Source organism: Megascapheus bottae, chromosome 5 (genome assembly GCF_031878675.1).
Source record: "Megascapheus bottae isolate mThoBot1 chromosome 5, mThoBot2.hap1, whole genome shotgun sequence".
Taxonomy (NCBI): Eukaryota; Metazoa; Chordata; class Mammalia; order Rodentia; family Geomyidae; genus Megascapheus; species Megascapheus bottae.
Genome location: NC_143513.1, coordinates 51,554,542 through 51,678,451, shown reverse-complemented (window position 1 = coordinate 51,678,451; position 123,910 = coordinate 51,554,542). Strand labels below are relative to the sequence as shown.

The 123,910-nt window shown below is 37.3% G+C and overlaps 2 protein-coding genes across 2 annotated transcripts; one reads left to right on the top strand and one right to left on the bottom strand.

The window, feature by feature from the left end:
• Nucleotides 1-25,896: 25,896 nt before the first annotated feature.
• Pdk4 (pyruvate dehydrogenase kinase 4) lies at nt 25,897-41,205 on the top strand. The gene is made up of 11 exons (XM_090333140.1): nt 25,897-26,223; nt 27,429-27,570; nt 29,369-29,440; nt 30,132-30,316; nt 30,838-30,924; nt 31,354-31,431; nt 34,058-34,134; nt 36,482-36,580; nt 36,768-36,878; nt 37,182-37,295; nt 38,832-41,205. The coding sequence occupies exons 1-11, from the start codon at nt 26,094-26,096 to the stop codon at nt 38,973-38,975; spliced, it is 1,239 nt and encodes a 412-aa protein (XP_090189266.1). The 5' UTR covers nt 25,897-26,093; the 3' UTR covers nt 38,976-41,205.
• A 34,040-nt stretch (nt 41,206-75,245) lies between these two features.
• Nucleotides 75,246-123,161, bottom strand: Asb4 (ankyrin repeat and SOCS box containing 4). The gene is made up of 5 exons (XM_090332350.1): nt 122,966-123,161; nt 108,810-109,109; nt 87,506-87,996; nt 76,658-76,771; nt 75,246-75,434 (listed from the first exon to the last, which is right to left on the bottom strand). The coding sequence occupies exons 1-5, from the start codon at nt 123,159-123,161 to the stop codon at nt 75,246-75,248; spliced, it is 1,290 nt and encodes a 429-aa protein (XP_090188476.1).
• Between the last annotated feature and the right edge of the window lie 749 nt (nt 123,162-123,910).

The following is a 123,910-nucleotide window of genomic DNA, read 5'->3' as shown; positions in this document are numbered from 1 at the left end:
TTGAAAAAGTTACTAAACTTACTGTATTAGGAAAAGAAGTTTTTAAAAAGACTTTCAAAAAAAGAGAAAAAGAAGTATCACAAGAATGGTCCTTCTAAGTAACTATGTATTTGAACTTCTCTATAGTTTAGAAAAAACTGGAATCTGTTCAGAGTAGACACATATCATTGCCATTTTATTAATGATAAAATTAAAGGTGAATTTCAAAACTACATTAATGCCAATAGATCTATTTTCTATGTCATTTTTGAGATGAATTTATCCATTCCTGACTCAAATAGTTCTGTGGCTTGGAGACTACTGCAGCACCATAAACAAGAGGTCAATAGTGACCTAATCCAAAGGCATTATCTCCTGGATCTGTAGGTCATTGCCTAAGTCTCAGTTGTGTGCTAAGGATACAAAAAGGCCAGAGTGCAAGAGGGTTTGTACCACTTTGCTTTATTTTTGCAGTTTTTCAAGAGGAGGATGAGTGATACAGAAGAGGGAAAAGATTTCCTGCAGCTGTATGGACAGTTCACAGATGTCAGTGATGTGGAAGTTGCCATGCCTCACAATATACAAAGGAAGTATACAGTGAGTGAATATGAGGCTAGAAGCAATAAATTTGACCAGTGGAAATAGGTAAAATTTCATCCCAGTAGTTATCATCTGATGCCTTGCTTAGATACTAGGAATGTGGGTTTTCCCAAGAAAGAATTTCTTGAGATTTGGTAGAATAAGAGGCAATTAGCTTTGTATCTTTAAAAAAAATGATGGCATTAAATGAGGCAATACCTTCTACTCTTGGTCAGCAAGCTTCCCTAGACAAGAAAGAATAACAAGAAGATCAACGAAGTTTTTGTATTACATTTAGAAAGATATATCTTGCATCCCAAATTGAGCACCTAATGTGTATCAGTCACATATAACAAGACTTAAAGGCCCTGTCTAATAGTCTAAAATCTAAATATTTCCTAAAATGTCAAGTAATGGTAAATACAGAGGGAAATAATAAAATACAGTATTAAGAGAATCCTAGAAGTAGAGCATGGTACCTTACGATGGTAGAAGAGTGCTCCTGTGTGGAGATGTTTCTACAGACATCCAAATAAGGAGGGAAAGTAACACATACATGATTGCAGAAAGTTCCAAGGTGTGGGAACAGCAAGTTCCATGATACTGGCACTCATGACAATCCAGATTGAAACTGTGTCTTGCAAGTTTGAGTCTCTCAAATTTGACTTCAAATACTGGCTTAAAAAAAAATAACACCTTTGTTAACTTAAGAAGCCAAGTTGTGCAGACTCCCCTTGTGGTGAACAGAAAGAGCTTGCTATGTTTGAAGGCATCATCTTCACTATAATACAGTACAAAATCAAATTGTCATCTGTATCTTTTTTTTTTTTTGCCAGTCCTGGGCTTGAGCTCAGGGCCTGAGCACCGTCCTTGGACTTTCTCAAGGCTAGAGTTGTACCACTTGAGCCTCAGCAACATTACAAGCTTTTTTTTTTTTTTTCCTATGTATGTGGTTCCAAGGAATCGAACTCTACCACTAGGCCAAACTCCCGAATCTGGTTAACTATACCTTTAAATTCCTGCCCTTGCTGATTTTTTTGGTTCTACTTTTACTTTCATCTTCTCTTCCTCAAAATGTTCATCGAAAGCCTACTGAGTACCATCCACTATTCTAGGTATTTGTTTTCCAGCAGTAAATGAAACAGACACTCCTGCTGACTGCTTGAAACCAATAAACTTGCAAACTAAGGTCATTTGTAAACAAAAACTCCCAAGTGTGACAAGTATTAAGTGCTTATGCAGTGACCTTGCACAAATTAAGAGATAAATGTTTGATCAATACATCCATGTTTGAATGAATGGTCAAGTAGATGAATTCACTGGTCTTTAAGATTATTACTCTGAGATTCTTAGCATTGCAGGGTAATAAACATTTTCTTCCAATTCTCATTCTCTATCTCTATATTGCTATGGGTGAAAAAATGTTGAGAAAGAATTAAGCTCAATCTGTCAAAAAAAAACTTCATAAGAAAATCAATTAAGTAGCTCAGAATCATTTCTGTACTTTCATGAAAAAAAATGAAAGAAAGCAGCTGCCTGATGATATTTTTAATTAAATTCAGAAGCTATTACCTACAAGAACCTTTAATTTATTCTTACCCAGTCAATCGAAAACAATTTAAGCAAAGTAGAATCTGTTTTCTTCTAAGTTGCTACTGAGCCGAGAGCTGTCATGCCAATTTCCACCCAGTGTGAATATGAGCAGCTGAAAGATAAATACCAGTAAAAGAAACCCTTCTCTAGAATGCCAGCAGGACTACTTTAGCCAAGCGTATGCTTCTCAGCAACAGTCTAAGAAAACCAATATTCTGCTACTAATTACTCATCTAAAAGCTCAAGAAAAAATTACAGGAAAATATAATTCCCCCTTTCCCCTGTCCAGAATCCACTTTCACCCAAGAAGTTTCAGATATGCCCCATTCTCATTCAAGCAAAGAAAGAAAGAGATAACCTCTGTAAATGAATGGGTTTTACCTCCTTACAGAGTCTGTAGTAGAGAGGAAAAACAAACACACACACACACACACACACACACACACACACACACACACACACACCTCAGAATGGCAACCTGGTCTCTACTGGCTCATTCATTCATTCATTCATCATAGGTTGTCCAGACAGAAAAACATGCAGTCAGATTGTTAGGATCAGATAGAAAACAAGTAAACAAGAAGCAAGTGATCAAAGTTAATGTTCCTCAAATAATGCCCCCAAAGTGAGTTTAACAAGCTTAACTTACAGGGTAGTTAAGAGAAGCCTTCTTTGTGTATTATCAGTGTTCCCTGTCCACCTTTTAAGTTGGGCCTAACCATTGCCCAGCATACTAGTGTAAATACCCAAGAACTAGATTTTTTTTTCTAGCCAATTCACAGTCAATAAGTCTATGACAAGAAAGGAAAGAGAAGGTAATAAGGCAATATCTCAACACAATGGCTGAAAGGAGCCAACAAATTATGAGGAGATAAATGTACTTTTTCCTTTGTGAGAGAGAAGATAAGACAGGGAAAGATTCTCTAGAAAGGCTAAACAAAAGCAACAATTTTAGGGGTGGGAGTTTGGCCTAGTGGTAGAGTGCTTGCCTAGCATGCGCGAAGACCTGGGTTCGATCCCTTGGTACCACATAATTAGGAAAAGCCAGAAGTGGTGCTGAGGCTCAAGTGGTAGAGTTCTAGCCTTGAAAACAATCCAAGGACAGTCCTCTGGCCCTGAGCTTAAGCCCAGGACTGGTTAGAAAAAAAAGCAACAATTTTAAAGAAATAATTGGTCTTCAAAATTCAAAACTTCCAGTCATCACAAGATACCATTTATACTCTGGTTTCTTTTCAGACTGTGCAAACCTTTCACCTCTTGCAAGATACCATTTATGAAATAAAAAGTAATAGAGAGAAAAAAATACAGATATGCATAAATATATACATATAAATGCATTCTAAATGTTTCTTCTCATGTATTTACAGTCTCCATCTTATGATGGTTCACCTTAACAGTATTTGACATTGTTAACTACACAAAAGCGATAGAAACTGGACTTCAAACTTAATTGCCAGCCATATAATCACAGGGAAAAGAAATGATATTCTATAATACATCTTGTTGCTAAGCTATGATGTTAGATTAGGTAATTAAAATCATTTTCAATGTAATATTTTCAACTTATGACTGGTTTATCAGGGCATAACCCCTCAATGGATCATGTTATATTATTTGTAAATAATAATAAAGTTGAGTTGGATACTGTAAAGTTGACTTTTTTTTTGTGGGTCACGGGGCTTGAATTCAGCCTGGGAGCTGTCCCTGATCTCTTCAGCTCAAGTCTACTGCCCTACCTCTGGGCCTTGGTGTTGTCCCTGAGCTTTTCAGTGCAAGACTACCACCCTACCCTCGCGCCAAGATCCACTTGGTCCTTGGTACCACATATTCAGAAAAAGCTGGAAGTGGCACTGTGGCTTAAGTGGCAGAGCACTAGCCTAGATCAAAAAGTGTCAAAGGATAGATAGTACCCAGGCCCTGAGTTCAAGCCCCAGGACTGGCAAAAAAAAAAAAAAGCCTACATTTCCACATATGTTTGAACATAGTATTCTTTTTTCAGTTGCATCTTGCAAAATTGATGTTTGATTGCACTTTCTTCCAGAAAATAGTACCTAAGTATCGTCTAAAGGGTTGAGACCTCGACTTCCAACAACTTTGGCTCAATAGCAAAAAAAAAAAGTGTCAGTTATTTAGGTCATAGAAAACAGTGGGATTTTTTGTTGGTTTGTGTTTGGTTTGGTTTTAAGGATGGGTAATATGGATAGAATTTGGATTCACTAAGACCTAGTCAGGCAAAATTGATGTTTTTTTTCATAAAAGCTTTATTGGATTTGAAAAATCAATATGTGTTCTGTGGAAAAGAAAAAACAGATGTGGAAACTTTATCTCACAATAAACTCAACCCAAAATATAATGTTGTTACAACAAAAGTCAGTTCAAACTTAGTCTATATTGTTGAGAGAGCAGTGTCAAGATCATTAAGAAATAGACATTATTATGGTGTTATGGTAAGTCTACACGATGGTGAAAGGGCTGAGAATAATATCCAAAGGAAGGGCAAGTTACCAAGTCCAAGGAACAGATAACAATACCGATCTCCAAATACATTTGGAAATGGCCCAGGAATCAGGCATCTTGACAGTTGCCTTTTTAGGCTTTTTTTTTATTAAAGAATTTATTAACGTTGATTTTTACATCATATTTTAAATGACAAGTTTAACAAACAAGTGTTCAAGGAGGGAATCTCTATTTACAATCACTGGGACTTAGTATTTAGAACTTAATCAAAATTAGGCTAAGGGTTTGTATGTCATAGAAACATATTAATTTATGAAATAAAACATTATGTCTATAGAGTCATAGGGTTTATGTCTCTATAGTTATGTTTATATTCCCATTACCATGTCCATAGCTTTGGGTATGCAGTTATTGAGTCCTCGCTCATGTACTCTTTGGATTTAATAGCCACATATTAAGGATACCATGCACCTTTTGTTCCTTAGGTCTTGACTCGTCTCACTCAACATGATTCACCCTAGATTCATCCACTTTCCTGAGAATGTCATTATTTTATCTTGTCTGTTGGCTACGTAGAATTCCATTGTGTATATATACCACATTTTCTGTATCCATTCATCTGCAGTAGGGCATCTGGATTGTTTACATCACCTGGCTATTGTGAATAGTGCAGAGATAAACATAGCTTACCAGGTGTCCTTATCATATCATGATGTTTAGGATAGATGCCCAGAAGTGGTATGGCGGGATCGTAGGGAAAGTCTATTTTCAGTTCCTTAAGAAACCGCCACATTGCTTTCCAGAGTGGCTGAACTAGTTTAATATCCCACCAGCAGTGTAGTAGGGTTCCTTTTTCTCCACAACCCCGCCAGCAACTGTCTTTGTCTGAGTTCAAAATCTTGGCCATTCTTGTTGGGGTAAGGTGGTATCTTAGGGTTGTTTTTATTTGCATTTCCTTTATGACCATAGATGATGAACATTTTCTCATATGCTTTTCTGCCATTTTAATATCTTCTTCTGATAAGTCTCTCTTTAGTTCCCTTGCCCATTTAGTGAATGGTTTATTGGGTTTGGCAGGGGGTAGTTTCTTGAGTACCGTAGATACTGGATATTAAGCATTTGTCAGATGTATTGTTGTTGACTATCTTTTCCCAGTTGGTTGGTTGTCTTTCTACATTTGCAACTATGTTTTTATCTGTACAGAAACTTTTTATTTTTAGGTAGTCCCATTTATCGAGTCTCTCTCCAATCTGTTGTGACCCTGGGATTCTGTTCAGGAATCTTTTGCCTGTGCCTATGAGTTCCAGTGTCTCTCCTACTTTATCATGTAGCAGTTTCACGGTTTCCGGTCTGATGTTGAGGTCTTTGATCCACTTTGAGTTAATGCTTGTGCATGGCGAAAGGCTAGGGTCAATTTTTAGTTTTCTGCATGTGGCTGCCCAGTTTTGCCAGCACCAATAATTGAATAGACCGTGTTTGTTCCATTGTATAACTTTGGCTCCTTTGTCAAATACAAGTTGCCTATAGGTATGTGGTTCTATTTCTGGGTCTTCTATTCTGTTCCACTGATCTTCTGGTCTGTTTTTGTGCCAATACTATGCAGTTTTTGTTATTATGGCTCTATAGTAGAGTTTGAAGTCTGGTATTGTAATACCATTGCTCTTTTTGCCTAGAATTGTTTTGGCTATTCTAGGTCTTTTCCTGTTCCATATGAATCTTTGGATTATATCTTCTATTTCAGTAAAGAATGTCTTTGGGATTTTGATGGGGATTGCATTGAATTTGTATATCAATTTTGGCAGTATAGTCATTTTCACTATGTTGGTTCTCCCTAGCCATGAGCATGGGATGTCTTTCCATATCCTAGTGTCCTCTTTAATTTCTTTCGTTAGGCTTTTATAGTTTTCACTGAATAATTCCTTTACATCTTAGCCTTGATTTGTAAAGTCTGTACTTATATCTAAGTCTGTCTTAACCAAATGTGGCAGAAGGATTGGTTCCAATAAACATGGAGTTCTGGCACAGGGAATCTCAATCCCCATAGGAAGCCATCTAGTCCCTGCACCCCTGCTATTTTCTCTAATGATGAACAGCTGACACCTGACCTGAGCAAGAAAGAGGATGTGCGAGAGAGACACCCAGACCTGAGAGGAATAAAGGGAGGTGCATCAGTATGGGCAGGTGTGTGTATTTGTGTTTTCCTACAAGGTGTGTATGTGTTCTGTGTTTGTGTTTTAATATAGGAGTGTGTATGTCTGTGTGAGAGAGAATGATTGAGAGAGAAAGAGAAAGAGAAAGAGAGAGAGAGTCCTAATATCTTTCGTAGGAGATGCTCTTTTATCTGCTCTTCCCAGATAAAAGGCAGTGATGGGTATACACCAAAAGGGTACCAAGGTGCTATAGGATGCCTAGCAATGAGACAGACCAAACTCCTAAAAATTAGGTAGAAGATTAAAGGAGGTAATATTTCTCGCATATTTTATCCCTTTGACATGTATCTGAGAAAACAAGTGAAGGGAGGAGAGATTACTTTTGGCCTGAGTTTCAGTGTCTGTTTGCCTCCATGTATTTAGGCAGAACATCTCAGTAGCAAGAAGTCCAGGAGGCAGAGTACAACAGGGATAGGGCCCAGGTATAAGCTTCAAATAAAAAAATCCCCTATGGCCTACTTCCTCCATGAAAGCTCCATCTTCCACAAGTTTCCTCCAATAAGCAAAATAGTTCCACAAGTGAGTTGGAAATCAGAGGCTCAACACATGAGCACGTGGGAGATATTTTATAATCAAATCTTAACAAAAGGGTTAGATTTATGCTTTAATTCTTCAAGAGACCAAAACTAGAAAAAGGAAAGAAGCATATGGAATGAAGCCAGTGTCTTTAATGTAAAGAACAATCTCTACATCATCAGAAGGAAATGGATACTGTACCAGATGTTCTATGTCACCTGAAATGGCCTGGGATGCTGTTTCTGTTGGAAGGAGTCAAAGATTCTTCCTCAATGTAAGGAGAGGAAATTTCCATGCCAGCTCATTCAGCGAAATGACAATGAGCAACCAAGGAGAATGATAGACCAAAGGATGCATGTTAGAGGTCATCAATAACCACACTGAATTTCTTTATTAATATAAAACTGAGATTTTAGAAAATGAAGGCATTCTCCTCCCCCAAGAGCTGACAGTTGAATGAGTAGCAAAAGAAATATAAAATTCAGGATCTTTATTTCCTCAACTGTTAGAAGATACTGCTTCCTTTCTTCCAAGGAATATGTTCACTTCATGATTGAAATATAAATCTTAATAAAAATCTCAAATCTACCCATCATTCATAGAATTATTATGAGATCAGGAAACTGTGGTCTTATTCCAAATAAGGTTGAAGTAAGTTGAAGTGAGATGGAAAATCTATTTAAACCTAAATGAATTTCACACCCTGTTGTGACCTCTAATTTACCATTGTGTCCTTGGATTTTGGGGCAATTAAAATTGGGGTGGTAAAAGAAAAGCAATGCTTTGTCCACCAGGCAGACCTCAGGAAAATGTCACTGTGAAGGCAAATTATTTTTCATTTGCTTAGCAAACTTTTTGAGTGATGAAAAATCAATACTTCACCAATTCTTCTCACAGGTGTTGTTTATCTGATATGTCTCTTACGCCATCCGGATCCAACAGTTTAAACATACCTTAATGAGAAAAATAGCCTATGGCTGGTCTGGAATTGCCTTAAATGGATTTGTAGCTGATAAGCTGTTTGGTTGAAATGTTTCTTAAAGGACAAATCCATTATTTGTTGCCACCTTTTCCAAGGTTCATAGCTAAATTAGCTTAATTCTTTCTTTGATTGCCAGAACAGAGTAAATCTGTTCTCGAAAAAGAAAGGCAAATGCTACTGTTAATTGGTTTTCAGCAATTCTTTCATAAATCAGAATACTGAAATGGGTAGATTAAGCCATTAGACACCCTGTTCTGAAGGACAGAGTTTATTATATTAGTTTTCCCCCCCTCAGTTCAGATTCAGAGAAAAAAAGAATTTTCTGAGAGATTGTGTCAAAATAGTAGATAAGATGTGAAAACTGCAGTCACTTGGAGATGTTATAAATATTTCTAATAATTGTGACCCCTGACTTTATTTCAAATTTTAGTGAGTTGACTTTTTATTACATCCTAAAATATAACATCCATCATCCCCACAGAAGGATTATCATAACTCAAAAACACTTTATACTTATTTAAAAGATAATCAAGCTGGGCACTGGTGGCTCATGTAATCCTAGCTTCTCAGGAAATGTTCACATTTCATTAATTCTGGAAACTGTCTGAACAGAATGTTGTTTGAAGGTTCTTTTTTTTTTTAAATAATAGTATGACAGTTTTCCAAAAGAGTCTCAATGTCCTGTGGAATTAGTGGTTCTTATTAAAAGAAAAAGTTTCTGGGTTGGGAATTTGGCCTAGTGGTAGAATGCTTGCTTAGCATGCATGAAGACCTGGGTTTGATTCCTTGGTACCACATACATAGAAAAAAGCCAGAAATGGTGCTGTGGCTCAAGTTATAGAGTTCTAGTCTTGAGAAAAGCCCAAGGACAGTGCCCAGGCCCTGAGTTCAAGGCCCAGTACTGGCAAAAAAAGAAAAAAAAGTTTCTTACAGAACTCAAAACAGCAAGCCTTTCCTCATAGATTAAAGAACAGACATCTTCTAACATGTACAAGACAGATGTGAGGATTTTTTTTTGAGGGGTGGGAGCAGGAATTTGAATTTAGGGCCTCATTCTCACTAGACTTGCCTGCTCAGCTGGTACTCTACCATTTAAACCACAATTCCAGCCTGGCTTTTTGCTAGCTCTTTTGAGGATGGAGTCTCATGAGCTTTTCTTCCTGGGCTAAGTTTGAAAGTCCATCCCAAGGATATCAACCTCTTTAGCTACAAGTATAGATGTGACCTACTAGCACCAGACTTAGAACAAAATTTATCTTGTGTGAGTGTTGTTCTTAATGCACTATGCTATTTCTCTTCTCTTTTTTTGCCCTTGTGGTTAATCTCATGTTGTTACTGTATCTGACTTTGTTACCTGGTATACTGAATACATATTTATTTGTTTGTTTGAAATAGGGAAGAGAATGAGGCAAAACAAGATGATTGGGAGGGGGTGGGGGGGCAAATGGGGGCAAAATATGAAAAGGGTTATCAATGTGCCAGAATTAATGCACCTACTACCTGACAAATGTAACTATAACCTTTATACATTGTCCTGACAATAAAATTTAAAAAATACTCAGTTATTAGAAGTATGATTTTTGTCCTCCATTCAGTTTTAATGCCATTTGTTAACTATTAAATGGATTCAATAACCTACTGATTTCCACACATTGTCTAAAATGTTCTACCATATGGAGAAATTCTCTCTTAATCTAAAGCCATTTTGAGCCATGTTTTAAGGATGGGGATACCTGTTAAGGGCTCAGAGGTACTTTAGCATTTGCTTAACCGGCACAAGGTTCTTTAATACAGAGAAACAATAAAATTAGAAGTTAAAAAAATAAAGCCGTGTCTTACAGATTACAAATATGTGTAACCAACCTGAGGATTAGGAACCATTGCTCTAGTTTCAAATAAACAAATAAGCAAACCTACACATTCTCTTCTTAAAAAGAGCCTCTCTTTTTAAAATTTGTTTTCTAAATTTTTGATATTTCTTTTTAAAATTAAAAAAAATTTTGAACTCAGGGCCTGGGTACTGTCCTTGGGCTTTCTCAAGGCTAGAGCTCTACCACTTGAGCCATAGCAGCATTTCTGGCTTTTTCTGTGTATATGTGGTACTGAGGAATCGAACCTGGGTCTTTGTGCATGCTAGGCAAGCACTCTACCACTAGGTCCAACTCCCAGCCCCAAGAACCTTTCTTTTAAAAAAGAATCTCTCTCTGAATACTGGTCATAATATTTACCCTATGTAAACTGGCCAGTAGATAGACTACATTTTGGACTGCCGTACTCAGTACAGGGTGAACTGGAAAGCACTGTGTGTACCCTCTGTTTTTCCATTTGAACAGCAGAATTTCTAAAGGCCAGAGGACTGAGCCAGCTTAGTCTCATAGCTTGAACACAAACTGGGATCAGATATGGGCTATTATAAGATCTCCTCTAGTCTGTGCAACCTTTCCCCTTGAAAGCTTTAATTCCATGAACCTAGATGCCTGAGAGCTGAGCCATGGAAAGTTATTGCTGCTGCACAAAAATGACCCTTCACCTACTAAACTTCCTCTGTTGACTGTTCCTCCAGGCATCTAGCCTAGGCTGTGGGTGTGGGACTACTAACCTCTCACCCACTTAATACAGCTTGAGAGACCCAGGGAGCTGATTAGCTTCTGCAAGACTGCTGCTTTTCACCAAAACAATATTGATTAAAACTGGAGGTGAGAGTAACTTTATTCTTACTTTTAAGCAAGAAATGAAACCAGTGAATTACTAGCAAGGCAATCCCTTGGTTTTGAAATGAAGTGTATTTTAAGGAGTCTGTCTGTGTACTAAAAGAAGAAGAAGAGACACATAATGTGAAAGGGATGGGAAATAATTTACTTTTAAAAATGTATTGTTATTTTGAAGATGATATACAGAGGGGTTACAGTTGTATACATTTCTTATAGGACAGTGTCACTCTTTACCTCATTTTCTCCCATTTTCAGCTTCTGTCCTCACCTACAAGCTTATAGTTCATTTTCAACATAGTGTCTAATGAGGCAAAAAAATTTTAAAAGGGAGCCCCAAAGTCTTCCCTATCAGAACTTACTCTCTAGACTCCACCCTGGCTGACCAAGCCCCCCTTTGTCAATCAAAATGTTCAATCTCAGCAGGTCATTTCCTCAAGCTTATGTTCAAACCACAAATTCTACAGGGGCAAAGTGCCAGAGTAAATGGCAATTAAATGGAAGATAGCTTACTTTCTCTGGTGGAGCCCAGTCAATGTCTCATATGTGAAAGGATGTCATATAAAATTAGTGTCATTCTGGAAGCAAATCATAGAATAATAACATCTATTTGGTACATTTAGAGTTCAGTTTCACACTGTTGCCTGGTTTCAGCCAAGAGTGCAAACAGACATTCCTAGTTCTAAAGTGTCAGAAAAATTAATGTTTAAAAAATAAAAGGTATTGTTCTTAAGATACTATGTTATCTCTCATCTCTTTTGCTGTCCCTTGGTTATCTCATATTGTTACAGTATCTCACTTTGTTATCTGATATATCGGATATATTTGTATTTGGTTATTTAAAATTGGATAGGGAATGGGGGAAAACAAGATGAGGGGTGGGGGTTGGGGGGAGGGAAATGGGGACCAAGACATGTGAAAGGGTATCAATGTATGGGAATTAATGCACCATCTATCTGGCAAATATCATGTAACCCTTCTATTAATTACAATAAAAATATATGAAAAAAAAACCAAAATAAATAAATAAAAGGTAAAATTGGCAAGCTCTAGGAGAGTGTGGCAAATGATGAAGGCTTTTGTTTAAACTAAGACTTAGAAAACCTACGTTGTGACCTAGCTATATGACTTAGGTACCAGCTCATCTGCCCCCATTTGATCCACGATATGAACAACTCTCATATTTGCTATTGACAGTATCAGAGGGGGAATCGAGGTGCGGCTGTAGGTCATAATACCTTCCTTGGGGTCTACTTACATTCCCAGATCAAGAAAGGGTTATACCTCCTAAACTGAATTGGCTGAATCTCTGACATCTAAATAGCTGTGTTGAGAAGTATCCCAAGGCCAGGCTACACCTAACAGGAAAGGATGTGATCATCTGTTATTAGTCTGGCTTCCACATTTGAACTGAGAGGCCTAACTGCTTTTATCTACCTTGGGTAATTTACTATTTTCAAGCAAACAACATTTATGTGGCACACTGATTATCTTTCTTTATGTTGCCAAACCTATAGAAAATATTCAGGGAAATGATCATTTAGTACAATGTAAATATATAGGGATTTTTGTTGTTGTTTTGTTTTGTTTCCTTAATCCTACCCTGGATTAAGCAAAGGAATCAAAAGACTTCCTCTTGTGAAAATTTGTCTTCCAGATGACCTAATATCTGATTGTGAGCCTTTTATTATAAGGGAACATCAGAAAGGTTATCCAAGGTGCCAACAGAGCTAAGTCAAGACTGGGCCAGGTCAAAATCTGGAGCTTTCCAAGCAAAAGAGTTCTCCTAGAATTGATAACTGGAGGAGGCAAATAGAGCCAAGTTTCAGCCACTCACAGCTCAGTATCTGTTCCCAAAGACACGTAGTAGGAGTGATGAGGAGGAGAAAGAAGTGATTGTTACAGGCTCCTCTGAGCCTGAGTCTTTAAACTTCTTGGCATGATTGAAGGCAGGGAGACTGCTGATCCTGTTCCCCATTGTCCTTTGCCTTCCAATTCAATCAAATGGCTAGATTTAGATGTGTATTTGGGGGGTTTCAGAATTGGGGTTTGAACTCAGAGGCCTCATACTTTCAAGGCTGGTGCTGTTCACTTCAGCCACATTCTAACCTTTGTCTTACCTGGCTAATTTGGAGATGGAGATGGAGTTTAATTTTAATGAGTTTTTTCTGCTCTCACTAGTCTTTAACTACATTCAGATCTCAACTTTAGTTAGGATTTCAGGAATGAGTCACTGTCATCCAAAGTCACTTACCAACCTTTTTCTTTTCCTTTCTTACACTTATTGCTATTTCAACTTTAAAAGTAACATTTATTTTCCTAGAATTAAGAAACTATGCATATTTCATTGTTTAACATTTGGGAAAGTATTTAAGAAGCAAATCTAAATATTAGTAGTTCTAACAGCTAAAAATATCAATTAGGAGAAATAGGATGTTTATTTGTATTGACTACATTTGTTCACAAACTAGCCAAAAACTATCCATGTGTGTTTTTCAAATTTCTTACAATAATATGACACCACAATCTGAGCTCACAGAAGAAGCCCAGAACATTTAATACTAATTTAAATCCAAGTGTAGTGCTATAAGCAGAAATCCTAGCACTTGGGGGATGGAAGTAGAATTTCAGTTCCTGTCCTGAATGGAATACTTAACAGTATCTTTTCAGAAAGGGGGCAAATAGAGTGAGGAAGGGAAGGAAGAAGGAAGGGAAGAAGAAAGGAAGAAGGAAGAAGGAAAGAAGGAAGGGAGGAAGGAAGGAAGGAAGGAAGGAAGGAAGGAAGGAAGGAAGGAAGGAAGGAAGGAAAATTTAAGAAATACATTTTTGGGGGTGGGTAATGGGGCTTGAACTCGGCCTGGGCACTGACCCTGAGCTCTTCAGCTCAAGGCTACTGCCCTACCCTTGAGCCAAGCCCCACCTCCCAGGTCCTTTTGTGCCCGGGTTGGCTTTGAACTTTGATCCTCAGATCTCAGCCTCCTGAGTAGCTAGGATTGCAGGTGTGAGCCACTGTACCTGGCTAAGAAATACATTTTAACAAATATTTTGTATTTAAAATGTACAAACTTATGCATGGTTTCTATGGTCAATGAATCCTTTTAAGACTCATCTGAACTGTTGTCGATTCTCCACCAACTTTTATTCCCCATAACCAGAGAATCTCATCTGGTTTCAAAAATAATTGTAAAATTCTTCATATGCTTTATAATATATTCAAAGATGCCTAAATATCTATGTGGTTAGTTTACCATGAATGTGAGGATCATGCCCATATTTCCGGCTATTCAAGAGGAAAAGGCAAGAGGATAACTAGTTAAAGGTCAGCCTGAGAAAAGTTGATGATGTCAATGAGAATGGTGACAATAATGATGATAATAGTAATAATGACAAGAAAAGGCTGGGGTGTAGCTCAAGTAGTAGTGGAATTACACAGTAAGCAAGAAGCCATTGGTTCAATCCATTATACCTAAAAAAAAATCCCAACTATTCTTTTGAAACTCATTCTCTACACCAAACCCATTGGAAGGTATCAGGACTACAAATGACTACAGAGAAGATAGAGTAAAACAAACCTAAGCCAGCTGAAGCAGCAACCAATGAGTTGGTGAAGCTAACTAATACATTACCAGGCTACAGAAGTGGAATGAATATGAACCTTTGTTTCAGGAGCATCCAAATTAAACAATTCCCATAGACCCAAACAAGGCACAGAGACAGACCCGAATACGTCTTGTGGATGGACTAGAAATATGCTTGAACTAACAATCAGGGACAATATTTGATGGGGAGCATCCCAATGGATGTTGTCACAGCCTTACACCCATCTGCCCTGATACTTTGGGTATTTCTAATCTTGGGAAAAAGAACAGTAAAATCTTATATTAGCTGAAGTACCTTAAAATTGACATTTACCTGGCTTACAGCAAGACATGGGAAAGAAAATATCAACATTTGTACATTAGGTTATTTGTGAAGTGAAATTTGTACTATGCTTTATATTTAGAGTAGTAGAACTCAAGTTAGTTTGCCAAGTAAAGTGAAATAGAATGAGTTAAAGGTTTTCCCAAGTGTATAAGTAGACTGTTGGGCCACAGAATTCTCATGGCATAAGAGAATGAAGGACAGTGAGGTCAGAGTCTCAGTGAGTTTGAGATATGGAATTTGAAGAAAATAATTGAGCTGAGTGCTTAAAGAATGAGAGATGATATAAAGGGAATGGGATTCTTGGATTTAATCATTTGGTGACCTTATTTGTAGAGACAAATTCTAGGATATAATCATAGAAATGGTTCAGTTGGGCTTTGGAGAGATATGAAATTTTAATGGCTTGGGAAAGAAAGTAGAGTTGGATCATTCATAGCAGTCTATAAATGACAGTAATAGAAAAGTAGTAGGCGATATTGTCTTACATCTTAAAAAACCCTATGATTTGGGAATGGAGAAGAATAGTTTAGAGGCAAGATGTTGAGTGGATAATAGATCATGTGTGGTACAAAGGTTAGGTGAATTCCTGTGTCACTTTGAGAACCTGAAATGATTTGTTGAGAAAAGTCACATAAATTTGATAACTATGTGTTATTTAACTATGTGCAACCTGATGTCCTCAAGTTGTGGCAAGAATATTCAGAGAAAAATTGAGGCTATAAGGATTGTGAAGACATATCCTAAATTCCAACAGATGGACTGTATTTGGAATGAGTGTGAGGAGAGAGAGACAGAGAGACGGAGATGGGGAGAGAGGGAGGGAGGGAGAGACAGAGAGAATATTTATGTACTGGTAAAGTTGTCTAGATTAAGAGGATGCCTTAAACAGTTTTGGAGAATAAATCAGTCAAATATGGATGAGATATGGATTAAACATGCTTGGAATGAGAGATAGCAATGACAGAAGATTAAATAAGAAATAGATGATTAGAACACAGATCCAGTAAAAATCCAGCATAGAAACCAGAATCATTTCACTAACTACTAAAGCTAAAAAGCAGTGTCCACTCTGAAGCCCAAGTATTTAATGAAACAATTTTCATTAGGGACACAAGGCTCAGGGAAGACCTGGCATTTCCTGTCTCCCATGATGTTGTGTTGCAGTAGGCTCAGGAAAAAAATACCACGGGAAATTTTAAGATAACTCTCCACTGGCTAATAGGACACAGAATAGAACATACAGGAATAGAGAGAACAACAACAACAAAAAGAATGAACATGTCTAAGATGAAGAGAAAAGAAATGGATACTAGTTGATGGACAACATTTAGGGATCACAGGGATTGTCTTATATATGGTAGCCCAACATTAGAGATAGTAAGGCAATCAATAAAATAGGAAAAGAGGATGTGTTGGGGTAAAGATGAGGGTGTCACCAGCCTCTTGCATAGTTTCAGAGATCAGCAATTATATTAGTCCTTTGGTGTTCTCCATCACAAAGAGGTTTATTTCTGGAAAATAGAGAATAAAAGATTAAGTTAGAAAGGTCTTTTGATGTTGTTATTGTTTGTTTGCTTGGTAAGGGCTTCTCCATGCCTCCAAGATAATAACTTGCCTTTGGAGAGTATAATACCTCCTCTAGAGGGTATTAACATTGTCTTCACATGGAAGAAAAGAAGAGAAACAGAAATAACCTAAGCTTTTTTCCTCATCTATTTCATTAGGCCCTAACCCATTCATGAGAGTAGAGGATTCATGACATAATAACTTCCCCCAAACTCTCCTCCACTTTGGGAATGAAGTTTCCACATGAATTTCAGAGGGAATGCATTCAAATCATAGCTTCAGGTATGCAACACAGCGGTGGAAATGGATAAAAGAAATGCAGTGTGGGTCAAAGTTTGCTGGGATTAGAGTCCAAGAAAAAGATTTGTGTACTTTGTTCTCCTGCCTTTGAAGTTTCTAGGATTGTTTAGCTGTCCAGAGCCCTCCCTGGCTCTTCTTTCAAACTGTGACAGTGTGCCAAAGTACCAAAATATCAAATGCTGGCCCATCATCACTCATTTATTTTTAGGAATGCTCTCCATCTCACCCTCTTAGGTATTTGCATTCAGGGAAAAGACATAATTTATGGATTCACCAAATCAGTGCCTTTATAGTATCAATTGAACACCAACCTTTATTATGTTTATTATTAGTAGTAGTAGTAGTAGCAGTAGCAGTAGTAGTAGCAGTATATTTTGCCAGACCTGGGGCTTGAACTCAGGCCCTGGGCACTGTCCTTGAACACTTTTTTCTCAGGGCTAGCGCTCTGCCACTTAACCCACAGCACCATGTCTGGATTTATCTGTGTATGTGGTACCTGGGAATCGAACCCAGGGCTTCAAGCATGTTAGATGAGCACTCTTCCTCTAGACCACACTCCTGGCCCTACTTTATATTATTTTTTAACTGATGATGTTTTGCAGTAATATGCATAGTGGAATGACTAAATAAACCTCATTAGTATATGCATTAACTTACGTACTTAAAAATTTTTTTGGACAAGATCACTTAAAATCTGGTCTCAGAAAATTTCAAGTAAAAAATACACTGTTGCTAACTATAGTTGTCATGTCACACATCTCCTATTAAACTGAGTGTTTGTGGAGGTTGCAAAGATGGCCAAAGAATACGAAATTTCAGATAGTTTGGAGGTGTAAAGATCTAGAAGAACTCAAATAGTGTAATTCATTTCAAAGGCAAAGTCAGAGTTCAGCAAAATAAAATACCAGGAAGTGAGTACTGGGAGTGGTTGTGGAAAGGAATGGGCAAATGAAGAGGAGATGAGAGAAGAGGAAAATGCTGTTAAAAATCCAATGTAGATATGAAAAATCACAGAGAGTGAGAGAAAGAGTGGGTATGGGAGGAACGGATGAAAATAATGAAAGGGGTGATATTGATCAAGATAGAATCATAAACTGCTTTTTTAGTATGTTCATTAGTATTTATTAGATAGATAATTCTCTGTAGGATATTTTAGATAGAAGATATCTATATATATATATGGATCATATACATTCATCTAGAAATTTATTGTGAGGAATTGACTCATGCAAGGAGGGTGACAAGTCCTAAGATCTGCAGTTGGCAAGCTGGAGACCCATGAAAGCCACTGCTGCAGCTCTAATCCAAAGATCAGAAGGCTCAAGACTTGGGAAGAACCACTGTTTCCATTTTATCCAAAAGCAGGAAAAAGATCTGTTGTAGAGCTCTTTCTTGCTCAGGTAAGGATTAGCCTTTTGTTCTGCTCAGACCTTTCGTTAGTTGGATATGGAGGCTGACAATCTGTTTTGCTGAATCTATCTATTTAAATGAGAACTCATCCAGAAACACTCTCACAGAAACAGCTAGGATAATGATTGATCAAATATATGGGCACCCTGTGGCCTAGTCAAGTTGACACCTAAAAGTAACCAGCATATCTGGGGGGCTATTAAAATATATTAATTCTGCTAGATCCTATCTTAGAGGCTTTTTATTTCATTGGTCTAGAGTATTTTATTTTCCTCCCAGAGCTAGGAGGATAAAGACAAATTAATAAATGTATGTTTTTATATGCACATAAACTGCTTTTTTAAATGGCAACTCATTAGTACAATTACTTAAAGTTAATAAAGAGTTTAAAAACTGAAAAACTGGAGAGTAAAACATCCTGTTGTAGGAGTTATTAACATGAGACAGGGGAGTGAATGAAGGTGAGTATGGTGAATGAAGGTGAACACTTTATATGAATATTTGAAAATTTAGCCATCAACCCTGTTGAAAATATTTAACTAGTGAGAAGAGGAATAAGGGAGAGCAATAGAGAGCATGAGTTTGATGGATGTAGGAAAATATCACAAGGAAGACTTCCTTGTACAACTAGTGTACGGTTAATTTTTTTTAAAGCTCTCTAAAAAAGTTAAAAGCAGGGGCTGGGAATATGGCTTAGTGGTAGAGGGCTTGCCTAGCATGCATGAAGTCCTGAGTTTGATTCCTCAATACCATGTAAACAGAGAAAGCTGGAAGTGGTTGCTGTGGGTCAAGTGGTAGAGGGCTAGTTTTGAATATAGGGATAGAGCCCAGGCCCTGAGTTCAAGCCCCATGACTAGGGGAAAAAAAAGAGTAAAAGTGAAACAAAACAAAACCTTCTCTTACCCTAGGGAAGTTTCGAGACTTAAACTAGGCATTTCCCATTATAACAGCTCTAACTCCATAGGCTAAGGTCCGAATGCTATCAAGTATGTAAATACCAGTTATCCATTCAGAGGCAGGAAAATCCATTTTTGCCCAATGTAAGACTCCATTGATAGGAAATGTTTGCTCTAAAACTTCTACCTAGGTTGGCTAAGGGACATCTGCAAAAGGCATACTGGTCTCATTTGTCATTTAGGGAGAGAGCACTGGAAAACAGGGAAAGTTTTATTTTATGATGTATATGTAATACCTAAGGAAGGAAAGAGGGAAGCAGAATGAAGCAGGATGGACTTGATTAAAATACCCATGCCTGATCTGACCAAATGTCAGTCAGAACAAAGAATCCCATCAGAGGTGTCCTCTATTGAGAAGAAATGGATTTCTAGGTGCTTATCCATCCTTGGGACCTGCCTGAAAAGAGGGCAGCTTCAGTTCAAAGGTTTCATAGGTCCTCAAGGTGCCCTAACTGAAAGCTATCATTTTTGCATACTTTGTAAATAACAGAAACCTATTCCTTTTTAAAATTATTATATCATTTGTACATAGCGTTTTCATTGTGATCTTTTCCTATGTACATAATCCATTTATTCTGTGACTCACCAAACTTCTATTTTCACACATGTATGTAACATACTTCTACAATATTCACTTCATATGGTCTCCTTTCACCCTCCTCCCTCTCTCCCTTGCTCCTTTATGTGCTATCCCCAAATAGCAGATCCTTCTTTGAAACAAGCTTTGAGTGGCAAACCTCCAAGACTTAGCTCATAGATTAAGTCAGCTGCACAATATATAAGTGTATCATTCAGCATATGTATATTCAGTATATAAGTGTGTCATTTATTTACATGTGTGGATTATCATCCATTCCCCTTTTGGCAGGAAACTTGGATTTCAAATTTTTTGTTCCTACAGGTGATACCGCAATGGGAAATCTTCCTGTTCTTTCTTAGTAAAACTATATCCTAGGATTTTAGCAGGGCAATGAAAGAGACAAATGATAACTATCCATGAAATTTCTAGAACTTCTGCCAATTGCCTTCAAAACTGTTGCCAAATTTACTCACACAAATAGTTTAGAACAGTGTTAATTTCCCCAAGCCTTGCCAGTAGATGCTATCAGGCACTCATTGTTATTTAACAGTGATGTAGATAGTAGAATAATGAGGTATTACTACCTTTATACTCCCTTAGTCACTCATTAGTTTGATCATGTTTATATTTGCTTATTATACATTTAATTTGCTTATTATACATTATTTAATCCACTTTCATTTCCTTTACTTACCATTATTTATGTTTTTTTTTCAAGCAAGCGCTTAAAATTCCTTGGAGGAAAAAGGAATAGTAAGTCTTTACTGGGAATGAGAAAAAAATTCTTCCTGTTGCCCCACAAAAAAAATCAATTAGATTCAGTCAGATTGGCTTATTTTCCCCCTGTAATGTAGGAGCCATCATGGCAAGATGGGTTTGCTGTGATATTGCTTCAGTGACGAGAAAGATTTTGGCATTAAGTGTAAGGAGATCAAGAATGAAACAAAAGACTGCTCTAGAAGAGACTACTGTACATAGATAAAAAGCAAGAAGGAGCCAGAGAATGAACAGGAGAGAGGAAATTTGTATAAAGAAACTTGGGAGTGAATCTCATCCTTCTATGGTCACTATCAGTAATGGCTTAATGGCCTTTGAGTTCTCATCATTCCCTGTTTAATACTTAGTCATAAAACTCCCCCAGTTTCTCATTAACTCAAAGTGTTCCCAAAACAAACATACCACCTCAATTACCAGTCAACTTATTCTTTCCTGTTGACTCTTTAATGGCCTTGATTTTTATTAATGACATCACTCCTCCCAAGAACTACAGACTTTATTTTTTTTTATTCTCAAATTTGACAAAGTCTTGAGATACTAGCAATAAAATGATTCTTTGTATTCCCTTCCCTACTGCTCCAACACCTTTTCTCCTGGGCTTCCTATCAGTATCTATTCAACCTTTATAACTCACATGGCATATCACCTTCTCCTACCAAGTCTAACTGACTCCCTTCTTATCCTTCATATGAATCACGTTTTTGTTTTCAAAGTTATCACATGCCTTTCTTCCTTCCTGGAAGATAAGAACTGTCTTTTTAAAGATCTTTCTATCTCAAGCACCTATCATACTTGCTGCACATAAAAAGTTGAATAAAATTTGCTTTCACTGAATTGCATAATTGTTAATTCATTTGAGTGCGAATAACATAATCCCCTCCATCCACTCTCAGGATGCTTTAGACAACACTCAGAGTACGTTAAACATTACTTCCTCATCACCTACTAATAATTTACCAAAACCTTACTCATTCTTTTTTTTTAACCAGTCCTGGAGCTTGAACTCAGGGCCTGAGCACTGTCCTTGGGCTTTCCTGAAGCCTAGAGCTCTACCACTTGAGCCACAGCACCACTTCCGGTTTCTGGTACCAAGGAATCAAACCCGAGTCTTCATGCATGCTAAGCAAGCACTCTACCACTAGGCCAAACTCCCGGCCCATCTTATTCTTCTAGCTCTTGGATTTAGAATCCGTCTACACCAATAGCAGCACCAACAGATCTGCTTAAGAGACCACTAAGCCCCAATAACATTGCCACTACTCAGCAAGATCTCTGTCATCACCAGGGCCCACAGTCAACATGGGACTTAGATTGAACTTTTCTTATGAATTCTTGATTTAATTCATTTAATTAGAACTCTCTCAAGTAAAAAGAAATGCTTTGAGTTTTAGGTATGAGGCCCTTGTCTTTTGTATGGCTAGTGAAGATCTTCTGCCAATGAATGGGCTTCCTATTCACTTTTCTAGCTATGTCCTTCACCATAGAATATGGAGGTAAAACAGAAGCTTTGCAGTTTAATGCAGTCCCATTTGCCCAACCATTCTTTGATTTGTTGTGTTTCTAGGTCTATGTTAAGAAAGTATGGACCTATGCCAAGGAGCCCTGGTGTTTCTCTTGTTCCTTCCTATAATGTCTTCAGGGTATTTGCTTTTACCTGGAGGTGTCTGATTCATTTGGAATTTATTGTAGTGCAGGATGATATATAAAGATATAACTTTAATTTTCTTTTTTTCTTTTTTTATATTTTTATTGTAATTAATAAAAGGGTTACATGATATTTGCCAGATAGAAGGTACATTAATTTACATACATTGATACCCTTTCACATGTCTTTAATTTTCTACAGGTGTTTAACCATTTCTGCCATTCGTTGAAGAGGCTTTCTCCCATTGTCTTTGTTGTTGTTCTTTTATCAAGATTAGGTGGGAATAGGTCTGCAGGTTTATTTCTGGGTCTTCAGTTCTACTGTGAGACAAAGGACAAAGGGTGAAGCAATGCAACAGCACCGGCTATAATCCCAGACAGTATGTTGAAAATCAACTTTATAACTGTAGGGAGGGGTTGTGGAAGAGGGAAAATGGGAGAAAATGAGGGAGTGATAATAATGTTCAAAGAAGAAATGTACTTACTACCTTACTATGTAAATGTAACCCCTCTATACATAACCTTGACTATAAAATTAAATTAAAAAAGAAACAATAAGTAAAAGGGTCAATAAAATTAAAACATTTTGCGGGGGGCAGGGAGAATAAAAGACTATTCTTTTCCATCATCCATTTACTTAAAGGCAGATAATATTACATCTTCCAAGGCACCTAGTCCGGTTCCTGGCGCTTAGTACCTACTAAGTTAGTACACATTGTAAGAAATAGGGGCAATCTAGTGCTTTTAACCCTATATAATCTCTTTCTCCATAATCTTTATCAATACACTTTCACCGATATTCCTTATCATCTTCCAAAGAAAACTGCTTAATCTCATTTACTACTCAGTTGATCAGAGACACCATCCCTGACCACCAAATACAATGTAGTTCCAGTCTATTATTATTCACGTGCTCATCTCCATTCTCATCTCCGTACACTTGTTCTAATTTAATGTCTACTATTTTGGCAATGACTATTCATTCTACCACTCTATCAGCTCCATGAAGAAACAGATAAAACCATTTTGTTTCCTACTGAATAGTAAATAATAGTATACTATTATGTCTAAATTTCCTGTTCTACTATTAATAATAAATATTCTATAATCAAATCTATGAATCTTTCTATCAGGACTTTAGATTTCTGGTATATGTATTTTTTTGCCAGTCGTGGGCTTGAGCTCAGGGTCTGAGCACTGTCCTTGGACTTTCTCAAGGCTAGAGCTCTACCACTTGAGCTTCAGCACCACTTCTGGCTTTTTTTTCCCTATGTATGTGGTACCGAGGTATCAAAGCCGGGTCTTGGTGCATGCAAGCAAGGCAAGCACTCTACCAGTAGGCAAAACTCTTGCCCCTGGTATATGTAGTTTTAATTGCTTCCTTGGAATTAGTTTCTAAATCTGGAGTGTGTATGTATGTGAGTGTGTGTGTGGTTAATTGGAAATAAGAGTCTCATGAAATTTACTACCCAATCTGGCTTGAAACCAGGATCCTCAAATCTCAGCCTCCTGAGTTGCTAGGATTATAGGAATGAGTCACTGGCACCCATTGATAGTTTTTTTGTTTTATTTTTTTGTTTGTTTTAATGATTTTGATTCATGTTATCAAATTGGCTATACAGTTTCCTTTGGCAAAAGTGTAACTTGCAATCTGAAAACTCTACCAGCAACCTGGTATTGGATTTGTACCTGAAAACTTCAAGAATCATTAGTCTCAAGTAATGATATTGTGTTCAGCACCATCCTCAAGGGGATTACCACTCCTCCTCATTCAGCTTTGAGTCATTTACTAGCCTTTAATACTGGCCTTTACTCAAATAAATACAAGGATTTGTGTATACAAATAATATTTACCTCAAATAATAGTATTGGTTTACCTTTGTTCCAGTTGGATCACTTCCTCGACTTGTATTCATCCTGAGAACCTAAGTTGAACTTACTTCCCAGGCACTCTTTAATCTCAGTAATACATAGCACATTAGCCAACAGGATAAATAATATGGCATAACCATTCCAGCTCAGATATCATCAATGTTGCCAATTATAACATTTTCCATCACACAGAAGTGACAGAAGAAAAACAATGAACTGTGAGAGAAACCCAGTGAATCTTACTGGATGAAATTATATGATGACAAAATTTCAGTGACCTTAATCTACAATGTGCCTTCAGTCATCTCTGAGAATATCATGTGATGTCACCTAACCTTTAACCAGCCTATGACACCAATGGTAAGTAAGTAACTCAATGGACTTAAGAAAATGGGACTTTCCTAAATTTGAGTCAAGCTCTCAGGTGAATTTGCACAAAAGAAAGGGATGGTAAATCAGTCCTGCCATTGAGTGAAAAAACAAAGAATGACATTGTGACTTCACAGAATATCCTCCCATTGGATTTTGTAACAGCTTCTTAGTTCCCATTCTGTTTCATTGTCAGCCTTCCAAAACACTGTGGCTTCATTATCTAGTCTACTTAGATTGTAGGGGAGGGAAAGTTTAGGATGAGGTTCATGTGATAGAATAATATGTTTCAACAACTGGCATTAGTTAAATAAATACTGAGTAAGTGACCAGCATGGTGGGAATGTTGAAGATATGTTGGACACATCTTGAGAAGATTAAGTAGAGTTGGTATCAGGGGTGGATAGTATAAGACATTAAATAAGTAAAATATCCTATAATTCTGTAACAGTAATAGTCATATTTGGATGGAGATGGAGCAAAGAATATATTTTTGGTTTAAATGGTGGATGGGGACCACTTAGAATTATTTAGACAAAGATTTGGGAAAAGGGCATTTTATGCAGGTAGATGAGCAGAGAGCATGGATTATTGGAAAAGAGGGTGAGTGAAACAAAATAATCCTTTTTACTCCACTTTCAATTAAGACAGAGAAATCTAATAGAACTACTGGAGAGAAACAAACTGATGGGAAGTACAGTTTGCCAGCTCCAGCTCCTAAAATCAAATAGAAAGAAATTCCAGTTTTTAGAGGTGCGCTGTTTGCAGCTCGAGAAACACACAAGGAGGTGCCGGGGGGTGGGGGGCGCACTTAGGGACTTTTGAGTTTTTTATGTGGATACTAAAAATGCGCAAATGGTCTCTGCCCACCCACCCATCCCCCCCCCCCCCCCCCACACACACACACAGAGAAATGTCCTCAGCCTGCCTAACTGGTGGGTTCCTTTCCCTGTCCAATGGCAGGGAAACTCAAACTTTCCTAGGCAGCAGATTGGATACTGTAAAAGTCCCGCTCTGGGCAAGAACCAATGAGCTCTCCAGAGCCGCGATTCTTGGAAACATTTTCCAGTCGGGAATGTGTGACCTTGAGACAGCCTCGGAACTGTAAACAAGGGCGAGTCTGGGCCCGCCCGCAGCCCAGGCGGACTAAGTGCCCCGTCCCCAGAGGCCGAACTGGATCCACGCTGTCCTAAAGTCCGCCTCGGCTTCCTCCTCTGTGACCTTCTCCCCACGCTCTGCTCCTGATGGGGCTCGGAGCAAAGGTACCAGGCGACTCTGTGGTCCTGGTGCCTGGTCACCGCCGGGACCAGGGCCAAGGGGCGGGGCCGAAAGTTCTTTCTCTGAGCTGATTGGCGTAACCCCAAGTTCAGGACGAGTCTCCCAGTCTCTGTGACTCCTCCCGGCGGGGGTGGCGGGGAGGGTGGAGAGGAGATGAGGATAGAAATAAAAGGGAGCGAGGGGTGAGGCAGACCGTGCACCTCGGACCCAGTGCCAGCTTGTCTGCCCTCCCGGACTCCCCAAACCCGGAGGCGGCCAGCACCTGCCATTGCTCCGGAACGCACCGCACCTGCTGCTCAGCCCCAAGTTCTGCTTCCATCAGCCCTTGTCTTTGAAGCCAGCCGGCTCCAGAACTCCAAGCCCCTGCCCCGGCCAGGCTCGGTGGGCAGCAAGATGAAGGCGGCCCGCGTGGTGCTGCGCAGCGCTAGCTCTGTGCGCAGCGCAGGCCTGGTACCCCGGGAGGTGGAGCGGTTCTCGCGCTACAGCCCGTCCCCGCTGTCCATCAAGCAGCTCCTGGACTTCGGTGAGAGCAGACCTGGGGCCCAGGCGGGTGGCTCTGGAGCTGGGGGGAGCTCCCTGAACTCTGACAGAGGATTGGGGAAGGGCCGAGGGTCAAGGTAAACAACCTAGGGCTCACTTGTGTGCGTCCCTCAAGGTTCAGAGTGGCACTTCCACACCTGCACACCTTGCCTTGGGGGGAGATTTCTGGCTGTTTCCTGGCAATCTGTGGCTCCACATCGAGGTCCCCTGCCACCTGCTGAGACGGGATGGCTTGAGTTCACCATTCCTTTCCTCCTGGACTGGATGTTGGAGCCAAACTACATGTTGCTTTCAGACACCATTTGTTTAACAACTGACTAGAAACGTTTTCCATTCCTTCACAATGGTCGTACTTCTTGGAAGAAGATTCCTAGGGTTATAAACTGGGCTCAGATTAGTCGATTCCAGTCCTTAGTCCATCTCTATGACTCTATGCCTCCACCCGTTGAACACATTTGTTGACACTCCGGGACTTTTTACCCCTCTGACTTTTTGCCATCTTAGTTTTCCATGTATTTATCTACTGCCAAAAATATTTACAGAGTGGATGTAGTAATAGCCTCGGGAAATTTGCAACGTGGTTTTGTTTATCAATAGTCTGGAAGCTTCAACACTTCCACTCTACATCCTCCTCTCTAGCCCTACTCCATTTCGTGTCTAGACCCATTAAGAATGTCGTATTATAGACATTGTGTGACTGACCCTGCTCTTTGTTTTCATGAACAGTAAAGGACTGTGGGATGTCCTGATACCTTGAGGGTGAACTCTGAAAAAAAAAAAAAGAAGGAAAAGAAAGGGAGGAAATCAAGAGTTTTTCTATATTATAGCCCTTAAAAGGGGAAAGAAGGAAGGAAGGAAGGAAGGAAGGAAGGAAGGAAGGAAGGAAGGAAGGAAGGAAGGAAGGAAGGAAGGAAGGAAGGAAGGAAGGAAAGAGGGAGGAAACAAGGGAGGGAAGGAGGGAGGGAGGGAGGGAGGGAGGGAGAGAGGGAGGGAGGGAGGGAGGGAGGGAGGGAGGGAGGGAGAGAAGGATGTGAAGGAATCTACCTGCTCCTGAACTCTTTATTAATAATAATCCTACCGACAAATGCAATTTTATATTGTATGTATTCAATATTTCATAAGGATTTTCAAGTATGTGATTTAGATGTACTTTCTTTGCCAAAACTAAAAGAATTTCACTTATTATAGGTTCAGAAAATGCATGTGAAAGAACTTCTTTTGCATTTTTGAGACAAGAGTTACCTGTGAGGCTAGCCAATATTTTGAAGGAAATTGATATTCTTCCTAACCGATTAGTAAATACCTCGTCAGTGCAGCTGGTCAAGAGCTGGTAAGTAGTGCACCATTTTGAAATATTATTAGTTTTAAAACAATTACCTGGCTGTAGCTTCTAATGTTATGTAAATATCACAATAGGAAAACAGGTGATCTGAATAGTAACTAATTTTCAAAGTTGCAAAGAATTTTAAAATTAATTTAGGTTGTTGTCTTATGGCAGTAACAAATAGATATTTTTATTTGATATATAAAAGTAGATTTCTTTGCAATATAATTTTCTGCTACAAACGAAAGTTGATATATAATTCAAACTTTGTGCTTTACAGAATAATAGAGTTTGATATATTGCCAAATAAATCTTGAACTTAAAATCAATTCATATTACTACTATGTAGCGTAAGTGTGAGGGGTTAAGCTTTGGTACCTAACAGCAACTAACAGAGAAGCTCTGCATTCAAATCCTAGCTCTGCTGATCTCTCATTTATTATTGAGAGTGAAGTTTATGCCTCAAATGGATGTTTGAGTAATAAGTAAATAAGAAAACCCATTAAAATGTACAGAAGCACCAGATATATAACTAGTATTTTAGAAAGTGACAGCTATAATCTCATCTTAAAAATAAAGAGACTGGGGGCAGGGAGTTTGGCCTAGTGGTTAAAGTGCTAGCCTAGCATGCATGAAGACCCGGGTTCGATTCCTCGGTACCACATACATAGAAAAAAGCCGGAAGTGGTGTTGAGGCTCAAATGGTAGAGCTCTAGCCTTGAGAAAGTCCAAGAACAGTGCTCAGGCCCTGAGCTCAAGCCCAAGACTGGCAAAAAAAATAAATAAATAAAGAGACTGATACCTAAGATAAAGTAGGTAATCTAAGAGGCAAGTTTTAGTGAACAGATGCACTGTCACAGACATGTCCTAGAGCTTTTCTGAAATCTACTGAGTACACAGATTCCTGTTTACTGATTCAAGAAATGGATGCAATGGATTCAATACCCACAGGACAATTGCAATCTGAAACATTTTCAATATTCAGAGTCCTATTTTCAAGACATATCCTGAATAGAGTAGGGGAAAAACAATAATCCTTTCTATTAAGTGATTTCTAAGTAACTTTTATAGAAGAAACAAAAACATTTTCAAAATGATAAAGAAAATCACTGCTGGCTTAGTACAGTTAAAGAAACTGATTAAATTTTAAGTTAGAAAGTTGAGGGATAAGAAAGGCTTTTTAACTTTTTAACATACTATTTTCCACATATTCTGAAAGAAAGTTTTGGTTTGAAATATAACATTCACTTCTCCTGTTCTTATGTGGGTCATGGGGCTTGAACTCTGAACCTGGGTGCTGTCCCTTGACTATTTTAGTCAAGCCTAGGACTCTACCACTCTGAGCCACAGCTCCACTTCCAGTTTTCTGATGCGATAAGAGTCTCATGAACTTTACAACACAGGTTGGTTTTGAACATAGATCCTCACATCTCAGGCTCCTGAGTCACTAGGAGTAGCATTGTAAACCATGAGCACCTGATTTCTCCTTTTTTTATTTATTTTTATTTTTATTTTTATTTTACTTTTTGCAAGTCCTAGGCTTGAGCTCAGGGCCTGAGCACTGTCCTTGTACTTTCTCAAGACTAGAGCTCTACCACTTGAAACTCAGCAACACTTCTGGCTTTTTTTTTTTTCCTATGTATGTGATACCAAGGAATCGAACCCGGGTCTTCGTGCATGCTAGGCAACCACTCTACCACTAGACCAAACTCTGGGCCCTACTCTCCTTTTAAAATTATTTGACAATGGTATTTTGTTTTCAACTATTGCATCTAATTACTCATTTCAAAACGTCATTTTACAGGTATATCCAGAGCTTGATGGATTTAGTGGAATTCCAGGATAAAAGCCCAGATGACCAGAAAGTTTTATCAGAGTAAGTTCCTTTTGTTTAAAATTTGGGTTATTTCAATGTACACCTAAGAAGTACATACAGGAGTGCTGATCACAAATAATACATTCTTACCTCCTTACAGATGTCTCAGCTTGGCTTGTTTCATTTTTAGAAGTGAAAAATATGGCATTGAAAATAGATGATTAGTACGAACAAATATAGAGGACTAGTTTGCTTTCAATGGATTTATTTTTACTGTAAATTTAGTCCAGTGATTACATTTATAGGTGTATTTACTGCAACTTAATTTTGATAGCTTTCTTTGTCATTGGAGATTACATCCTTTCTTTCAGAATAACTGGCAGTTTCAAGTACCTAAATCAGGCTCCTCTTTAAATCTGACAATTTCAAGGGCTTCTTTTTTCATGGTGGCATTCTAGAATTACCTTAAATTTTGATTGTTCTTAAAGAAAAAGCTTAATGAATATTTATGATGGTTACACCAGTCCTAGACCAAGTGGTTTTATATGTAACCTAAAAACAAAACCTTTTTATGAAATTATCTCTCCAATAGTAGCAGAATATGCACTGAGAACTTTTAGCAAAGCTTTATGCTTCTATTTTATCATTTGATCTGTTTAGAAGGTTGCACAAAAAGAACTTGAAGAAATCTAAGATAGAAAATTGGGCAAAATTTGTTTAAGTTCCACTAACCCTGGAAATAATGATTTAGCTTTGCAGATACTCTCATCAAAGTTCGAAACAGGCATCATAATGTAGTTCCTACAATGGCCCAAGGAATCATTGAGTTTAAAGATACCTGCACAGTTGACCCAAACACCAATCAAAACCTTCAATATTTTTTGGATCGTTTTTATATGAACCGTATTTCTACTCGGATGCTGATGAACCAGCACAGTAAGTGAGCACTATAAAATGGTGTTACATTTATATGAATGCAGATATAAGCCTTACTACTGCATTTTAGTAGGACTTATACATAGAACTGTATAGAGTAGGGGTTAAAAATGAAACTGTGGGACCAGGAGTTTGCCGAGCATGCATGAAGACCTGGGTTCGATTCCTTGGTACCACATACATAGAAAAAAGCCAGAAGTGTTGTAGCTCAAGTAGTAGAGCTCAAGACTTTTTTTTTTTTTAAGAGCTCTAATCTTGAGAAAGCCCAAGGACAGGAACTGTGTACAGCTCCATTATCACTGGGTCACAGTTGTTCGTGGTGGTAGTTTTAATCAATGTGCTGACTTTTTTTGTTGTTCAGGGTAATAGATAGAGGGGTTACAGTTACATTTGTCAGGAAGTAGGTGCATTACTTCTCACACAATGTACCCCTTCTCATGTTTTTGTCCCCATTTCTCTCCTCCCCACCCTGTGCTGGCTTTTATCACATGCTTCTGTTTTTTGTTTTTGTTTTTCAATAGTTCTTATATTCAGTGACTCAAAGAGAGGAAACTCAAGTCACATTGGAAGCATTGATCCAAATTGTGATGTGGTGGCAGTGATTCAAGGTAAATTTCTACATTTCCCTTATTGAAAATTTATAAAATGATTGACATGTCTATAATCAAGGTGACTCTGTGAATAAATTTATGTTGGTGGTGCTCTGTTTATACTTTATAAATATTGTTATCAAAGCCTTTTGCGCTCTAGTAAAAAATATAAACATTCATTTATAGGATTATAAAAATTTAAACATGAGTGGCTTATGTGCCATATTCTTATGGGTTGCATTTAATCGCTGAAACACATGCATTTCTACTGATACAACTTCACTGAAATATTCTTCTTCAATAAAATATTTAGAAGATTTTTTTTATCATCTACACAAACCCATACTCCAGGGAATATTTTAGATTAAGAATAATATACACAATGAGATCACTTGAGAACTGTGGTTGGTATAAATTCATTTCATTGTTATGAAAAATCTATTCTAGATGCCTTTGAGTGTTCAAAGATGCTCTGCGATCAGTATTATTTAACATCTCCTGAATTAAAGCTCACACAAGTGAATGGTAAGCTATAAATAAAATATATTTTAACTTATCATAAACTCAGCATTCTACCAGTATAATTACTTCATATAACACAAATCAACTTTCATGTTCTTCTTTTATCTTTTGAAATTGCCTAGCATTTGCACGAAAGTTTTTCAGGCTAACGTTCTCTTATATCTGTGTAAGTTTTGATTGTGCATATTAAATGGTTAATAATGATTGATCAGAAAGAATAGCCTGAACAAGTCATTTGACATTGAAAGCAGTGCCTGATTTACACTATATCAAGGAGAAATTGCTGCTATAACATTTGAAGGCAAAACAGACCAGCAGTAAGAAGGACCACTGGTTGTGCTCCTAATAGGATTATCCATAAGATGCTAAATTGTACTATAAGAAGCAAACTAGTCACAGAAAGACACATATTGTGTTCCACTTACCTGAGATATTCAAAGTAGTTATCAGGAAAGCAGAGAGTCAAAGAATGTGTGCAAGAGGCTGAGGGGAGGTAGAAGTGGAATTCTTCAGTATTACCAGATATAAAACTTAGGTTATGCAAGGTGAATCAATTCTAGAGATCAGCTGCACAACAGAGTACCTATTGTGAACAATATTGTATACATTTAAAATCTGTCTGTTGTGGAGTTTATGTTAAATGTTGTTCAGTTCAAAAATTATGCTAAAACATATATTATTGTTTGGGAACAGCACATACTTTATGAACTTTAGCTCTTGGGTATCTACCTGATGGGACAAGGTGTTCCCACATTAAATTTATCACCTGATGAATGCAAAGCACTCTGATCAAGGAGATTGCCGCTTTTCACCAAGTGCTGCTTTTCACAACTGCAATCCTAGCTGCTCAGGCGGTTGGGATCTGAGAATTCAGTTCAAAACAAACCCAGACAGGAAAATACATGGGACTCTTATCTCCCATTAACCACCACAAAATTGAAATTGGAGCTGTGGCTTGAAGTGAGAGAGTGTTAGCCTTGGGTGAAAAAGCTCAGAGATAGCATCCAGGCCCTGAGTTCAAGTCCTACAACTGACAAAAAAATCACTGCTTCTCATATTGTTACAGTTTCTTACCTTGTTATCTGATATATTGTATGTATGTTTATTTATTTATTTGAAATAGGATAGGGAGGAAATAGGAAGGGGGGAAAACAAGATGAGAGGAGGGGGTGGGGGAGGGAATTGGGGTCCAAAACATGAGAAAGGGTAGCAATGTTTGTGAAGTAATGCACTTTCTATCTGGTGAATATAATGTAACACTTCTATTAATTACAATAAAAATATACTTAGTCTTTGCATGGCTGAATTGTCAGCCCTTTATTATTAGCAACGATTATGTGTCTGGATACAATGTTTTTATATTTCATAAAACTATACTTAGATAAATTATTTTGGTTAGTTTAATAAACATCCTTGCCTTGGCTGTCAATGTAAGAGCAAACTAATTTCATGAGAACTTTGTTTTCTAGCTAGTTGATTGTATAAGCTTCTTTTTGTTGATAATTACAAAATGAAACAGTAAAAAGAAAATCACTGCTTCTCAAAGTAAAAAACAAACTTAAATTGACATCAACTCCTTTTCATTTGAAGTAAATATTCCATCCTAATACCATTTATATAAAAAGATTAAATATAGCATAACTCATAGATTGAACATGGAAAGGTAAATATTAAACTAGAAGAAGGGACACAAAGATCAAAAAATAACTCAAAGCATAAGCCACATTGTGTAATACATGCAGATAAACAGAACTGCCTGATAAAATGAAGAAAAGATTGTCCTAGACCTTGTGTTTTCTGATTCAGACTTTGCCAAGACCTGGGACACTGAAGAATAATAACTATATTTTTCTTGTCAGAAAATACCAAGAAGTCTTTGTTTCCCTGGAGAATTTTATACCTATTTAGCAAATAAGAGTTAATGTTGGGTGAAGAAAAATCAGGAAAAAAATCAAGAAATTAAATCAGATGAATTATTTCTTCCTGCCATAAAAATATAAAAATTTGGGGCTGGGAGTTTGGCCTAGTGTTAGAGTGCTTGCCTAGCATGCAGAGAGACTTGTGTTCCATTCCTTGGTACCACAAACATAGAAAAAGCCAGAAGTGGTGCTGTGGTTCAAGTGGTAGAGCTCTAGCCTACCACTTGACATTGCTCCACGGACATTGCTTAGCCCCTGAATTCAAGCCCCAGGACTGGCAAAAAAATAAAATAAAATAAAAAGATACAAAAATTATAGTTTGCACTAATTTTAATATTATTCTACTAGCATAGTTATTTTTTCTATTTTAGCATGAATATAATTTTAACACACACATTGAAAATAGAAACAGATAATGCCTATAACCTAATTTTTAGCAGCATTGTTTCACACCTCATTCAACTTAATAGATTTGTAGAGGATAGCAAAAATGAATCTAAGAGCACTAAGCAGAGATTTGAATATTTTGAAAATAAGTCAATCATCTTTACAATTGAGGGATGAAAGTTTGGGGACTGAATTTTTGGTGAGGAAAGTAAGAATTTTCCCTAGAGCTATTTAAATTTTAATATATTATTCAAATAAATAGGAAGTTCACTTTTGTTGCAAATTATTTGTTTCCAGATTCTAAATGAGTTTAACTTTTCTAGGAAAATTTCCAGGCCAGCCAATTCACATCGTATACGTTCCTTCTCACCTTCATCACATGCTCTTTGAACTCTTCAAGGTACGTTTTTCCACAGTTGTTTTGATTATGTCTTTCAAAAGTGATCAGTAGGGCTAAGAGTGTGACTCAAATCATATAGTACCTGTCTAGTAAGTGCAAAGTCAGTCCAAGTTCAAACCAAGAAAATTTTGTTCAGTAGATTGATTGATTTTTATTGCCAGTCCTGGGGCTTGAACTCAGGGCCTGACATTTTTCTTGGACTTTTTCCTCAAGGCTAATGTACCACTTGAGCCACAGCATCACTTCTGACTTTTCTATGTATGTGGTACCGAGAAATTGAGCCTGGGTTTTTGTGCATGCTGCGCAAGCACTCTACCACTAGGCCAAATTCCCAATCCTCACTAGTTTTATTTTTACTTATCACTCCCCCCAAAACAAAAGCTTAAGTATCTTTTCTCAATAAAACTTGTTCATTCCTAATCAAAAGTAGCATACAGCTAATTAGCATCACAGCTAATGTTTGAAAAGTATATCTACATCATTATAGTATCAACATATATTTAAGAACCCATGAGCAGGAAGCCTTGGCTCATGCCTGTAATACTAGCTACTCCTATGGCTAAGCTTGGAGGATAATGGCTTGAAGCTAGCCTGGACAGGAAAGTCTGTGAAACTCTTCTCTCTACTTAAATCATAGAAAAAGCCACAAGTGGTACCGTGGCTCATGTGGTAATAGAGTGCTAGCCTTAAGCAAAAGGAGTTCAGAGCACCCAGGCCCGGAGTTCAAGGAAAAGATAAAAAGAATTCACAATATGATTCATGATGTTACAATATAATTCATGATGTTTTAATGTCTTAGAGCTGAGAGGAGGTTCTTTATTTCCAGGTGTCCAATAAATCACTCATTTATTAATTCATTCATTACAGTAGTCAAAAGGTGAATGTTCCTGTGAATGAGGCTTGTAACCTTGACACTACAGGGTGCTCCATCTCCAAATTCCAGAGTCCTTGTAGATGGTATGGGCACATCCCAACAGAACACAGTATGCTCTCATAAGGACAGTCCGTTCCTTTGATGATCTCCTTTACAGTGTATATGGAAACTTGATTAAAATGAAAAATCCAATGTAGTATGTCTAGCCTCAAGTCTTAGAGTCTGCTTTTCTAATGAGTTCACTTATTGTGTTGTAGCTCACAGTCCACAGTTCGCTTAAAAACCCGAACAAACAGTGCTCATCATACTGCAGTAGGCACTAGAATCATCCTGGGACTTGTTAAGACCCAGATGTGTGGGCTCAGCCTGGACATTTGGATTAGGTAGCTGTGCAAATTTACCTTTCTGGTAAACTCCCAAGATGTTCCTTTCCCATGTTTCTGGTTTTGGATAAACAGATGCTAAGAATTCTTCCATGGAACCTAAAAATCATACTAAAACTCTGATTTTCACTTGCAAACCAATAATAATAATAATAGTCAAATAAAACACACCCATCTAGAAAATATGTGAAGCATTGTGATTCTTCCAAAGAGTGCTCTGGATTGGAAAGAAAAAAACAATCCTAAAAAAGGAAAATCTGCCTCTAATTCTAATAGTATTCCAGAATTTATTATTTCCTAATTTTTTCTAGTAGGACTACTATGATATTGATTGTACTATAAATATCTCACCTTTTAAAAAATTTTACTTCAACAAATGATTAGAATTTAATATTATATAGATACTAAAAGGTAGCTAGTGATGAAAATACACTGAATTTCCAAGAATTTATCAGGAAGACATGCAACCAGTAAACAGAAAGCTTGATTTTTTTCTGTTAAAAGAACAAATGGTACTTTTTCATTGATTTGGTTTATTTTTAAATTGAATAGTTCAACTCATAGAGTTATTTTGCTGTCACTGGTAAAAGTTAAGATGATAATCAAATTTAAATTGAAATTTAATTTAGAATTATTGACTGTCCTTTTAAAGAGGAACAACCTTTTACAGCAAATTTTATAAAAGCCAATAAATTGGTTCAATGATTCACTGTTCATTTGTTATGTAATAGTCTTCCGTGCTTAGATATAAAATGTAATAGAAAGACAGAAAAGGGAGAGCTAGGAAATGGACTATAAAAACCAATTTCTACATTTAAATTAAGCTTACAAATAAGAACTTGACAGCAAGCAGAACTGTTTTTCCATTAGACATTACTCCCAGGAGCTATATTACATAGTAAATGAATATTTTTCATTATACATGCTGCATGACACATTCACAAATGGCTATTTACAGAGCTGTTTTAACACTAACTTAAAAAAAAACTTTGAATTACCTTCTGTGCTGCCCTTATTTTAAGCATAAAAAAGTTATTTATTGTCCTTCAGGCTTCTGCCATTGAGTTTCTTATGGGTTTGTTTTCTTTAGAATGCAATGAGGGCAACAGTTGAACACCAGGAAAATTGTCCTTCTCTCACACCAATCGAGGTGATTGTTGTCTTGGGGAAAGAAGATCTCACAATTAAGGTAACCATTTTCCATTTTTTTTTCTGGTTCTCTCTTGAGTGAACTAAAAGGGGTCAATATTAATAAGGTGCTCAGCTCTGAGCAATGGATCAGGATTATATAAAAATGAATGGAAGATATGTTTACATAAATTTGTTTTGTATAGATCTTGTTTTCCTCATGTAGCTCTGGTGACTGATTGTTTCAGATTTCTGACCGAGGAGGTGGTGTTCCTCTGAGGATTACTGAACGCCTCTTCAGTTACACATATTCCACCGCGCCAACTCCTGTCATGGATAATTCCCGGAATGCTCCTTTGGTGAGACCAAGATGGCTAAATGTATCCCAGTCAGATAGTGCTATGTTCAGCAAGGATTACAAGGAAGTATTTAGGCAAATTAAACCAATGTAATTTAATTAGGCATGAGGTGGATAAGGAAAAAATGATAAAAGAAAATAAATATGATGAAGTAAATCACCAGAGTTTCTGATTGGAAGCAGAAGAACGTATTTATACAGGCTCTAGGAAACAGTACTAGTGAGCATCCTAACTCTTTCCAACATTTCAGATTACATTGATCACATCTTCCTCTTCAGTAACAACTCATCTTCCCACCTTTAGGCTGGTTTTGGTTATGGCTTGCCAATTTCTCGTCTCTATGCCAAGTACTTTCAAGGAGATCTGAATCTATACTCTCTGTCAGGATATGGAACAGATGCTATCATCTACTTAAAGGTACCTTTGAATGTAGTAGAAACATCATATTTTGTAATCAAGGAGTTTTTTTAAATATATTTTTTATTGTAATTAATAGAAGGGTTACATGATATTTGCCAGATAAATGGTGCCTTAATTACCACACATTGATACCCTTTCACATGTCATGGTCCCCATTTCCCTCCCCCCCTCCCCCACCCCTCATCTTGTTTTCCCCCCGTTCCCTATCCAATTTCAGATAACCAAATACAAATATATCCAATATATCAGGTAACAAAGTGAGATAGTGTAACAATATGAGATAACCAAGGGACAGTACAAGTGATGAGAGATAACATAGTACCTTAAGAACAACAATCATTAATTATATGACTTATCTTTACATCATATTTTAAATGACAAGTTTAACAAACAATTGTTCAAGGAGGGAATCTCTAATTACATTCAAGGACTTTTTTTTACAGCTTTGAGTTCTGTCACCCACAATGAATTCCCCAACCTGTTAATGCAAACAATGAGTACAATTTTCATGCACACTCTTGTTATTTAAAATGCTTGCTGTCCAAAGAAATCTGGGCCATACCACATGCAACAAGCGAACCAAAATTGTTTTCCAACAAGCAGGCTATCAAAATGTTAGAGCAAAGAAATGCTCATGTGGACTTTAAGGCAAATCCTCTTGGCATTTCTGAGAATAGATAAACTATTGTGTTACATAACCTTCTGGGTAAGATGCTAACATATGTTACAAAATTTTAAAATGAAAAATGATAAATGAAATCAAGACGTTTGAGACCTTAAAGTGACCTCATTACAAACCCAGATTAAGGACGGCTGACTGCTCATAAGCTGTCAGTGAGAGACCAAGCATTTGCTGTTTGAACTTTTGTGTTTTGCTGTGTTCCTTGTTATAAAAATAAAAAGGGGTGGCCTTGATCTTTTTGTTAATATAACTACCCCAATTCTGTTAATCATTTGTCAATTATTTCAAATATATTTACAAATATATTTCAAATATCTGCAAATATATTTACAGGTAGTAGTACTACCTGACTATTAAGGTTCAAACCTTCCCCTTTATGTATTGGAATAAAAGGACAAATGTCCTTGGAATATCTGAAATAGTTAATGCATTCATTTCTGAAAATGAAAAGTAAAAAAAATCTTTATACTATTGGAAAAGAACTTTATAAGAGAGTAATGGTATCAGATTTGGACTCTAACTTAATTATAGATTCAGAGATTTTTCCATAGGAAAAAAAATTACTTTGCAATTCAACTCTTACTGTGTCAGCCTTATCCAAACAAAAGTGATATGTAAATATTGAACATCAATTCTCTAATTTAAGATTGCCCATGTACTATTTTTGCTCCAACTGAACAGACAAAGCTTATATTTCAGTTTTGGTTTTTAAGTACCTAAGAGCATTGTGAGCAGTGGTGTGCATTTGCTATCAAATCAGCTAAAGTAGTATATTTGAATATTAAATATTTACCTCTGAATGTGTTTGCATACTTTCTTTAGTGTGATTTTTTTTGCCCTTCTTCTTTCAGGCTTTATCTTCTGAGTCTGTGGAAAAGCTTCCTGTCTTTAACAAGTCGGCTTTCAAACATTATCAGATGTGTTCTGAGGCCGATGACTGGTGTATCCCAAGCAAGGAACCAAAGAACCTGACAAAGGAAAAACTGGCTGTGTGAAGAGGGGACTCTGGAGACACTTTATGGGATCAAAGTGGGCCTGTGGCAGTGCTGCTTCTTGAATGTTTGCGTGTGAACTCCTGATTCCACAAAGACAAGCGTTCCAATGAGAAATGGAGTTGAGATGTATGACGCAGGAGAAGACAGAGCAGAGCCACCGGAACTGTGCATGGCCTGCTCCTTGTTTGGTAGTGTAGAATAGCTTGTGGGTTACACTAATTCCTGAAGTAATCAAGTTTCTGTGTTCCATCTCTTATCCATGCCAACAAGCATGGAAGGGGAGCAGACATGAAGCCAGAAACTAGCAACTACAGTATGCTCATATTTTAGACATCAAAATGCATTGAGATTTAACAAATCTCAATTGTTAAGGTACCAGCATTTTCTTGCTCAAAATTAGAGCTCAGTTTACACATATGATTAGAAATGTATGTAAATATACATTTCACATACATCTATAGACTTGAGGAGGAAATGATAGTGACTAAAATAATGTTCACTTTAAATATGGGGCAAATGAGTAAAACATCTTATTCATAGTTGCAGCCAAGGCCTTGGGGCCAATTTGAGATCTAAAAAGAAAGCCTCATCTGATCCATAGAGCTCCTTTATTAAGCTGCTTTTCTGCACATGCTTCATGCAATAAGTGAATGCTTATTGTCAGGTGCTTAATCTCAGAGGAATTGTTCAATGTGCACTGAACTCGAGAAGTTAGGATTGGAGTGAGAGAAAGACTGCCAAAGTGAACTCAGGAGTCTATCTTCCCTTGCTTGTTTGTGAATTAAACAGCAGATAAGGAAGACCTGAGTTAAAGGAAGAAATTATGTACTCAGCATCTAATTCAGTAGGGAGGAGTTATTCGCTCAACCTGATGGATGGCAACTGACATACATTTTCTAGGCTTAAAAAATGTACTTTAATATATTTAATTGTATTCTGTAGACTTGTTCAGTAATAAATTTCTAGTTTTCAAATGGCTCAAGAACACTAAAATTCAAGTACATCTTTGAGTTATTTTTTTTTTACAAATAGCCTGAGTAAGTTCACATGCCAGGAGGCATTAATGCATTGAGCACCAATGAATGAAATGAAAATGGAAAAGAAAAAGAAAGAAAGATGGTAATTGGATAGTATTTTGAGAGGATTAAGATGAAACTTGCAGGCCAACAGGTCATGCAAATTACTCTTAGAAAAGAAGGAATGGAAAGAGAAGGAGATAGGAAGAAATGGAAGCAGAAGTCAGGTGTCGTTCTACTGCCTCACAAGCTATCCCAAGGAATCATGTGTATTGCCATGAGGAATTTATTGGCAAGAGGATGAACTGATGTCTTTCAAAACAGTGAGACTTCCTTAAATAGCTTTTACTTTTAACGATAATGGGCTTTAAGAAATAATAAATTATTCTATGTTAAATTAATATTTCAGCTGACATGTAGGAGGAAAAAAGCTAAGATTTTTTGCACTGTAAAATAATCTGTACTGGCCGGGAGTTTGGCCTAGTGGTTAAAGTGCTTGCCTGGCATGCATGAAGACCCGGGTTCGATTCCTCAGTACCACATACATAGAAAAAAGCCGGAAGTGGTGCTGAGGCTCAAGTGGTAGAGCTCTAGCCTTGAGAAAGTCCAAGGACAGTGCTCAGGCCCTGAGCTCAAGCCCAGGACTGGCAAAAAAATAATAAAAAATAATAATAATCTGTACTATTTATACATTTATTTTAATATTTGTATTTGAATTTGTGTCAACCTAGTGCAATGGTGCTTCTGGTTGTGGCAATGCAAGCTTCAACTGTGTGATTTGAATTTCCCATTTTATTATCCAAAGTCCTAGACAATGGCTTTTCTTGGTGGCAGGACTTTGACTCATGCATTTATTGATTTTTACAAAAACTGATTGCAATAGGTTATTTATTGGTTCAGATTTTATTGAAATGTAAATACTTGTATTTACCAAAGACTTAAAGCAGTTGATTTATTAACTTACTCAAACATGGTAAACTGTCTCTAAAACACGGAAGAAAAAAAATGTTACTATCTCGATCGCATTAACTGTGTCAATTGAATAGAGCTGGTCTTCCTTGGTATTTGTACATCTATGAAAGACCCTGAGGATTCCAGGTGATGCATAGTGAATGCTCAGGCCCACTTAAGTTATTAATAAATGAGTTGTGTTTTTTTCTTTAGATAATGTACAAAGATATGATCATTTTTATAATAAATATTTTATTACAATAGTGGCTATGGTCTTTGAAATTTTTTCCCTTAAACTACAATAAATATTTTGAGTTCAAGAGATCCCAAGAGATTCTTCACTTCATATTCAACTATAATTTATATACATCTAGTGTACAATATAAAAACCAACTTTGGAATCATAAGCAGAAAGTAAGGGCCTTATGGCAATTTTTGAAATTTGGCATTCTCCTGGGTTTTTTTGGTTGCAAATTTCTCTCTAACACACAGTACAAAAATGTGTTTACCTCTGTGTGTTTATTCAGTAGTGGTTTTGCATTATTTGTACTTTTTATTGTATACTTAAAGTTTTACTTTATGTGAGGTTTGCATAAATATGGGAGAGTATCGCAATAATTACTTAGATAATATGGTAGCAAATAACTTTTGGATTAAGTATATGTATAATAAGGTAGAAATTGGATAGCGATTACTAATATCCTTCCTTACCACCTGAATCCTTTTTATCTTTAGACCACATCTTTGTTCATGTTCACAGTGTTCTCACTAGCAAGTCTCTACAAATGGAGAAACAAAAACCTTCCAGAGGGAGAACAAGAAATCAGAGTAAGGAACATAAGTGGAATGAACACATGTCTAGAATCTTCTCTCATTTTTCCAGACTCAGAAGACTTTGTTGCTCATGGTCTCCACATACGAACACATGTATCTTTTTGTCTTTAGTCAATATATTTACTCCCCAAAGATACTAATTTTTAAGTTAGCAAGACTGAGTTCAGTCTAGGCAAAGTTTCTGAAAATGTAAAGGAAAGAACTGAACATGTAATTCAAAAGATAGAGTGGTCATCAGGCAAGTATGAGATCCTGGGTTCAGGGGGGGAGGAAGAAGGAGAGAGAGGTGGGGAGGGAAGGAGGAAGGGAGGGAGAGAAGAGGGAGAGAGAGAAAGAGATAGAGAGAGAGAGAGAGAGATTTGTGTTTAGATAACGCCAAAAAGCTATGTGGAATCATCTACCTAGTCACCAATCTGTCTTGATTAAATCGTTGAGAGAATTTAATAAAAGCGCATGAGTCTGTTTAAAGTCTAGTCTCTCCCATGGCTATCTAGAGCAGTGGAGTTTTGTCTTCATTAACCTTTTACCCTTAGCTCTTATTTTTTTAGGTTTTCATTTAAAAAGAGTTATTTAAGCCCTCAATAAACATTTATGGACAAACACATGATTAAAGACATTACTACTCTTGTTACTACAGAATATTTTACCCCTGACACTGAAGAAAGATTGAAATTCATTGTTAAATAATCACACATTTGTAGAATTTTATATTTTAAATGTTTTTCAAGAAGTTTTACAATATTTCAGAAATTCTGGTACATATTTCTAAACCACTTATAGTCTAATTGACTTTTGCTCCATGTTACTCTCCCCTACTGACCTTTAGCCATTGTATATTGTCACATATTTCATAAGAAATGGAACCATAGTTACAGTTATGTTTCTAAGGAAAAGTCTCAGGTTTATGAGGTAGTGCTTTTGTTATATGAATATTTTTCTTTCTTGCTCACCTAGGATTCTAATGCTATTCTAATTCTGTATTCTGTAATTCCTTAATGAGGATGAAGAACAATTATTTCCTGAGCTATTTTTTCAGCTCCTATTCAAGTATGAAAAAAATAAGAAAAGAGAAAAGAAAATCCAAGATCCAGCCATCTGAGGCTTCTCTGTATCCAAGAAGCTGTTATTTATTAATATGTCCAACTTTGATTGCCAACTTTACAATTTGTGTTTTACACAACTATTCCCAGTCCTATGTCTTCTAAACATTCAGGAAATATTATTTACTTCTACTGAAAATTGTTTCATTGTTTATCTTTTTCCTAAATGCTGCTGAAACGTCTTGGCCCATCTTAAATCTTTACTCCACGGGTTGGACACCCTAATGTCATCTAAACTTTAATGTGATGATGATTATTGCAGCATTCATCACAGAATTCCCAAGGTTGTTCCCAATAAGACATTTTTTCCTTTCCTTTTCTTTCTTTTTGCTGAGCCTGAGACTTGACTTCTGTACCTGATGCCCTTGCTCACTGGCTAGCACTCCACCAACTGAGCCATGCCTTCAACCCCAAACAACTCTTAGTTTATTTTATTGGCTTTAGCCAAAGCAACTTATCTTAACTATTTTTAATGACATTTGGCATTTTTATCAATTTTGAATGGACTCATATTTATGTTCACTTGGACCACAGTGATTATATATGTCTACACACATACACACACACACACACACACACACACACACACACACACACGCATTTAAATTATGACCAATGGCTTTAGCAGCAGCCCAAGTCAACAATAAAAGAGATTCCTAATTCGATCCATTGTAGAAATTTAGTGAAGCAAAGGTGATTTCAGGCAACTGTCTAGTTAGAAAGAGGATGTTTACACAGATAAATAGAAAGACATTAAAGAAAGTATGGAGGGAGAACACTGGAAAGTAAAGTTGGGGCTCAAGTGGAGACAAATTGGAAGCCTGGATATGGCATTTAAGGCATCCATGAGTTAGTTATTTACTAGAATGGCAAGAGGATCAAAATATTCTCACTGGCTAAAATCTCAAGATATATACTCCTATCAATGTATTTTCAAAATGGAATGCAGCAATGTACAGAAATGACAATTTGATAACTGAAATAATGAAACAGAGTATCGGATAATGTTGATTGTGGAGTAGAAACAGTAGGTCTTGGCTAAATGCCATAGCTGTGATCCATGTTGACTCTGCCTTGGTTCGTCTTGTTTCTGCCACTGAGTAGCAAGGGAAATTATTTAACCTGCCTGTTTTCTGACATGTGAAATGAAGATGGTATTATGATCTCTTCTTTGTAGGATTGCTGTGAAAATTAAAATGACTCACTGTATGTAAACATTTTGCCCATACTTGGCAGAGTATATATTATATAAATATTACATATTTGATCAAAAATGTTACTTAACTATTAGACAATGAGCCCATATGTTTAAAATCTTTACTAATAAGTTAATAAGAATAAAAATAATCTATGCTCCTTCTGCTATAAAATAGTGCAATGTGAGTATGTAATGCATGGATGATACCAAGTAAAAAAATTACTTAATCATATCTGGTTTCCAGACTGCCATTTGATTTTTAGATCAAAGCATGGTCTTTGCCCTTGCTGATGTTTGTTTAGGCAAGGATTAAACCAAAACTTGGGCGTCTTTTGTATCAAACAAAGCCAGGTGGACAGTGGTATCTTATGTTACCTAATCTGTTAACTCTTTTCATATTCTTTATGAGTATCTCAAGGCTGCATTTGCCTGAACACTGAGAAAGCTGTTCACTGAACATTAGAAACAACACAGTACGTATCTACAGCACACTCAGTAATTGTTTGTGGAATGAATGAGAAGCATCTGAAGTCATTAGAGCAACAATTAGGCCTCAGTTGTTCCCTGGCAGTGTCTTTTTCCCCTCTAAATATTGTATTTCATCTCATGAAAGCAGACCTACAAATGATAACAAGAACAAATACAAGACATTATTTTTTGAAAGGCTTTGAAAACAGTATCCTGGTACGTTGGAATGTTTTTCTTAGAATATCCAACAATGGTTCTTTGTAACTAAAAATATATCTTGCATTTTGTACAAAGCCAGAGTTATTCTAATTTTTAACACATCAACATAGTTTCTACTTGGATCTCCATTCATCAGGCACTAACTTCAGTAAATTTACTTTAAGGATGAAATTCACTAATGAACTTGAATACACAATTTCTTAACCATTAATTTGACTTTTTCAACTATATTTTTCAATGGCCATAAATATTTCAGGTAATAGACTAAAGTTTGTTTTCCCTAGCCTCAGTTTTTCTCTTCAGAAAAACTTTTTATTTTCTTTTTATTTCTTTCTTTTGCTCTTCCTTCCTTCTTATTTCTTCTCTCTCTCCCCCCCCCTCTTTCTGCCAGCCCAGTAGTTTGAACTCAGGACTTGAGTGCTGTCCCTGAGCTTTTTGCTTAAGACTAGTGTTCTACAATTTGAGCCATAGTTTTACATCTGTCTTTTTTGTGATTAATTGAAAATAAGAGTCTCATTGACTTTCTTAATCAGGCTCAGAACTGAGATATTCATATCTCAACCTCCCAAATGCCAAGAACTACAAATGTGAGCCACCAGGTGTATGTGATTATTTTTGAACATTTTTTTACTGTCTGTAGATCAATCATCAAGTAGGTTTAAAAAAATACTTGTTAAACTTGTATATACTTGTATGCATCAATTTCTTTATCTTCCCAATAGCTGAGATTATCTTACGGACATTGTATTTAGAAAATACCGACAGAGAAGTCAAATAAGTTGTCCCTAGCAAAGGCAGAGCTGCAACTGGAACAAAGGTACTCCATAGTTCAATGCCTTCACTAGAAAGAGCATTAACAATCTATAGGAGAAAAGAACTCTGAGCTTATCCCATGAGCTACAAGTCTCTGAAGTTCTTCAAACCTGAACAGAAGGTATAACCAACATGGTGAGCTATCAGAAGCATGAGACAGCTAAGCCTGTCCTCCTGTCTACTGACTGACATGAATGACTCTCCAATGATTGAGGCACTTCACTTATTTGTTCAACAAACAATCACCAAAGATGTCTAAACTTTACATGCCCACAGACAGAGGGAATATCGTAATAAACTACAGGATGTCAATTCAAAGACACAGGAACTATGCTTGTAAATATTGGTGCTTTAATATCTATATTTATCCAAATCTTTCTACAAATAAATAGAAGACTTTGGGGACAGGGAAAAAGTACTTGTTGTCTGATAGTGATGACTACATCAACTGCCGTTGATCCAAGCCTTGCCCCTTCTAAGTTGAGGCACTGAGAGTCAGGTGACACTGTACACTCCCTGGAATCCATATTGTAGAGAAATAATTCCAAGCCTAACTGCTTGTGTAAAAGAGGGGATGATGCTGAGACAGAGATAAACTCTTGTCTTCTAGTGTACACAAACTCTTGGAGACAGAATATGAAGGATCCCAGGTTCTCATAGTTTGGAATATAAGTAAAAGTCTATAAGCTAGGCACAAGACGAGTTTGTGTAGGTGCATGTGCATGTGCGTGTGTGTGTGTGTGTGTGTGTGTGTGTGTGTGTGTGTGTAAAACTGTGGAATATCTCTATGCCTAGAGTTCTCATCACGTCTTAAAACATAAACTCATATCTCTGGGAAAGCAAGTCTCTTACTACCTTCTGAGTTATCTGTAGTTTTCAAGTTTGTCATTTAATCGAAATCCTATTAAAATCGATTCCCAAAGGCCCAAACATAAGGAAGAAAAGACCATGAAAATGTCTACTCCCTTTGCTTCTTTCCACTTTTTGATCTTTAGCAAGGTTTTTGAAGTGTCAGTGTTCCAAGACAGTGACTAGACCAGCCTCAGTTGCATGTTTTTTTTTTTCCTTCAGCGTCAACCCATATAAATGAAGTAGAGGAGAGAATAATCTTTTTTTCCTTTATTATCTTAGGTTTGCTGACTGGGGCCCTGACAATTAGACAGACAAATTAATAAGATAAAACAGATCTTATTAACATGTACACACATAAAAACAGCAAGAAACAGTGACAAATTGTTCAAAGGTGGTACTTAGAATTTGAGCTTATAAGGAATCTTTGAAAAGAATAATAAAAATTGTAGGGAAAAGGGGGAAACAAAAAGGATTTTAGGCCACCTAGGATAGTATACTGTGGCAAAAGACATAAATAGGAGAAACTAATAGAGCAAGAGTGTTTGCAGGTTAATCTGGGCACAGATTTTCTGTCTTCATGGCCATAAAATTTCCCGGGAAGAGAGAATGTATAGTAGTAGTCTTCAATCTTTCAAAATCTCTGCTTTTCATCTTCTAAGAGAATCTCCGAGACAGGTTCTTTCTGAATCAGTTGAACATAAAATGTAGTTGAGCTCAAAACAATCCTTATGTTAAAATAGCATCTTATGGAGATAGCATTTTTGATCTCTCTAGTTATGAGGTAGAATGTTATGATTTTCAAAGCTGGGTGGTATGCCAAGCCAAATGGCTACAAGAATGGCATGTGGTTCAATTTTCATCATGTAAACTGGGCAAAACTATTATGAAATTCTTGAGAAGTGTCACTATAAAGAAAAAGATGGTAGCAAAGCAAAGGAATGTGTCTAACAGAACAGGAAAAGATGATGATGTTCAGAAAAAAAAGGAGGAAGATGTTTCCTAGCTACAGGTAAGAACTTATCCTCCATTACAATAAGAAGACTAGTATGGGGTGTAGGTCGATTATATTCTTGGGTAGATCATATCCTTAAAATTTTTTTTCTTTAGAAAAGGAGGAGAAAATGAGAGGCTCAGAGGTCCAAAGACAGTAAGTGGCTTGGAAACAATATTAGAAAAGAAAAAGATGGAATTATAGGATAAGTGGAGAGAACAGAGAAGCTATGAACTAATTGCTCAGTTGTACAGTTTACTTTTCATAATCGGCTGAATAGTCTGGATTCAGGATCACACAATTTTTTGCTCTAGAAGATCCAATAGGAAATATGTTGGACACAATGCATTTTAGTGGTCTCTATTATAAATCTTCCCTTGCTATTTTAACAACTTTTTAGCAATGCATAAACCTCTTAATTCCTATACTGGGCTGACTTCTGATTTAGTTCAAGCAAAGAGACCATTGGACACATGTACATGGATTCATCTAACTATGGTTGTAGATTTCCCTAATATGGTAGATAAACAGTAATTGGCAATAACATTTAGAATGTTGAAAAAAACATTGAGACATTGACTGTCAGTTGTTGAAGGGTATCTTGCATGGACATTAAAAGACTGGATTTTTTTATATAAAATCAATCTCTTCAAATTGGTCTTTAGTTGTAATGCACTCCTAATCAAAATCTCAGTAGGTTTTTCAGAGAAAAATCGACCAGCTCGTTCTACCATTGTAATGGAGATGAAAAGATCCAGAATAGCCAACACAAATTTAGAAAAAGAGAACTGAAAAGCAAATGTGTCTTTCCTCAAGAATTGTTATAAAGTTATAGTAGTAATGACAATTTGATTTAAAAAATTCCATTGGTGATAATAGAAAGTTAAAGAATAAACTCGCATATATACTGAGAACCAATTTTTGACCAAGTCCCAAAAGGAAATCAGTGGAGAAAAGACAATCTTTTCAGCAAATATATCAGTGCAATCAGATACCCACATGCAAGCATTCAGTCACCCAAATACAAAAATCAACTTTGTATAGACTGAAGACCTTAATACAAATTCAAACTGCTTCTGGAACAAAATACAGAAGAAAAATATTTGAATCCTGAAGTTAGAGAAGATTTCTTGGACATGGGTTGACCCTCGGGGGAAAAAGCATGCAACTGAGGCTGTTCTAGTCACTGTCCTGGAATGCTGGCACTCGAAAAGCCTTGCTACAGATCAAAAAGTGGAAAGAAGCAAAGGGAGTGGATGTTTTCATGGTATTTTAACATACATCTCCATGTTCACCTTTTGTAGTAATTCCAAAGAAGCAAAACCAATGTATCTATACAAACATGATATATAAATATTTATTTTTTGTTGTTATTTGTTGCAGAGCTTGAACTCGGGGACTGGACACTGTCCCTGAGCCTCTTTGTGCTGAAGGCTAGTCTCTTACTTACAATTTGATCCACAGCACCATTTCTAGTTTTTGAGTGGTTGATTGGATATGAATTTCAGGGAGATTTTCTTGCCTGAGTTGGTTTTGAACCACAATCCTCAGATCTCAGCCTCCTGAGTAGCGAGGATAATAGGCATCAGTCATTGGCGCCTGGCTCTCATATGAATATATATAATAGATTTTCCCCTATAAGTTTGCAGAATAGGAAGTTTATTGAAATAAATGATCAGCTAGTAGATAATGATTGGTATAGCTATACAAAAGATTATTTCTCAGTAATAAGAAAGATGAATAAATGATATGAATGAATTCATTTATGATGAGTAAAAGAGCTAAAAGAGGAAAAAGTATATGGTTTGTGGTACCACTGAATGACATTCCAAAAAATGAAAACTGAAAATTAATTGGAGAAATCTGGTCAGTGTTGGGAAGGATGGAACAGAGAAGAGGTGAAAGAGATGAGACTACAAAGAAATATGAGAAATCTGAGTAAATGATAAAAATATTATCTTGGTTGCAATGACATTCATACAAATATATTACATTCGCACTTAACATATCATTTATGATGTCAGTTTTTAAAGTAAATACATCAAAAAAGTCTTCTAAAGGAATTTGGTGAGTAAATGGATATACTTAGTAAGGAAGAACTAAGTCTCAAAAATCATTCCCAGCTGAACAGTGGAATCTTTTCTGAGATAGTAAACAGTTACAAATGCAGTAAACCTATGTTAAGTTTAAGAAAGAAAATAAAGATTTTGAGATTTGTTTTGCATAGCCTGATGCTTGTATTTGTGAAGGACAGGGAGTAAATGAGCATGCTCTAATACAATAATGACACATATAGAGAAAAATAACAAAGAGGTTGGCATATAAACTGCTTAGCTATTGAGCTTTTTTAATGAATAGGTGGAAGAGGTGTGGAATGGGGAAATTAAAAAAAATGAATAGATTGAAGGTAGCTGGTGGGCATTTTGGAAGCAAAGATAACTCACAAAGGAGCGTTTCATGGAGTTATTGGCTGCATTCTCCACAGAAGTGGAAAGAGGACAATAGTATTGGAAGGCCTGTTTATAATGACCTGTTATGTACCAGGAAGGACTGTGGGAGATTAAAAAAATAAAGGAAACTGGTGTCATTCCTAAGCAAATGGAAAGTCTTGGAAAGAATTATTTTAAGTGATGTAAGCCAGACCCAGAAAAACAAAGGTTGCCTGGGTGCTAAATGTATATGTAAACACCCAGGGTAGCATGGAAGCCGGACCAAATAAATGACCTGAATTATAATAGACTGATACTATGGAAAGCTCAAGTAGTACAATTTTTAGAAAGATGGAGTAAAAGCCTAATAAAATAAAAACTAAGAAATGGGTATTTGCAAGTGGGGGTTGCACCAAGAGGAGAGAAATCGACAATGAAGGTGCAGAGGAGAAGGAAGAATGCAATCAATAATTCATTGTGTTATACCACAGAATTAAAATGTAAAGGAAGGGTTGGTCAAAGATGCATGAGACCAAATCAAGATGCAATGTATTTATATAATGCTTTATTAAATAATCTCTCCCTTGTACAACTACTTAAAGACATTAATAATAATAAAAATAAGCTGGTCACCTGTGGTTCCTGCCTGTAATCCTAGCTACTCAGGAGGCTGGGATCTAAGGATTGTGCTTCAAAGACAGCCCAGACACAAAAGTCCATAATCTCCAATTAACCACCAGAAACCTGGAAGTGGTTCTATGGCTCAAGTGGTAGAGTGCTAGACTTGAGCTGAAGAGCTCAGGGACAATGCCCAGACCCAGATTTCAAGCCCCATGACCAGCAAATACATACATGGACACATAAATGAACAAACAGATAAATAAATAAATTATAACCCAGAGTTCATATTCATAAAAAGTTAGCAAGCACTCACTGTACAATGACATTTAGCCAACTGTTAGGTAGTATCATGCTTAATAACTAAGAAAGTAATACAAAAATTAGCTTTCTTAGAAGAAAATAGAACTTGAGATGGTTTTTACAGGCGGTAAGATTCTTTGATAAAAGCGTATAAACAGAATAAAAAGATCAAGATGGTAAGTGAAGTTCTAAGACCAGAAAATGTCAAAGCACATTAGTTTGTGTATAGGTGAGCCTACATATATTGGAGTTGAAAGAAAGGCTTTAACTTAATGATAAAGTTCATTGCTGGGAAATGTGAAATCAAACATAAGTAAGACATGCACAGATTATCAAAGTCCTAAAAATGTAGACATGAATAAACAGCACAAGAAGCCATTATTGATTTTGACCAAAGGGATGAATAATCAAAGGAGTGTTTTATAAAAATTAGAATTGCCCTGTGTATACACAATTGCCTAGAGAGAAGATAGGCTACTTTACAACCCTATAAAAGTATCTTTGAAAGTCAAAACATCTTTTTAAGCTCTCTCTAGGGCTAAGTTGAATAACTCTGAACAACTTGTCATTTTCTTTCTTCTCAAAGGAATGTTAATGTGATAAGCATTTCATCAAAACTTCATACTTTTCTTTTAAAAAGCAGTGTTTAAGAATTGTTTTTGCTCTTTTAATCTGGATAGCTCAGTGTGGAAAGACTAATTTCTATCTAAAAGTCATATTGCTGGAGGTTTTCTCAAAATGCATTCCAGTTATTTTGCTCAATGTCTTAAAATTTCATTTCCACTTGGGTGATTTAAATTTTAAGATGAAAAAAAATGATGAGAGCTCTTCCCCTAAGAATTCAAATGACTAAAAGTTGGAAGCTAAAAGCTTAAGATTAAAAGCTTCAAGATTAGAGGAACAAGAGTTATTTGATGAAATCAGTGGAATAACTTAAAACTTTTTACCCAATGGACATAAGATGTGTCCTCGGGATAATTTGTAAGTGTTTTTCCTACTAAAGGTAATGTATGAATAAGTATATGTGCATTGCAATGTCCTGTTCTCAGTTATTCCTCCTACATTTAAGCATATCTGCTCAGTTCCAAAGGGATCACAAAAAGAATTTTTATGTAACTTATACATTGAATTTTATACACTGGAGCAGATCATTAAGAAATATTATTACTCTGGGTAAGACTAAAATTACATGGAAAAGAGACAGAGGTCTAGGTGAATACTAGTTAACTTACGTGTGCGTGTGTGTGTGTGTGTGTGTGTGTGTGTGTGTAATACAACCTGATGGAAAAGTTAAAATTAGATGGAGAAGATAAAATTACAGACAGAAGAGGCAGAGGTAAAAATAAAATCTGGTTTACAATTGGGGGTTTCATATTATTGACAAATGAAATATGTACACACATACACACACACACACATATATATATATATAATATGTTTTGCTACATAGCTGTATGTCAATATGAAATGACTAGATTAATTTGTCATCTCACATACTAATGGTTTTTGGAGATAACAATATTCAAATCTGTTAGTAATTTACACATCTGCAATACAATATTACTTATAGACACCATACAATATATTTCAAGAATTTATTCTACCTGTCTAAATAAAGTTACAACATCTCCATTTGCTCTCTGATTTTTTTTAGGTGTTTGGATTTCACATATAAATTTGGTCACATTCAATCAGCATTAAAACTTTTTTATGCTTGATCTTTTCATTTTGTATAATGTGTTCCAGGTTTGTCCATGTGCTGGGAAGCATGAAATTTCTTTAAGAATATATATTTCCTTGTACATGCATATTTTCACCCATTTAGTCTTGGATGAATACCTAATTGATTTCATGTACTGGGTATAGCGACATGCTACAATGAAAATAGAAGGCAAGTATTCAACATTTTAGTTTTTATAAGATATGTAACCAACACAGATGCCTCTCAGTGGATGAATGGATCAAGAAGTGGTATTCTATGGTGCCATCAGAAAGAACAACATCACCCCATTTGTAAAGAAACATAAAGACTTGGAAAAAATCATACCAAGTAAGTAAGCCAGACCCAAAGAAACATAGGCTCCATGGTTTCCCTTAATTTTAATAACTAGTACATATCCAGGATTCTCTTAGCAGAGGCACACAATAACTCAATACTATGTGCATATGGTCATAGAGGATGAGGCTAAGTGATAAGAACTCCAGGACATGGAAACAAGAGGTTATCTCTGTGATTGTTCTTAATCTACTCTGTGAAGTTATTTCTCCTCCCCCCACCCCCCCCTCTCACACACACACACACACACACACACACACACACCACACACCACACACACACAACACACACACACACACACACACACACACACACACACACTTCTCCTTTCCTTATTGTTTATCCCATGTCACTACTATATCTGACTTTGTTACCTGGTATATTGAATAGATGTTTATTTGTTTATTGGAAAAGGGGAAGGGGAAAATCAAGATTATTGGGAGGGGGTAAGGGAGGGAAACTGGGAAAAAAACATGGAAAGGATTATCAATGTTTAAGAAGCAATATACCCACTACCTGACAAATGTAACTATAACCCCTCTAACAAACAATTGAGAAAAATGATTTATTTGCCAGTTGCCCAGAACTGATTTCAAGCCCCAGCTTGAAATCAGGCCCTGGGCACTGTCCTTGAGCCTATCTGTGCTCAATGCTAGCACTCCACCACTTGAGCTACAGTGCCACTTCTGTTTTTGAACGGTTTATTGAGATAAGAGTATTATGTAAGGCATTTCTGCCTGCATTGGCTAAGAGATCCTCAGATTTCAGTGTTCTGAGTAGCTAAGATTACAGGCATGAGCCACTGGTGCCCTGCTGAATATATATTTTGAAGTGGGGTTGCAGAATCTGTTTTGAATCCTTTGAATGATTGTGAAAGATTACTTTTCCTTCACATTTTCACTAGTATATATTAGCTTTTTGATACAAGGTATTCTTAAATTTAGGAGATTGTTGGTGGTTTATGCCTATAAGCCTAGTTACTTAGGAGGCTGAGATCTGAAGACTGTCATTCAAAGCCATCCAGACAGAAAAGTATCTGTGAGACTCTTATCTCCAATTAACTACTCAAAAACTGGCACTGTGGCTTAAGTAGTAGAGAGCTAGCTTTGAGCACAAAGAGGCTCAAGGACAGCAACCTGGCCTGGAGTTCATGCCCCACAACTGACAAAAGAAACAAAGGCAGGCAGAAAGGAAGGAAGGAAGGAAGGAAGGAAGGAAGGAAGGAAGGAAGGAAGGAAGGAAGGAAGGGAGGGAGGGAGGGAGGAAGGAAGGAAGGGAGGAAGGGAGGGAAGGAGAGAGAAAGAAAAGGAAAAAAAGAAAGGAAGAAAGAAAGAAAGAAAGAAAGAAAGAAAGAAAGAAAGAAAGAAAGAAAGAAGGAAAGAAAGAAGGATGCCCTTAAAGCATAGGTGGGGAGTTTGGCCTAGTGGTGGAGTACTTGCCTAGCATGCATGAAGACCTGGGTTTGATTCCTCAGTACCACATATATAGAAAAAGATGGAAATGGTGCTGTGGCTCAAGTGATAGAGCTCTAGCCTTGAGAAAGCCCATAGACAGTGCTCAGGCCCTGAGTTCAAGGCCCAGGACTGGCAAAAAAAATTCATGAGCATTTTAGAATTATGGGTTATTTTAGGTGGCATGATGATTTGGACTGTATGTTTTGAGTTTGTCATCTAGGAAACACTCAAATGTATTGGCTAACAACTGGAAGTTTTATGAAACAAATACTGGAAAAATATTTCTAGTAGCCCAAAACCAATTGCAATAAATTCAGATTGGGGATAATGACATAAATAAAGAAGTAAACACAGTTTTGAAAATTTTGAGTAGCAGATCTATTTAGTCACTCAGATATGCTTACTACCTTTGTTCCCACTGAATCTACATATTTGTAGAATGACTAGTTACATTTTTAAGTACTGGTTTCCATACTTTAAAGTTTTGGAACTCCTGTAATGGGATGGGAACCATGAAGTTCTTCCCTTACAACAGTATGTACAAGGGCTGCCAGAAGAATGCTCCAGAAACTTATTGTCTCACAGATCTGAAGGGAGGAAGTAAAAAATAAAGGTAACAGAAAAGTTGATGTTTCCACATTTGTAAGAAAGAATGTATCCCTTGCCTAGCTCTGGCTTCCACCATCTCAAGTGTTGTTTAATTAATCAAGATTTCTATCCCTCTATTTCTTTGGCCACACTTCTCTTTTATAAGATCCCAACCCATCCTAATGGTCCAGTCTTAACCTGATTTCCAAATATGTTGATAATCACAACAGCTGGGGTAATCCAGCGAGGGGTGACAAGGTCAGTGTATTTCTGAGAAACACATAACCCAACATGAACTATGTGAAAAAAAAATGAGAACAAAGGAACAGATTCAAATTCTTTTAACACTCTCAGTAGGGCTGAAGTTATAGCTTAGTGGTAGGGAAATTGCCGCACATATACAATGTACTGGGTTCAGTACCAGGCTTGCTTTCTACAGTGATGTGAATTAACCTGGATTTTTAGACAAATCTACCAGTTTGAAAACTACACTATGATTTACCTAGTGTTTACCTAGTGTTGACTGTAAATTCTAAGTTGTTGCTTATTTTGTAAATGTAACTTTCTTTTTAAATATTTTATGAAAATAAAGATGCCAGGAAATTAGTTTTAATTCAGCATAAGATTTTGTTTATCTTTGAAACAAAAGCAAATAATTTTAAAGAAAAGCTTAGAAAAGCTTTAGTTTTCCTCTTCATCTCCAAAGGAGAAGGAAAAATCATTAAAAAAAAAAGTCTGCTACTAGGAAAATACTATAGTTAAGTTTATGTTTATAGAAACCTCTCTAAAAGTTTTAAGAAACTCTTCATATAATTAAAGGCAGGAAAATCCCTAGAGTTTGGCTAACCCCCAACCTCTTTTAGGCTATAAAGACACTGGGATTTGATACTGACCTTGTGTCATGATTTGTATCTCAAATGTTCCTCCAAAGCTCACATCAAAGACTTTGTCTGCAACTGAGAGACTTGTTTTTCATAACAGGTGGAAACTTTAGAAAGTCAAATATAATTTAGAAAGGACATCTGCAGACCTGTTCCTATACCCTTACCTCTTTCTGTCTCTGTCTCTGGTGACCAGAATTCAGTCACAGGAATTTTCATTTGTTTCTTGTCTTCACTTCTTCCCTCCCTTCTCCCCATCCCTCCCCTCACTCTTACTATTCTAGACTTGCACCTTACAAATCACACAAGTTCTTGTAAGATTGAAGTCAAGCACTTTTCTTAGGACATGATCTAAGTCCAACATATTTGCTCAGAGCAAAGGTCAGATGACAAATTTACTTTATCCTACTTTTCTTCAAAATCTCTTAAAATATTATTCTTCATCACAGACCGCCATAGTTTACTTACTGTTTCTTTGGTTATCGCATTCACTGCTGTTTTCTGCATACATTTGTGACTCTTTTATTTAAGACTTTCCTCACTTATTTATTCTTCATGAGAGTGCTTTATCCTTTTTCTTCAAGGTGGCAAGAAAATTGACTCTCTTTTCTCTCTGTTAAAGAAATAATTACTCAGATGCCCTTAATACAAGTGCTTTGAAATATGAACAGTAGTGAACTACATGCATGTGGTCGAAGTCAATTAAATGTCTGTCTTCTAGTTCCAATCTGAATCCATTAGCCCACTTTGCCTTCCTAAGGGAAAATACATATTATGCATGCATACAAACATAGATACATACACATACACACAGGGACAATCAGAGCACCAAGTTCTAACTATCCTCCTTACAAATACTGCCCTTTCAACTGTCTCTGCTTCAAGAGATGAAAAGAGTAAGACTTGTATTGAATCCTTTTTTAACTACTTAACTAATAAATAACTCATATCAAGTTATGAACACCTAAGAAGGAACCTGATGATATATGCATATGTTAAATCAAAATATATGCTTTAAATCAAAATAGATAAACTCTGATAAAGCCCTGATAAGTAGTGTTTGATGATGCCTAAATTCAATCCCTAATACCACAGCCAAAAAAAAAGATAGATAGATGTGTGTGTATGTATGTATGTATGTATGTATGTATGTATGTATGTATGTATATAAAGTCTAAAGTATGACAGAATTCAAACAAGATTCAGATAAAAATAATGGGAATATAATTAGTATGAATACTAGAAAATACATTGTCTTGTTTTGCTAATATGATTGTGTATTAAGGGAATCTAAAAGGCAATAGTGAAAACCCATTATCAATGACATTTGGTCAAGTGGCTAAATAAAACTGAAATGTACAAAAAAATAGATAAACTCTAAAAAGGCAAGGGCTATAGAATATTAACAAAAACTTACTGAGGAGATAATTTTTTTGTTTAATTGTGGGGCTTGAACTTGGGGCTAGTACTGTCCATAAACTCTTGCTCAAGGCTAGTGCTCTACTACTTTGAGCCACAGTGCCACTTCCAGTTTTCTAGTAGTTTATAGGGGATAGCTGTTTCATGGACTTTCCTGCCTGGACTGGCTTAAAACTGTGATCCTCATCTCACAGCCTCCTAAGTAGCTAGGATTAAAGGTGTGAGACACCAGGGCACCACTAGAGAAGACCATTTTAGTTAGTGACCAAAATCTCAACCCTCAACATTCTACAATCTCCAGATCATAGATATTATTGGTCGAGTAAATATCAGAAATCTAATATATTTACTGTGATACTATTATTTTTGTATTTTATGAATTTGATAGCAGAATTATTTACAGAATTATTTCTGAAAAGTCCCTTTAAAAAATTTCTGTCTTCTCCCTACGATCCCATCATACCACTTCTGGGCATCTATCCTGAACACCATTACCCAAGATATGATAAGGACACTTGCTCAGCTATGTTGTTCACAATATTCACAATAGCCAAGTGATGGAAAAAATCCAGATGCCCTACTGCAGATGAATGGATACAGAAAATGTGATATATATATATATATATATACATACATATATACATATATACAATGGAATTCTACATAGCCAACAGACAAGGTAAAATAATGGCATTTTCAGAGAAGTGGATGAATCTAGAGCGAATCATGTTGAGTGAGACAAGTCAAGACCAAAGGACCGAAAGGTGCATGGTATCCTTAATATGTAGCTATTAGATTCAAACAGTGCAAGACTCAATATTTGCATACCCAATGCTATGGACATGATACTGGAAATATAAACACAACTACATAGACATAAAAATCTATGATTCTACAGACATAATGTTTTATTACATAGATTAATATGTATCTATGACATACAAACCCTCAGTTTAATTTTTATTATGTTCTAAAATCTAAGTGCCAGTGATTGTATACAGAGATTCCCTCCTTGAATACTTGTTTGTTAAACACGTCATTTGAAATGTGATGTGAAAATCTATGTTATTAAATTCTTTAATAAAAAATAAAAGTACCTAGAGGCAATGTAAAAAATAAAACAGTTTCTGTCTTCCTGCTAACAATCTATAACACAAATTTAATAATATACTATCTGTCATATATTCACAGATTTTGCCCATACATTTTTTCCTGTATGTATATCTGTATCTACCTTGTATATAGTTTGCCAAATAGTTTTGAACCACTGGGCATTTCTTCCACAGGTCATAGGAAAGACTATGTCCTAAATGATTTTCATTCAAATGAAGAATAATGACCAGGGAAATATGACTTTATTGTATGTTGAGAGTAAAACTCAACATGCAAACAGAAGCCTTTGGATCCCTCTAGCCCTCTGGGATTGTAAATGAAGAAGACTGAAAAACTAACCCAGATTTTTCACAGATCAAATTCACTTTAGCTCTACTTTGCCTGAATATACAAGAAGCAAGCCTCCCTAAAAGAGAATGACAAGAAACTGTTACGGGGTCAAGAGGAGGGGATTCCACATCCCACCAGAGTCCACCACACAGAGACAGTCTCATATAAAAAGGTGAATTTATTGGGGAAGTAGATGGTGAACTGACCGGCCAGGGACACAGTGCAGACTCGGGAGCTGACACTGTGACCCTGAGCGGCTCTCACGCAGGGTTTTTAAGGGCAAAACCCATGCAGTCGAACCTGGCCACACGGGTGGCCAATGGGATAGTTACATACACAGAGGGACCATTGCCAGCTCCGGCCACACGCAGGTAGCCAATAGGGTTACAGCCCAGTGTTTGAATTTACCTATCACCTTAGTTGGAGTTGGCTCACAAATTGGAAAGGTCTCCACACAAAGCCGGCCCCCTCCCCACCCAAGCCCGGATATCCCTCCTCATGAGGGGTGGGGAGAAGGTCAAGGTTGGCCCTTCCTAGAAGGGCAAAGGTGGCTAGGCTGTACCAGATATCCCTCCTCATGGGGGGGGGAGGTCAAGGTGGCTGGGCTGTACCATTGTCGACCTTCTACAATGGGGCAGGGGAACTCTTTCTGGATGGCACCAGTCCCTGCTCCCCTTAACACTCCCTGCTCCCCTTAACAGAAACAAAGATTTCACCTCAAGACAAGACTTTCTTCCAACAAGATCAGGTGGCTAACAAAGTTAAGACATGTGTTAGTGATGGAAACTCCTTATTTGTCTGATCAGTTTGGTTTGAACAAAGGCAGTTTCATGGCAGAAGCTAAGGACTGAGCATCTAGTGTGCTTAAGCTGAACCTAAAATAACAAAAATTACACCTATTAACAAGAACAACATAGCCTATATTAGATTTTTTGATAAAATTTTCTGAAAAACCATCTTTATTTTATCACAGGGACATGGAAATATTTACAAGTAAAACATACGGAGGTAAATATTTGGACTTAGTTCCTATGTATCTCTTCACTATTTCTGGGTCCAGAAAATATTAAAAAGGTTTTATGGTGATCAAAGGATTTTCCCCAAACTAAGATTTCCATCCAATTGTGTATTGATGGACACTATTCATTCTCAAACCTCTATTGATTATTTTTATTACCTTTAAGTTGTACAAAGGAGTTGCCATTTGGCAAAGTAGTTTATGAATAGAATATAAATCTTAACTCACCCTTTACTAACTTTCAATCCTCAGGATTACTTTTCACTTTTCTACTCTTCAATTTACTTTTTACATTTTATGCATTTTTTCCTCCTGATAATTCATATTAAGATGCTATGCATTTTTGACATTTAAACATTATTTAATCCTGTAGGCTTGAACATTTTATGTATGTACAAACATAAAATGTTTAGTTTCAGTGATTTTTACTTTTCTTTTACATTGTAGTCAGCATTTTAAGTGAACTATAAGCATGAATACAAGTATATAACTGCATTATGAAAATAGAAAATACTCTGAATTCTATTCTTATATTTTTTCCCATTGCTCAAGCAGAAAAAAAAGGACTCTTCAAAAGATCAATTACACAAATAATCACCTAACTGAAAAATAAAATATGAGGCTCAACTTCTTACAAGCTCAACCTAATCTTAACAAATCTGTATCATGGTCCATTTCATTGGCTTAAGAAAGGGAGAGTGGAAGGAGGCAGCACCGAACTCTTCACAAGCTGGCTTTGTAGAGTTTATTAGTGCTCTCAAAATTGGTGACTAGACAGAACGAATTTGCCTTTTAACAAATCCTAGTTAACTTCCCAGTTATGTGATCAATTTTGATAGAGCGGGGGGGGGGGGAAATGGAGTTGCTCTTAGTATGTTATTGTGAACTATTCTGCAACATATCCATCATTATGCTTTAGAAAAAAGTAGTGTAAATCATAACTATAATATCTGGGGCATTCTCATCATTTACCATTATGCTTGGTGCACTACAGAACTCAATAAATATCTGTTGGGTGAATAAATCATATGAATAAAAATGTCATAGTCATGCTTAAAAATAGTGAACTCTATTCAAAAACATTGGCTAAAAAGCATTGCCTACACAGTGTCATCACATCATCCTAATGGTGGTAACAACCTTAGTCCTGTCCTGTGACAAGGCCTCTTGAATTTAGACATATCTTTAAGTGAACCCCACATTTCTGTATTGGGATATAGTACTGTGACAGTTACACCCACAAACATGTAAAACCAATTAGTATGGGAAATTCTTATCCTGCCTGAGTTCTGCTTCCTATGTCTTGCATAGTGATTTTTCCCTCATGGCAGCCTTCTTAACATTGACAGAAATCAGTCTCCCCTGAGCTTTTCTGGGTTCAACTGCTTAATCAGCCATAAGAATAGATAAGAAATCTTCCATCTCTTAGTTGCTATAGATTCTTAGTTCCAGTTATATAAAAACTGACTCCTTACCTACAGGAATTTATTTTTACTTAAATTTTATTGTGAAAGTGTGTTACAGAGAGGTTATAATTACATAAGTCTGGTAGTGAATATATTACTTTTTGAACAGTCTCACCCCCTCCCACATTTTCTCTCAGTTTTTCCCCTCCTGATATCTTGCCTTCCTCCCGTGTTGTATAGTTCATTTCCAGCATAGAGCCTAGTGCATATCACTGCTGAATTGGTTTATCCTTTGTCCCACAGTTTATGTGCTTCCTCTTCCCCTCCTCAAATCAGATAAACATATACAAGACAAAGGGTACAGAAATAAAAAAAAACAATAACAAAAGGGAATAAGCTGAAAGAAAAAAAATAACTACAAATAGTACCTGTAGAAACCTCAAACTTCAAAATTTTATTAAGTGAAGTAAGCCAGACTCAAAGGAACTTAGGCTCAATGGTTTCCCTCATTCGTCATAATCAGTAGAAACCTTGGGCTCTACTAGCAGAGATTTGCAATAGAGCAAAATCTTGATACATAAGGCCATATAATGTGAAGCTAATTGAAAGGACCTCCAGGATAGTGAAACAAAAGCCATATAATGAATGATTGTTGTCCTTAATGTACTATGTTGTCTCTCATCTCCTTTGCTGTCCCTTGGTTATCTCATATTGGTATAGTATCTCACTTTGTTATGTGATATATTGAATTTATTTGTATTTGGATATTTGAAATTTGATAGGGAAGGGGGGAAAACCAAGACGGGTGGGGGGTGTGGGGGGGGGAGGGAAATGGGTACCAAGACATGTGAAAGGGTATCAATATATGTGAATTAATACACCTTCTATCTGGCAAATATCATGTAACCCTTTTACTAATTACAATAAAAAAATTTAATAAAAAAATATATGGGAAAAAGAAAAAAAAGAAATATCTTGGAAACAAGAACCTGTACACTAAGTAGTATCTGAAAAATGTACTTTCAGAATATTTACCTAAAAATTACGGTTTGATTCTTACCTAGAATTATTATAGAGGAAGAAACATTAGGAAAGATTTAGCCTCTGAGCTGGACCACGGTAGAGATAGCAAAGATTTGGAAGTCCTTAGATAAGAGGTAGAAAGGTTCCTACTACCTTTAAGAGAAGAGTTGACTTTTCTCTACATTCTGCCTGCACTGGCTACATACATTTCAAGTAATCTTTGCCTTCCTTGAGGAAGCTAGAGCTGAAAGCTAATAGAGGGCAACAGCAACTCAAACTCTCTTCACCTATTTGAAACAGGAAAGATTGATGGGCATTCTCCTTGGGCTCTACTTCAAAGGTCCATGATCTGAGTCTTGGAGATGCAAAGTAAATGAAAGTACAAGCAGCATATTGACATTTGGCTTTGAATAGCAAGATCAAAGCTGCTGGAGAAATGGTGGCCTGTAGTAACGATTTTAACACTAACCAAGGAGTGAAGATGCAGAGAAACACTCTGCAGACTTGGTTTTGGAGGAAAGAGGAGGAAAGAGGGGTGTGGCAGCTAAGCACTACATGTCTGTAAGCAGAGAGAGATTAAAAGTGTCTGTTCTTGGCAATGATCAGACTCTCTCATAAGTTACTGGCAGCTTCCCAGAGAGAACAGTGAGTTCTCCTCTGAGTGCATAAAGGTCTTTGAAAACATGTTTGTATGGACAGCCAATCGGCAATGCCCACTTGATTGCTTTCTGTCACAAACTGTCTCTCTGGAGTGTCAGGAGAAAGCTGGCTGATCACAGGGTCCAAACAGGGTACATTGCTGATGAGTTATAAAGCCTATGCAATTGTGACAGAAATAAAATTTTCAGGAACATGAAGAACATCTAAATCCTGATAAAAATATTCAGTGGCAAAGCATAAATATAGATGTGTTTTCAACTAACCTTCTGTTAGGGTCACAGAGGCCTTTGGAAAGCTGCACCTGTTTTCCGAGCAGGAACACTCCTCTCCAAGATTACTCACCATGTGGGAGCTAAGATAACACAGATTAACACCCATGCTGCCATACCAGGTTAGAGGCTCTGACTCATCTCCTCACAGTCCTTTATCAGAACAGTGAAATCTGAGCAGTTTGGCCTGAGAGGCCCCCATGAGAGCTTCTGGCACTTCCAGTAAATAGAAAAGGGGTCATTAGGAAAACCTCCCAAGACTTGGCACAGACAATCGAGGTCTACCTGTGTTCTAATAGAAAACTGTAGTCAAAATATTGTAGAGTATCTTCAGGGTACCCTTGAAGAATCATTCTAGACTTGTTGTTATGGACAAGGTAGCTCAGAAAACTATGGGACATATCACTAATTAGCTGGTCTTCTTCCTTCATCCAATGTACTCATCACTAACCACTCCTGGTCATGTTATATCTCTCTTACTACAGCCTTGCACTATAGTTACTGACTTCACCAGCTTTCTGCACACTTTCCATTTGAAATTCTCTCTCCCTTTCCCTCTTCCACTTGCTCTCACTCTCCCTTTTCCCCTCCCCTTCTCCCTCTCCCATTCTCCCTTCCTCTCTCTATCCTCTCTTTCAGACCCTCTCTCTCCTTTCAGCCTCTTTCTGTCTCTGTGTCTGTGTCTGTCTCTCTCTGTCTCTCTCTCTCTGTCTCTGTCTCTCTCTGTCTCTGTCTCTCTGTCTCTGTCTGTCTCTCTGTCTCTGTCTCTGTCTCTGTCTCTGTCTCTGTCTCTGTCTCTCTCTCTCTGTCTCTCTCTCTGTCTCTCTCTCTGTCTCTTTCTCTGTCTCTTTCTCTCTCTCTCTCTCTCTCTCTCTCTCTCTCTCTCTCTCTCTCTCTCTCTCTCTTTCTGTCTCTTTCTATAAGGTTTTAACTCAAAGCCTTATTAAGTTGGTGCTCTCTCCATTCAAGTCTTTAAGCCTTTTTGCTTTAGGTAATATTGCAGATAGGGTCTTGTGTTTCTATCCAAGCCAGTCTCTTACTGAGCTCCTTCTATCTACATAGCTATGATGACAGAACTGAACCACTAGCAGCTCAATTGTTGAGATGGGCTTCCACTAACTTTTATTTTTTGCGCTAATTATCCTGAAACTACAATCCGCCCAGTCCTTGATTGCTAACCAGCAGGAATTCATGTATGAGCTACAATGCTGAGCATTCTGCTGGATTTTTCCATTCTATTACAAAAGCCCCTCACATTCAAAATAGCCAAAAATTAACTTTATTATAAGAAACAGCAGAGTACAGTGGTTTAAAGACAATGCAAAATGCAGAGTGCAGATATTGCATGGGAGAAACTGGGCTTGAATCCTGAATCATTTAGCTGTTTAGTGTGTATTGCATGACTTCTCTGTGTTGCTCTTTAATTGCTAAACAGTAAAATGATAGTAATTTCTTCATATTGTAGTGAGAATTGAATGCATTAAAGTTCATAAGGTAATTAGCATCATTCTATTTACCATTTGATAATTAAAGGACTGAAGTAACATTGAATTGTTAATCTGATATTGAATTGATCAAACTACTGATGACAAATAAAAACTCAAAATATGAAACAAATACAAGCAGATACGAGCAATGCATCTTGATTAATGTCACACATTGTATCATTCTTCTACATAGATCTCAACTCTGATCATTCCAAGTCTTGAGGTTTCATATTCAGATATATACATTCAATATTATGTATGTATTCACCCACCATTCCTCTCTTTATTTGTCTGACTGCCTCTCTCTAAGCTCCAATCCCTTCAGAGAGAACATGTTACACTTCCTGGTATTCATTTTGTTCATTTGTCAGTTATTGCTCAAAAAAGTTACTTCGTATACCACAATTCAGTTGGTTTCTTTGTGAATATGTGCACATGGCCCTGTGTATGTTTTCGTACATGTCTGTAATTAGATCTGACTTTCACGTATGAGAGAAAATGTGTGTCTCTCTGTTCCTGACTTACTTCACCTAGTAAGATTTTTGACACCTCTTCATTTCCCCTACAATTATCTGAAAATGTATATAATTATTGATCAAGTCATAAAGCCTTTCTAATCAAATTTCCTCACAGTTAAAGTAGAAGTGCCACTTTCACTATCAAATATTAATTATGCCAGGTAATTTGTAAATACTTAATAATCATTTTAGAATACTCACTGATGATAGAAAATATGACATCTGTTCATGTAACAACTATGTATTGAATGACTAGCAAACGTAAGGAGTTGAGATGCAAAGGGTACATATTAGGAACTATTTCAACAGGAGTTCACTAAAGATATACAAATATCTAGAAAGCAAATGTGTTAATCAGGCTTCTCCATGGAAATAGTGTTATTGAAATGTACGTGTAATTATAAGGCAGGATTTATTAGGTTGATCTACCAGATCAAAGGCTGGGTAGACGCAGCCTCGTCAGTAAGCTGGAGCTCTGAAACACCAATAGCTGCAGTATCTAAGAAGTTGGATGTTTCAAAAAAAAAGAGGGCACAAAGATGCAGCTGTAGTCAGAGGCTGGGACTCCCTTGAAAGTCTCTATTATTAGTCTGCCTTCAAAGATTGAAGAACGTAGAGCCAAATGTTCTTGGGCCAAGACAACAGCAAAACACTATCCACTGAAGAAACATCCAGCCATTGTTTGTGTGGCTTCTTTCTCCTTTTGCTGTTTTGGCTTCCAGAGTATTGGACAAGGCCACTCATACTCAAGAAAGGTCTTCCCCCATTTCAGTGACCCACATATCACTCACCTCTGGAAAAAAAAGAAAAAAAAACTTTCACAGACACACCCAGCGATGAATTTTTTGCCAAATTTCTAGGTGGCTCTCATTCAGGGAAGCTGAAAAAAAACGAACCATCTTAGCCAATAAGAAGCTGTTTAACAATATTAGTTATCAGAGAAAAGTAAATTGAAACTTCAAAAATGTGTCAAGATGCACTTATCATTAAAAACCACAAATAGAAAGAATAACCTCACCAATTGTTGACAAAAATGCTCAACAATCAATACTATATATCTATAATAAAATAAATATACATATTTTTGTCTGTTATGGGGCTTGAACTCAGGGCCTGAATGCTGGCCCTTAGCTCTTCTGCTTAAGGCTAAGCACTTTAACACTTTGAGCCACAGTGCCACGTCTGGTTAACTGGTGGTTAATTGGAGATAAGATTCTCATGGACATTCCTGCCCAGAATAGGTTTGAACCACAATCCTCAGATCTCAGCCTCCTGAGTAGCTAGGTGAGAGCCACTGGAGCTTGGCTGTCATGGATTATTGACAGAAGTAAAATACGAATACTTCACTTCAGAATGTTTGCACTATTTAACATCATACTGACCCCTCACTAGTGGGTTTCCACTGGCAGTAAATGGCATGGAGCCATAATCTCCTGTAAAAATGCTTTCATCTGGTACATCTCATGAAGAATCTGCCAGAGGCTTCCAATTTTATTTCTATAAGTAGAAGACTATACTCTCAAACAATAATAAAATATGTAGTATTCTTTGTTAACATTATGAAACCATGTGCTGTACTTTTATGCAACTGGCCAGGGAGTAGATTTGTATGCAATAGTATCATCATTAATATATGAGCACTGCCTGGTATTATGACCAGATATCACCTCTGGTTAATCATTCAGTGAAAGTTTCCATCTCTTATAGTTTTATTTTTATTTTTTATTCTGGCCCTGGGACTTGAACTCAAAGCCTAAATGTTATCCCTGAGTTGCGTTTTGCTCAAGGCTAGAACTCTATAACTTGAGTCACAATTCCATTCTGAGTTTTGGGGTACTTCAGTGGAGATAAGAAGAGTCTCACAGACTTTCTGCCCAGGATGGCTTCAAACTGTGGTCCTCAAATCTCAGCTTCTTGAGTAGTTAGGATTACAGGCAAAAACTACCAGTACCAAGCTAAATTCATTATAATTCTGTGGAACTTATGTTACTTATGTAGTCCATTATGAAATTAAAATATTACGTAGCACTTGACTATGTATATATATATATATATATACAGGCTATTCAGTAACTATACAATTTGTATAAAACTGTAAGTACCTATACATACATATATAATTGCATATATACATATATATGGAACTGTATAAATTAGTTGAATACATGTTAAAATTCTGTTTCTCCTAATCGAAGAAGAAGAAAAAACCATGCTGATAATTATCATCTGCCTACTAATATCCTTCCAGCTTTCACATTGCATAATGTCTACCCTTAGACTGAGAAGACAAAGAGAATGAAACTCAGAAATCACAAATTAGTTTCCTCTTGCCTATTAATGCCAAGAAACTGATAATGTGTCAACCTAGTCATTGCATTCCCTCATGATTAACATGGTGGAACATCATAATATCTAATATTTACTGCCATGAATATAGAATATCTACTTTTTGCCACATGGGACAATGCAAACTTAAGTAACACTTAATGTTTACTGCAATAATTAGAGCAGCTAAACATACAAAGGCAGCTTATATTGAATGAATTAGGCAGCCCCATTCTAGTATAGGACATAAATTATTATGAATGATTTGAAAAACATACTATCGAAATATAAAGGGCCTCTGTTAACTTATTTAGATATGGAAAGTATCTACCAGTGTAAGTGTTCTGTAACATGTACTAATGGAATGTCAATGAATGACTGTGCCATGTACACTTCATTTGTTTGTCATGTGTGTGAGTTTAGCCTTGTCTGGCATGTGTCTACAAATTAGGTACCTGTTGAAACTGAGAATTCAGCTTAAAAATAATTAGTGTGGCACTAGAATACTAATTATAATTTATTAATTTACCAAAAACTAGGCCTGGAAGTATAGCTCAGTGGAAAAGCATTTGGCTAACATAAACAAGGCACTGGGTTCAATATCCATGATCCAGGTTGTTGACCTTGTACTGAGCAAGATCAAAGTATTGTTTTCTTTGCTTCCCATCAACTATGAGGCAACTCCTGCCCTGGTGATCAAGGTGGAAACAACCTCAGAGATTAAGTGGTAGAGAAAAATCAGTGCCTGACCCTGTTAAGCCTACATGGCTAATTATTATGCTTTTATTTCAGGAAGTGATTTTTCAGTGCTTTACCCCAAAGGAACAACTTTATGAGCCTATGAACATATGGGGTATCTGTTACCCAGATCAGGGGTTTGGATCTCTTTGCTTGAATGGGGGGCAGGTAGAACCATACCTGCTTCATTTTGGAAGCTTTTGTCCTTATTACCTATCTCATAGTTTTTTTTTTGTTTTTTTTTTTTTTGGTTTGGCCCTTATCTCTTATCTATATTTATTGCCAGAAAGAAAACAATCTCTTTCACAATTGTGTCATTTAAGTTGGGAGCAAATATTTTTTTAAAGAAACAAATGTTTAAATTGCTAGGTTAAGAATGGCTCATGATAGGTGGGGAGTTTGGTCTAGTGACAGAGTGCTTGCCTAGCATGCATGAAGAACCAGGTTCAATTGTTTGGCAACACATACATAGAGAAAGCCAGATATGGTGCTGTGGCTCAAGTGGTATTGCTCTAGCCTTGAGAATGCCCAAGGACAGTGCTCAGGTCCTACAATCAAGCCCTAGAACTGGCAAAAAAATGGCTTATGAGTAAAATTTATGCATCTAAATTTTTATTATATTTTATTGTCAGAGTAACATATAGATTCATATACATTAGAGGGTAGTGAGTACATTACTTCTTAAATAGTTGCTTGTCTCATCAGTTGTTGACAGTCTCCAAAAGGTACCAGCAGGGATCTATATTGCTCACATTGAAATCCTATACAGACACTGAAAGAAGAGGAGGAATTGAAGAAGGGGCAGCAGGAAAGGAAGAAGAGGAAGAGAAAAAGGAAAGAAAGAGGAAGAGAAAAAGGAAAGAAAGAGGAGGAGAGGAGGAGAAGGAGGAAAACAAGAAGGCTAGAAACACAAAAGGGACAAAAAGAAGAAGGAATAATGGGGAAGGAAGGAAAGTAGGAACCTGAATGGAAATATTAACAAAATTGTTTCTTTCAGAGCTACACAAAGAGAAACTGACTACAATGATATTGTTATTTTTGTTGTTCTTTCCAGACTATATTACAAACCAGTGGCTATGGGATCTTCCTTATGCCTAGATTATTTTTCTAGTGAAGGACAGAGCAGATATATTTGAATTTGGTATGGAATTGTTTGCTTTAAACTTTGATGTTTAGTTCTCTTCCAGGATGCATGTTAGAAATAATAGCTTCTGGTAATTCCTTGGCTCTGACTCATAACAGGAGAAATTATATTCCCATTACCTCAAGCAGAAAATCATTTACAAGTCAGCTTGGAATATTTGCCTCAGAGAATGAGTTGGGACCAGTCAAATATTGTTTCAGTTAAAGTGCAGTGAAAAAACAAAGTTGTGTATTGGACTCTGAGAATTATGTCATGACCTCCAAAACACACACACACACACACACACACACACACACACACACACACACAGCTGCTCATGTATCATGTACCATTTCAGTATGTGTTGAGGCTTCATCCTATACACAGTTGTTCTTTGAGATTTCTTGCATTTCTCATTTCATTCCCAATGAGCCTTAGATATCAGGTATTCAATAATACTTACACATATAAAGTGAAAACCAGGGATGCAGCTCAGTGGCACAGTGATTGACTAGCATTCAGTATGATTGTAGTTAAATTCCAAGCATCACAAGAAAAATAAAATAAATGAAAGAGAACAAATATGACATTTAAGTTAAAACACTGGCTAAAGTTTACAAAACCAATAAATGGCACCATCAAGATAAAAGTCCAGACTATTTGAATCCTACAGTCTTTATGTGTTCCCCAGACCTCACTATGATACTAACACTTGTATCAGTAACTTTATTTAGAAACAATGTGCTCATGCCCAGACTTTCCCTGATGGCTCATCTTGTCTGTCATTGTCCATCTGGCTCCAACAGCCTTGGAACCTTCAGGGGCCCTGAAGAATTGTGATTATATCTTGGCTCCTATAAACCATTCATTGTTTAAACACTTCCATGTTGATAATTGTATAGTTCTAAAAGCCCAAATTTTGAACTTTGCTTCAATACTGTCATTCTCTGATGCTATGGATAATAAGAATCTTTGTGCATGTATACATGCATATGTTCCTGTGTGTGTGTGTGTGTGTGTGCGTGTGTGTGTGTGTAAGAAAGAGAGAGATACAGAGAGAGAGATTCAGAGACAGAAAGACAGACAGAGAGAGACAGAGACAGAGACAGAGAGACAGAGAGAGACAGAGACAGAGAGGCAAAAAGTGCTAGACCTGGGACTTGATTTCACGATACAGGTATTGTCTCTGAGTGTTTTTTGGGAAGATTAGCACTTGTATCACTTGAGCCACAGCTCCACTTTTGGTTCTTTTTAGTGGCTAGTGATCAGAGTCTAGTGGAGTTTCTTGTGGCTTTTCCTGCCAAGGCTGACTTTAAACCATGATCCTCAGAGCTCAGGCTTCTGTGCAGCTGGGAATATAGGTACAGGTCAGCGGTGCTCATTTAACTATTCCTGTTTAGTGCAATTTTTAAAACTATTTTACTTTTGATACTTAAGAAGATATAAGGCTATGATCAATCTTCAACTCAAGAATAAATCAATATGATTGGAGTTTTCTACATGAGAAAGGTTAACTAATATCATGTATATGTATTTTCTTTTCAGATCTCAAACTCCTAAATTGTTCATTTATTTAGTGTAGGATAAGAATGGACGGTACTAGTAAAAATCAATTATCTGGTCTTAAAAATCATGAAAACAAACATGCTCAAACACTCTGAAAAGCAATATGGAGGTTGCTGAAAAGACTAAATATAGAGCTTCCCAATGGCATGGCACTTTCACTCCTGAGCATTTATCCAATAGATGACTAACAAGGCCATACTAAAGATACCACCACAATCATGTTCATTGCATCATTATTTACCATATCCAAGATCTGGAATAACCCAGATGTCCCACAGTTGATTAATGGATCAAGAAAATGTAGTATACAAACACAATGGAATTCTGCTCATCCATCAGCAGGGATGATATTGTACCATTCATAAAGAAATGGAAAGACTTGGAAAAAAATTATATTAAATGAAGTGAGCCAGACCCAAAGAAACATAGGTTTCATGGTTTCCCACATTTGTGGTAAGTAGAATGTGCCTATAAAGCTAGAAGTGAACACACTATATAGTTAAAAAAAAAAGAAAATACCCTGGGGCATGATAAATTATACAGGTCTCTAGGCATTCACACAGAGTGAGACCAAGGGAGGATATTCTTAGGAAACACAAAGGTGCTGTAGCTATGTGCATCTAATCATATAAAGTAATATTTATCAAAATGAACTCCAGGAAATAGCGGCAAAAGGGTTTTATTTTTTTTGCTGTTTTTGTTTTCTTTTCCTTTAGGCCGTTTATTCATTTGTCTGACTTTGGAGGATAAAGGGTAGGACAGAATGATGGGACAAGAGGTAAGAAATTTGTTATTCAAAAGGTGTGTACTCTTTATCTGACATATAACTTTAAACACTCTGTACACTACCTTAATAATAAGTTAGAGTGTACAAAAATGACATAAATATATACAATTTTAAAATCATGAAAATGTTTTGAAACTATGCTAATTATTACCATAAAATTTAAAGTTGGAAAAACATAAGTTTTGTAATAATAATAATATTCAGTTCCCAAGGTTGCTTCTTCATGATTCATTCCCTTCCATAATTTGGCCCACTTAGCCTTTCCAAAATCCCTGACTAGTAATGATTATGATAGTAACAGAGATAGCAATATTCATAATAAAATATTTTCTGTCTACAATGCTTTGTTCTGTTGGACTACATTAACAGCAGAACCCTCGAACAATCCTATTGAAGCTGTGAGACACTACAATTAACCCATGTTGCAAATAAGAAAAGTAAGGCACGAAGCAAGTGCATCATTTTCCTCATATTGTGCGCAATTCATCTGAGGAAATGCCATCTGAAAATGGGAGTTAGGGTGTGAGCCCAGACAGACAAGCATTGGAAACAGATACTGAGCACAGTAGTACTCACATACCAGCTTTGTGGCCCTTTAGGCATAACCTACGAAGTTTACATCCCAAAGACAATGAGCCAATCTCTGCACTATTTTTTCAAAGTTTGGAAAGTGCATCAACTTAGAATTTGGTAAGTTCTCCACAATCAGATAAGCAATAAAAATATAAGTCTCAGCTGTCTTTTCTAACATCCATAACTCACTGCAAATGGTTTGTGACTTTTCTTATCCCTCCCATCATCTTCTGACCACCGTGCTTTTATCAGAACCCACTGGGCTCAGAATGGAAGAACAAGTAGGGATGCAACACTGAATGATTAAAAAACAGAACACAGGAGTGTGTGGATCCTGAGAGGTGGAGAAAGCTGGATGGGTGGTCTTTTCTCTCCTATCAAAATGTATAACTTGCCTATCTTTTAGAACAGAAATTATTTTTTATTCTTCAGGACATTAGATGTCTATTTACCAAAAGTTCTTCCAGAAAGTAACAAAGCTGTCACGAGAAACTAAGTATCTCTGATGCTTTGCTCAGGGTTGAATAGATGGTGAGAATGAAGGGAAATGAAAAACCCCAGGATGGCAGAGGGTGAGAAGTGGATGGGAATGCGTTGGGGCATGTGTTATTGTCATGAAAGTATCCTTGCTTCTAAAGCCGGAAGCTGCATTTTATTTGTGTTTAAAACGCATTTACCCTTTGCATGCTTATGAAAGCATTATGCATTTGTAGATCCAATTCTGAGTTCTCTTTCTCTTTTTTTTTTGATATTTTGTAAATGTTGAAGAAAGAAGTGAAATCTGTGAGTTCTTTAGTGCCATTGCTGAAAACTCAGCATCATCGTGTAAGGGAAAAACATCTTACTGACAAATAAACAACTCACAAAGTTGAAGGGAAACTAAAGTCCTTTATTTTAGTTCTTTACATAAAAGTTTAGACACGAAGGAAAGATCACTGTAAATCCGCAAGTAAGCAATTCAAAGCAAGAAACCAAGTATTCTAGGATAGAATATTAATGTTTAAATGCAAGTAAACCAATTGAGAAATATTTTCCTTTCCTATGAGAGTAACATCATCTCTTATTTCTAAGTCTGTAGATGGTCACATTTTTTCCTTTCCAGCATTCTATCAAAGATGGAGAGAAGTTTACTATCTCTCAAATGTTCTCATATGTGCTATCTCTTCCATAAGCAAACTACTCTACATATATTTAGCAGTACTGGTTTTTGAATACTGGGCCATTTCCTTGGAAGCCAATCATTTTTCACTTGAGCTCTGCCTCCAACTCTCAGGCACATTACTCTTTTGAAGGAACATCTCATGATGGAGAACTTGAAAGTTATTGAGTTCTACTGTTAGAGAAAGATGACTGTCTCCCTCCAAGGTTTTTTTCTACGTTTCTGGGAGCAAGAGAATCCCAGCCCAGCAGCATACCCTAGTGGTAATCTAATGGCATATTCAAATCTAATGACTACTCAACACTCAGACTTCCAAGGTTATATATGAAGGAAGAACATACAAATTAAAGAAATCTACTCACAACTAAGCATATTTATTTTGCACTTCATTACTTCTGCTTTAACCTCTAAAGAAGCAAAGCCAAGGGCAATGAATTTAACTAAAATGATCAGCAAGAATAAGACAATTAAGCAACATTGGCCTTACAAACAAGTCGGCCCACAACAAACTATCTACCTTTTATTTTTGTCAGTCATGGGACTTGAACTTAGGCCTGAGTGCTATCTCTATTTTGCTCAAGGCTAGCATGCTATGACTTTAAGCCATCACGTCACTTCCAGTTTTCTGGTAGTTAATTGGAGATAAGAGTCTCATGGGACTTTCCTGCATGGGTTGGCTTCGAACCACTTATCCTCGGATCTCAGTCTCTTGAGTAGCTAAGATTGTAGGCATTAGCCACCAATCTGGCTTGTTTTATTTTCTCTGCAAAGCACTAAATAACAACTTCAATTAATACCCCTATATTTCTACATTTCTCATTTTCAAAAAGTCAATTTACTTCCCCAAACTAGCTATCACTAGCAATGCATTCCTTATGTTTAAGCTGTGCCACTCAGAAATGTCAGTCAGTTATATAAAAAGGCCAAAGTAATCAACCAAGTTTTTCCCCTCTTTTACTTGGTTTCGGCCATTTTCCTAAATGTCCTTGCCAATTACAGGAGAGTATTTGAAAGTGTAACTTTTTTCTCAGAGTCTGAGGAAGTACTAGTAAGGAACTGTAGTAAAATCAATCAATAGCTAGATGTTTGGAGAAACAGAGGCACATTTGCCCTCACTATAGTGGAAGATGCCCCTATTTATGCAATCTCTTCACTATTTTCATGCTTCAAAGAAAAATCACACTCTTCACTTCAAAAACACAACTTTAAAAGGTAAGCGCTAACTCGAGTCTGCACCTGTACTCTTGCCCTGACAATTCATACAGCAGTCATCTGCTTATATGTTTGGATCCTTGGCTTAATGGTAAGACTCTGGGGGTCAGAAGTCAAAATAGACTTATCTTTGCATCTCCAGTCTCTGGCTCAATCAGTGTGTGGCTGACATGTCTGTTTCTATTAAGTGGACTGGGGTCTTTTCTCATTTCTTTTTGGACTCAAAGATATTGTTTTGACTATGTATGTGGACATTCTTCACAAAAATAAGGGGAAGGAATTTGGTTGGGAGAGCAGGAGTCTGCAAAACTAATGACAGTAAAGGTTGCTAAATGGCCAGCGGAGGGGCAACATCAAGTTGAAGAGGCCATGCACAAAACCTGCTCTATTGCAAACTGAACAGTAATGTAAACTTATAACTGATAAGGTAGAGAATGATATTGGTTATAAGAAAATGTGGGTCCCATTTTAGATGAAATAGTATATGAAAAGTTCTATAAAATAGGTCAGACACCTAACGAACTACACACATTAGCTACTACTAAGATATCCAAACCTTCTGACTGCATATTTGTCTTTGAAAATTCTTTAACTCACTTTACACTTTTATTTCCCCTTACCATGATTCTCCAGGATTAATGACATGTTTGTAAAGTGTTTTGAAATCCCTAAAGTGTCATCATCAGCCCAAGTACCATTTTAATTATGCAAAGTGTGTCTACCCAGCAAGTCCACTTAAATATCTAAGATTGGGAAGTGCTGTCTCATAAGGTTTAATAAATGATTCCCTCTGGCTCTAAAAGCAAGTACTTCTTCAATGACAATGGGAGGGACAGCAAAGGAACTGCCTTGTGGCATCTGTTGTTTAACGCTTTTCGAACGGCACATCTGGAAAGATGCATGAGGGTCCTGGGAGTGTTGCAGCACACCATAAAGAGAGAGTGGTAAAAATCCCAGTATTTCTGAAAAGGAAGGCAGGAGAGGGCAAGTTACGAAGGCCTCACCACTTACATTAATAAAAACAAAAAACCAAAAAAGTGATGTATTTGGCTTCTGCTTGACATACAGGGGACGCTTCGTTGAGTCTAAAATGGAAGGAAAATAGCACAACGTTGCACAACCCAGAAACAGAAATATAAAATGTTCTTATGTGAACTGCCAGGATCAATAGAAATCTAAATAACAATATGAAATTCATCATATATTATTGCATATTATTATGCACAATTTATACATCTGTTGTGACCTATATATTAAAATATGAGAATGGAGGAGTATTGAAATTCAGTTAGCTTAAGTAACTTTTAAAGGAAAGTAGCTAATAATTAAGAATTACACAACTAAACGATGGGCCTCTAAGCTTAGGGAACTTTGTGTTCCTTGTTTGATTCCTTCTGTGTGGTAGACAGAACTTTGAGTTTCTAAACACAAGACCCAGATGTTTGGTAGAAAGGACTGGTTTAGATGGGCACTGGTGGTTCATGCATGTAATTGCAGCTAACTCAGGGGGCTGAGAACTGAGGATCTCAGTTTGAAGCCAGCTTCAGCAAGGAAGTTTATGAGACTTATTACTAATTAACCACCAGAAAACTGAAAGTGGCACTGTGGCTCAACATGGTATAGAATAGACATGAATGAAAAAGCTCAGGGACAGGGCCCAGCCCCTGAGTTCAAGCCCCATGACTAACAAAAATAAAAATTAAATGAAAGGACTGATTTACAGAAGCAGCAAAGTCCATAAGTCTCCAAGTAAGACCCTAAAGTATGACTTACTTCAGGGTTTTTAAAACTGTATTTCCTTCTTAATAACAATCACCTCAAGATATTTAAAAGCAAGTTAAAATCCACATAAACACTGTAATTTCCTGTTTAAAAAATCCTATCTGAGGAGACTCAAATGTTATCATTTAATTTATCTAAATTGACAGAAAAGAAAATTGCTATCTGTATCTATATCTATCTATATATTCAACTTGCCATTACAGTTTCCTCAAGAGGCTCCATATGTCAAGTATTTGACAGGACTATATACTCTCAGACCTGCTTTTTATAACTCTTTTTCTCATTATATTTGTAAAGGCTTTCAAAGCATCTCAAAACCAATATTTTAAATGGAAACGTTCTGTATTTGTGTGGCAGTCTAGCATTTCTTGGTAATGAAAACCATAGGAAGTGAATTATTTACCTCCAGGTCATCATCAGGAATAGCTCTTCTCCACTTTATGTTCCATTTGATGTGTTCATAGGCGTTGACTACAACTTCAATCGCTTTGGGACAAGAATGGCAAGCCTGGATCACCTGCAGAGGAAGCATAAAGTTCGTTGTTGTTGTTCAGTGAATATACAGAATCCATGTGTGCTTCTCTCAGAGACGTCAAGAATTTGTAGACCATGGTCAGGCATTTCACAGCTATAACCTCAGCTGCTTTGGAAGCTATGGTCAAAGGAGTCCATGAATTTGAGACTGGCCTATAGAAAGACCCCATTCCTCCCCGCCCCCATGCAAAAAAAAAAAAAGCTACAACAATGGAAAATAAATTTCTAGACCTATAAGGCTCGCTGGAGAGATGAAGTGATTTTTAAGAAAGCTCAGACCTTTGAATACATAATCCCCCCTCTCCAACGGTTGATTGTCAGATTAATACAATTGTACAAATTTAGCTTCATCATCTATAGGCCATAAAAATAAGGTGCTGAGGAAGAAGGTAGGAACCCAAAGTGTTTGCCTTCTAGACAACTTGCATATACCTATAACCCCAGCCTTTGGGGAGAGCTGAAGTGCAAGGCCAGGCTGGCTTCTATGGGAGGATCCTGTCTACAAACAAAAAAGGTGAAGTATAAAATTTGAAAAAGGAACTACAGAAATTTCATGGAGATCTTTGTAGATTGGAACTGGTGGTCAGGATAGCTTGTGGTGAGTGAGAGAGGGAGGGGAGGGGAAAGCTAAGGTTAGTTTTCAGTCCTGGACATACCCACACCTGGGTACTTTAAGGTGAATAGAATAGAAACTAGCTTTAATCAAACAGCTTTACTCTTCCTCTTTCTCCTGACAATGCAAACCTATTCCCTGGAAACTTTCTTTACTATTCCTGACACGCTACCTCATCACAACAGGACCCAGACTTGTTTTTACTCTATTTTTCATAGTAACAAGTGCTCCAATCATTCTAGATACAAGAACAATGTAACAAAAAGCAAGTCTGTGTTAATTGAGTAACTGTACTCTAACTTTTGTTTCAAGAGTCCTCTCTCACATAAAAGAGGCCTTTCTTAAGCTGGGAGCTTCTGTTTTGGAGGGAGGATTCATGGGAGTGGATGGAATAAGAAATTGCTTTTGGTCTTGGTCTCCTGTTTCTTCTTCAGATCCTGCAAAACCTTTGGAATTCCCAGAGCAAAAGGAGCATATTTGATTGTTCTTAACAAGCCCCTTCCAAGCCTTAATTAAGAGAGTTGGAATTTTCTACCATTATTTCTCCACTCAAAAAAAAAAAGAGAGAGAGAGGTACTGGAAGCTGAATTCAAGCATCAATGATTTTGATCAATCATGTCTATGAACTGAAATTTCCATAAAGATCAGGGAGATTCTAAGAAGGTAAAAACATTCCATCGTTGGCACACTTTGCTCCAGGAGGCATAATAGAAGTTTGTTTTTACTGCCCTCCATACTTGGCTTTGTGATTCTTTGCTACTGAGTTGAATCCTTTAAAGTAAGTTAACCAACTATCTCTCCTAGTTAAAGCACTTCCCTGCATCCCGAGAGTCATTCTGACAAATTATCTAATCCAAATTATCAAATTGAAAAAGCAGGAACCTCAAATTTGTTTGCAGCCTGACAGAAATGGGGGCAAACAAAACCACCCTACTGGAAGCTGGTATCTAAAGTAAGGGTGGTCTCATGGGAGCAAGGCTGTACCCTGTGGGATCTGACACTAAATGCAGGTAGTTAATGTTGGAACTGAATGGAATTGTTGGGTAGGATAATTAGGTTGTTGAAGTGAGAAGAAACATCTCTGCAAGCTTCTGTATTTACTCACTTTCTCCTCTCTGTTTCCTCTCCCTGCACTCTCCCTAGACTTTTCTGGGAGAAGAAAGCAGAAGAAATCTCTAGTCTCTTCCTGTCATAGGGAGACTTTTGGTTCTACAGAGAAGTCTCCAATTTGGAATACCCATCTCTTTGACAAGGACAATGACTCTCTTTCACCCCTTCATGCCTTCAGAAGTTTTTGTTTCCACTAGAACTCCTCCATCTTCTCTCTACACAAATGTTCCAATCTTAGCAGTCCTTTGAGAGTGGCCAGATTTCACTTAAAACCGATCCCAACAAGCTGTCCAAATTGGCCTACAATGCTCTGTGGAGGCTATTCCATCCTCAGTGAAAGAAAACTCTCCTCAACCACCAAGGTTTTTAATATTCTTTCTCTCTTTTACCATTAGACAACAGCTCCAGTCAGAGAATCGCTCCTTTAAATTTTCTCATCCTCAGTTATGTGTCCATTCATTTATCACCTTTAATGTTAGAGGGCATACATCAAAATTTTTGCAGAGTCCTTCTAAAGTGTCTTGCACTGAGGGGTGAAATGAAGAGATCTGCTTACCTTTCCACCATTGGAAGGAGGCCAGGCATTGGCAAAGAAATATTTTTGCTAATTCCGTGGGCTACTCAGCTTCCCTCATTCTTCACTTACTGGTTCTCACATTTTGCAAGGCAGGGTTATAAGTACCTAATAGCTTCAATACTCAGGCAAAAAAATTGAGAAAAAGATTCATTGTTTTAATACTCAGCTAAGTGAGTATGTATGCATGCATGCATATGCGCACACGAGCATGTGTGTGAGTGTGTGTGTGTGTGTGTGTGTGTGTGTGTCTGTGTCTGTATATGTATATTGATAGTGTACAGATCTGACTGACTAAAGAGAGAATTCAAGTAAGAAAAAAGCTAAGGATAAGAGCAGGTAAAATGGAGCTGGCTGGGATGCCATCAGAAAGATCTTAGCATTACCTTGACAGGCAATAGGAGGATGGTATATGCTCTTAAAAAGCAAGTGTTATAGCCAATCTATTCATTCCATTAGGAAGTCTTTATTGAGCACTGCACTTGGTACTATGAAGGTAATTCTGAGAAGTTTATGACCTGTTTTTGTCTTTAAGGAGTTTACAACCTAGCTGAACCAAGAAGACACAGATATTTCAGAGTTAGGGAGCAATATAAGTCAGTAAACAGTAAAAGGCTAACTTAAAGATCATCCGGTGTCCCTTGAGCATCATGCACAAAGAGGAAAACAAGCTCATCAAGGGCAGAGAGCAATGACAGGCTGAAGGTAGCGGATACTCAGAAGCTCCTCAGGTATGGTCAGTGTTAGTCCCAGAGAATGCTGAGTAACAATTATGGGAAACAGCAAGTGGAGCTTCACACTGTTCAGATGTGGAATATGAACAGCGCCACTTGGAAAGCTGACATCCTGAACAAAAAGGATTGTAAAGCAAATAGGAAGAGGACTTGGAAGATCATGCAAACTATGGACCAGACAGATAATGAACAAGAGGATCTCATCAGTAAGTTCTCAATGGTATGCAGAGAGGTAGATTTGTATACTATGGAGGTCTATGCAGAAAAAGCTGTGAGGCTCACTCATCCTCTGAATGGACATAAATAGAAAAGTGGAGAAAGCTTCAGAAACCACAATAAAAGGAGACACAAGAAGAAGAAAATGCTAAGAGTAATATCTGTATTGCTATATTGATATAGTCTTACATTTTTGTATAGTACATATTACATATTATAAATGTTATATATAATGTCTTATACTATAATTTACATGTTTAATGTATTATATAAGAAATATTTTTACATGAAATATAAATTACACTATATCAATAGATTATATATTATTATATTGAAGACTATGTACGAGGGGTTATGATGACTTTTTACATACTTTAACTAGCTTGCTCAATCTTCAATGGTCTATAATGAGGTTGGACCTATCATCAGCCCAGTCTCACAGATTTAAAACTAAATTCTAAGAAAATCTTAAATTACCAATCATCTAACTAGTAGAATTCATACTCATGTCTGCATGACTCCAAAGTAAAACCCAGGCATTGTCAGAGTCGAAGACACCTTGTGAAGAGAGTACATAGAATTGAGTTATGACTAGAAGACTGGAGAGACAATGACAGATTGAATATTACCAGATTTGGTTAGGCCAGTTTACTGAGAGTTAGGTAATATGAAACAGACAAGGAACTGAACATGAAAAAGTACAGCATGAACACTTGTACCTGCCCCACCTTCATCTTTAAGGCCTTCCAGGTCTTCATGTGCAGGATGATATTTAAACTCAATTAAAAAAAAAACAAACCTTCCTTTCTGAATTAAGATTCAATTTAAAAATAATATAAAGATAAGGCCATACAGTGTGATGCTAAATGAAAGGACCTCTAGGATATAAAAACAAAAGCCATATAATGAGTGATCATTGTCCTTAATGTACTATGTTATCTCTCATCTCTTTGACTGTACCTTGGTTATCTCATATTGTTATCTGATATATTGGATATATTTGTATTTGGTTATTTGAAATTGGATAGGGAAGGGGGAAAACAAGATGAGGTGTGGAGGTAGGGGGCAGGGAAAAAAGAAAAAAAACTAATTAAAAAAATAATAATAAAAACATATATACCTAAAAAATGATTTGAAGATAACCGGGCACTGGTGGCTCACATCTGGAATCCTAGCTACTCAGGAGGCTGAGATCTGGCCATCAGAGTTCAAAGCCAGCTTGGGCAGAGTTCATGAGATCTTATCTCCAATTAAACACCAGACAACCAGAAGTGGAGCTGTGGCTCACAGTGGTAGAGTGTTAGTCTTGAACAAAAATGCTCAGAGACAACACCAGGCCCTGAATTCATGCACTGACAAAATAAAAGATGAAGATGACAAAATATCTCCGATCACAAATTCATCTTAATTACTGATGAAATGGACCATCTATAATGTTTAGTTATAGCCATTTACAGCTTCTAATCCTCTCCCATAAAACTAATTTGGTATCAGAAAACTGCAGGCCTCCCTCTGAAAGCAGTCAGTCCCCAAAACTTGGTACACAGAACAAAGATTTCAAATATCCTCCAGACTCAAAGCTCCCCAAGTAAACACAGTTCTTTCTCCAGCTCATCAGTTTTCTAAGTGCAGTAAGAAGGCAAGGTGAAGGGAGGGCAAAGTTTCCAAACTTCCCTCCTGAAGACAACAGAGGTGACAGATATCAGAGATGCAGATCTTCTCTAAATGGCACACCAATACCCATCTCCATCAGGAATAAAGAGCCACATTAGAAAATATAGAAGGAAGAAGTAATGTGTCTTTAAAATATGTATTCTTTACTTTCGGTACACTTTACTCACAAGTTTAAATTACTTAATTGTTAATAATACATCTTACAATCAAGCTCTCAAAAATTCTGATGAATTTATATTCAGGTCTTGTGAAATACTGAAAGTTTGCGTTGTCCCCAGATTTAAGAAGCACAGTCAGTCACATGCTGAAGGTACACCACAAAGTTTTAAAGTAGCAAAGACATCAAAGTTGTGCTGCCTAGTAACAAAGGCCAAAAAGCACCACATAAATATTTGTTCATGAGAAGATACATTCACATATGTATTCTGGGTTTCTTGTATGTCTGATCTTGGCTTTTTATGCTAGATCTAAACAAAGAACAGTCTTACTCCATCATCCACCACAAGATAAGCAGGTGGACAGAGCCAGTAACTCATTGCCATTGGGACCTGTGAAGCTTTAGCCATTCTAGTCTACAGAAAGTCAACTACAAGGACTTTTATCTGAATTTCTGACTGTCAGAATGGTCCAATAATTTTCCAAAGCTGTGGTCCTGGAAGACAGAGGAAAGTAGAGATTTTTTCTTCTTTCAAGCTAAGGAAAACGATAGTCAATATGTATGTGCATGTAAGAGTGACAGAGAAAAGCTGAAACTGCTTTAACACTTGAACACTAGTTTCAAACTACTGCCATCATAGTACCACGGACAGCTAGAGTTGTAAGAAACACTGAAGATAATTTCATCTCCTGAAGTTTGTGATAAGGAAATGGAAGCCTAAGTTCTGTTGAAATTTCAAAACCAATCTCTTTGTGGAGCCAAGGATTTTGCTAATAAGTAATTTGAAAATAGCATCTATTTTATAAAATTTCATAGACATATCCTTTCTAGAAAGATGATCTGTTGTAAGAAGTATGGTGATAATTAGTTGAGGAATCAATATGAGATAAATTTTAGCCATCAATACAGAGATGGTAGGTGAAATGAGTCCAAGTCTTGTACCAATAAATAATATTTATTCTAGATTTTTTTTAAAAAAGAGCGTATTCTGGCAACAATAAGTGATACAGTTATGTTAGCAACTCAGGAGGTTACGACTTGGAGAACTGTGGTTAAAAGCCAGTATGGACAAAAATATCTTATCTCCAATGAATCAGCATAAAGCCAGACTGAAAATGTGGCTTAAGTGGTATCATGTCACTTGTGAGCAGAAAGCTAAACGAGACACTGAGGCCTTGAATGCAAATCACAATGACTAGAATATTTAAAGTATATAGTAGTTAGCCAATATTTATCTCTCTTATTGATTCACCAACTGAATTCTACATTGTGCATTAATTCCTATACTATGCTGTCTCTCTTCATGGGGACCAAAATGGTTATAAAAAAACAATCTTTATATACCCTCAGGTATTTCTTACCTCCCAGCCTTTGCAAGCACTGAACACACAGAGAAACAGAGCAGAAGAAAATGCAGCCAAATGTCATTCTCCCCTTGAAACCATTACCTTCTTTTCAGCTAGGGTGGGTGCCATTCATAGTAAACATTCACTTAAGGTACCCAGTTAAATTTGAATTCTATACAGTCTGACAATGTTAGTGCAAGTGTTTTCCCAATACTGCTAAAATATGTTACCAATTACTTATTATTTATCTGAACTACACATTTAACTCAGCACTCAGTATTTCATTGGTAACCCTACTTCGAACTCCTTTTCAGAAACAATTACACAAAATTGTACATGCAGAAATATGATGCATCCATAGTTTAGCAATCCAACATCACAGACTTGATACTTCTATCTGTACCTGTATATCACAGGAAGATGACTTCTCACTTTTCATTAGGGTTAAAAAAAAAGAGGTAATGTCAAATCCCAGTATTTGCAGTCTTTAGATTCACAAAGTCTAAAGATTCTGATGCAGTCATTAGCTTGTGTCAACACTTTTACTACTTAGTTTTCTGCTAATGGAAGACTTGATTATCAAAAAAGACAGCAGCTCCTTCTACACTAGCGTTTTGGGCTTCTTCTAGATTTAAGACAGAGTGGTATATTTTTGGAGATCTCAGTAATTAGTTCATCAGGAAATAGCTAAAGAACCTTTACAGTTGGCAAATTGTAAGTCATCGCTTTACATTGACTTCCAGGAATCTGGGCCACCTAATAGCAAAAGGTCATTGTGAATCATCAAGGGGGGGCCCTTGCCTCCTCCTTGCGCTGAGCAGGCTGGGGAATGGAAAACGTGTGGGATCTTCACTTTCTGGGTTTTTTGTTTTGTTTCGTTTCATTTTGCTTGTACTCAGGGGCTAAGAACTGTCCTTGAGCTTTCTCAAGGCTAGAGTTCTACCACTTGAGCACAGCACCACTTCTGGCATTTTTTTATGTATGTGGTACCAAGGAATTGAACCCTGGTTTTGGTGCATGCTAGGCAGGCACTCTACCACTAGGCTAAACTCCCAGCTTGAATCTTCACTTTCTGTGAGTCTCTGTGACTGACTCTATTCCCCCATCATAGAATATTTAAACAAAAAAAAGAAGTTTCTACTGCAATGACAACTAGAAAGAATTTTATAGCCCTCCCTAGCATAAAGGAAGATACCACATATTAAGAAAACAGATTCAGGGCCAGGAGTGTGGCCTTGTGGTAGAGTGCTTGGGTAGCATGCACGAAGCTCTGGGTTTGAGTCATCGGTACTATGTACACAGAAAAAGGCAGAGTGGTGCTGTGGTTCAAGTGGTAGAGCACTAGCTTTGAGAAAACCCTAGGACAGTGCTCAGGCCCATGAGTTCAAGCCCCAGGACTGGCAAAAACAATAAAAGAAAAGAAACAAAACCTCACAGACTCAAGGTAAGTCTCCTTGACATTCTGCCAATCCAATGACACTTTCAAGTCACTTCAGTGAAGATATCCTAAAGCTACGTCTACTTTCATATACTACCTTCATATACTGATGTATTTATATATAGTAAGATGCTTAAAGGTAAAGGGAACTTCTTGTAACTGGGCTTCATACAGCCTTATTCAGCAGCAGAAATTATCCTTGCCTTCCCCAAATCTTCACATTCCTACCTTTCCCTCCTCAAGAAAAATGTCTTTCTTGCCCTAGAAAAAAGCCCAATCTTGGTTCCCCAGGGTGTCACTTCCTGCTGAATTATGCTTGGAGAAAAAAAATCAAATGTCCTTTTGTACCCTGGAAAGCAATTGCAGACCCTATAATTCTCTTTTTCCCCTTGCTTATGTAATTTATACATTGGCTCTCAGTGAAATACATCCTGCACATATTTGCCTTATATTTGGAAGACTGCATCTTCAGCTCTGACCTTGCTCGTGTAAATAAGGAAACTGAATTCCCCATCCATGAAAGAACAAATCACTTTATCTTCTGGATAAATGAGTCAGTCCTTTTGCTTGTCGTAAAAATGACTTTCTCTCTGGAAAGTCTGGCTGTGGAATTGTTTTGAATCACTTTCAAGCATCTGCATGGTAAATTGAGTAGTTTTTCTTTACTTTTTCCTTTGGAAGGTGGCCAGCTGTCTTGCACATTCTTCCTGATAGCAACCAAAAAATGTTTATAATACCAGCCAGCCATCAGTTGCCAGCCCTACCTTAAATCTCTTTCATATATAGCCAAACTAGAAGTTGGAGCAAACAGAAATGACTATGAAAGTGTTGATGTAGATAAAAAGTTCCTTGTGACAGATACTTCAATCAGCATATTTCATAGGCTTGTGAAGCCACTAACTAGAGGTAGTGCGGGAAAGATTCATGTACTTCAGCAAGAGCATATCTTGTGAAGAAGAGGAAGAAAGAAAATGGTGTGGTTGAACACCATAGCTGGTCTCTTGGTAGACATATTTCCTGCAAGGATGTTCCTGAAAAGCTCACATTATCACCTTCACTGATCAGAAGAGAAATGTGGGTTCTGAGACATAAAGGAACATGGTCAATACAGTAGGTAAATAGTAAAGCCAGGACTCATGACCACAGCCACCAAGCTTCTCTCTTTACCATTCTCACTGATATCTGACAGAGAGTTTCCTCCCCATGCTGGAGGAAATAACAGAAACACTGTTGATCAAAAACTCATTTCACCAAAGCATCAGTGAGCTTCAAGACACAAATCAACATTGGGTCTCTAGGCAGCCTTCATGTATATCTTATCTTTACCTTCTGAGAAGGCTTCTGTGGGTCAAGACGCCTCTGAGTCTACTGGTTCTACTACTTGACAGTGATGACGTGTGTGATCGTCATAATGCGAGGATCATCCTAATCAGACCTAATAGTTATAATACCTACTAGGCACTCAACAACATGCTCAGCACTTAGCAAGGGTTATTTAATTCCCAAAACAACCTAATAAGAAGGCTGCTATGACTCAAGCTAACTGATGCAATATGTTTCTCTGACCTCTTTGAGCCCTGTGTCCCACTCCATCCTTTCACTCTGACAGGAAGGTAGCCAAACAGCATCAATATATGCAAAACATGCTTTGTGGAGTGAGCTGTATTTCCTATCATCTAGAATTTCCACTATGAAATGTGCACAAACTAATAGAGGTGGAAGGAGAAAGAGCAAGATAGAGACAGAGAGAGGTTGATAGATGAAGGAAGAGGAGTGGAGGCAAGAGAGGGGACACTGTAAGAATGAAAAATGGTCTAAAGAAAAGAGTAGTGCCATCCTCTGGAGTCTGAGTGTATTTGTGTGCATTCCCAATAGACTGAATTTCTTCCTGGTGAAAGATTGTGTTAGCACTCTTTTGCCAAAGCATGGAAGCATGGTGTACCTGTTTTGCAGAACAGGAAAATGAAGGTTAAGAAGTTTAAGTTATTTACTCAGTCTCCTATTTTGTAATTAGTATGACCCAAGTTTGACCCCCAAATCCATGTTTCTTTATTCCTCAGATAAACAGCATGGCTAAGTCTAGAACAAACAAGTGCATATGACAAAGCATAGATGAAAATTAAAAACAGGAACAATCTTATGTATAACCTAAACTACTGTGTTGTAGATTTGGCATAGAGCTCGTTAACAATTGTTGTCTTGGTCAAGTCAGAATGCCAATGTATGATTCAAAAACAAACAATGCAACTTTAAGCCATAGATATTCAGAGAACTAACAGCTATTGGCAACAGTGCACTGGGAATACAAGCTACAGACATTCCCACAGGTTCTGCTAGTTTCACCTCAGTTCTAAGACTGCAGTTTTTATACAAACATATTCTTTGCATCCAAAAGCATTGTTGTTGGGGCTGGTCTTTGGATTGCAATTCCCTGATTCTCACCTCCCACGTAGCTAGAATTACAGTCATGAGCCACTGCAACTGGCAAGTCGAATCATCTTTAGACTAAAGGAATTTGGAAAAGTAAGTGTGCCTTCCAGGGGCCCCATTCATCTGTCTAGAAGTCAAACTTCAGTCCTGCAAGGGAGCCACTGTCAGTTCACCAGGTTTTTCACACAACGAGGGGGAGGGAGATACTATTTGCCACCCTTGGGCTCATTCCCAGGTCTGAGGCCCAGATTTCACACAGACCTGGTCTAAGATGAAGTAGCTCAGGCTAAGTGTTGTCAGTGGAAGGCTGAATAGACACAAGTATTTTGTCGGAGGACTTAAGCTTCCAACAAATTGGACATTCTCAGACCAAGCCAGCCACTTGAGTCTGCTCCCGCTTTCCCCAACCCTGGGACCACCCTCACCTTGTGGAACTGTGGCGGGTAGATGGTGGCCGCTCCATGGTTCAACAGCAACTGGTAGCAGATCTCAGGCCGGGCTGAAGGCCGCACGGATGTGACTTTGAGCACATACTGGATGGCAGCACACCCGTTGATATCCACGAGATTGGCCTCGGCCCCAGCTTCCAGCATCATGTGCATGAGCACGTGGTCGCAATTCCAGGCTGCCTTGTGCAGGGGAGATTTGAAGTCATCGTCACGGGCGTTGACCTCGGCTTTGTGGTCCAGCAGGGTGCGGCAGATGAGGTGGTGATCCCTGCTGTACTCCTGCTCTTTAAAGCGGAGGGACCAGTACGCGGCGATGGCCAGCGGCGTCTCCATGTGGGCATTCACGCTGTCCACCACGGCGCCATTCTCCACGTAGAAGGCCACCAGCTCCCATAGACCGAAGTGGGCAGCCGTGTGCAGGGGCGTCTCCTCATCCTGGTTGTTGGTCTTCAAGTTCACATCAGCGCCTAAGGGAAATCGAGGCAGGCAAGAAGTTGAGACCAAGTTTGCCATTCTCACTCAAGCGGTGCGTAAGGAAGCCGCTCTTTGGAACAACTGGACATCCAGGGAGAGGAGGAAGGCATTTCTGCCACAAGTTCTGGAATGGCACTGTTGAACTTCAGTTCTTACCTTCCAAGGCAGATTTGGAAATACCAAATGATTTCTGTGATTGAACAGCTTTTTATCAATTAAAAAATGAGAAACACCATTAAAATAAAGGTTATATTGGAAATTATGAAGCTTGTGCAAGTGGGTTTGGGGGAAAAATCAATTGTTTTGAATGTTTTACAAAATGATATTTCTCTTCTCTTTCAAAGCAAGTGAACCTAAAAGTATGTGCAGGCAAACTGGAAGGGCTTGAATAAATTTTCCAGCTCCCAGGCTGACATCTTAGTATTAGAACTAACTCTTTGGAATACAGTGACCACACACACACACACACACACACACACACACACACTCATGCTGCCAAACTAATCTAAAGGTCATATTTTGCATTGAAAAGGGTAAAAGCTAGTACAATAGAAATAGATATTGTAAGAAAGAAAATAATTCAGAGATTATAGCATATTCGAATTGGGGTTGACAAAAGATATCACAAATACATACCTTTTTTTGTGCTTGAGAATCTTCTTAAAAATTATCTTATTTCAATCCACTATTTAGCTGACCAAGAAAGCAAGGTGCATTTTATTTTTCTGATAAGGAATGTTAAGTAGGGGAATGGTCAATTTGAGAAGGTGCAATTTTCCTTCTCTGCCTAATTTACCCTGGGCATTTTACCTTGGGCAACATTCTAAACTAAATGCTTTCCATCTACTATCTCATGAAATCTTTCTAGCAACTCTGCAGTATGTACAGTTTTAATCCTACTTTTATGGAAGAAGAAATTTTAACTTAGGTTAACAATTGTCCAACAGTGCACTAAACTAGTAAGCAGGAGAACCAAGATTTGATTTCAAATTACTCTGCCATTCTACCTCATTACTGCTTTTCTGCAGGAAAAGAATTTGTGTGCATTACTCTTACTCGGCATATGAAAACCAGAAAGTATTTTAAAAAATAATGTTGCATTTTGTAATGTTAAAATATCTTTTCTCTGTGAATATCTCTGATATTTCCTTTTTTATGCCCTAACCCCTACCCCCAAGCATATGAACATACTCAAGATTCAAGAAAGGCAATTCTCCTGCAAGCAAGCTCAGTCAGAATCCTATGCAGGATTAACTCTCCACTGTGGTTTGCAAGAACTCTTAGTTCAGGATTCTGAGATGGTTGATTTTCTAAATTGCGGAAGGCAATACTGTAACCACAGGCCGTCATTCACAGTGGCTCTTTTCATCAGTATTCTGCCCTGGAAGGGTTCTGGGTAAGGTCTTCATTCAGGTCAAGGCTTTGCTCCGGAGTGAAATGGAATAAATAAGGACGTCTTCCCAGAAGCCATGTGTGGGGTCATTTTGGACACTGGAGAATTTCCAGTAAGGAAGAGAATCAAAGGGTCAGAATAAAACTTTTACAGGCCAACCTGGAACAAATCACATCCTTTATTTTTTAATGGACTTGGACATTTACAATTGATCTTTGACCTCTTGGTACAACTAGATATGTAGCACCGTTGGCTTTTCTAAATAGCAGATCTTTATTTTTATACTTCGAGTTGTGTCTTTTGAGAGCAAGTTTTCCTAGGCATATGAAATACAGGAGTGATTGATTAATTTTTTTCAGGGTTTTATGATTTATTTAAGAAATTAGAGCTCAGAAACTTGAACTCCTGGGAACTTTTACAAATATTTTACCTTGAAAGTATAATGTATTCATTTCCAAAAGCTTCTATAATAAAATGTCTCATACTAGATTACTTCGAATAACAGAAATTTGTGCATATAACTCTGGAGACCAGAAATTCTAAAATTAAAATGAGGACAAGGTCAGTTCCTTCTCAGAACTTTGAAGCAGCCTCTGTCTCCACCTCTGTCTTAGGTTTTAATGAGAGCCACTAATCCTTGCTGTTCCTTTGCTTGTAGACTTGTTATTTCATGCTCTGCCATTTCCATTATCATTATATGGCAGCCTCTCTGTGCCTCTGTACCTTCACATGTGGTCATCTTCTTCAGCACAGGAGTCATACCTACTCTTGTACAACCTCATGTTTATGTAAGTATTTTTACAACAATCTTCTTCACAAACAAATTTACAGAATGATGAGTTGGAGATTAGGGCTTCAACATAACACATCTTCTTGTCTCAGGAGGCATATAACATATGAAAATAGTTTAGAAAAATACATAGATATGATTTAAAAATTATCATAAAGTCACTACCCATGTAATCATATACCAGGTTAAGAGCTAGGAAAATTCTCCAATCTCCTGTTTTCTCCTCCATCACAACTCCAGACTGCCAGAGAAAACGATTATCAGAAAATTAAGTCTATTCAGAAAACCAGACCTTTGCATTTCCATTTTGTTTTATCACTTTTGTACATACATGTAAACTAGTTCTATTTTGCTAATTTTGAACTTTGTATAATTAGAGCCATCAATACATATTCTCAAATGGTTTGTTACTTTGTCCAATACTATATTGGCATAATCAACCTATGCCATAATGTGAAGTATTTGTTCCTTTTATTGTAACATGGGACCTGACTATGAAGAAAGGGCCCAGGTTCCAAAGAAGATATTTGTGAGAAACCCACTGAAACTAGGATTGCAGACTTTAACACCATAACATTAATAGTACATGTTTCATTTGTGCCTTAGTCTCTTGTCATTATCTCTCAATCCCAGGTAGACATCAGAGGTTGGTTGAGATCCCCTTTCAACTAGCACTGTGGCTCCCCCTGCTGGGCCTTGATACTTTGTACAGGCCCCAGAAGTCATACCACAAAGCATAAGCTTTCTCCAAACCTATCAAAACCAGAACTCTGTTACTCTGTCTTCCCAAATTCAGCAACTACAACCCCACTTCATATCCTAAACCAGATCCTCTCTCCTTCCCTGTCCAGATGGTGTTAACTTGTTGGAGAGTTTATAGCAGAGATGGTGTTGAAATGGACAACTATCCCAGGTTAGTACTTCTTAATCCTCAAGATATATGTTTCCCCTTCCTCTTCTGCAGAGACATGCATACATAATATAATCTATTATAGTGCTAACACTGGTGAACACACTATGGATTCCAGAAAGAATTTGATACAATTGACAAATTTCAGGTAGAATCTTTATTAAGCTGCCTACAGTATCTGAGATGTTTCACTACGATTAGTTTAGACATGAGGTTCATCAACTTGAACTACACCTGACTTAGTTCACAGGGCTGACATAGGTTTCAGTGTAGGTGAAAGGCAGCGTGCTTGTTCTTCTGTGAAAATGTTAATAAAGTCTGATATTTTGAACATTCACCAAGAATTTTACATATATTGTCTCATTTATTATTAACGGTAAGCATTCTTTTGAAGTATCTATTATTCAAAGGTTAGAGCTCTCTTTTCCTGTTCAGACCTTTTCATTTCCTGCATGTTCTGGAATTGTTTCTCAAGTCGGCTTCTTTGTCAGGGATACAATTTTGTAGAGTGTCAAGTTTGTTATTAACTGTCACCAAAGCATATTTTCAGTTGGCTGCTTTGTTCTTGTTTCAATTTTGACCTTTCAGTCTACAATCTAAAGCAAATATATTTTCTTGTATCTTCCATAGTCTTGTCTTAAATGAAATCTTAAATGAAATACAATTTTCCTTAAGGTCTTGTATTCTCTAATGTTCCCATTCTCTATAGTCTGAAGTTGGGAACTACTTTCTTCTAGATCAACAAGAATACTTCCTTCCTCCCTTTCCTCCCCTGGGGTGCTTGATCCTTTAAAGTGCACCTCACCTGATTATTACTGATATTTTCACATGTATGGACTTTGCCATTTTCAGTGAAAGGGGGATATTTTGTTCAGTCTTTTATCCTCATCCTAACATCACCCACAAAGTCACTGGGAATTTCCCATTGGACATATTAATACTCCATTCCCAAGTCCTCTGGAGAAAGTTTCATTGCCATTACCAAAAGTCTTTTGATACCTTCTGCATGCATTATCTGTTAAACCCGTACACATCTCTGTTCCAACAGACACAAAATTACTGGCTGTAGTTACCCAGTTATTGATACCTCCACTTTACACTTAGCAAAATCATTTCAGTTGCTTTAATTTTCTCGACAGGATTTCATCAGGATGAACCAAGTATGCTATTGTAATGACATTCAAATATCAGAGGATCTAAGCAACAGAAGTTTCTTCCTCACTCTGTTATCATAGTTTCAAGTTGTAATTCAAAAGACTAAATGTCCTCTGTTTGCTCTCTCAGAAGCTCTGTATCCTGTGTCTCCTGGCTAGACCATTTCTACTCATGATTTTTGTCAACTACCAGGACATCACAGAGTCAAATAGACTAAAAATTCCACACAAGTTTTCATTGTGTGACCTTGAAAGTGACTAATGACTTCTGCCATTAGCTGGGAAAGTCACATTCTTGGTGATGTGCAAGGGAACTAGAAAGTCTGATTTTCTGTAACCCCTGAGGGCAAAGGGACTAGATATGGTTGAACTTCAGTTATTTCTACCATAGCCCAATTGAGTTGACTTTCGGTTAAACATAAAATGCTGACTAATTCAGCTCTTACTCCCTCTCTTTTATTTTTGGGGAAAGAACTGTCTTCTCCAATTCAAAATTAACTTCTCCATCTTTGTCTTGGATCAAGTACCCAGTAGTAGATAGTGGCCATACAAATTTCTCTGTACTATATATGTTTATATATATACATATATGATATATATGATATATGATCTCCCTATATGTAGATATATATGATATCCATAAATACGTGAACTCCATTTCTATTAACTTTTAGCCCTCCTTTAGTAAGCATTCATTGTAAGTATATTTTTTCCAATACTGAGGCTTGAACTCAGAGCTTAGTCTCACTCAGCCTTTTCATTCAGGGTTGGTACACTATTCCCTTGAGCCACTAACTCCACTTCTAGCTTTTTGCTGGTTATTTGTCTTCCTAGTTTACCACTGAACCTTGATCATCAGATCTCACACTTGTAAGTAGCTAGGATTATAGGCAGGAGCCACTAGTGCTGCATGCCTCAATCTCAAGTTTTTATTTTTTCCAAATGTTTTAATTTTGCAACTATCGGGGTTTTAACTAAACACTAAGCAAGCACTCTGCCTCTTATTTCACACTCTCGGCTTGTCAACATTTTTAACTATCCCTGATTTCTTTTGGGGCAACTTTCTTTAAAGTACATACTTTGCATTCTATCTTTAAGTTCTCACGACTCAGACACTGTTGGCCCATCAAAACATCTTTCCTCTCTAACTGAAATAACTATGACAAAGGTTGTTCCCATCTCCCCTGTTCAACTGTACCTCCATCAGTGTCAGTGATTCATTTCTCGAAATTCTACCATTTCCTAACTTCTTTTTCCTGCTTGACTGTTCCTCAGTGACGTCTCTTTAAGAATTCTCTTCGGTTTTCACATGTTCTCTTCATGTCAAACATTGCTGTATGTTTCATTCTGGCCATCATTTGTTTCACAAAACTTTCTTCAGCAATCTTAACTACTTTCATTTTACATATGAACAAATGACTCAAAATTTTATGAACACTTATTCATCTGATAAGGGATTCTTGTCAGAATTTGCCAAGAAATAGGCAGCTAGTGAGCTTAAGGCAGGGACAGGAAGAGTGTCCTGATAATACACTGCGTTTGAAATGTTTTTTAAAAATACAGGGAGACAAATTGTGCAAAGTGGATGGGTGGCTCTGAGGTTCAAACCTGGCGTGAACACCACTTCATGATATTTGAGCCATGAGATCTCCCAGATATAAGCTTTGTTCAGGAGAAGCATGGGGGCACAGCCGCACTTTAAAAGATAAAAGGTAAAAGATAAAAGAAATAAATCCAGCCTACAAGACTGAAGAAAAGCCAAGGAAGGAAGAGGAAAACAATTTGGCTCTGTGAAGGCTAGTTAAATCAAATACTTTCTGTTCTCATAGCAATGTTCTGCTTCGTTAACAGCTACCTGTATTTTTTTTGCCATATTGAAAACAGGAAGCAAATATTACAAACTCCCTCTCTGTGTTTCCTGAAGCAAAACTATTTTTCATATCAAAGCTTATCTGCCAACTCCCCAGAACATTGTCTCATCCTCTGGGAGGCAGATGTTTCTCCCAGAGCCATGTTTATTAATCATTTTGTTTATTTTAAAGTTACTGAACCTTAAAGAAAAGATAGTTTCCTAGATATGTGATTGTAGAACACAAAGAAGCAGGCTCTGAGCTTAGTCATCTTACATTTATTTCTTTTTAAAAAAATCTTTTTAATTCCAAAAAATCTTAACTAAAATTTAGGAAAGTAACCATCGATAAGCCTGAATAGCTATGACTTTGGAAAATGTACCATTCGACTTCTTTGTGCACTAATCCTAATCTTGGTGGGCTCCTGAATTCAGATAGTATCTTACAAATGGAATGCTGTAGGAAATGAATACCATTGTTGTCATTCTGCTGAAGAAAAAGGACAGTCCTGGGAAGGAAGAAGTAATAAGCCATACATTTCGAAGAGGTAAATAAGGACTTCTTGCTCTACTCAGGGACAAAATTCTGTTTGTTGTAATGTCAGACATTGAAGAGGCCTGGCCTGGCCCTGGCTGCATAGAAACAGGACAAGAATAAGGTAAGAAGATGACATGGTATGAGTGGGGAATGAAGATGGAAGAAACAATTACAGAAGAAGAAATTAGTTCAGCCATAATGACAAAGCTCATCTCTGGCCAAGTTGGTATCTTTGACTTTAAAGGAGAAGGTGATCTACTCAAAGAGAATACCTGGGCAAACACAAAGATCCCTTGCAAAGGAGAGAGGCTGTTTGTGGGTGAGACCAGCAAGGCAGGAAGAGGTCGGGGAGAGAAGAGAAGGCCTTGGGTGACTATGACTATTATATCTGCATAGACATGAAGGAAAATAGAAAAATGAAACATATTAAACATTGTAAGAAGAAGGGGAACAGAGGATAAGAAAGAGCAATAGAGAAGGTGAATTTGATCATAGATTATATGCATGGATGGAAATATCACAATAAAAACCCTTTTGTATAGTTAACAAGCACTAAGAAAAATTATACTTAAAAGAGTTTAAGTCTGTTGGAGGGCCTAGGAGGATAGAAGCTTTGGGAAAAAGGCTCTTGCTAATTTGTATTTGGGAGATTATATTACATCAGGGCTGCCTGTTTGCCAAATATTGTCTGTATGCCCAGCTGGTGAAGCTAAATATACAATGAAGTTTACAATAGCCCCAGAGATGGAGGAAAGATGGGAACTGCCTTAGAGTTCTGCAGATCAGAAATCTGACACAGACTCTTGGTGGATGTGGTAACAGATTTCATGTGTCAACTTTATTGCTCCTATATCTGATGAAATATTTTTTACTAGAGACTTGATAACATGACACACACCTGTAATTCCAACTATGCTGGAAGTAGAAGTAGAAGATTCATAGTATGATTGCAGCCCTGGCCAGTAAAAACGTAATCTGAAAAATCAACTCAAAGCAAATGTCAAGAGAATGCAAAGTTCTTGCTTCACAAGTACAAGATCACAAGTTGGAGGATAAAGGAGGAATGAAAAGAGAAAATTCTATGAGGGTGTTTGTTGGACAAGATTCACATTTGAACACAGTAGACTGTGAGTAAAAACAGATTACCTTCCCTAATATGATGGGCTTCACCTAATCCCCTGAAGACCTTTACAGAACAAAGACTGATCTCTGGCAAACTAGACTTCAGCTGCTCTGTGAATCTCCATTTGTCTTCTCCTCCCTCCATTGAAAGCTAAAACTGATTTACAAAAGGCTTCGTGCAGCTCTTGCTGTACGTAAAGAGTTCCTTCTTTTACTTAAACAGCAGAGTCACTCTTCAAAACCAGCGTTTCCCAAACTCTACTTTGTAACATGGGAGTACTATAAGATGTCTTCAAAAGAAAAACTCTGTAGTGAATTAGGCATGCAAAGTCTCTGACACTTCGTATGTGTACAAATAGACATCGATATGCATATGACTCTGAGATAAGAAAATCTAATCTTAAATGAATGTCCTCCAACTCTATAATTTTAAATGAATGTTCTCTGACTTATTTGACCAAGGACTCTTATTTTTTTAAAGAAATGTTCACTACTATGAAGAGAATTGATACTTAATATAGTCAAAGTGGGAAGATGTATTGCCATACCCAAAACAAATAATGGTCCAGAGTCCCACTATGGGACAAAGAAAGAGCCAGTTGTGGAGTCCTGAACCTCACTAGAGTTTCCTGGTCAGGTTATTAAGTGGCAGCATTTAGGAGGGAAGGGTGGAATCTCAAAGAAGTTTCCACTCGAGTTGTTTTGCTCCCTGTAGCTAGTGAATGGAACAGTCAAGGTTTCCATCATGAGAGTCTTACTCTAGAACTTACATTCTGAAGGAACTACTTGGAGCTCCCATTTTCACATCAAGCCAGGCACACCAGAATCCAGTGACCTGCCTTGATCTGATTAGCAGTGGCAGGGAAGAACGGATTATAATAGAATCTGCTTTCTCATCATCAAAGGCTGTGAACAACACATTTTAGATGCCGGAAGAGTACAGATTCATTGACTGACATTTTAAGTGTATAGTTGAGGCAATAACAACAACAACAACAACAATAATCCCGGAATGGGGCAGTAGTAAAGTCACAGGACAGACCCAAGACTCTAAATGGGCCTTGTAGGCAAGACACTCTAGTAAAAGTAAGGCGGCACCATCTAGGAGATAAAATCGGTGCTCCATTGAGATCAATCTACAGCTAAAAAATGAGCTTCATTCAATGCCTACCTACCCCTTGTTCCATGCTTTACTATGCACAGGATGGTAGTAGCCTTCATCTCAGGGCATAGTGTAAAGATTGAAGTAAGCGTGGTTACCTATTATGAAATCTTGCCCTTTTTCCTCAGGGCTCCCCTGACTTAACCTGGGTAAAGTCAACTTTGGTTACAGATCGTGAATGTACTTCCTACTACCGTTCTTTGGTTGGTGTGATGCTCTTCATTAAAAGATATTTCTGAGCCAGGCACCGATAACTCAGCCCTGTGATACTACCTACTCAGGAGTCTGAGATGGAATGACTAAGGTTCAAAGTCAGCCTGGCAGAAAAGTCCAAGAAACTTTTCTCCAATTAATCAGCAAAAATGCCACCTGGAGGTGTGCCTCAAGTGGTAGAGGCCATCCATGAGAGAGAGAGAGCCGAGTAGGATCTCAATGCTCTAAGTTCAAGGCTTGATACCACAGAGGGGGGGGGAATCATCATCATCATCATCACAATAGCATGTCTGAGGGCCACTACCTTTCTATGACCACAAGTATGCAAAGGATAGGAATGCTAGGCTAGGTTCCAGAGATTTGTTTTCAGGTATCTCCCTTAGTGTGCATCCCAGTGGCAGGACTGGACATTACCACCCAGTAGCTGTCATGGATATGGGGTAAGACCTCTTCTGACTGCCAGACATGTGTTTTCTCTCAGAAAAGAGAAGGATCTCTTAATCCGTTCCCATTGGCCATGTAAATAGTATAAACTTTTAGAAAGCTGGCCTGGGCTTATTTTTTTTCCCTCAATTCAGATGGTTTTTTGCATCTTCTATATTTGTGTGTTTCTTTAGTTAGCATAATGGAAAACTGAGATTGGAGCCTCAGGCTCTTGTCTGATTTAACCATTACCTCTGATCCCAGGCCCTTGAGTTCCTACTAAAATTGTTTAGATTAGCTCCTACAAGTTATTACTTAGAGAGGTTACAGAGAAAACACTCCATTTCTGTTTCTCAATCTTTTATTTTTTGCTAAATGGTGTTTAAAATGGTCAGAGGATAATAAGAACCAGGATCCTCTAAATAAAAAGGAAAAATGTGAGAGAGAAGTGCTGATAAGGAAAATCGGCCCAAGGAAATGTTGTCCAAGTGTTCATAGTGATAAAATAAAGATGGTGCACTTAGGCTGAAAACTCAGGACACCTGTCACATGTAGGTCTCTTGCTAAGAGAACATAAAACTAACAAAGCCAGTTGAGAAAAGGAAGTCTGTGATGGTGGGGCAGGGCGGGGGAGGAGAGAGAAAAACCTCTTAGGATTACTCAGGACTGTGTTAAGGAACTTAAAGGTGAGAAAAGAGACCATGATCATCTTACAAGTGAAGCCAGAGAAAGAAAAGGGGGAAGAGAAACTTTTAACAGTTAAGTTTAGTGACAGGGATATTTAACTTGCATCTAGTTATTTCTATTATTTACACCTTGCTATATCACACTGGTGGAGGCAGAAATTGGAATTGATCAAAGTAGTGCTTTTAATTAAAGAATTTAATTTTAAGGAAAAGGAATGAATGAATTCTTTTAGAAAATATATCTTTTTCAATTACTTATCATCACTTTTTTGCATTGTTGGAGATATTCAGAAAATCCAGACAGAGATTTTTGTCCTGTTGAGGAGGAAAACTCAGCAATCCAGGTCAAGAGGATACTTTTTGACTTCACACCTTCTTTAAACTAGCAAATGAAGGAATGGCAGAGAAACTATGGAAGAGGGTTGGGGGACACATTTTGAAAGAAACCTCGACTGAATTTCATGTCTTTGAATTAAATGTTTTTCTTTTTAGCTATACTCAGCTGCCATCCTTTCATTCTTTTAAAGCCTTTAAGAATATCTCATGGGATGAAATTTTTTTCCAGCTGATAGGACTTCTCTAGATCATGTCATCTGAACACCAACTTGTCTTCTAAATTTTTTAATCAGTCAGCTGTCTCAGAAGGTTGTTCAGTGTGCAATTTCCAGCAGGACAACAGGTCATCGAGAACTCCAACCAAACAGAAACAGCTTGGTCACAGTGTAACAGGCCGTGTGAACCGTTACCTCATTTAAGGTCTCTGACTTTCTGATTCTACATCTATAAAAATGACGACGTGTCCCTTGCATGGTTGTTGCCAAGATTAAATGAGGTGTGTTTGAACACACCTGATATACCCCAATTGTGGACGTTCAATATATGTTATTTTCCCTCCCTTTCTTCTCTTCATATGCATTTTTACTGGTAACATCAATTTCCTGTATAGGTGGAGCTGATGCTGCTAACTTTATTAAGCTAGATTTTTCCATTAAGTATTTATCCTTATTCATTAGCTTGGAGGAGTGGTGCACACAGATATTAAATTATTTACTCAAGTTTAATGAATGAAATTGAAAACCTTTTTCCCCTGCTTAACATGAATGTGCCCTTTTCAGTATGCAGAGCTTTGCTGCATTTATTCAGAAGCTATTGCTAAGTGCTTAGTTTGGAACACAGGATTAATGAGCCTGGAGAAATGGCGTTGGTCACCATGACAACCCAACTAGCTTTTGCTCTGCTCCCAGCTCAAACAAGGGATGCAGGATGCTTAACTCTGGCCTGCAGTATATAGCTGCAGAATATAGTTCTTTCTCATAGATCTGACTCCCTGTTGCTATCTCCAATTACTCCTTAATTCCCTGGGATAAATAAATAAAAGAACACCCCTGCTTCTTTAGGGTTTTGCTACCCCCGCCCCCAGGTATACCACCAAACTTCCTTCCAAAATACATTTATCTCAACATCAGCTCCTGAAATTGTGGCATCTGATTGACACTCTACTTCGGCACACAAATCCCTGCCATTTTTCTCCATATGAATGACAGACTCAATGCCCTGGGATCTAATTCTCTTCAGTGACTTCCTCCTCCATCCTGACTTTCTGACTGACCCTACAGTCACTCCAGGACAGAGGCATTACCTGACACTTATGAGTCTTCAAAAATCCCTAATTTATATACCCAGTTCTTTACCCATCCCCTTCTATCTTTGCAGCTTGCTTGCTTAATGTCCTGTACAACCATTCTGTGAATCCTTCTCTGTGTTCTCTATCCTTACTCTCACCAGCTCATCCAGTTGTTCCATATGACAAAACTAGAACTTTCACCTCCTTCCATTTCCTCATAGATGTACCAGTGCTAAGAGTAATCTTAAGATCTAAGAGTCAGGGAACCTAACTATTAGCTGTGATCGCAGTGGCTGCACCCAAGAGGCTGGATGCTGTACAAGAGTGATGCCATCCCAAAGTCAATTATGAAAACTCCAGAAAACTCACCAATCCAATGCGTCTTTTCCTCACTTATTTTCTAGTGCTCTCCTCCAATCTCCTCTTGTTTTGCTTTACATGGAAGATGCTCTCCCTTCAAAAGGAGACTTTCCCGAAGCCATAATAGTTTGCCTAATCTCTTCACTTTGCCTGTGGCTGTAACAAAACTGGAAGTTTCCCCTCTGAAAGCAATCCTTCTACCCCTTCTGAATCTATTTCCCAAGATTCACAGAACCCCAATGCCTGCTTTCTTAAATCTATGCCTTCTGAGTCAATTTTCCATTCATTTTTAAAATTAAACTGATAGGCAAACACTAATCAAATAAGGTATAAGTGCTAAAAAGGGATGTGTGTGTGTGTGTGTGTGTGTGTGTGTGTGTGTGTGTGTTCTCAAAATATAGGCATTGAAGGAGTTCAAGAAGAATGGTCTTCCGAAAAGAAGTGTAAACTTAAGTCTTTCATAGGAGCAGATTTAGCTTACTGAAGAGAAGACAGTAGAACATTCTAGACAGGATTTATAGCCTGTCTTTTCTAAATAATTCAACACCTAGAATGTCAGCTATTAGGCCTTAATCTAATAAGCTTTATTTTCCTCTTGAGGTAATGACTATTAATCATTTTTTTTTTGCCAGTCCTGGGCTTGAGCTCAGGGCCTGGACACTGTCCTTGGACTTTCTCGAGGCTAGAGCTCTACCACTTGAGCCTCAGCACCACTTCTGGCTTTTTTCTATGCATGTGGTACTGAGGAATAGAACCTGGGTCTTCGTGCATGCTAGGCAAGCACTCAACCACTAGGCCAAACTCCCAGCCCCCAATAATCTTATAAAAAATCAATCGATAAATACAGATTTCTCTGATGAAAACCTACCTCAATCCCCTACAGTACAGCTAATAGTCAAACAACTTACCTAGATGTTACTTGATCCATCTTAAGCACAAGCAGCTAGTCAAGCATTACAAAACAGCTCAGGAAAGCTTCCAGTGTAATAGATGAAGATAATAAAAACAGAGAATCACAATCTATAGTGAATGTCCCAGAAAGGAGAGCATCGAGATAAATGTAAAACAGGAAAGACACGGTAATTAGAAGAAGTGTCCAGGAGGTCTAATATTCAAATGGCAATTCAAGGAAGACAGCATAGGGAAATCAGAGGAAAAGAATTTGTGCGGGATATAACTCGGGAATCTGTCTCAGAATTGATAGACAAACATTTTGGAGAATTGAAAGGTCCAGGACACTGGAGAAAAATAAACTCACCAAGGCACATGGATCAGTGTATATGTTCAGAAAATTCAAGTGGAAAAGAAAATTTGAAGTTCCCCAGGCATCGATAACAGGTTACACACGAACAGAAAGGAAATAAAAGCCACTCTGCAATATTGGAAAACTAAGCAATGAAACAGGGCTCCATGGGAGAAAAAGATCGTGAATTTAGACTTCTGTGCCAGTCAAGGCCAAATCCATGCATGGCTTGCTCCACATACATAGTTTTGATTGAAGAAGACTTGAGAGGTAAGCAACAAAATCCAACATGGAAGACAGGAAAAAAAGAATGTTTGGGATGAGGTCAAAAGAGGATTCCAGAGTGAAAGTAGTTCACTAAAGGTGGGAGTCTAAAGGTCCCAGAAAAGACTGTTCAAGAAAAAATGAAGTTGATAAATACTAATTTACTATTTCATTTTTAAAATATTTAATTATTTAATATTTCCTTTTCAATGAAGTATTTTAAGGCGAAAATTTTGTGGAGACAGATATAGATGTATGTCTATCTACAGATTTATTTATTTATTTATATCTGTATAGATACACAGATAAACAAATAAATATATGGAGGATATTGTAAAGAGAAGATTTTTGTAGGTTTTATTTTATTTAGCTAAGTGGGAGTTTACACTTTTAATTTTAAATGTTGGCAAAAGTTTTGAAGTAAAAATATCAATGAGTATATAGAAAATAAGCAAGCCATAATTGAAATAAAATAAAACAAGACAATTCACAGCAGAGAAAACAAGACACTGTTGTCTTGGACTTCCTGATTTTCTATAAGTGGCCTAGTTACAATGCAAGTGTATTGTGAGGCTGGGGGAGGAGCATGGTCCTAAGTAATGGAGAGGAAAAGGTCAGGTGCTCATCCTTGCACTCCAACCAATCAATTTATTAACAAACACTGCTTGAATTTCTATTTCATCTTTTTCTATTTTTAGGCATAAATAAATGGTACTTATTTGACAGCATGTAGCTAAAAAATCCCACAAATCCAATTAAGCAAATAAATGATTGCCCCTAAGGAGGAAATAATTGAATACTTTGTTTTTCACAATCAATCTTGAGTGTCTTATCTCTTTACTATCTTTCAAACAATTCTACATATCTTCCACCTCATTTATTGAGCACATTTTTTTACAAGTCTTGAATCTCCCATGATGAAATAGATATCTTTTTTCTTATACTTCAATCGCTGCTTTTTCCTAATATGCAGAAATGCAATTGATTTTTGTCCATTGATCAAACATCTAGTGCCTCTGCTATAACCGGTAACAAATTCTATTTGAGGGTACGTTTTTGTGTGTGTGCGTGTGTGTGTGTGTGTGTGTGTGTGTGTGTGTGTGTTGTTGACAAACATGTGAAATAAGGCTGGTTTTACTTCTTTCTTTCCACTCTTCTTCATACATGATTTATTTCTCTTTTCTTCTTTATATTAGTGAGGACCTCCAGGATAGGGCTAAAGAGACCTGGACAGACTGGTCAATTTTTTCCAGTCCTGACCCGAACACAGATGCTATGAAAATTCTACCCAACGCTGCTCAGGGCTGCTTATACATTACAACGTGTAGGATAATTTCTTACTTGGGCCGCTCTCTAAGAGTTGCAAGGAACTGCTTTCTGTCAGGGTATAAATGAAATATGGTCTCTGAACTAATTTCAAGTTTTCTCACTCATTGCAGAAATGACTGGAGTGACGTGACCAGAAAACAAAGCTTTTAGGAGGCATTTTCTGTTAACGGAAAGTCTCTGAGCAGGAAAAGGTCAGCAATTCCCATTACTTATAATTTCCTATAACTGCTTCTTTCTGTGTGTAGCAAGGAAGCCTTACTTTTAGTTTATATAATGAAATAAAGTATTGCTTAAAATTAATTTTAATAAGGAACAACAATTTGAAGAGAAATCAAATTCTGCTAACCAGAGTACAAACAATAGGGGAAATGCAGCAGAAATCGGGGTAATTTTTCAAATGGCTTAGATGATCAGACTTGGGCTATCCCAATATATAACACAAGAAGAAAAAAAAATGGAAAGCACTGAGGTGGTGTGAGAGAGATGTCAGTCCAGCAGGTAGATTTATTTACTGATTAAAGTGAAGGCCAGTGACACCTTTCCTTATTCTATCACTTCACTGAACAGGAAATTTCCTAACATGCTGCATGACTTGTGTCATTGTCATACTAAGTAGCAGAGGGCAGTTATTAAAGGGTCTGGTCTTACCCTGATGATCCATTCTACAGACAACATTTGAATTTTTATGGTTTTCCTGCAGTAACAGTTTTTCCTCCTACTGTCAGGATTTGCTTCATGCAGAGTAAAGCAAGCAGCTTTCATTTTCATCTTACAAAAAGGAAGAGGTAGAATAATGATATGCAGCTTAGCAGCCCACTAACCCTGACCTGACTCTTTCTCATCCTAGGAAAAATGCAGGTTGCAGAGAGAGGGAGGTTTGCACTGAGGTAAACAAGGCCTACTTACTGATTGCCATTATACTAATACCAAAGGAAACAAAGGCCAGAAAATGCAGATGCGGGGGGGGGGGTGTTAAGTAGAAAAGAAAACAGAAAAATATCAGACACATCCAGCAAGGGGACAAAGCAGGCTGTGCAATACTGACAAAACCAGAGAAAATCCTTTAAGAGAAAATTGCATGCAATTTTTTGGACTCAATTAGCCTTTTCTACAGAGAGCACTTTTCTACAAAGAGCCCATTAAAGAGCAAATGAAATTACATCAGTTTTCAGTTGCCATGGCATTGCTTCTTCCTCTAATGGACCTCTCTGGTCCTGAGTTTAATGTTAGCCCGACTTATTTTCCGTGTCTATGTACTGTCTCAGTTCCCTCTGTCCAGCGACCAAGTGATGTATATGATTTCTCCCCCAAAGTGCTCATGACAATGATCCCAGAGAAAATTCAGTCCTTGGCTCTGTCACCAGACTGGAAAGGTGAAACTGACCGTGAACTTAACCAGTTTCTATTCACTAGATGACATAAAACCCTATTCATGTTCTCAGGATTCCTGGAGTCCCTAAGAGACTAGTCAGGAATTGGATATTAGGTACTTTCTATAAAGCAAGAGCCTGAGGACAGAGAAAATGCATAGGAAGGGAGAGGAAGATGTACAGACTAGAAGAATGACCTTCTCCTGTAGTTCTCCCAGCCATTAGGAGAGAAACTGCTTCCAGTTATCTGACCCACAATTTTGCCTTTCTATTGATTCCTATTTGCCAAGTGTCATATGTACAATATGTAATATGCATTTCATACATATTACACACATCCATACATATATAATCTCACAAATAAATAACTTTAGTAATAGATTTGTCTTTGTGAAATTAGGCAGAGTAAAAAATAAAGCTAAAAAATAAAGCTATGACATTACTTATTATTTGTTTTATTGATATTATTTGATATTATTACTTATTGTTTGATATGCTATTACCTATTATTTTCTGACATTCACAGTCATGCACAAGTTTTAGAAAAATGAATCTATTCAGTTACTACTCTTCTCTATAAAAGGCTCATTAAAAAGATTTTGTGTCAACAATTGATTTATTGTGCAAGTACTAGAAAGTGAACACAGGAACTTATGGTCTAGCACTTCAGCCAAACCTTAGTTTTTTTCTTTTATGTAGTTTGTTTTGTACATATTACTTTACACTTTGCAAAGAGATCGCCTCCAGTGAAAAATCTCCTGTGTCTTTTTCCTTACAGGTGAACAGCATTACTGCTTTTACAGTAACAATTATTATTAACATTATTTTTAATACCTGCATGATATGCAAGTAGCACAAATTAAAGTTTTATTCAATATGTGCATATCTTTAATTTTTTTCAGTAATATAAGTGACTGTGCAACCTAAATTCTCGAGGACAAATTGTTAATACCTGATATAGACAAAGATCTCTTCAGACATAAAGAATAGAGGAAAAAATAATGGCAATTGTAGTCACCAAAATTGAAAATCACTGGTAAGAAAATGAAAATGAAAGCCAAAGAACAATTAAAATATATGCAGGCTGCATACTTAATAAAAGACTAGTATAAGGGCCAGGAGTTTGGCCTACTGATAGAGTGCTTGCCTAGCATGCACGAAGGCCCGGGTTCAATTCCTTGGTACCACAGAATTGGTGCTGTTGCTCAAGTGGTAGAGTTCTAGCCTTGAGAAAGCCCAAGGACAGTGCTCATGCCCTGAGCTCAAGTCCAGGACTGGCAAAAAAAAAAAAAAAAAGATTAGTATCTAGAATATGCAAAGACCAATAAACAGTAATATGTAAAGATTTTTGATAATAAGAAATCAAATAATCCATTCAAGAAAATAAAAGAGCTGGGTGTCTGTGGCTCATACTTGGAATCTTAGTTGACTCAAGAGGCTGAGATCTGAGGATTATGGTTCAAAACCAACTGGGGCAGAAAAAAACATGAGACTCTTATATCTAGTTAACCACCAGAAAATCGAAAGTGGAGGTGGGGCTCAAAGTGGTAGAGCAAAGTGGCTTTGAGCAAAAGAGCTCAGGGTCAGCACCCAAGTCCTGAATTCAATACCCAAAAGCAACAAAAGAAAAAAGCAAACTTAAATACATGAAAATATATCTTATGAAAATTCAAACTAAAAACATAGTGTGACATTAATTATGGCTATTAGATGGCTACAGAAAATCAATATCTTCACATAATTGAGTTTTGGAAAAGATGGGGACCAACTGGAACTTTCACACATTGCTAGTAGAAATAGAAATTCAAATAGCCACTTTGGAAAAACAGTATGACAGTGTCTTCTAAATTTACCATTCAGCTCATCTCACTCACAGTTATTTTTCCTAAATACTTAAGGCATATCCATATAAGAATCTGCATGTAAATGTTAAGATCAATATTTTTTCTTTTATTTTCAGAATTGATAAGAATAAGGGATATCCCAAATAGCCCTCTATTGGTGAATGGATGAACTGCATTGAAAATATATGTATTCAGCAATTAAAATGTGAGATTTATTTGCAACCACATGGCTGAATCTCAAATTCCTTGTAATAACTGGAATATAACAGACTCAAAAGCCTACATATTATACAATTCAACTTATATGATACTCTGTGGTGGAAAAAAATAACTATAGGGCCAGAAAGTTTCAGAGATTAGAGGGCTTTGGGAGAAAGGAAAAGACCCAAAAAGTATTACACCACTTTCAAGATGATTATGGTGACAGTTTCATAAACATAGTCTATCTCAAAAATAGTGAATTTGGCTGTGGATCTTTCTGTGTGAAAATTGGACTCTCATAGTCTGATTTTTATTTTATTTGTTTTTTTTTATCAGTCCTGGAGCTTAAACTGGGGGTCTGGGCACTGTTGCTGAGCTTCTTTTTATTATTATATTTTTTTGTGCCAGTCCTGGAGAATGGGCTCAGGGCCTGATCACTGCGCTTGTACTTTCTCAAGGCCAGAGCTCTGTTGCTTGAGCCACAGCACCTCTCCTGTTTTTTTTTTTTTCCTATGTGTGTGCTACCAAAGAATTAAACCGGGGTCTTCATGTACGCTAGGCAAACACTCTACCACTAGGCCAAACTCCCAGCCCTGTTGCTGAGCTTCTTTTGCTCAAGGCTAGCACTCTATCACTTAAGCCACAGTGCCACTTTTGGTTTTTTCTGTGTATGTGGTAATGACGAATCCACCCCAGGGCTTCATGCATGCTAGGCAAGCACTCTAGCATTAGGCCACACTCCTGGCCCTTGCCTGACTTTTAAAAACATTAATCTCACAGCCATTACTACATGCATGCTTCTTGCTCATGTTATTCAATAAAAATTACATTAAAAAGATACACACACATATGCACACGCACACATGCGCGCACGCGCGCACACACACACACACACACACACACACACACACACACACACACACACTGCAATATTACTATCTGGCCCTTTTCTTGACAATGAAACTCTGAACCTCTTTATCTTTCACTCCTTTCCCTGATGCCCATCTTAATGCGTCAAGTTGGGATGTTTTCAAATTCTGTTTCCATCTTCCTACCTTGGTCATGGGTGCAAGCCCCCATCCTCTTTCAGTCTATTCCCCTAGACTTTGATAGCAGCTTCCTTGCTGGTCTGCCTGCCTCCATTTTTGTGTTCCTCTGATCCATTCTTTGCCTAACTCAAGAATGATGGTGGAAATAGGCGCAGTCGTCTTGTTTAAAACCTCTCGAGGTGTGTATTTTCAAGCCTCACAGCTTGGCCTCCAAAAGGCTCTGTGCCGTTTATGACCCAATATCATTTTGTGGCATGGTCCTCTACCCTCTTTGTCCTTTATACTCAACCCTATGTCTTTCATAAGGGGCCATTTGTTTTGTAATCCAAGCCTGCTGTCCCCCTTGCACTTTGCCCTAGACAGCCTCCTCCTCACCAGTTCCCTTTTAATGGCATCTTCCTCCTTATTCTTATGGTTACAGTTGACGCATCATACCCTTACGGAAGTCTCCACGTACTTTATTTATAAAAGCTCACTGATAACCTTTTAACGTTCATTCATAACTCCTGCTTCCTCCTTCTTAGCACTGTCCTTCAGTATAGTTATGTAAATAAGAATTTATGCCAGGGATGGTGGCTCAGGCCTACAACACTAGCCACTCAGGAGGCTGAGGATCATGGATCAAACCCAGCCTGGGCACAATTAACCACCAGAAAACCAGAAGTGGCCCTGTGGTAGTAGGGTGGTAGTCTTGAGCTGAAGAGTTTAGGGACAACACCCAGGTTCAAGTCCCATGACTGACAAAAAAAAAAAAAAGAATTTACGTATTGAAGAACTAATTTTGTTTCTGTTATATCACCTGCTGGATTATATTTTCTTTGAGGAAAGGAATTATTTTCTCTTCTTTATTTACTTAAGCTCATCTCTTGATTTAATGGGAGCTAAGTAAGTATTTGTGAAGGTACACTTCCCATATTTAAAAAATAGGAAGATTTCAAGATAATCACCCCTGAATGACCTCAGCTAGCAGAACTAACTATATACCTATGTGCATGTGTACACATCTATAAATATATGTGTGTATTTCATGTCTATAAATGTGTCTACATATGTAGATATATGTGTATATACATGTATATATGTATTCAGTTTGAGAGCTGCAATTATGTGATTGTTTCATTTTTACATATGTACACACACACACACACACACACAAACACAAACACACACATACACACCTTAGGGCCCCTGAACAGGCAGGAGCATAAAATACACATATCCCATTGCCTGAGTGGGGATTTCTAAGTATTAAAACAGTTAGCATGTAAGCAGAAAGGCTTACCTCTCCACACCAGCTGCTTAGCACAGAGAATGGAGCTTGGTGTGGTGCAAAAGTGCAAAGCCGTGTGTCCACTCAGGGAATAGCAATTGAGCTTTGCGCCACGGTCACAGAGGATCTTCACGCAGTCTACGTTGGCCATTTCACAAGCCACGTGGAGAGGAGTCTTCCCATTGGGTCTACAGTTGATTGTAGCATTATGGTCCAGAAGCACCAGAAGACATTCCACGTGGCCAAACAAGACTGCGATGTGCAGGCCTGTTGCCCAGGAAGACTTTAATTTGTAGCTAGGCAACCAGTAACCTTAAAAAGAAGAGAAAGGGAATGTTAACTTCTTTATCCAAGGATGGCTCTTGGTTTTAGGAGAACTTTGACAAAGTATTGTATTTGGATCATATTTATAAAATTGAGGGGGAAGCTCAGAGATTTTAGTTGGAAGGTTTTTGTTCTTGTTGTTTTGAGACAAGGACTCTTTACTAGCTGGCCTTGAACTCTTGATCTTTTTGCTTCAGCCTTTGAGTGCTGGGATTTCAGGTAGGGCCAACTTTGCCTGGCTGTAATGGGCATTTTGTTTGAACTTCATTTATAGGAAAGGGACACAACCTGACACTTGTCCAAAAGCACTGGGCATGTGAAATTGTAACCCTTCTTATACAACCTTTAAAAATTCAAGGGGGAAATTGCCAAAACAAGTGTGTGTGTGTGTGTGTGTGTGTGTGTGTGTGTGTGTGTGTGTGTGCTGATTTACATGGAATTTATTTTCAAAGAACAATATAAAGCAAATCAAAAACATTTACAGAATGAAAGATTTCTTTTTAATGGGCTAGAATATAGATGGGGGTAAGAAAATGAAAAGAAGTAAAAAAGTAAGAGAAGTATATGAAATAAAAGCTTTGTCCTGTACAACTAAATTACAGCCAAAGCAAACAGGAAAAGCTGATGTATGGCATACTTAACTATACCCACAAAATATGAACATGTTCATTAGTCAAAAAAAGAATAGTTGTTCTTAGAGCTAGGAGCTTAGATAAATATTTTCCATTACATTATGGAATCTCTCATTCCTCCTCCTCCTCCTCCTCCTCCTCCTCCTCCTCCTCCTCCTCCTTCTCCTCCTCCTCTCTTCTTCTTCTTGTTCTTCTTCTTGTTCTTCTTCTTGTTCTTCTTCTTGTTCTTGTTCTTCTTCTTCTTCTTCTTCTTCTTCTTCTTCTTCTTCTCCTCCTCCTCCTCCTCCTTCTCCTTCTCCTTCTCCTTCTCCTTCTTCTCCTTCTTCTTCTCTTTCTCTCCCCCTCCTTTCCCTTTCCCCCCACTTCCTACTGACCTAAAATTTTAATATACAAAATTAATCCTTAATTTCCATATTTGACTAGCTATAGCTCAGGTGACTACACATTTTTCATATCAATACCATCCATGAGCTACTGCATTTAAACTCAGAGTGGGAAATGGACATTTGTTAGATAAAGAGGAGATAATGATGATAAGAGGAGGCCATAGAGGGCAAAAACAAAATGGACTTAAACACGGTTGAATCACAAGTTTGCTTTTAGGCTTTAGATATTCCACTAACAAGTGTAAAGTAAGCAGAATATGGTTTAATGGTCAGAAGACCTAGGTAGGGATTTAACAATACTCTTAAAATAAGACAACAGATAAATGGAATTGGCAAAATACTACTATAATCTTAATCACATCAATAAAAATGCAATGGGAAGTGAAAGCTGTGTTTCATGGAGTGCATGAGATCAGAATTATCTAGAATATTAGGTTACTTCTGGCACCAACCTGTATAAAGAGTGAGGAACAACTATACAGGGCAATCTGTGGGTGAGGACCACATTTAAAGTGAGCCTGTTGTTCTAGTAATTTTGGCTACTCAGGAGACTAAAATCTGAAGATCACAGTTCAAAGCCAGCCTGGACAGAAAAGTCCACAAGACCCTCTATCTCCAATTAACCACCAGAACACCAGGAGTGGCACTATGACTCAAGGTAGTAGGGTGCTAGTTTTGAGGGGAAAAAAAACAACAGGGTCAGTGTCCAGACATTGAATTCAAGCCCCAATATAAAAAATAAAAACTAAAATGAAAAAAAAGGGTGAGCTTGTAATCAGGTCTTAAAAGTTTTCCATTTTAGTAAACCTACCACAAGTAGAATGTTTCATGTATGCAGCGCAATAAAAGATCTCTGTACTGCAGACTCCAGTGAATATTATTTACAATACATGCTATGAAAAGTTGTTCTGGAGTGGTCAGTTTTATAACCTGGCCACAGATAAGAGCTTGCACACACTACAGCTTTGTTCCCAAAGGTTAAACAATTGAAAACAACCTGATTTTTCATCAATAGGAGAGTAAATTATAGTACCGGTATACAAGTGAGTACTGTATGGATATTAAAAGGAATCAGGCAGTTCTATGTAGACTAAAATCAGCAGACGACTACGTATATCATACAAGCTTATGAAAATATATTTTAAACACCTTGAACAAAAAACTGGTTATAGTAATGGCCTCCCAGAAGAACATGTAGGATGGGAGACAAAGACATGAACATGCTTGTCACTGAGTTTGTCTGTAGTAACATGAATATTTACTATCTTATTCATCCATTACACTTATTTATCTGTTTATTTAATTTCCTGTGCTGGGGCTTGAACTCAGATCCTCACATTCTTGGTTGGCTTTTACTTCTTAGAAAAATATTACAACTAAAACTTTGTCTCTCTCCAGGAGAATTTAAGTTAAAGATACCATTTGTAGGATTACAAATAATGCTGATCTATCCCACAGGAATAAATAAACCTAATTCAAAATTTCTCTTTCCATAACACAGTTTTTCCTCTAGTTTCTCTCTCCCATTCTCTCTCTCCCCTTCTCTGTCTCACTTTTTCTCTTTCTCTGTGCTTTTTCCATTCAGAATTCTGTCTAGCTTGCTTTCTCTCCTTCTCACAAATTCCTTATCCAAATCTACTCTTTCAAAAGAAATTCATTTATTTCCACTAATGTCAATGGGCAAATGGACTTAACATTCAGATTCTCCTTCAGGAGGAAGTATCTAAATATTTGTATGTATCTGTACTCAGTTAGTAGAATTAAGTTTAAGATAGTAGCGTACTATCTCAGTCACTGAGAAGACAGTATTTGTGTGCTTTTCCTAGCAGAGCTACATGTGTTCTTAGGTTGACAGTATTCAGATAGTCTGAGCTAGGAAATAACAAGTAGAGACTGTTAATGTTTGTGCATATAACATGTGTGTAGAGAGATAAGTGTGCAATAAAGTGGTGTACTGTGTTCATACATTTCTATTTACAGTGTACAATGAAATCATAAGGTACAGGCATGCGGCTTGTTTTTGGTAATGAATGCATCACACTAATGCAAATATATTTTCATTTAAATTGTCAGTTTCTTCAATGAGCAATTTGTGAAAACTCTCTTGGAGAGAAACTGATTCCAAATCTGAAAACCAAGGGAAAGTTTTGCCCACTGATTATCAGAGAAGATTAGATAGTTCTGTGTTGCTGCTGATTGGAAAGCCCAGCCTGCTTCTGCAATGGGAAGAAAAATGATTTCGGAAAGAAAGCAGCAGAGATCTGATTAAGAAAACAGCATTTTGATGTAAAATCAAAGAAACACAGGATGTTAGTACTAGAGGGAAGATTACCCAGTCCAAATCTTTTATTTTTTAGATGAGAAAACTGCCACTTTTTCAGCCTGCTAAAGCCATCAGTCACCTGCTGTAGTCCAACTCAGAATATCTGCAATGCGAATTTTCCATCTATCTTTGTCTTTGTGGAAGCAGAGCAGGTTTAGCTCCCAGACTGCTTTGCAAATCATAAAGAAAGGAAGATCCTGAATCCATAGATAATATATCATATCTCTGATATGGAAATACATTTTCTTGTTTATCTTTTTTTGCTCCAAATTCCCAGAAACACCTAAAGAATTTCTTCTACCTTTTTATTATATAAATCAGTTGTCCTTGGCTTCTCAGTCCATTTCATCCATGATTTTTATAATCATAAACATTAGCCAGTAACCAGGTTCACAGACCATCCACTCCTGGAATGAAGCCAGTCCCCACAATGGAGCTGTGCATATAACTCATTTCTCCTCCCTGGGCATGAGTGTAGGTTTGGGGACAACAAGGGACCTTAGTGTCACCCTGGGGAAAAGAGGAATAGACAGAATAGAGCCTGTTTTGTATTATTAAGCTGGACTGCAGAATTTTGCTTGCAGTGTAGGGAAAAGGATTTTTGGATAAGTCAGTCATTAGCCAAACAGGAAAGCCTGCTGCATTGAGCCATGAGTAATCCTTGGCAAAGGGGCTGTATGTATTATAATCACAGCCTTCAAATGAGGCTGGGGCTTTAGCTCAATAGGTAGCTCATGTAGACATACACATATAGACATAAGTATACCTGTTTGCATGAAGGACCAAATCGGGTCCTCCGTTAGATAAGGTGATCTCAAACATGGAAGGTGAGGCTGCACCCATTATCATGAACAGTATAGTGATCCTATCCTGGGATCAGAATTTGTCCTTCATATACCGCCGCCAATGGTCACTGAATACCCAGTGAGGTGATCAGGCCAGTCCTGGACTTTAGCTCAGGGCCTGAGCACTATCCTTGGACTTTCTCAAGACTAAAGCTCTACCACTAGAGCCTCAGCACTACTTCTAGCTTTTTGCTATGCATGTGGTACCAAGGAATCGAACCTGGGTCTTTGTGCATGCTAGGCAAGCACTCTACCACTAAGCCAAACTCCCAGCCCAGATGTGTTCTTTTATACTCTTCTCACATCATCCTTTCCCAGGATTTTCAGGTGTACAAATGTGATTTCTTCTTAATATTTTTTCAACACCCCTCCCAACACCCCTCCCCAGCCTCTCCCTGCCCCACCATGTCATCTGTCAGTCTACCTTTGTGCACAGACTGGGCAAAGATCAGAGGTGTCAGGAAATGGGAGAGAATATTCCCCTTCCTGGAGCTACTAGGTAGGTATGGCAAGAAACGATTGCCCCCCTCTAAGTGTAAGCCACCCATGATGCAGCCCCACAGTCACAGCCTGAGTCCAGCAATGGCTGCTGTCAGAAGAGCCTCGCTACAGAGAGTAGGAAAGTACAGATCCTTTCCTTACATACAAATCCCTCAGGACCAACTCAAAAACAAGCCACATCCATACGCATTCATAATCTCCACAGCCACCTTCACTTTCCCCACTCATGCTTTATCTACTTAAGTCAGTCACACCATAATATCATCAATTATCGGCATGCAGGAGACATAGAATCTCAGTAAAGCTTGCTTATCAAAGATGAGGGAAAATGTATAAATTTGTCTGATGTAGGTTAAGTAGAAGACAATATCTTTGTGCATAAAATCAGTACTAACAGAGATCAAACTCTCACATGCCATCCCTGTAAAATCTTTAAGTAGCAATCTATGATCTGAAAGCTATAAAGTTCACTTCCAAGCTGATAGAAAGTTCCAAAGGAATTTCAAAAGTTTTAGCCTCACAAAAATATGCAGACCAATTCCCCAAGTGTGTTTCATGTGTGTAGAATTCAAAGCGGACACCAAAGCAAGATGATCATGTAGCTGGATAGAAAGCTCACCCACTGGAAAAATAAGGTAAGGAAATACAAGCAAAAATATAGAGATAAGAAGTGCAATAAGGATGGGGCCGGGAGTTTGGCCTAGTGGTTAAAGTGCTTGCCTAGCATGCATGAAGACCCGGGTTCGATTCCTCGGTACCACATACATAGAAAAATGCCGGAAGTGGTGCTGAGGCTCAAGTGGTAGAGCTCTAGCCTTGAGAAAGTCCAAAGACAGTGCTCAGGCCCTGAGCTCAAGCCCAGGACTGGCAAAAAAAAAAAAAAAAAAAAAAAAAAGAAGTGCAATAAGGAAAAACAATTAAAAAACAAGAAGGGCAATAAGGTGTTTTGGTTACCCTCTGAAAGATGGAGTTAGTTCTGTTCCAGAGTTTGGGAAGAATGTATATATTTCTTGTAAAACTTCAGCTAAGCCCAGGCTCTGCAAAAGTTATCAACTACACTGTGATCTAAGCCACAGAAACCGCACAAAGGCAGAGCCCGTGATTACAGCCAAAGGTTACACACACTGCTCATGGATGGATTAGCAGACATTTACTCTGCTGTCTACTTGTTTGCAGAGTCCAGGAAGATTATAGACTGACACACCAGTCTTAATCATTGTTTAATATCTACCATTTTCAAGTCCTCTCCGGGAAAGGAAAAAGGAAAGCAAGCTTAAAATGCCAAATTTAAAAGAAAAACAAAAAAAAATAGCATTTGAGAAGGAAAAGGAACCTTAGCGTGGTTATAAGATCACAGGAAAGTCAATTTCTGGCAAAAAATCTATTAGATGATAAAGCATATTTATTAGGAGAGTAGAAATAAAAGCTTTCATGGTATTTGGATAGCAGATGCTACTTAGTAAAGTAGACAGAGTACCTGCCAGAAAGTTTTCAAGGGAAATCATTCATTGATTATTTTAATTAAAAATATGACTTACCATCCAAGAACCAGAGGGCACACGCCATAAACAGAGTACTTTGAGTGCATTAAACTGATTGATAAAAGAACTTTGATTACCTCGCTGAGTAAAGCATTTCACACCAAAGAGATAAATATGATATTCTGCTTGTATTGTTAATGGATCAGAGCTCACAAAACTGTCAAAATGTATAGTTGGAAAAAAACTGTGGGAACAACTTTACACGTGCTGCTCATACTGCAGTCTGCAGGCCATCAGAGAAATAGATCAAATGGTCCTTGGGAGTTAACATAGAGATTTCTTTCCAGTTTGCTTTCACTCTAAATGTTTTCTGCTTGCCTCTGAGTCAACTATGTACCAGGTTATCTTTTGACTATTGAAGTGCTCATGATATCTGGTTGTTAAAAAATCATTCATCATGCAAAAAAACAGGAATAGCAATCTTAATCTCTGACAAAATTAACTTCTCAGTAAAATCAGTACATAAAGATAAAGGCGGCCACTACATATTAGTAAAGGGCACAATCCATACCCACAATATTACAGTTATAAACATTTACTCCCCCAACATGGGAGCACCCAAATTCATCAAGAAAACTCTCTTAGAATTACAGAACAAAAGAGACTCAAACACAATTATAGTGGGGGACTTCAACATGCCACTCTCACAAAATGACAGGTCAACTCAACAAAAGCAAAGACACCATCGACTTAAACGACACCATAGCCCAGCTGGGCTTAACAGATGTACAGAGTCTTCCATTCAACGGTGAAACTTTATACATTTTTCTCAGCAGCCCATGGAACACACTCCAAAATAGATCATATAATAGTTCATGTAGAAAACTTAAGCAGATACAAGAGGACTGATATAATCCCATGCATTCTATCTGATCACAGTGGAGTCGGACTAGTTCTGAACAATGCAGTAAGAATCAAAAAACAGTTAGACACTTGGAAGCTGAACAACACACTTCTGAATAACTCCTAGGTGACAGATCAGATCAAAGAAGAAATTCAAAATTTTCTTGAATGTAATGACAATCAAGAGACTTCACAAAGGAACTTATGGGACACAGCAAAGGCAGTTCTAAGGGGCAAATTTATCGCATTAGGAGTACATATTAAAAAGAGAGAAAAAGAGCATGTAAATAACCTAAAAAAGAAATTGAACACCTAGAGGAGCAAGAAAAAGTTAATTCTAAAACAACTAGAAGGACAGAAATAACAAAAATAAAATCAGAAATATCAGAGATTGAAATAAGATCTACTATACACAAAATTAATAAATCAAAAAGTTCTTTGAAAGAGTCAAAAAAAATAGAAAGACCTCTGGCAAGATTAATCAAAAAAAGGAGAGGGGAGATTCAAATAAACAAGATTAGAGACCCCACGGGAACAATCACAACTGATATCCAAGAAATTCAGTCCATTATGAATAAGTACGACCAGGGCCTATAGTCAATGAAACAAGGAAATCTAGTAGAAATGGATGATTTCTTAAATAAATATAGGCTGCCCACATTGAACAACGAAGGGGTAAACAAACTGAAAAATCCAATTTCATACAATGAAATTGTTGAAGCAATCAGGGAAATGCCAACCAAAAAGAGCCCAGGTCCAGATGGTTTCACTGCGGAATTCTACAAGACGTTAAAAGATGAAGTAACACCTATACTCTTGAAACTATTCTGACAAATAGAAGCAGAAGGAGCAATACCAAACTCATTTTATGAAGCTAACATTACTCTCATCCCCAAACCAGGGAAAAGACCCAACAAAAAAGAAAACTATAGACCTATCTCTTTAATGACACAGATGCAAAACTCCTAAATAAAATACTAGCCAACAGAATCCAGAAACAAATTTTAAAAATTATACACTACGATCAAGTAGGCTTCATCCCACAGATGCACGGCTGGTTTAACATTCACAAATCAATCAGTGTAATACATCACATCAGTAGAGCTAAGGATAAGAATCTGTGAAAGGGTATCAATGTACGTGAATTAATGCACCTTCTATCTGGCAAATATCATGTAACCCTTTTACTAATTACAATAAAAATGCAAAAAAAAGAATCATATGATAATTTCTCTGGATGCGGAGAAGGCATTTGACAAAATACAACATCCATTCATGTTGAAAGACTACAAAAAATAGGAATAAGAGGTACATTCCTTAAAACAATTAAAGCCATACATGACAAACCTAAAGCGAGTATTATACTAAATGGTGAAAGACTGGAACCATTCACCTTAAAATCAGGAACTAGTCAGGGATGACCATTCTCTCCACTTCTCTTCAATATAGTGTTGGAACACTTAGCCAGAGCAAGAAGGCAAGAAAAGGACATCAAAGGGATCCACATAGGGAAAGAAGAAATTAAACTATCCCTATTCATAGATGACATGATCCTCTACTTGAGTGGCCCAATAAGCTCCATTCCCAAACTCCTAGAATTAATAAACTACTTTAGCAAAGTGGCAGGATACAAAATTAACCTTCAGAAGTCAGTAGCCTTCTTGTACTCCAACAATACACAATCAGAAGGCCAAATCAAGAAAATGATCCCATTCGCAATAGCCCCCAAAAGAATAAAATATTTAGGAATTAACTTAACCAAAGCTGTAAAGGAATTATTTAATGAAAACTATAAAAGCCTAACAAAAGCAATTAAAGAGGACACTAGGAAATGGAAAGACATCCCATGCTCATGGCTAGGGAGAACCAACATAGTGAAAATGGCTATACTGCCAAAATTGATATACAAATTCAATGCAATCCCCAACAAAATCCCAAAGACATTCTTTACTGAAATAGAAGATACAATCCAAAGGTTCATATGGTACAAGAAAAGACCTATAATAGCCAAAACAATTCTAGGCAAAAAGAGCAATGCTGGTGGTATTACAATACCAGACTTCAAACTCTACTATAGAGCCATAATAACAAAAACCGCATGATATTGGCACAAAAATAGACCAGAAGATCAATGGAACAGAATAGAAGATCCAGAAATAGAACCACATACCTATAGTCAACATGTATTTGACAAAGGAGCCAAAGACATACAGTGGAACAAACACAGTCTATTCAATTATTGGTGCTGGCAAAACTGAGCAGCCACATGCAGAAAACTAAAAATTGACCCTAGCCTTTTGCCATGCACAAGCATTATCTCAAAGTGGATTATCTCAAAGACCTCAATGTCAGACAGGAAACCATGAAACTGCTACATGACAGAGTAGGAGAGACACTGGAACTCATAGGCACAGGCAAAAGATTCCTGAACAGGATCCCAGGGTCACAACAGATTGGAGAGAGACTCGATAAATGGGACTACCTAAAAATAAAAAGTTTCTGCACAGATAAAAGCATAGCTACAAAAGTAGAGAGACAGCCAACCAACTCGGAAAAGATATTTACCAATAATACATCTGACAAATGCTTAATATCCAGTATCTACAGGGAACTCAAGAAACTAATCTCCCCCAAACCCAACAAACCATTTACTAAATGGGCAAGGGAACTAAAAAGAAACTTATCAAAAGAAGACATTAAAATGGCAGGAAAGCATATGAGAAAATGTTCCTCATCCATGGTCATAAAGGAAATGCAAATAAAAGCAACCCTAAGATACCACCTTACCCCAACAAGAATGGCCAAGGTTTTGAACTCAGACAATGACAGTTGCTGGCGGGGTTGTGGAGAAAAAGGAACCCTACTACACTGCTGATGGGATTGTAAACTAGTTCAGCCACTCTGGAAAGCAGTGAGGAGGTTTCTTAAAGACCTGAAAATTGACCTTCCCTACGATCCTGCCATACCACTTCTGGACATCTACCTTGAACATCATAACCTAATATATGATAAGGACACCTGCTCAGCTATGTTTATCTCTGCACTATTCACAATAGCCAGGCAATGGAAACAATCCAGATGCCCTACTGCAAATGAATGGATACAGAAAATGCCATATATATATATATATATATATATATATATATATATATATATACACACACACAATGGAATTCTACAAAGCCAACAGACAAGATAAAATAATGGCATTTTCAGGGAAGTGGATGAATCTAGAGCGAATCATGTTGAGTGAGACAAGTCAAGACCAAAGGAACAAAAGGCACATGGTATCCTTAATATATGGCTATTAGATCCAAACAGTGCGAGAGAGATGACCCAATATTTGCATACCCAATGATATGGACATAGTATGGGAACTATAAACACAACTATATAGACATAAAAACTTATGACTCTATAGACATAGTTTTATTACATTGATTAATATGTATCTATGATATACAAACCGTTAGCCTAATTGTGATTATGTTCTAAAAATTAAGAGCCTGTGATTGTATATAGAGATTCCCTTCTTGAATACTTGTTTGTTGAACATGCCATTCAAAATATGATGTAAAAATCTATGTTAATAAATTCTTTAATAAAAAAATCATTCATATATTTGTGTTTTCTTACTGTCACTCCTATTTAAAAATGATCATCGGATAAGTATTACTTTCCTTACTTGGTTTTGGTTTTAAGAAATATGTCTTTGTCACTCATTTCTTCCTGGGAGGTTTCTCAAATGCTAGCAGGCATATTTTTTTATTCCTTATTTTACAGAATGAGAAAAGTTGTTTTTATTTTTAAATAATACAATCTGGTCCTGTCTGAAGACTTGATGCAGAAACTTAAAAGAACTTGAAAACATAAAGTGAGACCTCTCTGACTTTAAGAATACTTACTAGGCACTGGCACATTACCACAGTATGACTATGGCTTTGGGGGCTAACTTCTAAATCTGTTTCTGCAGGGCTGGTAGGAAAAGCGTCTTCTAGAGGGTCTTAGCACAAGCGGGAGGTGTAAAATCGAAATTCCAAATTTCTTTTGTCTTCCTCACAAAATCCATATTGGTGTACTCAGTAGATTGTGGATTTGGGGAAACAATATTTAGATCCTGAATTGATATTCTTGCCTGCAGAAAGCTAAGAACCTTTCCCCAAAATTCCGTACTTATTTTCATATTGGCTTAAATATACTATACGTAGAAATAAAATACAATTCCTTTTCAAAATCCCACGCAAATGCTACAACATATTTTGGAGGAAATGCAAACATGAATTGATAGTACTACTGTTAATCTCTTTCAGGATAATCAAAGATTAAATACAGAATTATATTATTAGAATCATAAGACAAATTAAAATGAGCATGTGATTCATAAAGTTTTAACACATTGCCTTGCTAAGTAAGCCAAAAACAACTAGAAGCTTTGGATTTTCATCCTTTGAAAGTAAACAGTATTTCAGTTTCTCTATGTAGATGATAGTTATATAAGCTTGGTTGTTTGGTGAAAACTCATCAAGCCACAACTTATAATTTGTACACTTTTCTTGTTTACTTTTATTTATAGAGTTTTTAAAGCATACTTCAAACAACAAAGAGCAGTCTGTACAAGTGTTCAACATCCAAAAGGTCTGATTTTAATAAAGTCTTATAGACTTTATAATCTAACCACGTATACTTCATAATCTTCAAAAAGCGCTCACTGACAAGTGAACTAACTAACTACTCCACTAGCAGAAAATTCCTTTGTGAGTTAAGAAATTGATATAAGCACTTAGATTTAGGATATACTGTACTTAGCAATTCTTCCATTCCCCACTTAATATTGAAAGGATTGATAGTTATGCTGCAATCAACTGGGGAAAAACTCTCCAGTAACTTCCAAAAAAATGGAGCTTTATGACTAAAGACGCAGTCTTCTATCCATGTTCTTATTAAACAGACATTGCCTTTCCACATGAACACACACACACACACACACACACGCACACACACAATTATTTCCTGTGCATACCCTGAAGGTATGACCACAAATCCTATTAATTCTGGGAAGACACCCATTTGGCATACATAAGACAAGAATGCTCCCACATCTCACAGTCCAAACACTGAAAATACCATTAGTGTGAAGGAAAATTCAGCTCTGTGAGAACTATAACTGCTCATCCTGACAATAAATTTTAAAATACATTTGTTCTCATTCAAGGGTTTTACCACCATTAGAAGCAGCAGAAAAAACTTTAAAAAGAAAGAAAAGAAATAACAACATTCTGTGGCTTGAGAACCGCACCTCAAAGTTCCTTTCTGATAAACCTCAGAACCATTGCAGGACCTCTGTGATTTGGCTGCTCAGGAAATGAGAAAAGGCAGTCTTCGTGACTCAGGGTCAAATAAATTACTCACTGACTCAAACCTGAGTTATTTTACATTAGGCACAAATATAAGCTTCTAAACAACAGCAGCAGCTTTTAAATGTACTTAGCATTCAGATATTCTTCACCAAACAAAGCCAGCAGATAAAAGCAATCTAATTATATAGCATTGAATCGTTTTTTTAGCAGAGCCACTATCAACTTAAAAAAAAAAGCATATAGATTTTTCTTCATCCTTCAGACCATACAGCAATGCCAACTTTTTATGAATCCCCTAAGCACAAATCACAAACACAGTAAGTAATTGGCCTCAACTTATACTTTCTTTATAACTATTAGGAATTAGTGAAATTACTGTAGAAACAGACAATTAACATTTGTGTCTAGAAATCAGTGGCACTGATGATTTTATATAGGAATAGAAAACATTTTTAAACATGAAACCCATTCTCTGAACGTGTTACACAAGAGCTTATCATCTAATTTATTTAAACAGAAGTGATGTTGAACAGGGTATTTGTTTGCAGCCCACTCACCAGATGGCCTGACTCCTCAAGTTCCCCCATTAACTAGCTGACTTGGAAAATTAGAATCAGCATGCGAATTTATTTCTGATTTTTTAAGCACTGGTTCCAAGACCAAAAAAATATCTCTTGCTAAAAAAAGTTTCATTCATATTTTTTTTGTTTTTCTTAGTTTTGTATAAAGCAGATACTTTGCATTAAGCACTTGTACAATTTTGATCTAGTATTTCATTCCAGGGGAGAAAAAAGTTAACCTTTCGTTTTTCTGACTTTAGCTTTTGTGCTTGAACTGAAACTCATTAAAATGATGAAGATTATCAAGGTGCCTTCAGCACAGCTTTCTCAAATTATTAAACCTCTTTTTTTATCCATAAGGACATAGAAATGATTTGTCTTTAACGGAGAATTAACAGCCATCTCCCAAACCGCCCCCCCCCCGCCTGCCACGCTGTCTAGATAAGGTCTAAGTTTGCTCAGCAATAATCTAGAGATATTTTACTTATCCTATGTCATCCAAATTACAAGAAAAGTTATAAACACATATGTTACTGTCCAGCATTTCAAATTCTAAGCACAGAGAAAAAGACAGAAAATAAAAGATGCGACTGTGTAGAATTTTTGTGCTGTATGGGTGTGTGTCTCTGTGTGTAATACATATATAGAGAAATATATACATATATATACAGAGAAACATGCACATAATAAAGACATATATTACTAATTTGCATTCCAGCTTAAAAAGAAACCATAGATAAAAATTCAGAATAACTTTTACATACACATTTAAAGAAACATTAGGTGCTACTAATTTAGTTTGTTTAAAAAATCCATTTTTATCAATTTTACAATTATACCTCATGTTTTTCATTACCTTGTTTGTAAGATGCCAAAACCATATTCTCATCTTCGACTTCAAAAACTGTGTCCACATCTATTAGCCTTTGAATTAAAATAGCCTTCAATTTTGCAAAATCATTTGACTTTAGTGCCTCCAGGAATTTTCTCTTCACTAACTTGGTAGCTCCAGATTTGATAGGAACATTGTTGTTGTCCACCCTCAGCTCCATCTCAAAGTGAGCCTTGCTGTGATTTATCAGGAGAGCAGCACCCAGCAAACAGGCACAGACTGAAGAGTCCACAAACTGTTGGCTAATTTTATCCCAAAGTTATGCTGATCTGTTCTATTTATATAGGGATCATTTCAAACTTCAAAATATCCTTGTTGGCTGTGACTGTATTTTCTGGTCCTTTAAAGTGGTTATATGGTAGTTAATCCACTCAGCAATATATTGTCAATATGAAGGAAGGCTCAGCTTCCAAGCATGAAATGTCACTATTATTCTGTATATGATCAAAGTGATAATGTAAGATTTAAAAGCTCTTAATGCTTTTTTTTTCCTTCTCAGCAAAAAAAAAAAAACATCTGGTGCCTGGCTGGAAATCCAGTGACTTGCTCTGACTAACCAATAGCCAAAAATGAAAATTTGTTTCAGTTGTTGATACATGTGCTTCTAAAAACCTGTAATAATTTGTAATGTGAGCCTGCAAATTCAAGCTTGGTTACTCACGTTTGAGAAAACAAACAGAACATTTCCACTAACCTAGACTTGAAAATGCTCACTACTATGCAAAAACAGGATGGGAATGTGGGGGTAGAACTAGAGCTGGGGGTGTTTTAGTTGTGTTTTTTTAGAGCCTAAAAAGACAAAACTATTAAATGCAACAAGTGAAATAAACTTTAGTGAATCTTATATTTTTTCCCAAGTTGGTTTGAAAAGATAGTATTGATAGTATTGAAACAATATGGAAATGCAAG

What these genes read in the sequence shown, in the direction of transcription:
- Asb4 (XM_090332350.1), bottom strand. Translation starts at nt 123,161, where the DNA reads ATGGAGCTGAGGGTGGACAACAACAATGTTCCTATCAAATCTGGAGCT. An exon ending in TAAGCAGCTGGTGTGGAGAG is followed by an intron (nt 87,997 to 108,809) that starts GTAAGCCTTTCT and finishes GATTTCCCTTAG; the next exon opens with GCGCTGATGTGAACTTGAAG. An exon ending in TTCCTGATGATGACCTGGAG is followed by an intron (nt 75,435 to 76,657) that starts GTAAATAATTCA and finishes CTTCCTTTTCAG; the next exon opens with AAATACTGGGATTTTTACCA.
- Pdk4 (XM_090333140.1), top strand. Translation starts at nt 26,094, where the DNA reads ATGAAGGCGGCCCGCGTGGTGCTGCGCAGCGCTAGCTCTGTGCGCAGC. An exon ending in TGTGGTGGCAGTGATTCAAG is followed by an intron (nt 30,925 to 31,353) that starts GTAAATTTCTAC and finishes AATCTATTCTAG; the next exon opens with ATGCCTTTGAGTGTTCAAAG. An exon ending in AAAGCTCACACAAGTGAATG is followed by an intron (nt 31,432 to 34,057) that starts GTAAGCTATAAA and finishes TAACTTTTCTAG; the next exon opens with GAAAATTTCCAGGCCAGCCA.